The sequence below is a fragment of the Protopterus annectens genome, chromosome 12.part0 (genome assembly GCF_019279795.1).
Source record: "Protopterus annectens isolate FY-2018-M chromosome 12.part0, PAN1.0, whole genome shotgun sequence".
Lineage (NCBI taxonomy): Eukaryota > Metazoa > Chordata > Ceratodontiformes > Protopteridae > Protopterus > Protopterus annectens.
Window position 1 is genome coordinate 178,799,825 of NC_056746.1, and position 144,179 is coordinate 178,944,003.

The following is a 144,179-nucleotide window of genomic DNA, read 5'->3' on the forward strand; positions in this document are numbered from 1 at the left end:
TCTGTATAAACAAGAAAGTCATTTTCAATGAAGTGTTAGCCAATTATTTTTCTCTCCTTTCAAGTTGAAAAATTTATGAGGCGTAACAAAACGACAAAATCTGTTTGGCACTAAGTTTTAAACATTATTGTTGATTAAATTTGGAAACATGAATGTAATCAGTTTACTTCAGTCGTATTTTTAATTGTAATTAGCTTTTTAAATGTAGTCACAAGAGTCTCAAGTGAGATGAGGCCCTTAGAGCTTTCTGTAGGAAGGAGGATTTGATTGCAAGTTAATAAAATAATTTTACATCTGAGAAGAGTCTGTACTGTATTACTTATAATTGCTGTTTGGACTTTTGACAAAGTTTTGCTTTTGTTCTCTAAGAGTTCATTTTAAAACACATAAATAAATAAAACCCTTCCTCTGTTACCACTCTGAACTGGTAGTCCCAAACTTACTAACACAGCCCCAGCTGCCTGCCTCATACTGTTTTTAGGCCCTAGTAATACACAGAACCCTTCCTAATATCCAGTTCATTCCCGTGGCACTAATGGATGACACCAGTGATTACAGTTGCAGACTCCCTGCTATTTGGTAGTTCATTGAAGTACACAGAATATGTATAGCTTCTGCTATCTTGCAAAGATACCCAACACAGCAGGGAAATGGATAGTCAGAAAATGCAGCTTCCTTCTGCTGTACATCTTGGCAGATAGCGAGTGCTGTATGTTTAAGTCAAGCAGCATGGAAATTATGCCATCTCTTAAATCAAACTTAAATTACCTGCAAGTAAATTTGGTGGAGAATAAAAGAGTTGCATGAAAAATTGTTCTGCATGTTGCATTTGTACTCACAGTACTGCAAATAATGAGTGTTGCCTTTCCAGTCTTCAGTGCCATATTGGTGTATGTTTGGGGGGGGGGGGCTAGAAATGACAGAGTTTGTGAATCTGAAACTAGGGGTATCACCAGTTAGTGCCCTGGGGAACCCCTTCACCTGTACTCCACTCATGAAGCTGGACTTCAGGGTCACTGTCTAGGTAGTTATATTTGATGCTGCACTTAACCAGCTTGGCTCTGGGTTCATTCTAGATGACTGACAACTGGAGATCATGCTGTCCACAAAAGAAGAAACCTTGCACTTCTGAACCATTGAAAAGTAAAGTGCTGTGCCTTGTTTTTAATGTAGTAGGCTGGTCAATATCAACACACTGCATCTTCACAGCTAGTTTTTAGAACTGGTGTAAGGCAAAAATTTTATTAGTTTTGCATGACCATCCATAATGTGCACTGCCAGTCCTCAACCTATGCAACTCTGCAGACTGACGCTTAACTGTAAATCCAATACTGTAAATAAGTCAAGTACCATAAGAAAAATAAATACCTGCTGGTGTTATAGAGACTTAGTGTTATGCATATAGAATAAAGACTACAGATATAGTACTTCCTGGTAAATAATGAAAACTTCATGTTTCATTAAGATGTCATGATCATTTCATTGTGGTTAGGTCTTTCTGAACTATTACTTTCTATGTTCAGTATTCCAGTTTTTTTTCAGATGTACTGAAACAGTGTATTGAATAATATCAGTTACAGAAGTACATATATCTTTAAACTATGTAATCATTATGGCAACATCATATAACAACACCCTAGATTACCGAATGGATTTTGTCCTCGCTCAAATTATGATTATAATTATGAAGATAGGTGCTATCAGTTGTGTGATTAAATATAATCATTCACATGAAGATTCTTCTTTTTTTATTTTATTTTTTTGCAAGGGCTGTCAACACTACAGCAGTAACAAATCCATACAATAAAATAAGGTAATAAGGTTAGGAAAATACTATCAACAGCATAAAAATTAATAGACTTTTATAAATATGCTGCATAATCCATTACATCTCTTCAGTGAATACTGCTGCATTTGGGGTTTGTGCAAACACTTCAATATTGAAGTAGTTGAGAAGCGTTGCAAACATGAGCCACAAAGCATTATAGATTATGATAAAGTTTATAAGAAATGGGATCACCCATTACCAACAGTTCAAAAAATAGTGAGAAAACCAGATGTAGTAGTAGTCCATGAAATGAAGACAAACGTAGCATTGATCATTGAAATTGCTATACCCTGTGATTACAGTGACATGTACAGAGAGACAAAAAGTCATAAAATACAAGGATGTGCAGGAAAAAACAAGAGCAGTGTAGAAGAATACCCAGACAGTTCCTATAGTAGTAGGAGAAATGGGTCTCAAAAAAAAGTGTTTGCAGTCTTAGATGTTCTACCAGTACATGTAACTGTATGAACTACAGAAGGAGCTGATTCTGGGCACGTTACGGGTGCTGCAAAGTGCACTTTTGGCTCACACCAAAGACTTAAATAAAACTAATCTCACATATTTTAATCGTACTTTGGCTTTGGAATTGGGTTCATTCCCCTCATGGTTTAGAAACCCAAAAGACTTTGAGAAATTAAACAGAGTGAATATGGTTAATATACCAATATGGTTATAAGAAACAGTCATTAATTCTATAACAAGATGATCCAAAAGTAAGGTATGGTAAACCAAATTTGTGCACTATAAAGCAGGAAGGGGTCTATAAATGTATCTGCACAATGAAGCAAGAAGGGATCTAAGAATGAATCTGCACTATAAAGCAGGAAAAGTAAGAAGGGTTTTAGGTATGCACTTTCTTGTGATGTAGTGATTTACATCATATTTCCTCATTAATTAGGGGCTGTATTAGAAGTGGAAGACCTGGTGTTGCGGTAGCGCTGTCGCCTCACAGTACGACGCTGTCCGGTTCGACTCTCAGCTAGAGTGTCCTCTGCGTGGAGACATGCATGAATGTGCATACCTTAGTTGAAGGTTGTGCATTAGGGCTGGCAACTCAGCACGTAAAAATCAACTGCCAATCATTAGCACATAAAAATCAACTGCCAATCATTAGCAGACTGGAGTTCCGCTGTGGCGACCCCTAACCGGGAAAAGCTGAAAGACACACACACATTAGAAGTGGAAGACCTCTGACTTATGGTCTTTGCAAGTTCAAAATGAACCAAGTTAAAAATAATAAGCAAGGTTGGGAGATTTCCAGTTTGCAGTTCTAATTTTTCTAACAGTTACCAATAATGAGTATAATTTTCTAAGCTGAAATTTTAAACAGCAAATGTTGTCATACAGAATTCCCTAACCAAGTCAGAGGACAAGGCTTTTGTGTTCCGTTCCCACCTTGTAGCAAGCACATCATTAACAGCATCTCATGTGGTCTTCTCCATACAGTAGTGTAATGCCACACTGATATAGCGCAAAATTAAATTACAGCATGGGGACTGCACTAACCCAGGTTTAAAAAATGATGACAGAGTACTACTTTCACCCCCCCAGTATCTTTACTTATACAACTTTTAGTAATTACAGTTTATGCTATTCATCTGTATTTTAATATTTTCCCTAAATGCCAAGTGTACACACTGCATACCCTGTACAGTGTAAATTTGAGATCCAAAAGAAATTAGCTTGAATTTTTAAACTAGCTCTGTAGTTGCATTCACTATCAATAGTATAAGCAACGTGCCATTGTGACATATTATTGCTTCAGAAATATGTCTTCAAAAAGGAATTGCATTCTGGTAGCAAAACCTCTGGGTTTGAAACTCATCCTCTTCCTGGTCTGCTACAAGTGCTCAAGTCCTGTGCACTCAAAAAACACTATCCTGAAGCCAGGGCCTCAAGCATCTTGTAGTTGGTGTAGGCTATTCTTCACTGTCAAAATCAAACATGAGTGTGTACATGCAGCAGTGGGGAGGAGGATTTTAGGGTTATGGAGTGGGAGGGGGATTTTAAGGTTAAGGAGAAAGAGGGGTATTTTAGGATTAAGGAGTATGACGGGGATTTTAGCATTAAGTAGCAGAAGAGGAATTTTAGGGTTAAGGAGTAAGAGGGGGATTTTAGGGTTAAGCAGCAGGAGGGGGATTTTACAGTTAAGGAGCAGAAGACTGATTGTATTGTTAAGGGGCAAGAGGGGGATTTTAGGTTTAAGGGGCAAGAGGGGGATTTTAGGGTTAAGGGGCAAGAGAGGGATTTTAGGGTTAAATGGTGGGAGGAGGATTTTAGGTTTAAGCAGCAGGAGGGGGATTTTAGGGTTAAATATTGTGAGGGGGATTTTAGGTTTAAGCAGCAGGAGGGGGATTTTTGGGTTAAATAGTGGGAGGGGGATTTTAGGTTTAAGCAGCTGGAGGGGGATTTTAGGGTTAAATAGTGGGAAGGGGGTTTTAGGTTTAAGCAGCAGGAGGGGAGTTTTAGGGTTAAATAGTGGGAGGGAGATTTTAGGTTTAAGCAGCAGGAGGGGGGTGTAGGGTTAGGGAAAGGAGTTTTAGTTTTGGGAAGTGTGAAGGGAATTTACAGCAAAGGAACATGAAGGGAGTTTTAGGTTTTGGAGACAAAAGGGAAGTTTTATGATTAAGGAGAGACTGGAGAGTTTAGGCGTAGGGAAGGAGATTGGAGTTTTAGGTTTAGGGTGAGATTGAGGACTTCAGGGTTACAGCAGGGAAGTAGAGTTTTAGAGTTGGGAACTGGGTGAAAGTTTAGGGTTAGAGTTAGGGATTTGATAGAGCTATACAGCTTTATAGGTTGAGTGTTGGGAGGATACATGGAGACATGGGAGACTGGGCTACTGAGAGTTTGAATGCTTGTATTTTCAAATAGGTGTCAGTGAGAAAGTGACTTGCAAGCTACTACGCTTATGGTAGACCCACATCTACCACATGCACGCTCTTTGAACCTAAAAATGTTTGCTAGCCTCCTCATGCTGTCTTAGTGTTCCAGTTCAAAAACCCAATTACCAAAAAAAAAAAAAAAAACGTTACTGATTTCTTTATATGCCTTTACATAATCATGTAAAGCCAACATCTCAACTTAGACAGTAGCCTCAAAGGAAAAGAACCAGAATCATGATTCTTAGCCATCTTTAATAATGTGCATCATTATAAAATTAGAAATAAGCATTATTAACAAAAAACAGGAGCAACATAATAAAATATGCTAATAATAAACTTAATTGGATAGTAGACAATAATGTTAACATTTTGTTTAGCATTGTGTTTTTTAAACTAGTAAGTGCTGCTGTATAAACAGTTGTGCATGAATGCAAGAATGTTTCATCTATAACTAAGACTTTTTTTTTCTGTCAAGGCATGGCTAACTGAAATTAATGAATATGCGCAACAAAATGTGGTGATCATGCTGCTGGGAAACAAGGTTAGTGCTGGTTTATAAACATGAGATTACTTTGCAATTTAATCAAGAAAAAATGTTTTCCAACTGAGCTACTTAGAGTAAAACATAAGCCTCTTTTGTTGTACAGATACGGTGTTTATAAAACAATGTTCTGATTAATAATTTACATGTGCATACATTACTGCTTGGAATAAAACATGTACTACTTTTGAGAATACTTTCAGGCTGAAATCTGCTTGTAGTTCTAGAGCATACATTTCGAGGTAAAAGCATGCAGTCATCGTACTTACAAAACCAGGATCATTTTTTAAACAGTTTCACTGTGAAACCAAATGAGTGATGTGACTATATAGTGAAAGATACCAATGGTGCCAGAAAGTATGTCCTAAATTGTACAGGGGTCTGCACTGTACTTCTAACTGTAACTGTGATCTATGAAATTATGAGACCAGATAACTGTAGATGTATGTACAGGCTATAGGTATTACATTTGGGATTATACTACATTAGAGTGTCCCCCCTACTCTGATGCACAGTCACCTTGGACAATATATGTAGCTAGGGGAGGTGCAGTGGACAATACCCCCAGGTTGTGAGGTATAGGGATACTCAGCAAAACTGACCATCTTTTTCTCAATGAATTGTCCTGTGATTAAATGATGTACTCCAATTTTTAATAAGCAAAACCTGTCTAATAAAGTCCTTTATAAAGAGCATCTTAATAATAACCAGGTTATCTACTGAAAATGTAGAGTTACAACAGTAAATACATACCTTAATAGTCCAGGAACCTATTGGGACAATCCCTTTAACCACCAACATGTAAATGCATTAGTTTTAGCTTTTCTGGGAGTAGGACATTACTGCAGTGGTCATTTCATTGATTTACATGTATTTGTGAAAGAAGTCGCTCTTTTTTTCAAGGGATTTGTGAGGGCAAAGTCTCATGTATCTTTCATGCTTAGGGCTTTGTCCCAGGCATTCCATTTACTTATATAATCAAGTCTGAGGTGAGGGCACCTCAGCAAAAGGGTTACTTCCTTTTTATGCAACCATTGCATTTTTTTTTTACTTACTGTACATTTGCACAGGGTTGTTCACTACAAGGATGTTCCATTCCTCAGTTTTCAGATTAACCTGTTTAACTTCAAGGTTACTACTCTGCATCTCAGCTGTTTTAATAAGTCTAAGATGCTTCTTTAGTGAGAGGGTAAACATAGGCCTTTCTCAGATAGAAATGTCACATGCAGTGCCACTGTCCAGTTAGAAATGTTGCATGCAGTGCCACTGTCCAGTTAAAAATGTCACAAGCAGTACCACTGTCCAGTTAGAAATGCCACATGCAGTGCCACTGTCCAGTTAGAAATGCCACATGCAGTATCACTGTCCAGTTAGAAATGTCACATACAGTGCCACTTCACAGTTAGAAATGTCACATGCAGTACCACTGTCCAGTTAGAAATGTCACATGCAGTACCACTGTACAGTTAGAAATGCCACATGCAGTACTACTGTCCAGTTAGAAATGTCACATGCAGTGCCACTGTACAGTTAGAAATGTCACATGCAGTACCACTGTCCAGTTGGAAATGTCACATGCAGTATCACTGTCCAGTTAGAAATGTCACATCTAGTGCCACTGTCCAGTTATTAATGTCACATGCAGTGCCACTGTCCAGTTAGAAATGTTGCATGCAGTGCCACTGTCCAGTTAGAAATGTCACATGCAGTACCACTGTATAGTTAGAAATGCCACATGCAGTACCACTGTCCAGTTAGAAATGTCACATGCAGTGCCACTGTACAGTTAGAAATGTCACATGCAGTACCACTGTCCAGTTAGAAATGTCACATGCAGTGCCACTGTACAGTTAGAAATGCCACATGCAGTACTGCTGTCCAGTTAGAAATGTCACATGCTTTACCACTGTACAGTTAGAAATGTTACATGCAGTGCCACTGTCCAGTTAGAAATGTCATATGCAGTGCCACTGTCCAGTTAGAAATGTCACACGCAGTACCACTGTCCAGTTAGAAATGCCACATGCAGTACCACTCTCCAGTTAGTAATATCACATGTAGTACCATGTGTCCAGTTAGAAATGCCACATGCAGTGTCACTGTACAGTTAGAAATGTCACATGCAGTACCACTGTCCAGTTAGAATTGTCACATGTAGTGCCACTGTACAATTAGAAATGCCACATGCGGTACTACTGTCCTGTTAGAAATGTCACATACAGTGCCACTGTACAGTTAGAAATGTCACATGCAGTACCACTGTCCAGTTAGAAATGTCACATGCAGTATCACTGTCCAGTTAGAAATGTCACATCCAGTGCCACTGTCCAGTTAGAAATGTCACATGCAGTGCCACTGTCCAGTTAGAAATGTCACATGCAGTACCACTGTACAGTTAGAAATGTCACATGCAGTGACACTGTCCAGTTAGAAATGTCACATGCAGTACTACTGTCCAGTTAGAAATGTCACATGCAGTATCACTGTCTGGTTAGAAATGTCACATCCAGTGCCACTGCCCAGTTAGAAATGTCACATGCAGTGCCACTGTCCATTTAAAATGCCACATGCAGTACCACTGTCCAGTTAGAAATGTTACATGCAGTGCCACTGTACAGTTAGAAATGCCACATGCAGTACCACTGTCAAGTTAGAAATGCCACATGCAGTACCACTGTCAAGTTAGAAATGCCACATGCAGTACCACTGTAGTTAGAAATGTTACATGCAGTGCCACTGTATTTATGAAGTTATGACAGCATACTCCTCCACTCCTCCTTTTCATGAATTCTAAAGTTTTTTTTTCCAATGTGTAAGCTTGCATTCTCTTTCCTACATCATTCCCTATTACTCTATCTCCAGAAACAGCTATTCTACAATTTCTTCTAAGACCAGAGCTATTGTACTTGCAGACATGGCAGAAGCCATGCAAATTTAATGGCCTTACTATTTTCTCTGCTATGATTTTTCTCCATTTTGTAATTGTCTTTTTACCCTTGCTTCTGTGAAACATCCGACTATGCCTTTATGCTGAAATGAATGTATTTAAAAGGGGCTCAACATTAAATATTAAGCTTTTGTACTAATCACTGGTTCTTGGCTAACACAGTCTTTAGTTTATTAGGGTTTCTTATTTGGTATTCACAAATGCACCCCTAACATAACTGAACTACCATTCCTTGAAAAAGTGAGGCAAAGTCTAAGGGTGGGTTCTGGCAAGGCATAAAGTAAGGTAACAGGCAGTGACAACATATGCTTCTACACACCTGCACAAATTCCTTGTTTTAAAATTCAGGTGATTTGTTATCTCTATACCAGTAGTATTGCAAGTATGCCCTTGGAGGAAAACTTTAGAACTTACCATTAAACCACAGCTAGAGAATTTGTCTATTGGCCCAAAATACCAGAGCCCTACCATATTACTTTTGTGAATATACTCCAGTGGTATAGTTGTCTTACTGAATAAAATCTGAATTTGACCAAAATGTAGTTTTTATCTTATAAAAACAAAAAAAAAGATGGAAAATGGTATTCGGTCACAAAAGCACACAAAAATGTCTTTGTCTGAGAACAAATCCCCACATACTCACCCATGCAGTGGATTCTGTCCCCTTGCACCTCCTAATAAAATCATCTTTAATTTCACTGCAACTTAAGGAAAAAGAATAATTCCTTCCTCCTCTCAGTCACATATAAGTTTCCAGTGACATTATTAATTCAACCCTGTTCTGCCACATTATGGCTGATGAAATGGCTGAATTCAGTTCTGACAAATCTTTCTGAAACAAACCTGAAACTAAAAGAAATCCCAAGTATTCCTAGATATACAGGTAGCATTATCTGATGTTCTAATTCTTCGACAGATCCCTAAGTAGTTCTAACATCAGTGGAGAGATTAGCATTAGGCTTTGATGTCTGTTGTGCATATGGAAAAAATCCAACCTGATGTTTCAGCATCTTAGGAGGTGTGTAGCGACCTTCACATTTAACCAGCAAACCAGCAATGTTTTATCCATTAGGCTTCCTCCCAGATGCTATCTCAGCCCCTTCCATCCTATTAGTCATCATAGGATTCATGTTCTCCAAATTTTCTAGCATGTTCTGGGAGTATTTTGAGATGCAGCACAAACCAGACCACTTGTTCTACCATCCAGTGGGCAGAACAAAGAGTTTTATAAGTGCCACAGACAACATTCCTTAGTCAGTATATAGATGGAGATCATTTGAACACCACAAAGTGGTAGACAGCACTTCCTGCACCTTTGTTTTTGTGTGGCAAACATCATAAAGAGCAGGATACAAACTGTGCAGCTGTTGGTACTCTGCAGATTGGAAGCATTTGAATCAATAACCCTTAATTCCTGATGTGAATCAATACATCAATAAACAGTTTTACTTCTAGGAATCATGTCTGCCTTTTCATGCTATTTTGTTCTCTAAAACTATGAAACTTTGACTCAATGTTTGCACATGATAGTCTGCTATGTCCTATAAAGTCTTTATATATGTACATTGCTGTCTTGAAAAACAGCCCAAGCCAAGTAATATCAGCACAGTCAACAAAAGAATGACAGATTAGTTCCATGTAAGCAGGCAACAATGGCCACAGGACTGGTGGATATTGGCTTGATATTCCAAGCAATTCCCACCTAGAAGTGTGTGGGAGCAAGGACATGCCAGGGAAGGGCATAGAGCCCCCGTTGATGATATGGGTGCTAATGTCAGCCATTGGGGGCATTAGAGATATAACCACAAATTCCTGCTGGCTGCCTATATGACAGTGCCCAAAGTGGTCAGGCTGATGGTCAGCTTGCAAACAGGATGTAAAAGCAAAGCATTTTTATATATAATATGTGTGTGTATGTGTGTATATGGATTTACTTCTTAATTTTGAAATACCAAAATCCCGAGGTTCAGAATATCGAATTCAGAACCTCGAGATCTTGGAATCTCAAAATTAAGAACCCCCCCCCCAAAAAAAAGCAGTCAACACAAAAATATGTTTTTGAAGGGAGGCAATCCCCCCTGCACCCCCACGTGGGGGGCTGCACTCCCCACACCCCCCACTACTTAAATATACCAACTCCGGGATCGCACTACAGCGAGAAAAAGGAAAATCTCCCATTCTACGCTGTATGCTGATCTCCGTTCAGGATTTCAAAGTTTTAAGCTTCGAAATTCTGTAGGGGAGCCGTGTGTGTATATACATGCACACACATGCACACAGACACACACACACACACATATATATATATATATATATATATATATATATATATATATATATATATATATATATATATATATATATATATATATATATATATATATATATATATATATATATATATATATATATATATATATATATATATGTGTGTGTGTGTGTGTGTGTGTGTGTGTATATATATATATATATATATATATATATATATATATATATATATATGGTTCTACCTCACATAAACGAAACCCCAAAACACCGACAACGCAATCACCAAAACCACATAACCGACAGTACAAAAACACGAAATCCCACATGCCCGACAACGAAATAACTGACGGTACACAAACACGAAACCTCATACACTGCACACACCACAATCAACAAACAAAACACATTCCCCGTCCAAAAACCACATACACAACACAAGCACACCAAAATCCTTACAAACCCACACTAAACCTCACATACACAACTACCTACAACCCTAACCCAAACCCTAACCCTAAGGTCCGTCACTACCGCACACTTACCTGGCCCGCTCCCTAACCCTAACTCACTTATCCCGCCCCTAACCCAAACACAATCACTACAGCACACTTACCTGACCCACTCCCTAACCCTAACTCACTTATCCTGCCCCTAACCCAAACACAATCACTACGCACACTTACCTGACCCGGCTCCTAACCCTAACTCACTTATCCGCCCCTAACCCAAACACAATCACTACCGCACACTTACCTGACCTGCTCCCTAACCCTAACTCACTTAACCCACCCCTATCCCCACAGACCGTCAATATCCACACTTACCTTACTCGCACCCTAACGTCCGTCACTACCGCATACTTACACAGCCTCTTCCCATGTCGGCATCCTTGGCGTCGGTGCTTTCATCCGTCGGGTCGGTCTTCTGCGCTGTCGATCTTCTGGGTCCTGTCGCATCGGTCTTCTGAGCTGTCGATCTTCTGGGGCTCGCGATTTCCGTGTCGATGTTCCGGCGTGTCGTTTAAGTGAGGTAGAACCATATATATATATATATATATATATATATATATGTGTGTGTGTGTGTGTGTGTGTGTGTGTGTGTGTGTGACATACACACACACATGCATACAAACACACACACACACACACACACATACATTTATGCTACTTCTGCTGTCTGGTGAATAATAATTAATGATGCTCCTTTGCTGCTTTTATGTGTGAGTATTTCCTAACTAGTAACATTCTTCCACTGAGTAAAGTTTCCTTTACCGTAATTATGTTTGTACTAACATTTTTTTATTAGATTGTTGCTTTGCATGTGCTTATTCTGATTTTGTGGAACAGGAAAGGCACTATGTTGTTTGGATGGTTCAGATCCAGCTGCTGCCCTGTTTATCATTTACCCCATTTCCATTAATATTGCATGATCTGCTTTACAAGCATAGAACAAAGGGTCAGGATGTCTTGTAGTCTCCTCGTTTATATATTTTTTCAAAGTCCTTTTCAGCTGTGGTATTATGGATCTGAGTCATTTTCCACAGACCATCATCATGTGCCTTTCCCTGCCTGTAGCAAGTGATCCTAGAGCATCTCCTGTGTATTGTCTATGGACCAAGTGTCCTTGTCACAGACTCTACTAAAGATTAACTGTTCAAAGTACTTAACAAGAGCTCCCCTGTTAGAGCATGATCTCTTCTGTGTCTCTGACTCACTGAGAACCTAGGTTTGCATCCAAGCTCAGGTCTGCAATTACACCGCTGGATGTCCATCCTGTGCTTCAGCAGAACGTTTATGTTTTTACTTATTTAGAGGATATAAGCTCTTTCTTCTTTACTGAATTTGAATGTTTGTATAATTTAGCTGATGTCACAGAACATTTCACTAACAGGCTTTGAAATAATCACAGGCAGCAGATTTTGGGTGAGCTCTCCATAATCAGAAACAGAGGTAACAAAGTAAAGTTTTACATTATACTTTTGGAAAGAAATTCCTGTAAATCCAATTTGGGTATTTTTTTTCATAACAAAATCATTAAAGATTAATGTTAAAAAGTGTTAACATTGATAGTCTGATGATGAAACTATATATTTGCATCTAAACAGAAGGATTACAAAATTAAACTCTTCAGTGATCGCTAGTGATGTATGTGATTTGTGGATGGCAGACGGAACATTATTAGATAACATTTTGACTTATAGTTTAATCTCGGCCTTACAAGAGAAAAATACATGGCTTGTGAAATAAATTATTATACAGAAAGTTTGACGATTAATAGCTGAGGAAAGATATATTATGATAGCTGCCCAAAGGCAAATTGATGACGTTTCTGATATGACAGATGAGTATCTTAATACAATACAAATAACTTAAATACAAAATTTCCAAAGAGCTATTTCCTTTTTAACCATAAAGTAGAAAATAATTTCTGTAAACATAAACTAATATGAAATTTCTTAAAGCATAAATACAGCTTATTTTATATTTTCTCTTCCAGGTTGACTCAACTCAGGACAGAGTTGTCAAAAAGGAAGAAGGAGAGAGGTTAGCCAAGGTAAGTCTGGTACAGGTATCCTGTAACCACATTTCGCCAGGCACAGTTTTACAAGACGCTCTACATTTTTACCTCTGCTACTTTGATCAGGGCAGAATTTCACTTCATCAGAATTATGTATGGATGGCACAAACACCTGAAAGGGTAGAGTCTGTTTGGATGCCTGCAGTCATCTAGTCTGGGAAAAACTTAGTTGCCTTAATTTAAACAGTTGATCCTGAAAGTAAATGGCTTCATTTAGGTAGTATGTAATCTGACATTAATACCTCTGGTTTTCAAAAGGTAGATATTTGACCCACTACTGGGTAACTGCATTTACTAATAGATATTTGACCCATTACTGGGTTAACTGCATTTACTAATGAAGTTGTCACTGGTTTAGAAGTGAAAGCCTGGAATGTATTTGCATCATGACCAAAACATACTCAGAGCTGTTAAGGCAACAATAGAATTGCATGCCAACTAAATTCTATGCATCTTTATGCAGCTCTGAAATCTGCAGTACTACACTCTCATCCATGGAAGAGCTAGAAAGCACAGCATGCAGGTTCTGAGAATAGACTTTGCCATGTGATTCATTAACCTGAAAATGGACTCACTGGAGGCTCTCCTCACACTGGAAGATGCCAACATCTGTGTAGTCATGGAAACTTGGTTCAAGGCTGCAGATAGCTCCTCTGCCTTACCAGGTTATACCTCATTCCACATGTTCTGACCCCAAAATGAGGTCAAGAAGACTAAGGGTGGTGGATTCTCTATCTTCATTAAAGACAAGCACACCTCCAGACTGGTTTGCCAGTATAATGCACTAGAACTACTCCAGGTGCAACATACAGTTTTCAAGACACCCATTTAAGTTATAGTCAGCTATAGACCCCCATCCATGACTCAGAACATTCACTCCTCCTACCTGAACCTACTTGACTCCATCCAGGTACCCCCTAACACCCAGATTCTTGGTGACTTTAACTACCCTACCATAGACTGGGTGAACTATTCCTGCACTAATGCACTCACCCAATGATTCCTTGACTTCATCAATTCTAACACACTAGACCAGCTTGTCTCATCCCCCACAAGGGGAGATAAGATTCTGGACTTGGTTCTCACCAACATGGGTGACTGCTGCACCACTCCCATAGTATGTTCTTCCCTGGTGAGATCAGATCATCGGTCTGTCTCATTCAAAGTTTCTATCCCACCCAACCCCCGCTGCCATAGCCAGGCTAGAAGCTGACTACAACCTCCTAAGGGAGGGTATCAGTAGCTTCACACCCCCCCAACTATGCTGAACAGTATGCCAGTGCAATATACAAGCACTTGTACAACTGCATGGACTAAGCCATACCCAATAGAACTAAAACCTGCTCCTTAAGGAAACACAAACCTATCTGGTGGACATCCTCTATCAACAGGCTTTACAATAAAAGGAAGAAGCTGTTGTCCAAGGGTAAAAATACACAAATTCCCAGTTGGAAAAGCTCCCTCCTTAGCCTCAACAAGCAAATTTGATCACTAGTGAAAACCTCCAGAGCCAATTATGAATCAAAACTAGCCTCTGAAACAAAGGGAAACCACAAAGCCTTCTTCAGTTATGTCAGGAACCTCCACAGAAAAGCCCAGGTTTGTTCCAAATGAGTACTTAACAGTACCACTTATACTGATCCTGTTGACTTAGCCAACCTGTTAGCAGATAGGTTCAGTGCAAACTTCAGCCCCCTGCCCCCCCCCACAAGGCCCGTTTGACATCCCTGCTACTTGTCCTGCACCTCACATCTCCATAGATCAAGTGTTAAATGCCCTATCCAAGACAAAGAGCACAGCTTTCATGGGACCTGATAGTATCCCAGGCTGTATTCTGCACCATCTCCAGCAAGAACTAGCTTCACCATTAAGTACCCTATTCCATCACAGCTTAAGTACAGGCTTCATTCCAGCAGAGTGGAGAACTGCCATTGTCATCCCCTTGCACAAAGGTTGTGCCACTACTGACCCTGGAAACTATCACCCCATTAACTTGACAAGTCTGATCTGTAAAGCCATAGAGCGTATTATTATGTATCTCATAAACAAGGACATAGGCAATCTCCAAGCAATTGACCCCACCCAGTTCAGACTCATCAAGGGCAGAGCTTGCCTGTTGAACCTGGTTGACTTCTTTGAGACTGTCACCAAGGCCCTGGATGAGAGAAAGTCAGTACATACAGCTTACTCTGACTTGACCAAAGCCCTTGACACAGTCCCCCACTCGGGCATCATCAAAAAGCTAACACAGCTTGGCATAAATCCCTATCTCATCAGGTGGGTGGCCAACTGGCTCACTGATAGGACCCACAAGGTCAAAAGAGGTGCTGCCACCTCTGACAGCAGACCTGTCACTAGTGGTGTTCCCCAGTCATCTGTCCTGGAACCCCTATTGTTTGGCATCTACTTCTCAGAGGTTCATGCAAAGACAAAAGGTCTGTGGCTGACCAAGTTTGCAGACAACTGTAAGTTGGTGCTGTCATTGACTCACTAAATAATGTTAAGATACTACAAGAGGGTCTCACAGCAACAAATGACTGGTGCCAAAGTCTTGGCCTTAAGTTAAATGCAAAAAAATGTATTACCATACCATTCGGCAAAAACACGGCCCTTACTGATTTCTACATCAATGGCAACCCCATAAGCACACAACCTGTGGTGAGAGACCTGGGTACACAGGTTGACAACAGTCTCACATTTGACAATCATGTAATGGCAGAGGTCAGAAAGGCCTTTTACTTGGTTCATCTCATAAGTAAAGGGATTGCATCATAGGTTATTACCTCTCTGTACTCCTCACTCATTAAGCCAATTATTGAATACAACTCCCCATTTAGGATGTACCTCTCCAAACACCTGCACCAACTGAAAGGCCAAAGAAATACCTCACAAAGAGAATTCATGGCTTCCAGCACCTGTCCTATGCAGACACAATCAAATAACTATCACTCTACTCGGCATCGTACAGATTGCTTAGAGGTGATCTGTGTCTCACCTACAAGGCAATCTCTGACCCTGCCCTACTAGAGATGCTCCATATCCATAAGTCTAACTCCTCCCGCATTACCTGTTTGAAAGACCTAAATCTAATACACGACATTAACAAAACCTGCTGCAGAGAAAGGTTTGTCTCCCAGAGGCTGCCCTGTCTGTGGAATAGACTTCCCATACACGTCAAAAAGGATGACTCGCTGACCCTCTTCAAGCGCAACCTTGATAACTGGATGGGAAATCACAAATTTGTTCCTGGGGTTCCCCCTGTGTCCCTCATTGACAGGGGAGACAGGTGCTGACTGAGGTTTCTTTTTTTGGGGATAAACTCTTGGCTAGGCTTGTAAGGGCCCCAGGGCCATTAGCCTAGTAACCTCCTATGATCCTATGACCCTATGATGTCATCTCTGTGAGCGGTTGTTTCCTCCCTTACAGTACCTTGGTTTGACTACACTAGATGTACTTCATGATTTATGTCAATTGCTCTTTTCTAAACAGAAATTTAGAAAAATTACTCTGATACATTCCAGTAAGTACTTACTACTCTGTAATATAGTAAGTTGCCTCAATTTTTAAATTTCTTCAAAATGTCTGCTGGTGGATCATCTTTAGGTATATTGTACCAACCAAATAAATGTCAAAGTTTATTCACTCTATAATACGATGTCTTTTCCTCTCCACTCTGCAATTTCTGTTAAGGTTAATGCAGATAAGACAATCATCAATAAAGTTGAAATACTGTTTAGTTAGACTGAAAAAGATCTTGGTCTCACTTGTTGACATAAGTGCTTACCTGGAGATGAAATCTCCATGATTAACCTTGTCTTTCCTGTAAACTACCAAAAAGATATGGGCACTAACCACAAGTTCCATCTCTCTCTCTCTCTCTCTCTCTCTCTCTCTCTCTCTCTCTCTCTCTCTCTCTCTCTCTCTCTCTATCTGTCTAGCTACATGAAAATTGTAGGACATTAACACTACATGACCAGTCTCTCTGTATGTACAGGGGTGGTTTGAACGTGCCATTGCTGAATATTCTCCCTATGTGATCTGTATGTAAAACAATGTTTTGTTTTGTTTTTTTACAAATACATAGATGAAAAATTGTTCACATTTCTATAAAATTTCTAAGAGCCCATTTTCATTTTGAGAATAATTCTTCTCAGTCCTGTAAGATATCCATTTGCACAAGCATCATTATGTATGCAGTGCTAAACTTGCCCTAAGGCAGTTCCATCTAGCTGTAGGAGTGTTTTACAAACAGTATTAAAATAAGCAATCACTGTATCTAACTCTGGGTTTTTTCACTTCATCTAGACATTTGGGGTTTCTCAGTTCATTCAGAACACAGACTTGTCTTCTTAATTTCATGGCTAATGTAGTCATGCTAAAATCTTGTAAAAAATCTTTTCTAAAATGTGTGCTGAATCAGGTGGCATTTCTTTTTGAGAAGATAGTCATAAATCTCAGGTTTTACTTGAAGAGACACACAATTGTCAATACTGATTGCAAGACCAGTTTTTCAGTTTCCCAAATACTCTTTGTTAGACTATGCCATGCCTTGTTCTGTTCTTGGTAAAAATTATGATGTCATCACAATTTTTTTTGTACCTGATATAGCCAGCATCAGCTGTTGAATTGCATGCTGAAAGGTTGTTTCTGGAAAACTGACAACAAATATGCATCTTATTGTATCTTTTTTGGTCTTCCACCTTCATTTGGACAGCTGTACCAATGCCCCATATCCATCGCTGAATATACTGGCTGCTCCAATCTATCCATGGACTAACATGTTTTTCTTCTGGGACCACCATGGATCCTAAAGATGTCCCAGGAGGTTGCATTGCTATTTATCAAACCAGAGTTTTTTTTCAGTTATGCTGTACCTGAGACCCCCACTTGGTGATTATGTAGGGATCATCAGTAGGGATGATTGTGTAATGATGTACATTGAAGTGTATTGCCCCACGTCCATAGCAGCTCAGCCATATGCACCCATCCATCCACCACATTTTTGGACCATGTCTTCCTCCTACACATTCCCATTGTCCACCAGAGAAACACCCACACCACCACCCACCCTGCCAGGAGGCTAACGCCCATCCTCTCCTGCCACACCATCATTCGCCCAAGCTGCTAGTCCAACTGAGATTGCCTGAGGCTTGGTCAGGTCTTTATCCCTGTATGCCACCAGAACAGGTATATTTTCATATATTTGAAATATTGTCCTATGTAGAAGTAGTTGTAGGCCTGCTGTCTGGGTGGAACTCGAGCTGATGGCAGGCTGACTTGAACTTCAGTCTGCTGAACAGAGTTGCTTCATTCAACTTAGTGATAATGTCACTATCTACTACTGTGGCCTGCTTAGCTGCTGTCTTATTAACTTAAATATGCTCCCCTCATATGGAGTTTTGGGTTGGAGTGCTGTTACCACTGAAGAGATCCAAGATATAGGCCCTGACAAATTTTAATTGTATTATTATGTTCTTCTAAATTTTGAGCCCATCCTCTTTATTTTGACGGAGATGAACTGAAACTCTTAAATATGATTTTACAACAAGTGTGACTGAATAGTCTTCATGAAGTTTGACCTGATTTTCAACTTACCAGTGCCCTTAATCAATTCATTGTATTTATTCTACAGTTACTATAGTCCATCTCTCTCAACCTATTATTACAAGAAATCTGGACAAAGCCTAAAATCATGGGAGGACAAGGGCCCCAAAATAGTGACAGATTTTAAATATTGCTCTTATGAACTTAGAAAGTTGCTATCATGATTTGCATTAGCATGCATTTTCTGAAGCATATGAAGTCTGAAACTCAATTGTATTTCATTATTTAGTGACTTCAGTCCTCAGTGATTTGCCAGCAAACCACAAATTTTATGAGGAACAGACAAAAACTATGAGCAAAAATCTGGACATTCTGGGAAGATCCGGACAGTTGAGAGGTATGCTATGGTCTCATTTTTCCTTCACTTACACTGTCTGCATTTTGCTTTATTTGTATTAACCATGCCTTTGTTAATTAGTACCGCAGGGCAGAAGAGCTTTTCCCCCAGCAATACATAAAATAGTGTTTCAGTGAGTCAATAGTTCAGGTTCACTGTACTGTCAAAACAGCATTTCATTAGAACAGGTTCCCCTGAGTTATATGGAAATATCTTGGTTAATACTTTTCTTAACACTAGTTGTGGTTTCCTGAAAATGTCATAGTTCACAATATCCATTGCTGTGCCTTAATGTATTCCCCTTTTTGCTTTATGATTCTTTAGCATAAATGTTATATTCCGTTTACCTCCTAGATTTATTATGTTTTCACTGTACACAGCCACTTTCCTAAATCCTATCCAGTGCATCTGCTTCCCTCTCTGTGAGGTAGTTCTTTTTTGCAAATCCTTTTTTTGAAAGGAGTTTTGGTGTTTTGCTTCTTCGGTTATTTCTCTCTGTTTATTAATGTTGTACATTCTGCTTTGCACAAGCTGAACATTGTACCTTTTGCTGTGTACTGGCCTCTTCTTTTACTCCTTTTGGCTGCACCCATTAAGGGTCACCACGGTAGATCATTGGTGGCAGTAGAATTTTACAGTGTTGAGTTGCCAGCCCAGCACCCAACCTTCCACAGAAGGCACACACTAACACCTAGGGCCCAATTTAGCATGTCCAGTCCACCTGCAGCATGTCTTGGAAATGTGGAAGGAAACCCACACAAACACAGGGGTGACATGCATACTCCACACAGAAGGCACTCCAGCCAAGAAAAGAACCAGAGAACCTTTTGCTGTAAGGCAACAATGCTAACCACTGCACCACTGTGCCACCCTTGCTGTGTACTGGCTTGTACACAGATAATATTTCCACAGTGTTTGTGATCACTAGTTTCCTTGTAATCAAGGACTAGTTGAATCTGGTTCTAACTGTCCAAATACAACTGAGTGAAGTGAGTGAAGTTGCATTTTATTGTGGCACACAGGGTAATGCTTATTGTGCAAGACTGCTGTGTACTTTAATGGTGGGTTTCTTATTTCTACACTGTAGGCATGACCTTGAGTAAGAATGAGAGGTGTAGAAGTCTTGCTCTCACCAATAAAATGCTTATCATGATCTCTGTGGGTAGGTTGTCGGGGAGTATATTCACAATTAGTTGTGAACTGAGCATTTTTCTTGCAAACAATCAAAACTATTATTTGATTATTCATAGGAAGAATGGAACATTTCTTTTTTTTTTTTTTATTGCAGTATTCACTCTTTTGAAATATTTTCACTTGCCCTTTGTTTATTTCAGTTTTCCTTGCCTCTCTTAGAAATGTACAGTGATCTTACATATTATGCTATTCTCTCAAGTGTAAAGTCTGTCTGAGCTAATTATTTTCTCCAGAATTTTCCTGACAGGTCTGTATGATTTACATTTTATTCTCAGTCTCAGGGATTCAGAAATGCCACTTCAACAGCCTAGCCAACACTATTACCATTGAATGTCCAATGAGTAGTGATGCTAATTATACGTGCATCAGCCAGGCCAGTGTACAGGATGAGCATCTTCTTGTCACACCACAGCACAGCCCTGCAGTGACATCATATTACATCACCTTATGGCCAGAGGTAGTTTGAGCAGCACAGGTAAACAGTGAAGGTGCATGAACGCCTCTGATCTTTGTGTTGAGTTCACATGCACAGATTGAGAAAAGTTGATGTAATGTACACACACACACACACACATATATATATATATATATATATATATATATATATATATATATATATATACACACACACACACACACACACACACACACACACAGAAATATGCAATGAATGGGAAAATAGTACTGATGAGTGAGAGTGGATTACAGGTTATACCATAGCAAAAGAATTGGTACTTACGTATTATCCCAACCACAGTTTGTCTGCATGGACTGCATTCTCAGCAACGTTCCATTCTCAATGAAATATCGTGGTGCCGAGAATGCCATGAATGAATGCGTGGTTATAATATGGAGCAGAGCAAGTAATCAGTCACTTATAGCTTGTACAGTTTACATTTTTGTGAAATTAAAATGAAAACCTATGTATCTAAAGTTATTAATAAAGATGGATGCCTGAAAGTGCATGTGTGTGTGTGTGTGTGTGTGTGTGTGTGTGTGTGTGTGTGTGTGTGTGTGCGCATGCGGAAGTCAGAGGAGTACAACGAGAAGTCAACATTTAGAAAACATATACAGTAAAACACACTGACTAGCAACATAAAAAATAACATATATATCACAATACCTTCTCCCAATAATATATACAAATTTAATAATTAATAATAATATTACAGAAACATTTCATATTCATCAAAACACTTACTCTGCAGAGTCTTTCATGTTCAATTTCCTACATTAAACTATATGTTAAAAGGGTCATAAAAGAATAAAAACTTTTACTGTAAAATAAAAAATAAAATATATATTTTTTAGTAAAAATGAAGCAATATAGTATAGTGAAACGTACTAAAGTGTGGTTGCATAACAGCCAATCAATAAAGTGTTTGCGATATTAATTTAAAAAAAAAGCAAGTCTTCTGCTTATGCTCTTAACATGGTTATGATGATATCTTGTAAAACAAACAAACAAAAAAAAAACCCAGACTTGTTGAAAAGATAAGCAGAAAAGTTGAATAGCAGCATTTGTTTTAACGCTTGCTAGCAGGTTAATTCATTTAGATGTTGAAATCATAAGCAGCAAGTTATTTCAATTAGAATGTAACATTGCCGTGAAGAGAATGCAGTCCATACAGATAGACGGTGGTTGCGATAATACATAAGTACCAAAGAATCTACTGTGGTGGACATAAAAGATTGCAAAGGGAGTTGTGTAACAAAGCATGTCAAAAAAACAGAATGAAGAAGATGCTATGACAATATGTGAATGTGGAATAATTTGAAATCAAAACATGGCAGGTGGGATATGGTAAAGTAATATAATCTGCTAACCTGCACTAGTCTTGACAACTTCAGAGTGTGAGCAGTGGACCTGTAGTGTAATGTTACTGTCACTAGAAAAACGAATATACAATAAACCCCACCAGTTCGGCCCACCACAGTTTCCTAGCAAAGGGTGCCACTGTGGCAGTCAGAGCAAAAGTGGTCATAACACACACACACATATCAGGGAACTGTAGCACATGTGCAGAATGATGTCAAGAAAAGAAAAACAGGCCTCAAGGAGAGTACGCCAATGAATTTCCTTCTGAAATGATCCATGGCAGTACATTAGCCAGGAGAGCCATAGAAGTCAGACTAAAGCCAGCCATAAGACACAAATATGCCCATGTACAGAATGATGTAAAAACAAAACAGACCTCAAGGGAACTGAACCCATCCTTTTCACTGTGCTATTCTCCATAGCAATGTATTAGCAAGGCAAGCCACTAAAGACATTAGACTTAACATGGACATAACACACACACATCGGGGAAATGTTTCACATGTGCAGAGCTCAAACTGGATGGTGTAAAACACATACAATCTGACATAAGAACATACTAATTGCAGAACCTATTTATCACACCACATCTATGTTTGTGATCAGTGATGTTATTTCAGTTTTGACAGTAATACAATGGCTTACCTATGGATGTTCCCTGCTCTGGTGGTAGTGTTAAATAAATTTGTTAGAGTCAGACTGTAAAAATCATTGAGTTATTCAAAAACAATGTCAATCAATAACAAACAATAATGCAGGAGAACTCAAGTATCTAACGCTCTAATGTACATTAGAGGCAAAACCATACACAAACTTGTACAGAATTTTGTCTAGTTTATTCACAGAGGACACCATTTTTATACATGTCATTATCAGTTTTGCCCACCTCACTGGCGTGGTCAGTGACAGGGTCTTTACATCATGGTAACTTATGGAAAAGTGCTGAGGTTGTGTTTTTCAAAAAGTCTTTTTCCCATGAGAATGTTACAGCCTTGCAAGCACCTGGTCAGTCAATGCGATGACCTCCTGAGGATGTAGCCAATTCAAGGCTCTTAGATTAGTTCAATACAATAGATGTATGTCTTCTTTAATGCCTCTCTTTGTCTTTCTTGTTCACCAGCTGGGCACTATCTCTGATAGTGCGCAAGGCTATTCTTCTGGTGGAAGCAGGCAGAAGATACACATGCGAACAGATTTATTATTTTCTAACTTTGCAAAATAATCTTTACTTGAAAGACATGAGCCAGGCTGTGCTTGCACGCTGCCAAGGCCAAATTTCTGATTACACTGCAGCTTGTGCTTCAAGCAATAATATGCAAGTTTATTTCTACTATTATTCTAGTAAGACAGAATTAAATGCATTACATAAACTTTGTTCTCTATTATGGATTTAAGTACATTTATTCCTAACTAAAGCACACATTTCTCTATATATTTGACCACACAACTTATATGTGTTTGAATGTTTGAATACACATTTTCCCAAGCAGCATACATTGTAAACATATTTTCTAAGCAGCATACATTGTAAATATATTTTCTAAGCAGCATGTATAGATTTTTCTAACATTCTCCCTCCTGTTAATGCATTTTATTCTATTTGAAACATAAACAATATTATTTCATTCCTCAGCCTTTTCCTTTCAAGGACTTTCAGTTAAGTTAGTCATTGGTTTTATATTTCAGAAAAGCATCATTTGAAATTAATCTTTAATTTCAACACTTTGGTAAAAGTTTCAGTAGCAGATATATCAACAAATTTTTGATTAATTTTTTCATGCAGGGAATTTCACAGTAAACACATGTTCCTATTAGGAGTATACCCACACAAATAGCAATTAAATGTTTAATAGGATGGAACCCCACCCCCCCCAAACAGATTCTGGAAAAAGTTCGTCAGTGGGTTTGGGCCTGGTTTAGTCATTGCTGATACTTGCTGAATTACCTCTAGGTGGTCATTGATTTCATGTTGGTTGTCTGGAATGTACACAGCATTCTTCTTCGTGTACCACCTCTTGCCGCTAGGGTGAAGTAAAGAGCCATTCGATTTTGTAGCACAACAGTTTTTATTGCATTCAGTTCATTAGTCACCAATTCTAGGGTGGAAAAAGTTGCATTGTTCATGACTTCTTGACAGCTTCCTCAGCTCCCAGATTGATTTGACTGCTCCATAGGCTGGTGGTATTCCTGCCCTGGATATAACACTGTTGCCCAAGTTCATATGAGTCAATTTACTTTTGTCTTTCACTGAATTATGGCCTTTTCAACCAGCTTCGATTTTACCAACTGGATTCACAGGTTTTTTTTTTCACTGGACCTTCAGATTCTCGAGCTGTTTTCCTTACGTTTCAGATTTTACCCAAAGGTAATTCTGCAGTATGTCTTATTGCTAAAACCAGATAACCCAAAAACAACTGCGGACCAATTCTCAGGTAACCATTTATATGCCTTTTTCCCACAAATAAAATCATTACTTTGGTACTGATAATGTTATCCCTGCATGAAACATTTTTCTATTCTTAATAGACAATTGCTTAGTTAAGACTGGATTGTCACATACTGCATTTAATGTAGTTTTCATTGAACTTATATATGAATCATGGTTTGAATTACAAACCGTACCCCCACTTTTGACTTTTAATGTAACATTTATAAGACATTGTTATATTACCATTACTCCAGCCCACCTGGAGGGTATCACTTTGTAGAAACATACAACTCCTTTTTGTGTGACAGGTAAAAATAAAGCAATTTTGTCCTGTGATCTCACAGTTTCTGTATAAAAAATTTTCCAAAGTCTCATTTTATCCCCAGAGGGACAGAGGACGTTAAAGTCTATTATATGTTGTTGGTATAGCTGTACAAACTCAGCAATTTGAAATGTGCATAGTTTCTGTATACACTTGCTTCATGGCCAGGTACGTGTTAAAGTTTGGATGCCAGTCTATAAACAGTTCATCACGTCTTCTCACTTTCACTTGTGTGGTTGAGTGCAGGAAAAACCACAATAAGAGAAAAATTGTCACACTTATAGTTAACAAATGCACAGTTAAAATAATTATGCTATAGTTCTTGGGTTGCTCTGCTTTTTGTTTTCTTTACTCTTGGCCATTTTGCCCTTGTGTATCAGTCACAAAGTTTTTATTCAGCTGAAAGTTCTTTTGTCTGAAAAGAGTTAAACTGCAAAACAGATTTATTTATAAGCAGTTTCTTTATATAATTAGCTAGTGAACTGTCAGCCTCCAGCTCTGCAGGCATGAGAGCTTTTACTGAGGCACATAATATGCCCTTCCAAATACTACTTTAAAGGGGATCAAACCCTTTACATTTGTTACTGTTTTCATGCTCAGCAATGCTAGAGGTAAACAGCAAATCCAATTCTTTTGAGTCTCACTCATTAACTTTCTTAACTTGTTTTTTTTTAAAATCCCATTGTACCTCTCCACCAGTCCTGCTGACTGTGGGTGGTAAGCACAGTGATTCCTTAAGGAAATCCCAAAAATCTCCCAAGTTGTTGAATTGTCTGATTGACAAAATGTGTCCCATTGCCACTATAGATTCTTTCCGGTATGCCAAATCTAGGAATTATTTCCTTTACTAGGGCCTTTGCCACTGTTGCTGCATTCGATTCCTGGTTGGAAAAGCTTCTACCCATTTTGAAAACATATCTATGATCACTAAACAGTATTTCTTTCCTTCACATTTATTCAACTCTATGGAGTCCATACAAATAGTATGGAATGGATATGGTGGTGTAGGGAAACTCCCTTGCTTGTTTTTAAACGCTCCTTGTGCATGGTGCTTGTTACAAGTATGACAAGCTGCACAAAATTTTATTGTATAATTTATGTATCCATATGTTTGGAATATTTTATTTACTAACTGTACCATCCCCCCTGTTGAGACATGGCTCTGCCCATGGCTCAACAAAGCTGCATATCTAAATAAATTAGACGGTAATATTGTTTTTTTCCTTTGGAAATGTACAGTCCATTCTTAAAATTGCACCTTGTTTTACCCAGTTTTGTTTTTCTGCTGTTGTAGTAAGCATTTGCATTGTTTTTAACATGTCTAAATCTAAAATCTCAAAGGGCTGTAATTTTTCATTAAAAAAAATAAAGTTTCTGAGTCTGAGGCTGCTTGCTTTGCAGCTGCATCAGCTCGTGCATTACCTTTGAAATCTTATCCTGTTGTTTTGTATGAGCTACACATTTACAAATAGCTACTTTGGTAGGCAACTGAATAGATTCTAATAGCTCCAAAATAAATTAAGCATGATTAATAGGTTTTTCACTGGATGTAATCATCCCTCTATTTTCTTTTATTATTGTGCAAACACATGCACTGTAGAAAAGCATACTGATTATCAGTATATATGTTTACTTTTTGCCTTTACTAAAATACATGCTCCTGTCAAAATTACCAGTTCTGCTGCTTGAGCATACAAGTTGTGTGGCAAAGTTTGTGCTTCTAAATTTTTAGTGTCTGTAACTACTGCATACCCCACCAGATTTTTCCCTGTAGGACCCCTTCTGCATGAGCCATTCACGTAATATGTCACCTCAGCATTATCCAAGGGCATATCTGTAAGATCTTGTCTAGGTAAAGCTAACTGTTTATATGAGGTTGACTCAGCAGTATGGTCATACATGAAAGATGTCTAGCAGGAGAAAGGTATGCAACTTTTTCTTGTGGCAGAATTATTGCAACTGCATGAGGCATTCTCAATGTGAGAGGGTGGAATAACACCATTGAGGCTGAAGCCTGTACTGCCATTGCTGCTGCAACTACTGCTTGTACACAGTGAGGCAAAGATTGCACCACTGGGTCTAACTGTGATGAATAGTAAGCTATGGGGCATTGCTTATCCCCATGTTGTTGCTTTAATACTGATGTCATGTACCATTGCTTACAATCTATGGTCTAAAAAAAACGTTTGTGATAACTTGGAAGTCTTAAAACTAATGAAGAAGCTATTAACTGCTTCAACCTGCAGAAAACCATTTCTGCTTTTGTTTTCCATTGTAAAATAATTTGGTACCCAGTTCCAACAAAAATTAGTTGTACCTAAGAAAAGACATCATTTCTTTTTAGTTGTTGGTTTGGGTGCTTGCAAAATTGCTGTTTTTCCTTTTTTCTTTCCCTTATCTAGTATTTTATCTTTATTGAATATCACATATCCCAGGTATTTAACCTGTGTTTTTTTTCCCAAAGTTGTAACTTACTTTTGTTTACTTTGTGTCCTTGTATTAATAAAAATTTTAACAATGCTACTGTATTCACCCTGCACTGCTGCTGGGTGCTGCTAGCAAGATGTCATTTACATAAAGTAAAATTTGACTACTTTCTGGTGGGGTAGACCCTGCCAGGTTGCTAGCCATTTTTTGTGCAAATATTATTGGGCTCTCACAATATCCCTGTGGTAGTCGAGTATATGTATACCTTTTACCCTGAAATGTAAATGCAAACCAATATTGACTATTAGGATGTATAGGTATTGAAAAGAAAGCATTGCTTGTATCTACCACAGTAAAATACTTCTGTTGTGGCTTTAAATCATTTAACAAGGTATGTGGGTCTGGCACCGTGGGTGCTTTAGGTATTACTGCATTATTTACAGCTTATAAATCTTGTACCATCTGCCATTCCCCGTTTGCTTTTTAACAGGAAATAGGGTGTATCACATGGTGAATCAGGAAATCTGGACAAAGTTTAAAATCATGGGAGGACAAGGGCCCCAAAATAGTGACAGATTTTAAATATTGCTCTTATGAACTTAGAAAGTTGCTATCATGATTTGCATTAGCATGCATTTTCTGAAGCATATGAATTCTGAAACTCATATTGTATTTCATTATTTAGTGACTTCAGTCCTCAGTGATTTACCAGAAAAACACAAATTTTATGAGGAACAGGCCAAAATTATGAGCAAAAATCTGGACATTCTGGGAAGATCCAGACAGTTGAGAGGTATGCTATGGTCTCATTTTTCCTTCACTTACACTGTCTGCATTTTGCTTTATTTGTATTAACCATGCCTTTGTTAATTAGTACCGCAGGGCAGAAGAGCTTTTCCCCCAGCAATACATAAAATAGTGTTTCAGTGAGTCAATAGTTCAGGTTCACTGTACTGTCAAAACAGCATTTCATTAGAACAGGTTCCCCTGAGTTATATGGAAATATCTTGGTTAATACTTTTCTTAACACTAGTTGTGGTTTCCTGAAAATTTCATAGTTCACAATATCCATTGCTGTGCCTTAATGTATTCCCCTTTTTGCTTTCTGATTCTTTAACATAAATGTTATATTCCGTTTACCTCCTAGATTTATTATGTTTTCACTGTACACAGCCACTTTCCTAAATCCTATCCAATGCATCTGCTTCCCTCTCTGTGAGGTAGTTCTTTTTTGCAAATCCTTTTTTTGAAAGGAGTTTTGGTGTTTTGCTTCTTCGGTTATTTCTCTCTGTTTATTAATGTTGTACATTCTGCTTTGCACAAGCTGAACGTTGTACCTTTTGCTGTGTACTGGCCTCTTCTTTTACTCCTTTTGGCTGCACCCATTAAGGGTCACCACGGTAGATCATTGGTGGCAGTAGAATTTTACAGTGTTGAGTTGCCAGCCCAGCACCCAACCTTCCACAGAAGGCACACACTAACACCTAGGGCCCAATTTAGCATGTCCAGTCCACCTGCAGCATGTCTTGGAAATGTGGAAGGAAACCCACACAAACACAGGGGTGACATGCATACTCCACACAGAAGGCACTCCAGCCAAGAAAAGAACCAGAGAACCTTTTGCTGTAAGGTAACAATGCTAACCACTGCACCACTGTGCCACCCTTGCTGTGTACTGGCTTGTACACAGATAATATTTCCACAGGGTTTGTGATCACTAGTTTCCTTACTTATAATCAAGGACTAGTTGAATCTGGTTCTAACTGTACAAATACAACTGAGTGAAGTGAGTGAAGTTGCATTTTATTGTGGCACACAGGGTAATGCTTATTGTGCAAGACTGCTGTGTACTTTAATGGTGGGTTTCTTATTTCTACACTGTAGGCATGACCTTGAGTAAGAATGAGAGGTGTAGAAGTCTTGCTCTCACCAATAAAATGCTTATCATGATCTCTGCGGGTAGGTTGTCGGGGAGTATATTCACAATTAGTTGTGAACTGAGCATTTTTCTTGCAAACAATCAAAACTATTATTTGATTATTCATAGGAAGAATGGAACATTTCTTTTTTTTTTTTTTTTTTATTGCAGTATTCACTCTTTTGAAATATTTTCACTTGCCCTTTGTTTATTTCAGTTTTCCTTGCCTCTCTTAGAAATGTACAGTGATCTTACATATTATGGTATTCTCTCAAGTGTAAAGTCTGTCTGAGCTAATTATTTTCTCCAGAATTTTCCTGACAGGTCTGTATGATTTACATTTTATTCTCAGTCTCAGGGATTCAGAAATGCCACTTCAACAGCCTAGCCAACACTATTACCATTGAATGTCCAATGAGTAGTGATGCTAATTATACGTGCATCAGCCAGGCCAGTGTACAGGATGAGCATCTTCTTGTCACACCACAGCACAGCCCTGCAGTGACATCGTATTACATCACCTTATGGCCAGAGGTGGTTTGAGCAGCACAGGTAAACACTAAAGGTGCATGAACGCCTCTGATCTTTGTGTTGAGTTCACATGCACAGATTGAGAAAAGTTGATGTAATGTACACACACACACACACACACACACACACACATATATATATATATATATATATATATATATATACACACACACACACACACACACACATACACACAGAAATATGCAATGAATGGGAAAATAGTACTGATGAGTGAGAGTGGATTTGCAGGTTATACCATAGCAAAAGAATTGGTACTTAAGTATTATCGCAACCACAGTTTGCATGGACTGCATTCTCGGCAATGTTCCATTCTCAATGAAATATCGTGGTGCCGAGAATGCCATGAATTAATGCATGGTTATAATATGGAGCAGAGCAAGTAATCAGTCACTTATAACTTTTACAGTTTACTTTTTTGTGAAATTAAAATGAAAACCTATGCATCTAAAGTTATTAATAAAGATGGATGCCTGAAAGTGCATGTGTGTGAGTGTGTATGTGTGTGTGTGTGTGTGTGTGTGTGTGAGTGTGTATGCGTGTATGCGGAAGTCAGATGAGTACAACGAGAAGTCAACATGTAGAAACCATATACAGTAAAACACACTGACTAACAACAAAAAAATAACATATATTACAATATCTTCTCCCAATAATATATACAAATTTAATTATTAATAATAATATTAGAGAAACATTTCATATTCATCAAAACGCTTACTCTGCAGAGCCTTTCATGTTCAATTTCCTACATTAAACTATGTTAAAAGGATCATAAAAGAATAAATTCTTTTACTGTAAAATAAAAAAAATATATTTTTTTAGTAAAAATGAAGCAATATAGTATAGTGAAACGTACTAAAGTGTGGTTGCATAACAGCCAATCAATAAAGCGTTTGCGATATTAATTTTTAAAAAAAAGCAAGTCTTCTGCTTATGCTCTCAACATGGTTATGATGATATCTTGTAAAACAAACAAACAAAAAAAAAACCCAGACTTGTTGAAAAGATAAGCAGAAGAGTTGAATAGCAGCATTTGTTTTAACGCTTGCTAGCAGGTTAATTCATTTAGATGTTGAAATCATAAGCAGCTAGTTATTTCAATTAGAATGTAACATTGCCGTGAAGAGAATGCAGTCCATACAGATAGACGGTGGTTGCGATAATACATAAGTACCAAAGAATCTACTGTGGTGGACATAAAAGATTGCAAAGGGAGTTGTGTAACAAAGCATGTCAAAAAAACAGAATGAAGAAGATGCTATGACAATATGTGAATGTGGAATAATGTGAAATCAAAACATGGCAGGTGGGATATGGTAAAGTAATATAATCTGCTAACCTGCACTAGTCTTGACAACTTCAGAGTGTGAGCAGTGGACTTGTAGTGTAATGTTACTGTCACTAGAAAAACGAATATACAATAAACCCCACCAGTTCGGCCCACCACAGTTTCCTAGCAAAGGGTGCCACTGTGGCAGTCAGAGCAAAAGTGGTCATAACACACACACACATATCAGGGAACTGTAGCACATGTGCAGAATGATGTCAAGAAAAGAAAAACAGGCCTCAAGGAGAGTACGCCAATGAATTTCCTACTGAAATGATCCATGGCAGGAGAGCCATAGAAGTCAGACTAAAGCCAGCCATAAGACACAAATATGCCCATGTACAGAATGATGTAAAAACAAAACAGACCTCACGGGAACTGAACCCATCCTTTTCACTGTGCTATTCTCCATAGCAATGTATTAGCAAGGCAAGCCACTAAAGACATTAGACTTAACATGGACATAACACACACACATCGGGGAAATGTTTCACATGTGCAGAGCTCAAACTGGATGGTGTAAAACACATACAATCTGACATAAGAACATACTAATTGCAGAACCTATTTATCACACCACATCTATGTTTGTGATCAGTGATGTTATTTCAGTTTTGACAGTAATACAATGGCTTACCTATGGATGTTCCCTGCTCTGGTGGTAGACTAGCTTTAGTATGAGAATTTGATGCCATAGTAAGTTTTGTCACAATGTACTGAATTATGCAAGCCAGCAGTGTGCTTTTAGACTTTTCTCCCGTTTCTTTTCTGTGATGTGTCCGTGGAATTGCTCCTAGCAAAACACACACACACACACACACACACACACACATATATATATATATATATATATATATATATATATATATATAGATAGATATAGATTATATATATATATATATATATATATATATATATATATATATATATATATATATATACACACACACACATATACATACATATATTTTTTTATATTTTTCGGCTCACCAATTTGAATATTTAAGTTTCACTAAATGCTGAGATGAAAAAAAAAAAGATTGTCAACAACTTGTAGGTAAACTGAATACAAATGTACCTATACATCAGAAACATGCGGATCACACAGTAAAAATATCAAGCACAGATGACAGATAATGTGCATTGTACATTGTGACGTGCCCGGCCAACTAATAATTGTGACATCTAAGGATCTCATAGTGGTTCACTGATATTATTAGAATCACACATATACACAACCATAACAACAGAATAAATTATTTTTTGGGGGAGGGGGTTGAACCCACAGTCATCCTAACAGTCTTTGTGTACATAAACTTAACATGATGATCCATTTATAAGACTATACAGGGAGAGGCATGCAGAAGCATATTTCGGACACTGCACAGTTGTACTAATTCCAGAGAGGTGTGCCAGTACGTACAGACATGGTACTGTTGTATAAAAGTTATGCAGATTTTTTTTTTTTTTATGGCTACAACTCTAATGCAAACAAACACATCTTTCATAACAGTAGGTATACTTACAGTGGTGCTTTCGTAGATGCTCTAGTATGGTCCTAAGCATCTTCCTGTTCCTTTTAATCTCTGCAAGTACTAGACACATAAACAGATGATGCAAGAATGTCATTTGGTCTTGATAAATGTGCAAAAGCAACTTTTAAAGCAGGAAAACTGCAGCACCAGGAAAGCATCAGCCTGGGGACAGGAATGTGATATAAAAGAACTTAAGCAAGAGGGAGTGTATAAATATTTTGAAACTGATGAAGAATCAACAATAAAACATGAGCAAATGCAAATAAAACTTAGTAAAGAATACTTTAGAAGACTTAAATTATTCCTGAAAACGGTGTTGATATCTAGGAACAAAATCCAAGCTATAAACCAATTTGCTTTTCCCGTCCTAACTTATAGTTTTGGAGTGATTGATTGGCCCCAAAATGCGTTGGATAGATTAGATAGGAAAACAAGAAGGGTGCTTCATGCTCACTAAATGATTTATAAAAATCTGTGCATGCCAAGATTATATATTCCCCATTCTGAAGGAGGGATGGGCCTCCTTGAAATTGATTAAAAGTACAGATCTGAAATCATGGGACTGCACATCTATCTGCTGACCTCACAAGATCCAAATATAGTGAAAGTTTTGAAACATGAGGAGAATAAATCTAAGATGACTTCTCTGCTTAATCTAGTAGAAGCATATCAGCGTCAAGCAGGAATGGAAATCAAACCAAAAGTAGATAAAAATCAAGCAGCAACTGAATATGCCAAAAAAAAACAAAGAAAGAATATAAGGTGAATTTCCAGATAAGAAGGCAAGAAATGTGGAAAATGCATAAATATAGTTGGAAGCATAGAAAATTTCTGGAAGAACCTCATGTTGATCAGGAACAAGCACAGGAATGGTTAAAGAGAGGTGAATTCAAACCAAGAGATGAAAAGTTAATATTGGCAGCCCAAGATAGTGGGCTACATACACGCTGGTTTACAAAGTCCATTAAATGTGTGGGAGAAACAGACAAATGTAGGTTTGGTAAAACCAAATTGGAAACAGTTGCACACCTTGTTACTGGTTGTGATATACTAATGGCAGAAGGATTGTATACTGAAAGTCATGATAATGTGGCAAGACTATTGCACTGGGGATTGTGCAAACATTACAGTACTGAAGTGGCTGAAAAACACTGGAAACATGAGCTACACAGCATCATAGAAAATGATGAAGTTTACATCACATGGGATCACCCATTACCAACAATTCAAAAGATAGATGCTAGAAAACCAGGTATAGTGGTCCTTAAAAAGAAGACAAAAGTAGCGCTGATCATTGAAATTGCCACACCCATTGACTACAGTGTCTTGCGTTCAGAGAGACACAAAGTCATAAAATATCAGGATCTGCGACAAGAGCAATGTGAAAGAAGGATACCCTGATGGTCCCAATAGTAGTAGGAGCAACAGGTCTTATAAAAAAGAATCTGCAATCGTATTTAGATATGTTATCAATACATGTAACCCTGTACGAATTGCAAAAGGAGTCATTATTGGGCACATTGTGGGTTCTGCGAAGATCACTTTTGGCTAACATCAAAGATTGAAACAATACTAATTTCTTGGATTTTATTTGTACTTTGACTTAGGAATGGGGTCCATTCCCATCATGGTATTAGAAACTCAAAATATTTGGAAAAACTAAAGAAGGGCAAGCATGCAGAAGCACATTTCTGACATTGTGCTAATTCCAGTAAGGTATGCCATTACTTACAGATGTGGTACTATTGTATAAAAGTTATACAGATTTTTTTTAATGGCTACAACTATAATGCAAACAAACAGATCTTTCATGACAGTAGGTATATTTACAGTGGTGCTTTTGTAGATGGTCTAGCCTGCTACTAAGCATCTCCCTGTTCCTTTCAATCTCTGCAATAACTAAACACATAAGCAGGTCATAATGCATTATTGCATGAGGGCATAAGCATTGGCAGAGTATTTGGTTAGCTGTATACTTACAGTACTTGGTGATCATGCCCTAACTTCAGCCTCGCATCAACAAAGGAGGTCAGGATTGCATCAATTCAAGTCACTGTAGTGGTGATGTCAGTGTTCCCCTATTTGATGAATGCCAGTAGGGTGGGTGACAGTTTTAGTGAAACTATTCCAGGTGTTAACCCTTTCATGTGACCCAGTGTAGCCCCCTGCAGAAGCCTCCACATGTAATGTTTATGGAGGATGTCTGCAAAAATCTTGGACTCCTCCTCACATCACCTCTGTCCTCTAGAAGAGGTGTTAACCTCACATTCTCCAGCCATAATAGTATCACCTTCAATGATCTCAAGAAAAAATGGGATGGAATTGAAGCCAAATGACTTTTCACATACTTCTGCCTCTATGCACCAATGGACAGCTCATTTGTGCAATAGATAGCAAGATAATAAAATCTAAGCACCGCATTATTTTGCTTCCAGTGGAATGTGAAGATGTAAAACATGGCAGTCCTCCATCCCACTGTTTGCTACTGAAAATACATGCTCAGCAGTGACTCCATCTTGCAATGGTTAATTATGAGATGTCATTTCCCCCACCCCTATAAACACAGACTTCCCATGCATGCAAAGAGCTGGTCACATGAACTCCAGCATGTGCATGACATAGTATAGTAATCTCCATGATATTCATCAGGTTTGCTTGTCATGCAAATTGAGTGATTCAGAAACAATAATGAGATGAGCTCTAATTAGCATAATCATCATGTCCAGAGGAGGTAGATCCACACAATATAACCACAGCCATAATACCAAAGCTTCATTGCATTAAAAAATAAATTACTTTGAGAGGAGTTTGAATCCTGCAAGCTGAGTTTGTGAAAATTTTGTCACTGTGAGTTAGATATCTACATACACAGGGTAAATGCTACCTCCTACAGAATTAATTCATATCTACAATTTTACCTTTGACTATTTCTAGACCCTAATGGCTGTGAAGGATGTCACTTTGTCAGTACTTTGAAGATGTGTTGGGTAAGCTGTCTTAGGAGTTGCATAGCTAAGTATACTGCAGGTAACACATTCTGAGTAATGTTCACCCTAGGTGCATATGCTGAGTAATGTTCACCCTGGGTGCATATTCTGAGTAATGTTAGCCCTGGGATCATATTCTGAGTAATGGCCATCACTAATTTATTGTTACATGCCTTGCAGGTATGTAATTAGCCACAATCGTATTTAAATTTTTGTTGAAATGGTCAAGCTTGTTGTTTACTTTCATTTTTGTAATTATTTTGAGAGGAAATATGTGGTCAGTACACACACCATGCCTGTCATTTCCTTAAGGATTTTGGGGTAGACTTATGTAAGTGTAAGGCACAAACTGGGAATGGTATATGTGGCCTAATAGGATACAAGCAGTGTACAGATTTGTCAAGTCCATACAAGAGTAAGGCTATTATTTCCCATGTTTCCATGCCAAAAGAGCAAAGCCTAAAAAAGGGGACCTAAAAATGTGGGATCTGGAAGCCCATCTGCATCCACCAAGATGAAAATTACAGATGTCCAAAATTAGGTTATAGTACAGATGTTCTGTCTCTATGGCTGGCAGCTATTTATTACCCATGCTATTGACCAGCCCTAACATGACTGTGCTTAGACTGATATGGTCATCAATGTAAATCAGGTGGGTGGTCATGTCCACAGCTATCACATGGTCCATCACCTGTCGACAGCTATATGTGTTGCCATCCACTGAGCAGAGATCATAGTATGGGAATAAAGGGTAACTGGCAGTGGAACATTGACAGAGCCATTTCCTACAGAGTCAGTGGAATTCCTGACCACTCTGAAAGGTAGCATCACCTCCACATATTTCCACAGTGCAGTACTGGATGTCAGGACTGGACTGGATCAGGGAGTTTTAAGTGCAGATTCCCCAGGTATGTAGTCCTATTTCATATTGATATCTGCAAATCATCATTAACAAGTTCGTTGTATAATGCTCCTTAAATCTGTCTGACTTATGGTGTACAGGTATATTGGGTATCCAAGTTCCATGTCCATCAATATAAGGTATGGCTGTGGGTATTAATTGTTAATATAGTTTCATAATTGTTTAGCTATCAATTGCATGTGCAGTTGTGGTGCTGGGCCATATATATATATATATATAGACTGTGTATATTTTTTATCTGCTTTATTCATAGGGGTGCTGGGTCATACTTACACAGTCTAGTGGGATCATACTGCAGGGCATCATTAAATGTATCCATACAGTGACAACATGACTTCAGCAGTATAAACACATGCTCTTTAATATTTCTTGTTTGCAACAGTGTATAGTTGTAGTCCTGGTCAGTTTGATTGTGTGGATTACAGACAGGTGTCATGAACCAAGGTTCTGGAGCATATCCAGCATCACCCACAAGATGACCCTGGGAAAGTCACCCCTTGCAAATTGTTGGTAAAGTTTACAGGTGTGCTATATGTATGAGTTGTGAAAACTGCTTGGGTGTGCTATATGTATGAGTTGTGAAAACTGCTTGGGTGTCCTGTATATTTTTTATTTGGTTTATTTGCAGGTGATCCTTTATCTGGTACCAAATGTGGAAACATTCTCATCTGATTTTGGCAGATCTGTTACTTCTGATAATGATGACAGCAATTGGTTGACAGGGTTAGGGGGTGTAGAGTGTGTTAGACACAGGGCTGGTGACCCCAACATCTGCATCTCACAGTTTGGACGCAGTCTCTATCCTGCTACACAGGAAACAGAACCATCTCAAACTGGACAGGTTGATGGGGACACTCTAGGTAAAGGAAGCATGGTTGCCCCCATATCAGAGATGCCTGCTTTTGCCCCTAGCACTCATGTACAGAGTGGTCCACATAAGTGGGTATTGGTAATGGTGATAGCTGAAGATATGGTTGCTGCTATCCCACTGAGGTTGGTGTTTTAGTTGCTGCCACCAAACATATGTGCAGATCCATTGCGTAGCCAAAGGCTTGTTCCACCAGAGCGAGTGAATGATCCATATGTGTGATTCATTGAATAGACTGAATCACACATTGAACCATGCAGTGTCTTCCCTGGGTCACCTCTCCATCAACTGCCAGGTGGTCTGTAATGCACAGAGTATCATCCACACTGTGTATGCAGGACAGCCAAGCAGTTTTTACAACTCATACATATGGCACACGTAAATTTTACCAACAATTTCCAAGGGATGACTTCCATCAGGGCCATCTTCTGGGTGATGCTGGATATGCTCCAGAACCTTGGCATATGACACCCATCAGAAATCCACACAATCAAACTGACCAGGAGTACACTCATACACTATTGCAAACAAGAAATATTGTAACACATAAGTTTGTACTGCTGAAGTCATGCTTTCACTGTATGGTTACATCTAGTGATGCTCTGCAGTATGATCCCACTGCATGTGCAAAAATACCAACCATGTGCTCTAAGGTACATAATATGCTACTTAGGAAGCAGTTACACTGGGGTGGCCTCTTGCGGGAACTGCAGTTCCCAGGATGACAAGCAGCAGTTGCTGAGAGACAGAGGAGGAGTCAGAGGAGGAGTCAGCAGCAGGGGAGTGACCATGCCAGACAAGGCCTGTACCGTATGCGTGGCCGTAGCACTAGCAAAGAGACAGCACACTGCACACAGTTTTATATCATAACAATAGAAGAGTTACACAGATTCAGACAGTAAAAATGATACATACAAAACAACAGGCTGTGCGTATATAAACACAAGTTGGCCATGCAGTGCATCAGACATAAACAACACAAGTAATACTGTACAAAGGGCAGGGCACAGTCATCATCATTTGCATAAGTGGATAAGGGAGAAGAAGAGTGCATGTCTTTCACAGTGAAGTGTGGGAGTAGGAGTCTGAGGTTTAGTGAAACAAAAAGTGCTTTAATGTGTATTGCAAGAACTTCTTGGAGGAATGCTAACATGCCAAAAGGGCATGGTCAGTGGGTGTGTGTGTTGTGCTTAGGGCTCTAGTGATGCGTGTGCATGTGTGTGTGTCTGTTTTTATGCAGGGATACACCCTCAGTATGTGGGGTAGCACTACAACTTGGCTAACTGGGAAGGTCCAGGACATGCATGAAAGATGTTTCAGCTTCCTCTAAAGCACTCCCCTTCCCATAAAAGCCACCCCTGCCAACAGATGTATCGTGACTTTGGCTCAGTGTTGGTGTACTGTGTGACCTACATTGATGTCTGCTAGCAGATATGTCAGCATAACAATGACCACGACCCTTTGCAGTTCATGTAGCTCTTTCCCAGTTCACCAGGTAGGGACATTATTTATTTCAATGTGGGTACAGTCTGTGGCTTCCATAACCTTAGGGAAGTAGGCTATGTCACAGAAGTCCCACATGGTATTTGTTGTGTCATGTGGATTACATGTAAACTACATATGCTACCCTACATGGTGAAGCATAGTATTGAAGAACTGATGGAGTATTCTTGAGGCAGCTGGCTGACATACCCCCATGTGACCCCATTTGATTGTTGAAAGGTCCTCGTAGCTTATATACATAAAACCACACATAGCTTTGTATCCACTGGGATAGGTACTCCATAACTCCAACAGGACTGCAGACAAGGCCAAATGCATGTCTATGATATGCCGCATGCTGTCCTTGTCCACACAGTGCTGTTCCACTATGTTGGTGTTATGGAGTGCATGAACTGTTAAGCTCAGTCGGATGACCTATTGCCTCGTGCCTCCAGGGTGGTGACATCATACACCACTGGCTACATCATTTGCAATAAGACCCTCTTGCAGATGTCCATTTACAATAGCTGCTGTAACCCCTAATATTGCTCACTACTTTACCTTAGCCAAACGCAAGCATTTACCTGTGCATAAATGTAAAGAAGGTGTAGTGTCTCTGCATGGCATTTAAAGGTTTCTGGATTTTTCTGACATATTTTCTAGCTGAATTAGTATATGTGGCACTTTATTATACAGTCATTAGCACATAACATGGCTGGCCATGTTATTTGGGCTGTCTGCATTATGTATCTGGATATTTCTGAATCACACACACACCCTGCACATGGCCGTTCATCATACAGATTTCATTACCACAATGTCCAAAGTTTGTTGAATTCATCCCTATGTCTAAATTTTGCTTTCAGTCTAGTATAGTAACTATACGGTAACACCTGACTACCATCCACTGCATTTCTGAATTTGTATATGTAAAGCTGTGTATTTTCTTGGGTCAAAATTATTTTGTCAGGAGTTTTCAATATAACTCTCAACCTCTTAGAGCAAGAAATTTGGACAAAGCCATAAATAAAAGTGGAGCAAAGGCCCAAAAATAGGGACAATTTTTAAATATTGCTCTTACAAACTTAGAAAGTTGATAGAATAACAGGTCTTGCATTAACATGAATTCAAATGTCTGTCATTATTTTCAAACTTCAGTCTTTAATGATTTACCACTATTTTGCCAGAAAACCAAAACATTGTGAAAAATGGACCAAAAATATGAGGCCAAAAACCTGGACATTCTGTGAAATTCTGTACATTTGAGCGGTATGCTTTCCAAGATGGCTGCACAGTGACTGACAGTTTAACTTCTGCTTTTCCAGTGTGAAAAAAAGAAGCTGAAAGACAAGGGCCAGAAACTCTGTCACCTTTTAACAAATTCAGTTACTGGCTTGTAAGTACACTGCCTGGATGCCAGCAAAGAAGAAACTAAGAGAGCCTGAAATTAAATCAACTAGAAAAGGTGAAGAGAAAACATTGACTGGGAAGAATCCTGCACGTGTTCAGTAAAAAGCCGTTCAAGCTCCATCTTTGGATTAAGACATGGCTTCCAGAAATCTAAAGGAAAAAACAAGCTTTGAACAGATATTCAGATGAGCTGATAAAACTGCAAAAAGCAGTGATTGAATTGAAGAAAAGGCTGGCTGAGTGTGACACTGTTCAAGAAGAGATGTTTAAAAAAAATGTAGCATTAGGGGGACAGAGTATGCAAACATTATATGCCACTAAGTTATAATATTGGAGTAGAATTTTCATTGTTTGGTATTATAATACTTAGACTGTTTCTTTTTAGTATAAGCTTGACAACTTTAATTTTTTTTTATTATTTGTTTCATTATGTATTGTGCAGGAACTTATTTATTGGTCGCTGATTGTCATGTGATCTTTTAATACCTGTATAAGTGGCTGGTTTGTCTTCTATGACAGTTCTGATGAAGTCTGTTACACTTATTTTGATGAAAGCACTTAACTAGATCATTAAAGTCACAAGTTTTTTTTTTTAATGAAGGATTGGTTTCTTCTTATTATTGGTGGATTTTGGAGTCAGACTGGGTGGATATCTTACATTTTATTGATCATTTTGCAAGATTGCTCTCCTTTTATTTACTGTACCTCCAGAGAAACTGAAAGTAACAGACTGTACTAATTTTAAGAAAGCACAAATAAGCAACTGGACTGGTATTCTAAAGCAGGAACTGTTAATTGAAAGAGCGCACCATGTGTATGCTCCAAATCTGACCATGAGAAAGCAGCCAAGACCTGTATTAGTACAGATGCTAATGTACCAGCAGAAAGAGTTTATCATAATAAACTGTGGCAAAAGGGTAAAGTATTAAAAGTTGGAGACAGTAGAGTACTTGTGAAAAATAACTATTCACTGTACATCAGGCAGAAAAGAAACAAATGTATTCCAGCAATCGAGAATGTCAAGAGACAGCTAGGAGATTTGAGCTGCTATATGCAGCTGTCTTCAGAACAATTTTTTCCTGGAGGTTTAAAGTCATTTTGTGATGCAGAACAGGCTAAGGAGGAGACTCTGCTTTTCATTCTTCTGATAAAAAACACACAGAGATTATCATTGAAACCTTTTCCACTTTTCTGAAGGAAAATGCTTGGGAGAGACAGAGGTAAGCACAGGAATTGACTAGAAGAATAAGGATTACCTTAGAATTGAACTGGAATCTGGAGATTGAGATGCAGATGAACATGAAGAAGACCAGCAACATGGAAATTAGGGAATAAATGTGAGACTGCAAAGCATAAAACATATTTGTGGAATATGGCTGTATAAGAAAAAGTGGAAAGAGTGGACTTTTGTAGACTTTGTTAAACTTGTGGGGAACTGAAAGGCGTTTGCCTCACTTCATGTTATTAATGTTTGGAAGGACACTGAGGGGTGGGGAAGAGGAAGAAAAAATATAACTATAAGTAAAACAATTTCAGTTTGTAACAGCATTTTCTATGAAACTTTTCAAAATATAAATTGCATGTTTTATAGAAAAGCATTTTTAATTATTGTATGTGATAAAGATATTAAACAGATGCTTTTTCTCTTTTTTCTTTCTCTCTTTCTTCTTTTTTAGCATTATGAAATGTAGGCATTGCAATGCGAAAAGACAAAAAAGGCTGGACAAAAGCATGTTTAAGTTAAAAGGCTGTAATCTTATTGCTGAGGTTGGGGATGGGGACAAAAGTACATAGATGTACATACATACATACATAGATGTACATACATACATATATATATGTGGCTCACAGTTAGAACCCACAGTGTGAAAGTAGCTGACTCCAAGTCAGACTGCCAACTAGTCATGAGTTGAGTCCTAGTAGGTTTGGTCCTCTGTTTGGTATCTACTTCTCTGAAGTCCAGGCCAACACGAAGGGACTCTGGCTGATAAAGTTCACAGATGATTGAAAGTTGGGAGCTATTATTAACTCCCCAAGTGATTTTGACATCCTACAAAATGGCCTCACTGAGACCAATGACTGGTGTCAGAACCATGGCCTTAAGCTTAATGCCAAAAAAAGTGTCATCATCCCCTTTGGGAAAAACCCGGTTCACATAAATTACCACATTGATGGTAGTCCACTGAACACAGAAGGCATTATAAGAGATCTAGGAACACAGGTTGATACCAACCTCTATTTTGATCACCACATTGCCACTGTGGTCAGAAAATACTTCTATGTGGCATATCTCATTACTAAGGGTTTTGCATCCAGGAAGAAAGAGGTCATTGTCTCTACTCTTCCCTCATTAGGCCAATCATGGAGTACAATGCCCTATTTGGCATGAGCCTCACTAGACACCTGCAACAACTGGAGAGGCTGCAAAAGTACCTCACAAAGAGGATCCTAGGCCTTAAACACTTGTCCTATATGGACAGACCCAAAAACTCCAACTATTCTCTGTCTCTCTGCTTGACTTACAAAGTCATGTCTGACCTAGCTCTGTTAGAAATGCTACATCTAAAGAAATCCCAAGCCCTCCAGGCCACACACTCCAGAGAACTCAACCTCATTACCACAGTCAGCAGAATGTACTGGAGGGACAGGTTAATAACCCAGAGACTTCCCGTGCTATGGAATAGACTTCCCATACATGTCAAGCAGAGAACCTCACTGACCCTCTTCAAGAGAAATCTTGATGAGTGGATGGGAAATAGAAAATTCCCCCCCGGGGAAAACTCCAGTGGCTCTACTCGACAGAGGCACTGAGAAGTATGGTCAGGTGGCACAGTGCCAGGGTAATCCTATGGCTAGACTTGTAAAGGCATCGGGACCATCAGCCTAGTACATACCTATGAGCCTATGAACCTATAAGAGGGGAAAATATAATCATTGCAGATTTGTGACAGCAAGGGGCTACTGGAATGGGATGAGGATTATGCTGCCATGTATTTATATTCCACCTAAAGCTGCTATTATGGAAATAAAAAATGAGAAATAATCAGCTTTCAGTCGGGAATATTACTTATAGGTGGGGACTGGAATTTGATTTGCAATAATAAGGATGTGTCTGGGGGAATGAAAAATATAACAAAACAATGTAGATTTCTGAATAAATTTATGAAGATATTTAGTATAGAAGATGTGCATTCAATAGTAGGAACTTGGATAGAATTTACACATTATTCACCAAGGTACAATAACTGGGATAGAGTAGACAGGAGCCTATAACGAGCCTATAACAAGGTTCATAGGTTCATAGGTAAGTACTAGGCTATTATTGGCCCTAGGGCCTATATAAGCCTAGCCAAAAGAGGTTCCCTGGCTTTCGCCACCCAAGAAAAATATTTTCCTGTGCTCCTGTCTAGCAGAGCCACAGAAGTGATCCCCAGGATGAATTTCCTGTTTCCCATCCAATTGTCAAGATTTCTCTTAAAGAGGGCTAACGAGGAGCTTTGCTTGACATGAATGGGTAGTCTGTTCCAGAGCATGGGAAGTCTCTGGGACAGGAATCTATCCCTCCAGCATGTTCTGTTTATTGTAGTGACAAGGTTTAGGTCCCTGGAGCATGTGGCCTGGAGAGATTGGGATTTCTTTAAGTGCAGCATGTCCATCAGATCTGGGTTAGACATGGCTTTGTATGCCAGGCAGAGGAGTAGAGCTGGAGTTTTTTGAGGTCTGTGTATGGCATCTGTTTTAGGCTGGTAATCCTCTTAGTGATGTATTTCTGTGGCCTTTCTAGTTATTGTAGAGGTCTTGTGAGGTACAAGCCAAATGGGGCGCTGTACTCTATAATGGGTCTGATGAGGGATGAGTAGAGAGGAATGATGACCTCTCTTTTTCTGTAGGAGAACCCCTTTGTGATGAGGTGTGCCATGTAGAAGGATTTCCTGACTACTGTGGCAATGTGATTATCAAAGGAGAGACTACTGTCCACCTGTGTCCCAAGGTCTCTTATCACTTTTTCAGTGTTTAGTAGGCTATCGCCTATGTGGCAGTTCATGGGTACTTTGTTTTTCCCTAAAGGGGATAGCAATGCACTTCTTTGCATTGAGCTTTAGACCATGACTTTGACACCAAGCATCTCAGTGAGGCCTCTTTGTATAATGTCCACATCCTTAGGAGAATCTATTATGGCTCCTAGTTTGCAATCGTCTCCGAACTTCATTAGCCAGAGACCAGCTGTATTAGCCTGGCCTTCAGAGAAGTAGATACCGAACAGGAGAGGACCCAGGACCAAACCCTGTGGTACTTAGAACCCACACAGTGAAAGTAGCCGACTCCAAATCCGACTTCAGACCAGTGACAAGCTGTCAGTGAGTCAGTTGACCACCCATTTTGTGACATAGGGATTTAGGCCCAGTCCAGTGATTTTATCTAATACCAGAGTGGGGGATGGTGTCAAAAGCCTTGGCAAATTCAAGATAAGTTGTGTGAACCACCTTACCCTCGTCTATGGCTGTGGTAACTGCTTCAAAGAAGTCAATCAGGTTTAAGAGGCATGATCTACCTTTTGCAAACCCAAACCCAGTGGGGTCCAGAGTTTGGTGGTTACCTATGTCTTTGTTTATAAGCTCCAGGATGATGTGTTCCACGGCCTTGCAGACCAGGCTCATCAGGCTAATGGGGTGGTAGTTCCCGGGGACAGTGGTGGCACCCCCATTGTGGAGTGTAATAACCGTCGCTGTGCTCCACTCCATAGGCACAAAGCCTGAAATGAGACTATAACTGAACATGGTCAAGGGAAAATAACCTTATACCTTAAAGAGATATTGGAGATATTTCAGAAATTTTATAAAAATGTATATAAAGCAGGGAAGTGGGGAAATCAAGAAAAAAACATAAATGGAAATACTTATGGAAAAACCTAAACATGCCAAGCTTAGAGGTGGATAGGTTCAGCAATTAACAGTTAAGACAGGAGGAGATGAGAAAAAAATGGTGATGTATAACCTATCTGCAGGAAAGTGTAGATGGTATTCTGGTCAAAGTTTGGAAGCTATGAGGGAATAAAGTGATAAAGATCAGAAAGGTTCTGTTTAACAGTATTTTAAAAGGAGTGAAGCACCAACATACTGGAAGAAAGCTGTGGTAGCTTTAATACCTAAAGAGGATAAAGATCCATCAGACCCAGCTTCATATAGGCCCATTTCAAATTTAAATCATAATTATAAAGTGCTTATGACTACACTACCTAAAAGAATGGCAAATGTTTTACAAAAACTGATAGATGTGGATCAATGTTATTTTGTGGAGGAGAGGCAAATATTTGACAAAATTAACAGAACAATGATGATCCAGGGGGAAGCAGAATAGAAGAAAATACTGCTGCTGTTAGTGGGTCTTGATGCAGAGAAAGGATTTGACAGTGTACGCTGGGATTTTTATGAGTAGGGCAATAAAATAAATTTCATTTTTTGATACAATAATAAGGTTAGTTAGGAAGATATATGAAGGATCGGTGGCAAAAATCAAAGTGGGAGAGTTCCTGTCTGATAAGTTGTGTCTGAAGAGAGGAACCAGGCATGGGTATCCTCTTTCACATTTGTTATTTGCATTATATTTAGAACCATTGGCAAAGAAAATAAAGGACTAAGAAATTCAAGGATATTCAAGGATATAATTGATATGGTATTTAAGAAAAGATGGCTTTATTTGCAGATTATATGATTTTGTACTTGAGAGAACCAGAAAAGAACATCTTGGTGTTGTGGAACATTCTGAAACAGCTCTGGGCTTTTGAAAATTAATGAAGATAAAACAAAGGCAATAGCTGTAAACTAGGTACCCACACATGAATTGGTTGAGCAATTCCCATATTTATGGCACAAGATAAAATGAAGTGTTTAGGAGTATGGGTTAAATAGGATTCTGATATGGCAGGTAATGATAGGTGAGAAGAAACTAAACAAAAGATAATACAAAAACTGAGAAATTGGAAGCTCTTGCCTATGAATATGAATAGCAAGATACGATCAATAAAAATGTTTTTAGTCCCTTTAATTTTATATACAGGTCAAACATATTTTTATCGACCAGAGTAGTAGTTGTGGATAGCAATTAATAAAGAGTTGAAGGATTTTATTTGGGAGGGGAAGAAGGCAAGAGTCAAGTGGGATAATTTGATCCTCACAGTAGAACAAGGAGATTTAGGATTACCTGATTTGAAGGGATAGTTTAGAGCTGCGCAAGTTAAGGCTGTTATACATAACACAAGCAGAATGCAATTCAGAGTGGAAAGAGATGATGAAGCAGAAGGTTGATTCAAGAAACTAGGAAAGAATGGGATTTTGGATGCAGATCATTAAGGGAAATAACAACAGTCACACAGAATATTATATTCATAAAGCAGCGGTAAGTATACTAAGAACTAAGCCAACACTGGAATAAAGAAAGGAGATTCTTCTGATAGGGATGACTGCAATTAAGGGTACAGAGAATAGGCAAGAAGGGGCTGGAATTTACTAGAGAAAACTTTCAAATAAACCAAGATATTGGGAACAAATAACATGAGAGGGGAACGTAATAGAATGGAAAAGGACCATGAAGACATGTAGACTGCAGGCTAGAGACTGCCTTCCCTACCAGGGAGTGATATCAGGTAAAGAGAAAGGGATAGGGGATCCTATGTGAAAGACCTGCACTGGTAGAGTTATTAGTTGAATCTAAACAGAAACTACTGTTAAAAAGGGATAATTAATAGTGCATATAAAATATGCATGATAGTTGTAGGAATCAATCAGTGGAGTTCAGAAAAAATTGGGAAGAGATTAGATAAGCAATTCACAAAGAAACTATGGGTGGATATATGTAAGGCTCCCAAATATGCAACAGAATCTAGAAGCTTTAGGATTTCTGCCAGGAAGTGGTTGCATAGGTACTGTTATACCCCAAGCAGACTCCAAAGAATTTTTCTTCAAATAGATGACACATGTTGTAGGGGAAGTGGATAAGAAAGACGCACCTGGGAGCATATGTTCTCAGAGTGGCAGACTTTAAAAATTCCCTACAGAGTACTCTGTCAGGAACAGTGTGCGTGTGTAAATGAGTGTAATTAAGTAAATTCTTTTTTTGAGCTGGGATATAGAATCTGAGCTGCCTAGACATATAAGGTTTTGTTAAGTTTAATTCTGGTGGCTGCCAAAAAAACGATTACTAGAAAATTGTAATCAATGTCTAAACCAACCATATTTGAAGTACTGAATATTGTAATGAAAAAAAAAGAAGAGGAAGTGGGATCTTTAGAAAAAGGTAGGAGTAAATATATACAAAAAAATGGAACTTGTGGAAACAATATATGCAGAGGGTCTAGAAGGAAAAATATTACAAAAGAATGTACTGCCTCTCCTCGCTCCACTGCCACGGCCCTCTACGTCTCTCTCTCTCTCTCTGACCCCTCTCTCTCCATGTGCCCCAGCGGAGGCCAACGGGACTGAGCCCGTGACTCCTGGGAAGAGGGGGGGAGAGGCAGAGGGAGTGAGAGGAGGGGTGGCGTCCATCCCCCTTCACCTCCTGGCAGTGGGAGGGAGGGGATCCCATCCACACGGCAGGAGGCACGAGTGCTCCTCCACCACCCAGAGGGGATGGCTATTTAGGGGGTGCCTGGCCCAGCAGTGCAGTCCACTGTACACTCCAGAGATGACCAGCTTCCCATGTGAGAGAGGGAGGGAGAGGGTGCCTCCCCTCCAGCCACGCAGGGCCACTCCCAGGGGTCGCACACCGGTGTCGATGGTGGTTGCGGGTACCTGTGGTGGATGCCCCGCTGAGGTTTAAGTGAAGATAAGAGTTGAACAATTTATATAATGTTGGTTTGATTATACTCTATAGAATATTTGTGGTGTATAATGTTTGTAAACACAAACTTGTTAATATGGCTTGATTATGTTTACATAAATGGAAGTTTGCCTGTGTCACAAGTGAAAATTCAATAAAGGTTTTTTTTTTTTATATTTTGCCAGCTTCTTTTATATTGCAATGTATGTATCTGTACTATATGACATTGTATCAAATGCCATTAATAATAATAACATGTTTTCTCTTGTTTCATTTGTATTGCTTACTGCGGTCATTTAATAGGTAAAGCAAGCCAGCCAAACTCTACATATTTACATTGCCTCTATCTGTCAGTGTCAAACTCAGATATAATCTGAGTCTGAAATTATCAATAGTGATATAGTAAACCTCCAGACACTGGACCCAACCCAGTTTGGTCTCATTAAGGGCAGATCATGCCCACTCAACCTGGTGAACTTCTTTGAGAAGGTCACCAAAGCAATGAATGAGGGCAAAATTGTTCACACTGCCTACCTTGACCTGGCCAAGGCATTTGACATAATACCCCACTTGGGTATTGTGGACAAACTCAAAAGGTTAGGTACAAACTTATGTGTTACCCAGTGGATTGCCAACTGGCTCACAGACAGGACTCAGGAAGTTAGAAGTGGGGAGTCCACCTCTACAAAGAGGCTAGTCACAAGTGGAGTTCGTCAGGGATCAGTCCTTGGACTGCTCTTTTTTGACATTTACTTCTCTGAAGTCAAGACCTATGTCAGTGGTCTCTGGCTGACTAAATTTGCAGATGATTGTAAATTAGGAGCTGTCATTGAATCCCACATATACGCAGATGTTCTCCAGGAGGCAGGAGCAGCCTTAGGTCTACTGGCACCCTAGGCAAAATGGCTCCACGGCACCCCCCACCACACTACACGGTGCCCCCATCCTGGTCTACCTACACCAAATAAATACTGGAAAAGTGCCCCTGCTAGAGCGGAGCCCTAGGCAGCCACCTAGTTGGGCCAGCTTTGGGGGCTGACACAGACAAACACCTGGTGTCAGAGCCATGGACTAAAACTAAATGCTAAGAAATGCATAATAGTATTCTTCAGGAAGTCATCCACCCCTGGTAACTATCATATTGACAATACACCCCTTAGAGATGAGCCAGTAGTCAGGGACTTAGGGACACACACAGATAGTAAACTAGCCTTTGACCACCATGTGTCTACAGTAGTGAGGAAATCCTTCTGTGTTTCACAACTTATAAACAATGGTATGGCATCTAAGTCCAAGGAAGTCATTGTTCCACTGTATTCGGCATTCATCAGACCTATCATTGAGTACAATGTTCCCTTTGATATGTACCTAACCAGGCATATCCAACAATTGGAACGTCCACAGAGGTTCCTTCACTAAAAGAATGCAGGGCTTAAATAAAATATCCTATGCAGACCACCTCAAGGCTCTATCACTGTATTCTGTCTCCTACAGGCTTTTGAGGGATGATCTATGTCTGACATACAGGGCATTGTCAGACCCCACTCTGATAGACCTCCTGCATATTCGCAAAACAAACAGCACCAGAATTACCCATTCTAAAGACTTAAACTTTGCCTGTAATATAAATAGGACCTGCTGGACAGACAGGTATGTATCCCAGAGATTACCCCATCTCTGGAAGAGGCTTCCCATCCATGTGAAGAAGAGTTCCTGCCTAACCCAATTCAAGTCCAACCTGGACAGTTGGATGGGGAACAGGAAATTCATCCCTGGTTTGACACCTGTGTCTCTAATGGACATAGGCAGCCTGTACATGGTTAATCTCCCAGGCCCTAGCTTGTAAATGTTTCAGCTCCCAAGCCCCTGCTTAAACTTATCAAGGGTATCAGAACTTGTCAGATATTTGGGAACCACGACTAGGCTTAAAAAGGCGCTTGTGGTCGCTAGCCTAGTAAACACCTATGAATCTATGCAGTGCCATGCCATGTACTTCTCATTCTGGATGCTGACTTAGCCTAGTCAGGCTTCCTTATCAGCTTAAAACATTTACATCACTTGTAGGAATGTAATGTTTATTCTTTTTTTATAAGCAACAACGTTTTATTGTGTTTAACATTTCAAACATTCATATACTATGTAATCCCCATGTGGTGTGCATATCTGTGTTCTGCTGATGGTCGGTGATGTTGTCTTAATCCAATCATTATGTAAAACAAAAATCATAAATATGGGACAAAGCGAAGCAGGATAAAACGTGTATAAATTTATTCAAGGGTGTCCAGACATAAAAGTAAGCGCTTTCGCTTGATAAGCTTCATCAGACAATAATTATTGTCTGATGAAGCTTATCAAGCGAAAGCGCTTACTTTTATGTCTGGACACCCTTGAATAAATTTTATTCGACTTACACTGGAATTTTGGGATTATTTGGATCTACCTTCACTTCAATTGTGACTATACACGTTTTATCCTGCTTTGCTTTGTCCCATATTTACGATTTTTGTTTTACATACTGTTTTTCGTTGGGACAAAGCATTTACCAGATTCCTTGGCAGTCTCCTGCTTTGTTATATTAATCCAATCATTACTGATTTTTACATATCATCTCACTACCAGATCCCATGTGGAAAAATGGCAAAAAGGGGTTGTGGATGGATGGATGGATGGATGGATGGATGGATGGATGGATGGATGGATCTCAACCCAAAATCAGCAGTTACAGTGTCCTTATTTCTAAACCCCACCATTCTTCCCTCCCTTATCCCCAAATTCTTCAGGTGCATAACATCATTTATCAATGTATAAAGGAACTTGTGAATATCTTCTTCTTCTTCTTCTTTCGGCTTTTTCCTGGTTAGGGGTCGCCACAGCGGATCACTGTCCACTCATGATTGGCAGTGGAGTTTTACGGTGTCGAGTTGCCAGCCTGGCACCCAACCTTCCACAGAAGGCACACACACTCACACCTAGGGCCAATTTAGAGTGTCCAATCCACCTACACCATGTCTTTGGGATGTGGGAGGAAACCGGAGCACCCGGAGGAAACCCACACGACCACAGGGAGGACATGCAGACTCCACATAGAAGGCACCCCAGTCGAGGATCGAACCAGAGAACCTCTTGCTGTAAGGCGGCAACGCTAACCGCTGCACCACTGCGGCTGCCCAAAGGAACTTGTGAATATAATAAGCTGAAAAAAAGTAAGAAAAACTCTCTCCCCTTATCCCGTAAGCATTGGCTTTCTGTTCCCCTTTATATCACTGATCTCTATCTTTTGCCTACCCACTTTGACGAACACTTCCTCTTGTAGACTCATTTATACTTTCCCAGTTTTGTCATTTCTTTTTATACCACTTCCCTCCCTTTTCTCTGTCAGACCTTCTCTCCTCCACTGCTATTAGACTCAACATTTGCTCTACTTCTGCCCCTGGTGGAGGGGCATGCTTTTTTCATCTTTTTATTATTGCCTTCTTCTCTACAGTCATCAGTAATTCCACTACCTGTCTTCCCTGTGATCTCACTTGTATATGCCATTAATAAGAGCTTTCTTTCCAGTCCTTCCTATTTCTGGAAGACGACTTTCCATTATTCATTGTACTTACCTTATAAATTCCTCTAACTCCTTATAGATCCAAAATATGTGTGTCAATGTCCTTCTTCCCCCCCTTGCACCTTCAACACATTGGGAACATCCTAGACAGCATGGAGGCATTTCTAGGCAAATATTTTAAATTTACATGCTTTTGAGACACCCGTTGGAGTTAATATATATATAAGTATAGTATAGTATAATATATAATATAATATTATAATAATATAATATAATAATATAATAATATATATAATATATAATATATATCTAACTATAGTATCTGATGCCCAATTAATACTCAACCCAAACAAAACTAAACTACTCATCTTCCAACCTAGCAAACATACTCAAAATAACTCTCACTTTAACATCACAGCAAAAGACAACACCACTGTATACCCAACTGAACACACCAAATTACTAGGAGTGGAAATAGACAATAAACTAAAATTTGACATTCACATATCCATGACCATAAAAAAGTCCACAAAAAACTAGGAGCGTTATACAGAAATAAGCAACTTCTCACCAAAGCAGCAAAGATTTCAATAGCAAATTCCCACCTTATCTCCACCCTACTTTATGCCTGTCCAATATATACCAACCTAAGGCAATGTGATCTAAACAAGCTAGAGACCTGCTACAACAAAATCGCCAAATTCACCACAGGGGCATCCTACCGTAGTCACCACTGTCTCTCACTTGCTGAACTGGGCTGGCTTGAACTCCGTCACCTCCTTCAATGGTATCAACTCTCACTTGCCCACAAACTAGTAAACCATCCACTAAATGTCCCATCCCTCCAGAATCTACTCCAACCCTATCGCACCACCAGACCACTAAGATCCAGCAACAAAAATCACTTGCAGATCACTAAAGCCAATAACTCTGCTGGTGAAGCACTATTCTCTTGCACCAGAGCCAAATTATGGAACTCCCTCCCACCCACAATTACCTCCATACCATCATGCACCCACTTCAAAACTTTACTAAAATCGCACCTAAAAACATGCTGGCTATGCCCTTGCAACTCCCACTCTAATATCACCCACCCCAACCAACCACTACCTTTCTTTCCACTCCACTAACTACCTTGATTATAGCAAGCTCAGATGCTCATAAGCCTAATACTTATTATACAGCAGGAACCTCTTATTGTAACATTTGTTAATGTCTGTTATGTACTTCATAGATAAAGATTCTAGTTGTCTACTGATGTACTATGTTCTTCATCTGTAAATATGTTGTAAGTTATTGCTATGTTATATTGTTAATCGCTATGTAATCCAATGTAACTACTGTCTGTTTATTTTAACCGTGGAGCTTTTCTCCCCGGGCCTCCGCTGAAAATGGACCTACGTCCAGTCGGACACTCCCGGTCAACAAATATAAATAAAATAAATAAATAAATAAAATAAGTAAGGAATGTGGGGATGACATTCACCTACAAAAGCATTTTTTACTGATGTGGGGGTGAAGTCCACCTGCAAAAACATTTTTACTGTATATTTGTTATGTAGTATGTTATCTTTTTTTTTTAGTTAGTGGGGTGTGGGTGGGGTGAAGTCCCCCACATAGTTTAGGTAAATATTGTTTTCTGCAAAAAGTTATTCATTGCAGTTATAAATATCCATGTGTATGGTTTAAATGTATAAAGTATGTGGGGAGCTTCACCCCCCCCCCCCAGCTACATATACTAACTACAGGATCGCACTACAGTGGGGAAAAGGGCATATACCTTTTACTTTAATGTGTCAGTGTTATGAGTTTCAGTCAAATGAGTTTTCAGTCTTTTGAACTTTCAGTGTTTTGGTCTCAGTCAAATGAATTTCAGTCAAATGAAATTTAGGTCATATGAAGTAGACCTACATATATATATATATATATATATATATATATAAGCGATATGCTGTAGAGAGGAGAGGGATGAAGGTCAGCAGGGGTAAGACAGAATATATGTGTGTGTGAATGAGAGAGAGGACAGAGGAATGGTGAGGATGCTGGGAGATGGCAAATGTGGCTGTGTTTAAATACTAGGGATCAACAATTCAGAGTAATGGTGAGTGTGGAAGAGAGGTGAAGAAGAAATTACAGGCAGGGTGGAATGGGTGGAGAAGCATGTCAGGAGTGATTTCTGACAGATGGGTACCAGTAAGAGTGAAAGGGAAGGTGTACAAGATGGTAGTGAGACCAGCTATGTTATATGGGTTGGAGATGGTGACACTGATGAAAAAACTGGAGCCAGAGCTGGAGGTGGCAGAGTTAAAGATGGTAAGATTTGCATTGGGTGTGATGAGGATGGACAGGATTAGGAATCAGTATATTAGAGGGTCAGCTCAGTTTGGATGGTTTGGAGAAAAAGCCAGAGAGGTGAGATTGTATTGGTTTGGACATGTGCTGAGGAGGGATGCTGGGTATATTGGGAGAAGGATGCTAAGGGTGGAGCGGCCAGGTAAAAGGAAAAGAGGAAGGCCTGAGATAAGGTTTATGGATGTGGTGAGAGAGGACATGCAGGTGGTTGGTGTGACAGAGCAAGATGCAGAGAACAGGAAGAAGTGGAAACAAATGATCTCCTGTGACAACCCCTAACAGGAGCAGCTGAAAATAAGGAAGAAGATATATATAAATATATACATATATATGGATTGTAGACAAGCTATCAAATAAAAAAAAATAATTTACACTTCGTCTTTCCACACACAAGTTATCAAAATGTAGTTACTGAAAAATTATACAAATCTAACTTTTAACTATTTGTTTCAGGGAGACAAGCCCTCCTGTGCCCCCCACCTGGGAGGACCGCATCCCCCATACCCCTGCTAATTTAAACATACCAACCTCAAGATCACACAATGCTGGGGAAAAGTGAAAACACCTTCCCTGGCATGTCCAATCTCCCCACTGTCTGTACTCCACTAAGGCAATCCACTTCAGTATACATGTTATTAGATCACTTGGATTCAAATAACTGTACCTGGAGGCGTGGTTTCAGCCCAGAAATTAATAGTTTATTGGCCATTTTTGGCTAATTTCTATCTCTTTCATTTCCCTGCTATAAAACCCACATTTGCAGGTTTTTTTCACTTGTATACAGCTCAGCAAGCTCCTGCCTGGTGCCCTTCAGAGTTCTACAGCAGCAGAGAGACAAAAGAGAGACTTTGGAGTGATTAAGTATAATTTTTCTGCATTTTCTTGCTGCCTTTAGCTAATTCTGCCAAAAAATGCCGATTTTTTAGAGTTTCTGTGATTTAAAAAGCTTGTTTAAGCTACATATTGTACTTATTTTACTGCCTGCACTTTAACAAAGTCATTTTTGTGTTTAAATTACCTGTTTAATTGTTGTAGGCTACACACTCAAGTGTGATAGCCATTTCTGTGCATTTAAAGTGTTTTTTGATTGTATCTGCTTTATGTTCTGTAAAAAACAAAAAAAAAAAAAAAAAAACAAAATACTTGTTTTCCTGCCTTTCTAAGCTAGTATAGTCCAGTTTTCATGTTAGTGCTGAATTCAGGGCTCTGTTACAAGTTTCTGTGTTTGCCTATACCTTACTTCGATAGAAGGAAGTTTCTCTGTTCACCTGTGAGAGCTTTGAGCAGCCTATCTGTCCCTGGAGGAGTGGTTTCAGCCCAGAAATTAGTAGTTTATTAGCCATTTTGGGCTCATTTCTCTCTTTCATTTCTCTGCTATAAAATCTGCATTTGCGCACCGGGCAGCACCAGTTAGCTAGGGTATAAGTATTCCCGGCTCCACAAAGTGTACTCTTCAATTTTTCCCGTGGAACCAGACAAACTTTCAACTTAAGCACTCAAACCATTCACTTCTCAGCTCAGCACTTGCTCAAAACTCATAGCAAGCAGTAATAAACCTTAGCACTAGTCCCCCCTATACGACCTTACCAGCCAATCAGTAAAACAGTTCATTGTACATATTCAGGCATATCCAAAGGGCAGTTTCAGGTGTACTCTCCGGTCCAGCTGGTGAATCTGGGCATTTTGAGGCATTGTTACAACTGCCTCATGTACACTGACAACCCGCTCCTCCTACCACCAAACACTAATACATGCGAGAGATGCAATTATACAGCCAAACTGGAGGCTAAGCTCTCTCAACCCAAGACAGGACCAGACAGTCAAGAGGAGAAGGGAATTACTTGCATCACACCACCAGTCTCACATAGACATATGAAACCAGCACCGGCAAAAAACACGTATAAATACAAGAAAACATACTCGGAGGCTCTAAATAAAAATCAGCAAAAGCAACAGAGACCTCCAAAGCAGACATCCAAGCAACCTCCACCCCAACACAAACCATGAAACACATACTTCACAAAACCAATGTGCCACACAATCACATCCCTTAAAGCAAAATAACATACCCAACACACTAGTAATAGGTGACTCTATAGTCAGGCACACTGATGTCCCACTCACTAGGCTGAACAAGGAGAAGGTTACTGTTAGCTGCCTGTCAGGTACCAGGATCTGCCACATAACACAAGCACTCAGTTCACTCCAGAACAAGTACAAATATGACTCTGTCATTGTCCATGTTGGTGTGAATGACCTGAGCCGTACCTCCCTGGACTGCATGAAAAGAGACATGGAGGAGCACTCTGATCACGTAGCCCAGGCCAGTATGACCCTGACCCTGAGTAGCATCCTGCCCTCACCAAGAATTATACCATGGTATAAAGAAAAAATTATCAATTTCAACAATTGGCTAGGCTTTTGGTGTCATTCAAAGGGGATCCAGTCTTTTTTTTCAATAGACAAGCATTTTATGCACTGCATTTGTGTTGTTGTGTTTGTATTTTCTGTTTTGTCATTTTTCAGGATACAGTAGTACCAAGTACAACATATGATCTGATTAGTCTGGTATTAAGTGGAAGAATTGCTTCTATAATTGTTGATTTCATGCATTTTAGTCCCATGAAACCCACATATCCTCTCATAAATATTATCCATATGTTCACTGAATTGAAAGCTGCCATCAGTCAGTGTTCCCAGGTCTTGTCTGATTTTAAATAATCCCTGCTCAATATAGAAGTGTACAGACCATCTATGAAGTCCTAAAGTCAGTTTTGATACTTTACTTCTCATGAAAGGTTGAGTTTCCTGATATATAATGGAATTTCATCAAGTTATTGCTGCTATATTTTAATGTCCTCCTGTGTCATTGCTATGTTGTTGATTTGTGTGGTCATCAGGTTGCTATGAAAGGACCCTAACCAAAGTTTACAGGTGCTGACAATATCAGAATGCATTGGCATTTGTAGTCCCTTAAATATTGTCAGCCTATATACAATATAAATCATGTGATTCTTCTATGGATAACCACAGTGCAAAACCAAAAGTTAACTTTAAACATTTTTTGGCAGGAAAGTAAGTCCCCTGGCACACTGCACAGAACTTATATATACTAACTATAACTATCACACCAACTTAAAGGGAGAATGCTCCCAAAATAAGTAAACAGACTCACAAAAATCATACTGGCACTAATTTCCTGCAGAAAGCAGCGAGTGATGTTATGTCCTCAACATCTTTTGCTTCGGGCAGCTGATGACTGAGGAATTTAATCTCAACTGAGTGTGGTCTACTGATCTTTATTTTCATTTCCCAGTATCAGGGCATGGGCATTCTGCATGAAGAAGAACACCACTCCAAGAAAGCTTAACATCACACATGAGAAATTTACTTAGCTAAAGGGAGTCATTTAAATAACATCTCATGAACGACTGTTTTACTCATTAAATGCTCTGTGCCTTTGTAAAAAGTAAGCATGGATTTTGACAGAAGAGCTAGATCTTTTCAAGTTTAATAATTATGTACATATTCAATATCAAGTTTTTATTCCTCTCTCTCTTTCTCTTCTATTTTCCAGGAATATGGAGTACCATTTATGGAGACAAGTGCCAAATCAGGACTGAATGTAGAACTGGCATTTATGGCTATAGCAAAGTACGTGTGCCTTCTTTAATTATATAGTGGAAAGTTTTTTTTGTTTGTTTGTTTGTTTTTTGATTATATGAAACGGGTGGAAAAAGTAAGTGTTCATTGTGAGAACAGGACTAGTGGCCAACATACCACCCAAAGTTTTAGCACAAGAATTCTTCTCAAAGCCAAAAATAGTGGGAAGAGAAATGCCAGTCATCAGGAACAATGCCTCTTGACTGTTTAGATTTTTGCAGAATGTCCTGATTTTTTGCCAAACATTTTTTGGTCTGTTCTTCAAAAAAGTTGTATTTTTCTGGCAAATTGTTGCATAAATAGTTACTTAATTTGAGTTTTAGATATCATATCCTCCAGAAAATATATGCTAACACAAAACCTGTTATTCTAGCAAATTTCTAAGTTTATATGGCCAATGTTTAAAAATCTGTCCCTGATTTTGGGCCATTATCTTTCATTATTTTTGGCTTTATCCAGATTGTTTCTGCTTAGAGGTTGAGAAGTATGTCAGTTTCTGGACAGCTGAGAGGTATAGTGACCAAATCCTTGTTTGATAAAAAGTGGTTTTCAGACACTTACCAAAAGTCATCTTCAAAGGGGATTTACTATAATGGAGAATATTTATTTTTTTTTTGCTCCCACAGTGTAGTTAGCGATTATTGTATGATTGTATAAATTGTTGAGTTTCTAGGGACACAAACATCTGTATAAGAGTGTGGTATATATTCCATCCTTTTCAATCTAAAATACAGTTTATGAACTGTTAGTTACATGTCCTAAAATCTTTTTATGTACCTGCACTCCATAGGGATGACTGCAATTAGGGGTACAGAGAATAGGCAAGAGGGGCTGGAATTTACTGGAGGAAGCTGGCAAAGAAAACAGGGTATTGGGAGCAAATAATTAGAGGTAAAGGTAATGGAATGAGAAGGAGCCAAACATTAATTTGGACTGCAGGCTAGAGATTGCCTTCCCAATCAAGGATTGATATCAGAGTATAAGGCAATTGGGAAAGAAATAGGGGATCCTGAGTGAAAGACCAGCGCTAGTAGAGTTTTAAGTAGAATATAGAACAGAAGCTGCTGTTAAAAACATATTATTAGTATGACATATAAAATATTGCATTATAATTGTAGGAATCAGTCAGATGAGGTTAGAGAGGATTGGGAAGCGAGACTGGATGAGCAATTCACAAAGAAACAAGGGGAAGATATATGTATGGCTCTGAAATATGCAACAAAATCTAGAAGATTCAGGATATTTGCTTGGGAGTGTCTGCATTAGTATTTTTATACCCCAAGCAGACTAAAGAATTATTCCACAGAAAGATTGGAAGTGTTGGAGATGTGATGAGGAAGAAAGAGGTAATTGGGAACATTTTTTGGGGAGTGTAATGAGATGGCAGACTTTAAAAATTCCCTGCAGGCTACTCTGTCAGAAATACAGAGTGAGCAATTTCGTCTAACTAAGGAAATTATAACTGGAGCTGTCATAACAGAATTAGAATTGCCTAGACATACTAAGGCCTTGCTGAATTTAATACTGGTGGCTGTCAAAGGAGGAATTACTAGAAAATGAAAAGCAAAGTTTAAACCAACCATACTAGAAGTAGTGAATATATTAACAGAGATAAAAGAACATGAATTGGGATCTTTAGAACAAACTAAGAACAAATTGCATAGAAAAAATGCAGAATAATGTTTTGGAGGAGGAATGAGGTTTAAGGGAAGGCCAGAATTGAATGAGCTATATAATGTTGACTGACAATGACTGTATAGGCGATAATAAGTGATGTGTAATGTTTGCAACTGAAAATATATCATTATGGTTTGTTTTCATTTATATAATTTTATGCTTGCCTGTGTCATAAGTGATAATGCAATAGATATTTCTTATTTAAAAAAAAACATATACCTTGTACACCACAGCTCCCCGTGTGGTTCTTGGTGTTCATTTTCCAGTATCCAGTAAGCCAATGTGATCATGCATTTTCTGCATATGCTGGATTTTCTGGACCTGATATTCTAAAGTTGTTACATAAGAACATGCCCTTTACCTGCTAATTTAAATTACTTAAAGAGAAATCAGTAACAGGGATTGGAATAGTTAGATGCACTGTAGACTGACTTCATGTCAGACAGCAATCTGTTTCATGTACTGACCCATCATAGACACTATCATACATGCTTTTGGTGCCTGGTCACAGCTTAATTCACATTTTCCCATTCAATGCCCAGCTTCCATCAGTGCTCTGTTTCAGTCCAGATTCCTGGTCCCAGTTTCATCATCTTTTCTTTTTATTTTACATCCACCGATACTGTACACCAAGTATTATGGCAGCACATTCCATAATGATTTTTAGCAGCTACCAATGACCTCAAAGAAGGGACATGAATTGTCTTACTCCCAGGCTAGTAAGCTGTGCTTTCTGCCCAATGGGATAGTGAAAGGATGTGTAAGTATTTGTACTATGCCTTTGCACTACCCTTCTGCTTTCAGTCAGGATTGTGCTCCTGATTGCCAATACACTTACCTGTAATAAAATGTTTGTTCAGGATTTAACACTACCACTCTGCTGATGAGGTGTCGTCTACAGCCATGGTTATTAAATGAGTATAGATAGATCTGAAACAAATAATTGCTTTAATTATTATTGTTACAGGCACACAAAACCCTGCTAAATGTGGAACAAGAAGAGCTCTGCTAATGTGCAATGCAGAAATATTGTTCATTAAAGATGTGCTGTTTATCAGCAGTGACTAAAGATGTAAACCTTCGGTATTCACTTCAAAATACATAATTTCCTTTTCAGGCACCTGAGTGAAAACCATATAGTCATATTTCTGTTCACCAGTAATTTCTCAAGCAACATCATTGAATTAAATTGGATTAATATTAATCCATATTAAGTGCTATTCATCATCTCTTTCTGATTACTAGCTGATGCTTCGTTTTATTCTGTCGCGGCTGTAGGAGTTGTAACCTTTCCAAACTGACTGCATGACTTTCAAGGTAGTGCGGTAAATTCTCACTAGTTTAGAATTCCTTCATATAAAGGATGAAGCAAAAAAGCTATTCCAGCAAGTCTTTCTTTTGTAACAACTATATTTAGAAGACGTTTGTATTTAGCAAAACAAGATTGTCATTGTTTATATGCTGGCAAACATAGCATGTGCATACCTTTGGAGAAAGATAAATATGCACACAGTCATATGAACATAAATGTTTGTGTGTTTTTGTACACTTGCATGTGCATCTCTTTCTCCCTTTTGACTTATTTGCCATCATGCTATTTTTTTCCCATTGTATGCACTGTGGCAGTCCACAAGAAAGGCATGTGTATACCATCTGCACGCATTTCTGCATGCTTAACTCAAAGGGAAATGTCACTGTTCTATGGATGACTTTCATATGTGACACAATTTCATTTAGGGTCCACTTTTCCTGTTTGCATCCCAGAAAGCTTAGGTATTCATTACGTCAAGAGTTCAGAACTTCTCCATCATCCCTTTTCTAACACAATATATTACAGAAAGTTGTACAATTATATTCTTCTTAAACCTGTTACAACTTTATGTGCAAGCAGTAGCCACTGTTAAGCATACAGTATCAGTAATGGAGCCTTTAGATCTATGTATTGGGACACTGTCACGTACACACGAATAAGACAGTAGCATGTGCAAGTCGTAAGCTTGCCTATAAATCTGTTTGGAGCTAATCTGTGACATAAACGTGTTTCTGTAAGCTAGTATGAGGTGCCTCGGCTCATATATCAGGTTAGTCCCTCGCTGGGCTGACAGAGTGTCCTGCTGTGTCAATATATCAGTGAGAAATGTTGCAGTTTCTTCACAACAGGGAATAATCTTTCATTAGTGCATTGCCTATGTAGTGACCCTTAGTCTGAGGATGACTGTTGGGAGTCTCTGCTTCTGAAGACACTGTTTGCCTGATGAAATGTAAATTAGAAAGGGCTGCAGGAACACTTATGGCTTCATCTTTAGCTGTAACCTAAACACAGATTGACCTCCATGTGCTACACATAAGCAAGTTTTCATGCGGGTTTTGTTCAACATCTCCACATTCATATTCCTTTATTTGGAACATCAGAAAAAAATGTGAAACAAACAGCCCTCTAAGAAATCATACATGCATGTGATGCTGAATACATCAGTAAGTTTATATTTCACCAAAGCCAAAGTATGTCCTATTTCCTGCAGCATACTCCGTGTAACTGGATTTTGTAGCTTGATTTCTGGGGGAAGGTGTTATATGTACCTGTGTAATAAGCTTAAAAGACAGGAAACCATTCACAATTAGTGCAGTCTGCCAATTCACCCCGGGGATAACTCCAGTGGCTCTACTCAACAGAGGCACTGGGAACTAAGATCGGGTGACACAATGCCAGGGTAATCCTATGGCTAGGCTTGTAAAGGCTCCAGGGCCATTAGCCTAGTACACACCAATGAACCTACTGCGTCTCTCTGATATCAGCAGTAAAGTAAGTCAGGTCTATGACAGCCATACTTTTCAAGGCAAACACAGTAGTTGCACCCAGAGTTAAATACCCTGCATCAGTGTGCATTTTATTGACAAACAGCTGACATGAAGTATGCTTTATACAAGCTTTGCTGATTTTTTTGCAAATACATCTTACATCGTTGTCAGTTCTTTGTCACTGAATAAGAACTTGCTTTTGCAGTCTCTCACAACTTCAGTGTGTGAGTGCTCCACAAAATGGGAACAGTCATATCCCAAGACTTTCAAAACTACTAAAGGAACGTGTGTCAGGAATGAAATGTTGTAAAAAGCAACCTTTTCTATGTCTGGTGAATGAATTACATGTAGATCGCTACCACAATTATTAGACGTATACACTGACTTTATGGATCTTTTGAATTAATCTCATAGATATGATTATACATAGTAACCAGTAACATATTTTATTTATTTTCTAGTATTAAAATCCATCTCAACTATACTTCATTTTGAGAAGCAAACCCTTATTTTGCTTTGCAAAAATAACCTGTTGGAACTTGTCACATACTGCTTAGCCATTCCCTGAGCTTTCTAACTGAATTTGCTTACAGCTGTTCTACATTTTAATTATTGGTTTCATAATCATATTACCAACATTTTGAAAAGTGACTGTCCCTGTGGCATAAAGTTGTAAAGCTCTGACCGTGACCCAGATGACCCAAGTTTTGAAGTGGCTCAGGTACTGAAGGACGAAGGTAGATGAGGATAGGAGTAAATGGCTGATGCCTGGTCACCCATTCCCTGGGGTGGGAAGGGTTAATAGCCTGAATCTTTACTCTACACTGACCTTTCAGAGGAAAAGAAGAAAGGCATTTGCATGCAGCAATAGTCAGGATTTGTGTTTGGTCCCTGCCTTAAATGAGCATATGTAGGAACATTCATGCACTCAGAGCAAAGTATTGCATACACTCATATCTGCAAGCATGCATGTAGCTGCCAAGGAGAGAAGTTAGGGCCATATAAGACAAAATCCATCATGGCTGCCTGAATGATGATCTGCTGTGACTGGTGATCACAGCACAATCAAACGATGAGTCTGGAAGATTGTGATAGGGCTGATGGTTGGCAGGCACTGGGAGAAAAAGATTAAAAAAAAAACTGAAAATCAACCTTCCAAATCTAAGTAACAGGTTTACTAAAAAGTCAAAGGATAGGACTTATAGTTTATAAAATATTTTCTTTTACCTCCCCAATCGTCTGTGACCATCAAGCTCTTAACACCTATTTGACCCATTTCTTTGCACGTCCCAGCTCCTTTGTGGAGATTTCTTTTGCACTGACCTCTCTCTTCCCATCGCTGACCTGAAGTGTATGTCTCCTTAGCATGGTCAGCAGTGACAACTCAGTAACAAGTGCAATTACCCCGACATATGCCAAAGTCCAGCTACAGCTCTACAAGGAGACCAAGTGCCCATCTCATTCCTTGGTAATATGTGTTTACCACATGGCCTCTGCCTGCTATCACCACGGTTGTGAAGTAGGATACTTCCTACAATTACCCCAACATATGCCAAAGTCCAGCTACAGCTCTACAAGGAGACCAAGCGCCCATCTTATTCCTTGGTAATATGTGTTTACCACATGGCATCTGCCTGCTATCACCACGGTTGTGAAATAGGATACTTCCTACAATTACCCCGACATGTGCCAAAGTCCAGCTACAATTACCCCGACATATAGCAAGGTCCAGCTACAGCTCTACAAGGAGACCAAGGGCCCATCTCATTCCTTGATAATATGTGTTTACCACATGGCCTCTGCCTGCTATCACCACAGTTGTGAAGCAGGATACTTCCTACCCTTTAGGATGGTGACCTGATACTTCCTACTCACTCCTTTAGGCACCCAAGTCACCAGTCAAGCCCGAGTTATCTTGGTCATTACTAGGGCTTTGTCCTTTTAGGCCACAGAGCCTGGTACATAATTTAGAAAATCTGTCTCGAGATGCACTAAAAGACCCTGCTGTAGCCTAGATCTTACTGTATTGTGACAGTGCAAGTGTTTTATTAGAACTCACAGATGTCACAGTTATACTTCAACAAAGAATCTCAGCAGGTAAATATAAAATAATCTTTCTTAAGTGTTTACACTTATAATAGCATCTGGCTGTATAACTGTACCTTTGTCTGCTAAATTTCACCTACAGGAAACCTCAGTGGCTTAGTATCTGCAAAAGAGATATTCCTGCTTGACACAGTCATCTCATTTTTGAGTCTGTATTTCCATCTTTCAACTAAATATTATTCAAGTAATAACAGTGAAAACTGCAGACCGACATATGCCTGGCAGTATAAGCATAAACCAGACATTTCAAATGAGGCCAAGTCCTACCACCTAATCAGGATAGTCACAACTATACCCCATTAAGCTGCTCAGTGGATATCACCTTGGTGCAGATGATTTTCACTATTGCCACTTGTACAATTAAAGCTTGTCACATAATTCAAAACTTAATACTCCTGTGTTACTGATCATAGTTTTGTTCTTGAGGTATAACACACATAAATGAATGTTCTTTCATGCTTGAGTCTCAGACTGTTTTCTCAAATGAAAAAATAAACTTGCAGTAATCAGCGAGCCCAAACACAGTGCTGACTTAATGTACAGTATGCTAATTTATAGTCTTACAGTGTTAAGGGAAATTCTTTGGAACTGATTGGTCGTTCCTTGGTTAGATAACTGATGTCATCCTGGAACATATGTTGATGGGCAGTACTGAAAGAAGTTAAGTCCATGTTGCACACACATTCACATGTGCATGCAAGCACACACAAGCACACGCAAACACACAAGCACACATACAATTACACCCACACACAGCACAGCAGTACAGCTTGAACAAATACTTTTATATGACTTATCCCAGTTCTTGCTGAAAACCAATGCTAAATGGCAGCCCTTGAATACTTGGCACTTCAATTTCAATTATGTCTCAAACTAAATGAAAAACAGTGCAGTATAGCATTTGGCAGAAAGGTTGCTTCTGTCTTATGTGTTATAAATGGTATTGTTCTTTAGACAGATACAATTATAAGAGTCCTAGGCACTTATGTGGGTAACTCTCTCTCATTCGGTCATCATGTTTCCACCAGAGTCAAGAAATCCTTCTATCTGGCCCAGCTGATTTCCAAGGGAATGTCTTCAAGATCTAAAGAAGTCATCTTACCAATGTATCCCTTCCTTATCAACCCCCTCACTGAATACAACGCCCTCTTTGGCATGTACAAATCCAAACATATCATTCAGTTGAAAAGGCCACAAAAATTTCTATCCAAAAAAATTAAAGGTCTTAAATTTTTCAACTACCCCAATAGATTAGCACAGGTCTTCTTGTACCCAGTATCCTACAGGTTGCTGTCATGTGACCTATGTCTTGCTTTTTGAGTCACAAAAGACTCAGTCCTATTTTAGCCTCCTATTTTTTTTCAAAACCAACATCTCTGCAAACAACCACACTAAGGACTAAATCTACACCAACAGATAAACAAGACTTGCTGGAGAGAGAGGTTCTTAACTTATCATTTTTCTAGCTTGTGGAATAAGTCACCACTACAAGTCAAACAAAGTATTACTTTAGCTCCCTTTAAGGCTAATCAATGACTGGATGGGTAAACACATACTTACACCAGACATATTATATACAGCCCTGTTTAGTTTGAAAGGTGAGAACTATTAAGTGCCTGAAAAATGTTTTACTTAAAGGTGTATATGGCTAGGCATCTTGTGGTTCCCTTGGTTGCTTCCTAGTATGTTCCTATGCCTTTTCTGTACATGTATCAAGCAGAGTGTCTGCCCAAACATGGAAGCTTTAGATTTTAAGAATAGCTATCTTAGATGCACAAAATAATATAAAAATTATCAACCCACTCAACAAATATATTAGTACAAGTCAAGCCTGTGGAACTTTTTCTGCGAGGCTGGTAAATTATATAAACCATTTTAAGTAGCCTCCTCACCATCTCCATTTCTTTTCTGTGTAGTAAAATCATTTACACTGGTCAGTAGAGCATAGCATGCTTTTCCTGGGAGGTTCAGAGAAGGGAGTGCACGGTGCGTATAAGAAAAGACAAATACTGACCATGTCTGTTTGTTGGATGCTTTTTAAAATGGTATTGTATTCATATTATTAATAACAGAATTGGCATTGTTGAATAAAAAGATTGCACTTAATGTAGTCCTACAAAATCCCTGTAGCAGGTAGGAGGAGTCCATGCATCTTCCAAGATTTTACTTCTTTCCAGCTGATCACACAATTTGGATCTCATCCTCAAATGCTCTGTTACAAAGTTCCTACATTTTGATTCCTGAAGCATTTAAGCCTTTCATATATACATGTGATCATTAAAGATCATGAGTTAAGTCCATCACCAGCACAGCCTTTTCTGCCTGGACCCAAACAGCAACACCTATGACTGTTTCAAGTGTCAGTACATAAGCCTCATGTCTCAAAGGCAAAGGGGGATGCTAGATCTTCAGCACTGCACAGAATTAGTGGAGAGGTCTGGGTGAACAGGTGAGATGGGAGCCATCTAAAATGCCTAGTAGTAATGTGAAAGGCAGAAGGTAATGAATCCAGAGTCTAGGTTTAAGCCCAGGCCTGGGTGAACTGCAAAGACTACCATACCCATGGTGGTCTTCAATACTTTTGCCCAATGAGGCATCATTTTCTAGCAAGAAGACATACTTCCTGCTGCTCTCCAATGTATAGGTATAAGGCTAACTAGAAAGGTACTTGTGGTACCTATTTTAAGATCAAGACCCCTGGTGTGGCCATCTCCAACCTTGTTCACTGGAGTAAGTTGATGCTTGTCATCTGGATAAGGACCACACTCTTAATTTCGTGAGACAGGTTTCTGGGTCTAAATTCAATCCAGCGTGCTCCTTCCCTTTAAACCCCCTGACTGCTTGATTTGTCATATTGTAGGATCAAGACAGTCTCCATAAGACATCTCTGGGCAGGTTTTGTGCCCTCACCCTTTCCATTTGCATGCAATACTGTGAGTTTGTTCATAGCAGAAGGTGGATGTGTGAGTACAGGTGAGCATGCTTCAGCATTTTGGTGAACTGTCAGTGTTAGGCCCTGTGCTTGAGTCTGTCTCTAGCAATGTCCCTGTCACCTGGTGTGCACCTCTCTGTCACCTAACACCATGCTTTGATTTAATCATTTAATCAAATATATGACCTTTGTTGCCTCTCTGTCTCTTTAAGAGAAAGAGTGTGTTAACTGGCCCAGCTAGAGGAGGCCTTCTGAGTCCTCAACCTTAACCAAATTTGTAAAAGTAGAGGATCATGTTGTAGAGAATCACAAATCTAATCAATCTTTCTTGCCTACTAACACCATTGCAGAGGTACTGTCCCTAGAAGAGTCCATCAGGCTGATGAAATTCACTTTTATTAGCCATCTACCCTTGTCATTCTCCTCAGAAGCATCTTATTGCTTTCCTTAGGAGGAAACCCATGGTTCATGCCTCTTTTACAGTGTGTTGTTACAGATATCATTTGCTTCACAGACATACCTGGATTTAAGTTCTCCATCACCTAAAAACAAAACCTTTTATATAGCCTTCCTACCTAATAACCTTCATATTCTACTAGGCATCCCAAAACAAATTCCTATAGTATATCTTCTGGTCAGCATATGTCTGTGAAATCCTATGATTTTGCCACCTTTTTCAAAGCAGTGCATCAGAAGTATGAGTAGCTTTGTCAAAAACATTTTTTTCCACTTTGGAACTCTAGTCCTTCAATTACATTTGCTGGTGTGCCATGGATAACCTGTCCACCCATTCACAACTGAAAGGAAAGTAGGCTTTTCAGAAAACTCTTAATACTGCATCTTTCTGAGGGTGACAGATAAGGGCTAGTAATTCTGCCAGTTTTACTAAAATTCAGTTATTGGCTAGTATGTGCATTCCATGGATGCTATCAAAGAGGAAAACTAGAGAGCCTGAAAGAAAATTAACTAAAATGGTGAAAACACTGACTGGGCAGAAGCCTGCAGCTGTTCAGTAAAAAGCAGTTCAAGCTCCAGCTTTGGTACAAGAGATTGCTTCCAGTAATTTAGAGGAAAAACAAATCAGATGTGATCAGAGCTAATTAAAACAAATGAAACATTGAAAGAGTATATGGGCTCAAGTAACAAAAGGATGGAAAAATGGAAGAAGCTTTAAACAGCTATTTAACTGAACTGAAAAAACTGCAAAAATCAGAGGTCAAAATGAATAAAATGCTGGCTAAGTATGAGACTGTTTCAAAAAATGGTAGCGTCAGAGGATAGAGCATGCAGATAAAACCTGAGATTTTCTGATGAACCAGAGAACCTAGAAGTAATAGTCTGTGTTAATTTTATGAAAGTACAAATAAGCAACTAAACTGGTATTCCACAGCAGGATTTGTTAATTGAAAGAACAATTTATGCTCCAAGCCTGGCAAGGAAAAAGCACCCAAAATGTGTATTAGTAAAATGCAGTCATACAACCAGAAAGAGTTGATCCTGACAAAAGTGTGGCAGAAAGGCAAAGTATTAAAATTTGAGGACAATAGAGTGTTTGTAGAAAAATGATTATTCACTGTACCCTAGGCAAAATAGAAGCAGATTTATCCCAGCAATCAGAGAATGTCAAGAGGCTGGTGTGAGATTCAAGATGTTGTATCCAGCTGTCTTCAGAATACTTTTCCTAGAGGACCAAAATCATTTTTGATGTAGAACAGGCTAAGGAGGAAATACAGAAGTTTGTCCAACAAAAAGAAAGTCATCAAACAGAAGGAGACTCTGCTTCTCATTCTTCTGATAACAAAGCTCATAGAGAGACTTTGAAAATGCTTGAGAAACAGAAAAAGAGCACAGGAGTTGTCTAAGAAGAATTGGAAGTACCTTGGGCTTCAACCAGTGTCTTGGGTTGGGAGATGGAGATAAACAAAGAAGCTGAGTAACAACACTGAAATTAATGAATAAATGTGAGACTATAAAGCATCAGTGAAATTTGTGAAGTATAGCTTTATAAGAAAAGGTCCCTGAGAAAGATTTGACTTTTGTTAACTTTATTAAATTTGTGGGGAGACTGAAAGGCATATACTCCATTTCATGTCATTAATGTTCGGAGGGACACTAAATAATGGAAAAAAGAAAAGAAAGAGTAACTGCAAGAAAAACAAATTTTGTTCTTAACAATATTTGTATAAAACATTTCTTGATATAAATTGTATGTTAAATAGTAAATAAATAGTATAGTATTTTCAGTGATTGTTGTATGTGATAAAGAAACTAAAGTAAACAAGTTTTTTTTTCTTTTTTTAGTTTTAAGAAATGTAGGCATTACAATGTAAAAAGAGAAGGGCTGTGAAAACATGGGCTGTTGGGGCAGGGGGTGGTGTGTAAAAGTCCACCAATTATAATATATGTAAAGTTGAGATTTTTTTCTTTTCTTTCTGTAAAATAGGTGAATGTCTAGATTAATGTCCTTGGCTTAATCTAATAAGTTTTGAGTGGGTGTGCATGTGTGTGTGTGCGTTTGTGTGCGTGTGTGTGTGTGTGTGTGTGTGTGTGTGTGTGTGTGTGTGTGTGTGTGTGTGTGTGTGTGTGTGTGTGCATGTGTTCGTGGTGTGTGTGTGTGCATGTGTTCGTGGTGTGTGTGTGTGTGTGTGTGCGTGTGTGTGCGTGTGTGTGTGTGTGTGTGTGTGTGTGTGTGTGTGTGTGTGTGTGTGTGTGTGTGTGTGTGTGTGTGTGTGTAAGCATGTGGGCTTTAAAAATAAGAGCACTTTGAATGTAATGAAAAGTTTTTTTTTTAGCAAATAAATGTTCAGTGTGAGTTGAGAAGTCTGTAGCTGGGGGCAGCTGTACATTTTGTTTTTGTGTTTCCATGGAGATAAGCTGATTCAGTAAATTTCAAGAGCTATGGGCATTGATTGCTAAGGTAAATATAAAATTAAAAGGTACAAGGTCAAACAGCTTAGTAAAAAATAAAGTTTGAAAATTTTGGATATGAATAAGAGAGCAGCTTTCCTGATTACTAAATATGTCAGTGTATTTTCTAACACAGTGTATAATTTAGTTTTATTTAAAGATAACCAGTGCACTTTTTCTGAAGGTGAAAAGTTAATATTTACTGAAAGTATACAAGCCGTTTTTCATATCTGAAAGTGGAATAAAAATAAGACAAAAACAGCAATTAGTGCAAGTAGGAGCACAGGCTGCAACATGCACCTCAGCATGAATAACCTGTGTGTGCAGCTGTGGATATTTGGGATATTGGGACAATTGTTCTTAGGAGGGTTAAATTTTATTATTTTAAGATGTACATAGTTTTGTGTGTTTGTTTTAAATTAATAGGTTATGATGGTGCTCTGAGAGTAGGGTTTTTTGCAAGTTTTCAGTAAAACAAAGAGTCTTGTAAGATGTTACATAAGTTAAAATGGAGATGACAAGAAACAACTGTATAAAAGAGCCACCTGACAAACATTAGTGGGTGCATGTAACACAAAAGTTGGAAATAGACATTTAAAAAAGCTTTCCTGTATAATAGGTGGAATAAAAACATCATAATGGCTACACTAACCATATTATTTTGGAATGCAAATAGTCTCACAGGTGTAGACAAAAAGGTAAGAGTATTCAATTATATTAAGAAATGTAGCATGCAAATAGCAATGCTGCAGGAGACATATTTGGAAAGAAGTGAGCATGTGAATTTGATAAAGAAAAGATTCCAGGATGGATATTCAGTGGAATATCAGGGACAAAGGAAATTGGCAGTACTTATACTAATTGCTAAAGGAACTCCAATAGTGATAGATGGGATACAAATAATATTGGTAGATTTGTGGTAGTAAGGGGCTACTGACAAGGGAAGAGGATTATGCTGGCATGTATTTATATTCCACATAAAAGTGCTATTATGGAGCTTAAGAAACTTTTGGGAGAAATAAAAAGGCTTTCAACGGGGAATATTACTTATAGGTGGGGACTGTAACTTGATTTGCAACAGTGAGGATGTATCTGGGAAACCTAAAAGGTAAAATATAACAACAGAGGGTAGATTTCTAAAGACATTTATGAAAATATTTGGTATGGAAGATTTGAATTCAATAGTAGGAACTTGGAGCTAATTTGCATATTATTCCCACAAAATACAATAACTGGGCCACAGTAGACAGAAATTATACTGCACAGGAACATGTGCATTTGATTGAACGTTTCAGTACACATTCAATAACAATTTCAGATTAGTGTCCAATAACAACTAAGACAAAAATGCTGAGTAATTAAGTAAAAGGGAAACACAGGCAATTCACTACCTACCTGTTAAAAAATGACGAATTTAAGGAATGGGTAGTGAAAATTATTCCAGAGTTGTTAAGGAAGACAGAAATTTCTTCAAAAGTTATAGCTAGTAAGTGGGATAAAACGAAAAGTGGAGTTTAAAGCTAGGGTAGAAATAAAAGAAAAACAGATATGGTAACAGGAATTATTTTGAGGGGATGACAAATGTTAAAGTATTGCAGAATAAGATGAATCACACAGAACAAGACATGCTAAAGAGAAAATAAGAGAGTATCTGAAAAATATGCATGAGTTTAGAAATATTGCTGTTAAACAACTATTTTTGATAATAACTCCAGAACACAAAACCATTTAACCCAACGACTTAAACAATATGAAGTAGAAAGGGTTGTTGCCACACTTAGGAAGTCTATAACAAGAAAAAGAACTATATATCCTGTAGAGCTATTTGAGATATTTCAGAAATTGTATGAAAATTTGTATAAAGCAGAGAAATATGGAACTCAAGATCACAAACAGAAATATTTATAAAAGACTTAAGTATGCCAAGGTTAGAGGTAGATGAGTCTCAACAATTAACAGTTAGGATAGGAAGAGAGGAGATAAAAATGGTAATGTTTAATCAATCTGTAGGAAAGTCTCCACTTTAGAAGTTATGAGGAAGAAAGAGATAAAAATCTGGAAGGTTTTGTTTAACAGTATTATAAAAGGAGAGGAAGCACCAAAATCCTGGAAGAAAGCTTTGCTGTCTGTAACACCTAAAGATGGAAAGATCCATCAGACCCAGCTTCACATAGGCTCATTTAAATTTTAAACCATGATTATAAAGTGTTTATGTCTGCAATAGATAAAACAATGGCAAAGGTGCTGCAAGAATTCATAGGTATGGATCAGTGTGGTTTTGTGCAGCGGAAACAAACATTTGACAAGATTAATTGAACAATGAGGCTCCAGAAGGAAGCAGAATATAAGAAAATACTTCTGTTGTTGGTGGGTGTTGATGCAGAGAAAACATTTGACAGAGTAAGCTAGAATTTTATGAGTAGGGCAGCTGATGTATTTGTATTCCCTGGTACAATAATAAGGTTAATTAGGAAGATATAAGAGAAATTGGAGACAAAAATAAAAATGGGAGGTTTCCTGTCTGACAAGTTGTGTCTGAACAGATGAACCAGGCAGGGGTGTCCTCTTTCCGAACTATTTATTTATATTTAGAGCCATTGGCAAATAAAATAAGGGACTCAGAAATTCAAGGATATAACTGGTATGTAATCAAGACAAGCTGGCTTTATTTGCAGATGATATTATTTTGTACTGGATAAAACTAGGAAAGTACATTTCAATGTTGTAGAACATTTTGAGAAAATTTCAAGTCTTTTCAGTACATAAAATTAATGAGGATAAAACAAAGGCTATAGCTGTAAACTTTACACCCACACATGAATTGGTTCAGCAATACCCATATTTATGGCACACAATAAAATTAAGTATTTACAAGTAATTAAAAAGAATTCTGTTATGGCAGCTAAGGATGTTAGGGAAGAGACTAAACACAAGGTAATACAAAAACTGAGAAACTGGAAGCTGTTGCTCATGAATATGGATAGCAAGATACAAGCAGCAAAAATGTTTTTATTCCCTTTAGTTTTATATACAGGTCAGGCATATTTTTATCAAGTAGTGGAGAAGTTGTGTATAATAATTAATAAAGAGTTGAAGGAATTTATCTGGGAGTGGAAGAGGGCAATGATCAAGTGGGATACGTTGGTCCTGCCAATAGAATAAGGTGGTTTAGGATTATCTGATTTTAAGCAATATTTTAGAGCTACACAGTTAAGGATCATATAAATAACACAAGCACAAAGCTATAATTCAGAGTGGAAAAGAATGATGATAAAGCAGAGGGGAAATACAAAAAATAAGGAGAGAGAGTGGGATTTTGGATACAGATTCTTAAAGAGAATAACAGCAGTCATACAGAATATTATAATCATAAAGTTGCAGAAAGTATTCTAAGAACTAAGCCAACATGGAGAAAGGAGATTTTGCTGATAAGGATAACTGCAATTTGGGGTACAGAATAGGCAAAAGGGAGTTGGAATTTACTGGAGAAAACTGGCAAAAGAACCAAGATACTAGGAGCAAATAACTAGAGAGGGAAAGCTAATACAATGGAAAGAAGCCAAGAAGATATTTGGACTGCAGACTAGAAACTGCCTTCCCTACCAGGGACTGATATCAGAGTATAGGCAAAGAAACAGAGATAGGGGAATCCTAAGTGATATACCTGGTCTGGTAAAGTTTTTAGTTCAATCTAGAACAGAATCTGCTGTTAAAAATGGATAATTATTAGCGCATATAAAATATTGTATGATAATTAAATAAACTAATCAGAGGAGGTTAGAAAAGATTGGGAAGAAAGACTGGGAGAGCAATTCATAAGGAAACAGTGGAAGGACATACATACGGCTCCTAAATATGCATCAGAGTCTAGAAGACTTAGGATTTTTGCTTGGAAGTGTTTGTATAGGTAATTTTATAACCCAAGCAGACTCCAAAGAATTTTTCTTTGGCTAGATGTCAAATGTTGGAGATGTGATGGGAAGAAAGAGGTAAGTGGGAACATATGCTCTGGGAGTGTAATGAGTTGGCAGCCTTTAAAAATTCCCTATAGAGTAATCTGTCAGAAATACTGGGTGAGAAAATGGGTATAACTAAGGAAATTATTGTCTTGAGCTGGGATACAGGATTTGCATTCCCTAGATATAGTATGGACTTGTCTAAGTTTAGTTCTGGTGGCTGCCAAAAGCAATTACTAGAAAATGTAAGACTAAACCAATTGTATTTAAAGTATTGAATATCGTAATAGAAATAAAATAACTGGAAGCTGGATCTTTAGAAAAAGGCAGGAGCAAATTACATAGAAAAAAGAAATTGTGGCAACAATACATGCAGAATAATATGCTAGAGGAGGAGTGAAGTTTAAGGGGGTAGCAGGAATTGAGCAATTTATGTAATGCTTTATGTAATGGATTGATGAAGTTCTACAAAATAATACATAATGATGTATAACATTTGTAACTGAGAACATGCTAATATGATTTGTTTTCTTTTAATAAATCCAGGTTTGCCATTGTCTTGCATGATAACTCAATATAGGTGTTAAAAATAAATTAATATACCTCAAGACTGGTCAAACAGGATGATAAACTTGAGCTTCTCAACATTCATATCACCACAGAAAATTCTATACCACTTCCTTGTAAGCTATAAGTCCCTTCTATGACCTAGTAAGCCTATAACCCTTATTTAAGTTTACTGGAGACACTCACAGTCCAATCCAATACAATATTCATGGACAATTTTAATTACTCCATTATTAACTGGGTAATCATGTATGACCCAAACATGCAGGCATAGAGATTCCTGGCCATTGTAAACACAAACTCCCCAGACCAGACTGCCATTACACTAACATATGGTGCAAAAATACTGGATCTGGTCTTCACTAATATGAGAAAGTATTGCACACCTCCTAGGTTAATGTGTTCACTGATGAGGTAAGACCACAAAACAGTCTCCTTTGAAGTAAAACTGAAAAGGAGAACTCCAGCTAACTCTGGAATGTTCAGGAACTATTCTAAGGCTAGCTTCATATTATTAAGTGATACCCTGGCAAAATTTCAACCCCCCCCCTTAAAGCCTGAGAATCATGTTGTCTATGTTGAACTGTTCACAGAAACCCTATACAAGCATGTTAATAGCTGCATAGAGGCAACTGTACCCATCAAGAATAAGTTCAGAACTACCTCAAAAAACAAGCCACCCTGGTGGAATCACAAAATCAGTAGGCTATACAAAGAAGGAACCTTGGTAAAATCACAAAATCAGTAGGCTGTACAAAGAAGGAACTCTGGTGGAATCACAAAATCAGTAGGCTATACAAAGAAGGAACTCTGGTGGAATCACAAAATCAGTAGGCTATACAAAGAAGGAACCCTGGTGGAATCACAAAATCAGTAGGCTATAAAAAGAAGGAACCCTGGTGGAAACACAAAATCAGTAGACTATACAAAGAAGGAACCCTGGTGGAATCACAAAATCAGTAGGCTATACAAAGAAGGAACCCTGGTGGAATCACAAAATCAGTAGGCTATACAAAGAAGGAATCCCGATGGAATCACAAAATCAGTAGGCTATACAAGGAAGGAAAAAATCATGGAAAAAATTAGGAGGTGGAGCATCTAGCAGGAGAAAAGCAAACTCCTCAAAATTAGAAAACAAATCACAGGACAAATAAAGTCTACCAAAGCAAATTTTGAGGTAAATCTGGCCTCCTAAGTCAAGGATAACTACAAGGCATTCTTTAACTATGCCTACAACCTCAAAGGCAATAAACAGTTGTGTGTAGAGCTCATTCTTAATGGAGCCACCAACATTGAGCTAGAAGATATAACAAACCTACTGGCAGATAAATCCAGCTCTAACTTTACCCCCCCCACCTCCTCTCAGAAAATACCATAAAATATAAATCCACCAACTATCACTAAGGAACAGGTCCTTACTGCTCTCTCTAAGTCCCAGAGCACTGCATCAATGAGCCCTGACAATATCCCATGATGCCCTCTAAGTATCATGAAACATGACCTATAAGGCTATCTGGAGTCACTATTTAACCATAGTCTCCAAACAGCCTTTGTGGCTCATGAATGGAGAATGGCAACTGTCACCCCTCTACACAAGGACAGTCCATCTATAGACCCTGGAAACTACAGACCCATATGTCTCACTATTCTCATATGCAAAGCCATGGAAAGAATTATCATGGAATTATCGATAAAGGCATAGGAAACCTCCACACTCTAGACCCAGCCCGGTTTGGTTTTGTCAAGGGCAGGTTGTGCTTACTCAGCTTGTTGGACTTCTTTGAGAAGGTTATTAAAGCAAAATGGATGAGAACAAAATGATTTGCACTACCTAACCTGACATGGCCAAGGCATGTGACACAATACCTCAATCGGGCATTGTTGATAAACTCAAGAGGTTAGGTATTGTTAAAGTCATAAATAAATAACATTAAGAATTTACCTTATATTCCTTTAGTCAGGAACAACACCTCAGCATGTGCAAACAGAAATTTTATTCTTACAGCGCTGGGAGATGGTCTTCATAGCAGATGTCAAAATATTCTCTCTGAACAGAGACAAATCACTTTTTTTATACATTTTTCTTATCAAACTGCTCATGCAATTTCAGAACGTTATAATGACTGTGTCCTATAGAAAACTTTGCAAATGTTCTCATCCCTCCTGATTTTCGTCTTAGACTTCACGTGAACACCTTCCAATACATGTTTCACCTGCTTCCAAAGGGTCTTGTTTCTGACCTTGGATGTTTCAACCCTGCTCTAGCAACAACGCACTCTTAGCCTGGTGGAGTCAGGCTAACAAATTCCTTTTTGTATAACTACATGCCTCATTTCATGCAACACGTACTATTCTCTCTTATTACATACTAAAAGAATGCAGTAAAAAAAACAGCAATACTGTAGCTTATGAAGCTGTGTTTTTCCCAGCCCTGCATACAAATTATATTTGCTTTTTAACAATCATATTATGGCATCATTAATAAACTGAAATTAATATACATTTTAATAAGCTGGTCTTGTCCCAGAACAGTATAAACCCTTATGTCACCTGGTGGATAGGCAGCTGGCTCACAGACAGAACCCAGGAAGTTAAAACTGGGGTCTACATCTTTGCAAAGAGGTCAGTCACCAACAGAGTCCCTCAGGGATCTGTCCCAGGGCCAATCATTTTTGGCATCTACTTCTCTGTTGTCAAGCCCAACATCAAGTGCCACTGACTGACTAAATTTGGAGATTATTGAAAATTAGGAGCAGTCATAGAATTCACCACTGACGCTAATTTACTCCAGGAAGGACTGACTCAGACAAGTAAAAAGGTGTCAGAAGCACAGACTAAAGCTACGAAATACATAGCAGTATCCTTCTAGAAGTTAGTCACCCCTGGTAACTACCACATTAATACCACACAGCTAAGTGTCAACAGTAGTCAAGGGACTTGGGGACACATGTGAACAGTAATTTAGCTTTTGACCAGCATGTGTCTACTGTAGTGAGGAAATCATTCTACTTTCCGCAACTTATGAACAAAGGCATGGCATTTATGTCCAAGGATATCATTGTTCCACTATATTTGTCACTCATTAGACATATCATAGATTACACTGCCTCATATGGTATGTACCTAACCAGGCACATCCAACACTTGGAATGTTCACAGTTTCATTATTAAAACAATACAGGGTCTAAGAAACATAGGTTCATAGGTATGTAATAAGTTAATGGCTCTGGAGCCTTTACAAGCCTAACCCATAGAAGTGCCCTGGCATGATGCCGCCTGACATTAGTTCCTATGTCCTATGCAGTCCACCTTAAAGCCCTGTCCCTGTATTCTGTCTCACACAGACAGTTGTGGGAAGATCTATATCTGGCATAGAAGGCATCATCGGAACCTACTCTGATGTACCTCCTGCATATTCAAAAAAAAAGCAGCACCACAATTACCAGTTTAAAAGACTTAAACATTGCCTGTGATATAAATAGGACATGAAAAAGAGGTATATATGCCAGAGACTACCCCTTCTCTGGAACAGGCTCCCCAATAAATGTCAAGCAGAGCTCATCCCTAACCCAGTTCAAGTGTAACTTAGACAACTGGATGGGGAATCGGAAATTTACACCTGGTTTGGCACCTATGTCTCTAATGGACACTGACAGCCTGTAAATGTTTCATCTCTCAGTTTCCTGCTTGTGAATGTTTCTTCTCTCAAGCCCCCTTACACTACCAAGGCTACCAGAACTTCTTAGAGATTTGGAAAGCTAGACTTAAAAAGGCCCCATTGGTCATTAGCCTAGTATACTAATAAGTTGAGAGGGGCACCAGTTCAGAGAACTACCCAGGGTGCCAAATGACCCAGCTATGGATGCACATCAATCTTTTGAAACTGAAAGCTGTGAACTTAGCTTTGTAAGCTGCAAAAAGCACTGTGGGAGGACAACAGTTTCCCCTAAAAGATAGAGAATCAGGGCAGTGGTGGGGTACCTGAACAAGAAAAGGGTAAAATAGACTCATTCCTACCTCCTCTGCAGTAAAGTGAGGAGGGTGGTGGAGCCAACCCAGTGTCATAGGTTCATAGGATCATAGGCTAATGGCCCTGGGGCCTTTACAATATTTATGTCTTTATATTTTTAAATATGTTTTTACATAGTTATTGTGATTTACAAACAGTTGAACAAAGTATACTCTGTTTGCTGCTACTTAATTTATAAGACACGTTTTTACTAGGGCTGTTCCTATATCTAATTATTTAATTTAATTTAATTAAATGTAATTTGTTTTTAAATTGATTAATTGATCTAGTTTATATGTGTATAAAAGCTTTTGCAATGGGTGGTTAACTTTGTCTGGTGATGTCCACCAGATGAAAGCGCTTACAAGTGGTAAATAAATCTTTTTTATGGTGTTTCTTTCCTGGTTTCCAGCCTCGTGTGCTTTTTTTGTGATTTTTTGAACTGTGTTGGTACTTGGTTTTCCTAAGCCATAGGACTACCCTGGCATCTTGCCACCCGACCTTAGTTCCCAGTGCCTCTGTCGAGTAAAGCCACTGGAGTGATCCCTGAGGTGAATTTTCTATTTCCCATCCACTCATCAAGATTTCTCTTGAAGAGGGCCATTGGGGTGCTCTGCTTGACATGTATGGGAAGTCTATTCTGTAGCAAGGGCAGTCTCTGGGTTATGAACCTGTCCCTCCGGCATATTCTGTTGATTGTGGTAATGAGGTTGAGGTCTCTGGAGCATGTGGTGCAGAGGGATTGGGATTTCTTTAGATGTAGCATTTCTAACAGAGCTGGGTCAGACATGGCTTTTAAGTCAAGCAGAGATCGCCTCTAAGTAGGCGATATGAGACAGAAAATAGTTGGAGTTTTTTTTAGTCTGTCCATATAGGACAAATGTTGAAGGCATAGGATCCTCTTTGTGAGGTACTTTTGCGGCCTCTCCAGTTGTTGCAGGTGTCTAGTGAGGTACGTGCCAAATGGGGCATTGTACTCAATGATTGTTCTAATGAGGGAAGAGTAGAGGGAGACAATGACCTCTTTCTTCCTGGATGCAAAACCCTTAGTAATGAGATGTGCCACATAGAAGGACTTTTTAACCACAGTGGCAATGTGGTGGTCAAAAGAGAGGTTGCTGTCAACCTGTGTTCCCAGATCTTTTATAATGCCTTCTGTGTTCAGTGGACTACCATCGATCTGGTAATTCATAGGAACCGAGTTTTTCCCAAAGGGGATGAAGACACATTGTTTGGCATTGAGCATAGGGCCATGGTTCTGACACCGGTCGTTGGTCTTAGTGAGGCCTTTCTATAGGATGTTATCATCACTTGGGGAGTTAATAATAGCTCCCAACTTGCAATTGTCTGTGAACTTTGTCAGCCAGCGTCCCTTCATGTTGGTCTGGACTTCAGAGAAGTAGATACCAAACAGGAGAGGACCCAGGACCGAACCCTGTGCGACTCCACTTGTGACTGGTTGGCAGGCTGACTTGGAGTCAGCTACTTTTACACTGTGTGTTATACCTGTGAGACAATTTGCAACCCACCTACTGATATAGGGGTTGGCTCCTAGCTTAGTGAGTTTTTCTATGATTCCTGAGTGGGGAATGGTATCAAAGGCCTTGGCCAGATCAAGGTAGGCTATATGAACCACCTTGCCTTCATCCACAGCTGTGGTGACTGACTCAAAGAAGTTGACTAAGTTGAGCAGGCATGATCTACCCTTCACAAAACCAAACTGTGCAGGATCCAGAGTTTGGAGATTCCCTATATCCTTTTTTATTAGGTCTATGATGATGCGTTCCATAGCTTTGCATATCAGACTTGTCAGGCTAATGGGGCAATAGTTCCCAGGGTCTGTAGTCGCTCCTCCTTTGTGGAGAGAGATGACTGCAGCAGTGTGTCATTCAGTAGGGACAAAGCCTGAGGTGAGGCTGTGATTGAACAGGGCACAGAGTTGAGGTGCCAGTTCACTCTGCAGTTCATACAGAATACAGCCAGGGATATTGTCAGGTCCCATAGAAGCTGTATTCTTGGCCTTGGACAGTGCCATTTTAACCTGTGCAACAGTAATACTTGGTCCCTGGTAATCTGCTGGTATTGTGACTGGTCCCTTGAGGGGGAGAGAGGGGTAAAGTTGGCACTGAATCTGTTAGCCAGTATATTGGCAATATCTGTTGGCTCGGTATAGGAGGTACCATTGTGCAGTAGCTCAGAGCAAATCTGGGTATTGCCACGGAAATTCTTTACATAACTATAGAAGGACTTGTGATTGTCTTTACTATCTGCTGCAATTCTGTTTGTTTTCACAGCTAGCTTTAGAAGATTTGATGAGAGATCTCAACTTTTTGTTGAAGCTGATAAAGGAGTTTTTCCAGTCTTGGGACTTCACCTTATTCCGCATCAGTTTCCTCCTTCTGTTGTAGAGTTTGTTTATGGCAGGGGAGCACCAGATTGGCTTCCTTTTTTTTGGAGGAGAGTATCTTGGTTCTGTTGGGAATGGCGAGATCCATGCATTTGTGTACATGTTCATGCAGTGCATTGGTGTAACATTCAGCAATCATGCAACTGATCTCCATTTTTCATGTTTGCCGTGAAGTTAGCCACCTCTGTTTTTAGGAGCCCAAAGTTAGCTTTGGAGAAGTTTTTCATGGTGGTTAGGGTGGGTTGGGATTATGGCTTTCCAAGGTGATTAGTTTGTGGTCAGATCAGGAAACATTGGACAAGTGTATTGGTACATGAGTAGTTTTCCCAGTTAATGGAGGGGTAGTTGAAGTCGCCAAGTATGAGAGTGTTAGGTTGGATCCGAATATTCTCCAGGGTGCTTAGGAAAGTGGAGTCTGAGTCTTGGGGACCTATAGCAGGGTTCAACCAGAATCGCTGTCTTACCCAATGTTAGCTGCACCTGAAGTATCTCAAATGCATTATGTTGGGCTATTAGTCTGGAAGTGTGCGCTTCCTTTATGAATATGGTAACACCACCCCCTTTGGAGCTTCGGTCCAAGTTCAGGGGCTGAAAGATGTGGAATGAGTTATAGCCTGGTAGTGCAGGGGTGCTTTCTGCTGCCTTGAACCAGGTCTCTGTTACGGTACAAATGTCGATGTTCTCCATTTTAAGGAGTGCTTTGAGTGAGTGCATTTTGAGATTTAGACTTCTAGCATTGAGCACCATGACCCTCAGATTGCATTTGTTTGTAGCTGTTATGGTGGTAATTTGGTCATTGAGGGATAAAGCCTAAAGTATGATCCAAATGACCTGAGTTCAATTAGCATCTCTCACATCTGACAACATTGACAGGAAGGATCAATGTGCCTTTCCATACAGGATGTCACTCTACTGGAGGTCTGATGGAGGCCAGAGCTTAGAAAGTTGACAATGGGCTGGGAGGAGGACACAGCATATGTGGCTACTCTATGAGCACAGGGTTGGAACATGCATCCAGGTTACTCCTCATTGTCTGCCCGATATGATGATGTTGGTGTAAGTTTGTGTTGTGGGGCTTATAGCAAGAAAAAAAAATCATTGTGCAAGCAGCATATATGACATTGATGATATCTAATCCAGTGCACCTCCAGCTGCCACTCTCCACTTCCTCTTTCCACAATGCCGTGTGTTCCCACCCAAGGGATAGGTCCAGGACCAATGTCACTCAGCTCTACACCTTCTCCTCCTACTAGCAGCCCCAATCAGGGAGTAGTACCAGGAAAGAAGTTTGGAACAATTAAAAGGGTGTCCTGACAGCTGATGGTCAAATTGTCAGAGGATATGATCAGTAGTTACTAATGGCAGCATGAATGCAGTGCTGGCATTTATATAAATCATGCGTCATATTGTGGCTTCTTCAATCAGTGCCAATAATGCATCTGTAGAGCTGAGACTGACAATCTAATAATCTCAAAAAAAAAAAGGGATACAGGTGCATTTTCTTGGTGGTGGTCTCTAGGTTAGGAAATCTAGTGCCCCTAACTTGTGCTTCTTTTTAATCAGGACAGTTTTGTGGGAGGCTTTTACAAGCGGTTTACTCTGAGTCTTGCCAGCTAAGAGAATACATTACTATCTGTGGCCTTCTTCCTTCAGTATGACAGGACTCAGTAGTCAGTGTTCTTCTCTGCATCCCCCCCACACCAGCACCAGCACCATTCACCCCTTTGCCATCACCTCTTTGTAAAGTTCCACACACAAAGATAGTCTGTGTTTGGCTGTACCAGTCTCTTTCCAGAGATGAAAAGAAGTAAAAATAAAACATAATGGAGTTTATCACTGCCTTTTCCAAATGTATTTCCTACACTCAGATATGTTCATCCATTGTAAAGTAAATGTTTTTCCTTTCAGTTGTATAAATAAAGTTTCAGCAAACCTCTCGTTGCAAGTAAAGGCAGTTATTCTATTTTGTACAATTCAATGAACACCAATCCACCAACAATATCAAAATAACCTTCAGGTACATACTCAGACCTTAAGTTTAATAAGCACCTTCCATAGTTAATATTTCAACAGTGCATGTTTGGGCACATAGCATTTTATCTCACCTGAGTTATGACTAGCCTGCTGGACTATTCACACAGATGCATGAAATGACCCACTGTCATGGAAAAACAGAATATTTTATCAAATAGTCACTCATGATATACCTTTGTCAAAGATCTCTCTCAGATATGGTTACCAAGATGGATTGTAAATCCAGTACTTAGTAAGACTGCAAGTTGCACTGATAGAATGCTGATATGTAAAGGATTCAGAAGCAGGATACTTACACGCAGGATGAGAGCTCCATATTGTAAACAATTTATATTACAAAGTACATCTCATCTAATCAGTGATTCAATGTATGCTTCACTCGCAAAATATTTTTACAGTCAATAGTTATTTAAAGGTTGCACAGCATGTACAGGAGGTGCTGGTGGAGGGAAATCACTCAAAAAAACAGTCATAAAATCCCATTTCATTCCACGTCTTCAAAAATGTTTTCATTTTTAGGTTCTCAGTGGTGCTAGTGTATGGTATGTAGCTTTAAGGTTGATGAAATAGCTACAGTGACTTATATGATGTGGTACACAGTTCTTACAAAAAATTGAATTAGGATGCAGACCTCCAGAACATACATACGGTTTCTGTATCTAATTTATTGAGTATTCTGACATAATATGATGTCATATGTGGATACATATCTGACAGAACTGATTCTCTCTCTCTGCAGAAGTGAAAAAAAATCTATATTAATTTTCAAGCATGTATATGTTTGGCAGTCCAGAAGAAGTATAATAGTTGTAGAACATATGGATCAACTGCATGCTCTTAAAATTCTTTCACTAGATGGAAATTTGTGTGAAACTAGAAAACATTGGATCAAAATGGTTTATGTATTCCTCAGTGCAAGTAGCTTAGCTGTAAAGCCTGAAAAAGTTCAGTGCACTGTATCAATGCAAATTGCTGTTGGAAAAGCTGTAAATGCATTTTACTCTTATTTTGCTGAAATGTGGCATCACAGAGAGAGAAAAAAATAGTAACTACTGTCAAACAAAAATAATTATATATTTATTAGACATCTGTTCTTTAGAATATTATACACCCCTACAGAGACTATAGATGCCTAAGTTGAAAAGTTAAAAAACAGAGCCTCTGACATAGAGTCTGTTATTTTTTCTATTAATGTAGGTGAACTCATGTCCCAACTTAAAAAAGTGTCAGTTTAATAAAGATGATTAAAAATAGGACCAAAAATATGAATGTGGTGAGCTACAAGATTCTCTAATAACTGGCAAAATAATTTGTCAAAAAAATGATAAAAAAGGGGCAGACTATTAAGAGAAACATTCCTGACCTTAATAAAAGCTGCAGATGTGTGCAAAGTTAATAAAATTACGTTCCCAGTTAAGAGAATTAATAACTGTGTGCAAAATAATAAGCCAAAATTGAAAAAGACATGATATACTGTGAAAGTAATGGATCCGGGTAAGGATCTAAATTGCTTTATTTAAATCTTTCAAGATGTCTGGTTATGAGTATAAGACCAAAGTCTTGTCCTGCATTTAATCATTTCTGCAAAAATTGTGCCAGAAAAGGATATTTGTCTAGTATGTGTTAAAAAAACAAAACAAATGCATTTGCATACCATTGACAGAAATAGGAAAATAAGCTGTTTGTCAGTATAATGCAGTTGGAAAGACCTGAGACTATGAAGTCTGAAAATGCATGAGACACAGAGAAAAGGCACATTGTTGGAAAGAAATGCCAAGAATTAATGGCCAGAATGTGGAATTTAAAGTAGACACAAGTGTAGAGTTTAACATTTTTTTAATAAAATACTTTTGAAATACTTGAATAGCTGCAGGTATATACCTCTGGCAGTAGAGCTATGTGCCCACTGTTAACATATTCTTGCTACCAGGTGACACCATTAGGTGAAAACTTGTTCCCAGATTGAATACAGAAAATCTGAAATGCAAACACCATTTGCGTACAGAAGCACATAAAGAAATAAATTCTTCTCATCAGATTACCTGGCTTCTCCCTTTTTTAATTTCTCCTTATGTTTGGGTTTTTAATACCATGATGGGAATGGACCCCATTCCTAAGTCAGGATATTATTAAAGTTCATGAAATTAGTATCATTTCACTCTCTGGTGTCTGCCAAAAGTGCTTTTCCCATTACCTGTAATGTACCCAGAACTGCTTCCTTCTGCAGTTGATATAGGGTTACATGTATTGGTAGCATTTTTAAGAATGCTGCTCCTATTTCTATTGTAACTATCTAGACATCTTTCTTCCTGATTGTTTTCACTTCTGTTTGAAAATCCTGGTATTTCATGACTTTGTGTCTCTCCATTCATAACACACTATAATCAATGGATGTAGCAACTTCAGTGATTTCTGATAGTTTTTTTTCTTGGATTAGTATATCTGGTCTTCTTGCATTTATTTTTTTAAACTGTTGGTAATTGGTAATCCCATTGTAATTTCAAAGTCGTATCACTGTTTTATTTTTCCATTGTAACAGTCTTGCCACAGTATTTCCAAATTATTGTGCTTTTCGGAATACAGGCTGTCATTCATGAGTGAATTGCTCCCAAATCTGCAACTGTTTTCATTTCTGTTTTACAGAACCTACATTTGCCTTATTCTCCCAATTTTTCAATGGACTTTGTAAACCAACATTTTTAGGTTGCCATTATTAGCCTTTCATCTTTTTGTTTCATTTTACCTCTTCTTAACCATTTCTGCAACAAACTTTGAACAACATAAGGTTATTCCATAAGCTTTATATATTTGCCACTATATTTGTGGACTTTCTAATTTTCTTTCCTTTTCATCTAATTCTTTTTTTATATTCTTTCTTTTGTTTTTGGCACTTTCTATTGTCTAACTTTTATCTACTTCTGGTTACTGTTCCATTCTGACTTTGTTCTGAAATGCTTCTGCTAAACTAAGCAAATATGTCATCTTTGACTTCTCCTCTTCATGCTTTAGAATTTTCACTATGTTTGGATCTGATGAGGTCAGCAAATATGCATGCAGTCTTATGATTGCAGATCTAATGATGCAGGTCCATGACTTCTTTAGAATGAGGAATATACAATCTTGGTATTCACTGTTTTTTATATATCATTTGAAGCAGGAGGTATTCCTGTTTTCTTAGCCAACTGGGTCAATACTTTTTGGGGCCAGATAATCTCACCAAAGTTGTAAGTTAGGAAAGGAAGAGAAACTGATTTATAGCTTGGGCTGTGGCTTCTGAAAAGCTAACGGTTGTAAAGTAAATTTACACTGTAAAAGCAAAGGCTGCATTTTGACAGAATTAGTCATGCAACCATAGATGTCCCTTACAAACCATGCAAAGTTTAAGTACTAACCTGCATGACTATGTTGATTTATTTATGGTCTTAAAAAGGTTGCAGGGAAGATATTATATGCAAATAAACTGTAAGCTGTGCCAGTGATTCATGCACCAGAAATTTAACAATGGTTCTCAGAGTAAAGTTGAACAGGAGCTTAAGAGAATTGAGAAAGCAATTTCCATTAAAAGCAATTAGACCTAACAGAATGCATGAATTACATGGTCACATTTGTGTTGAAATGTATTTTAATTTATGTTGCAACTGTTTACATTTGAACTGATCTGTAAAATGCCAAATGCTAAGTTCTTTCAAGTACTACATGCAAACCATTTTTTTCAGATAATGATAGAGAAACAAAGCTCCAAATATTTTGGATTTAATATGCCAGTAAGAATGGGCAGATTCCTTATACTTCCATTTGGTATTTCATCATCAACAGAGGTGTTCCAGAGAATTGTTTTCCACGTAGCTGAAGGTTTGGAAGGTATTACAGACATAAATAATGATCTGTTAATCTGGGATAAGATACAAGAATAGAGTTTGATATAGTTGGAGAACAGATTAACACAGCATAACTTAAAATTTAAATAAGAGCAAGTATAAAGTAAGAGTCATAGGTCTGAAATATGTAGGTCATAGTCTAATGTTACAAGGTTTGAAACCTGCTCAAGGAAAAGTGAGGGCAACTGTCAAATTCTAAGGCAGGAAGAAAATCAGATATTACAAATATTTCTATGGGTAATACAGTAGCTTGCAAAAGTTGTACCAAATACATCTGAGGTAATGATGCCCTTAAGATATTGTTAAAGCAAGATGTACCTTAGAATGGAGATGTAAACAGGAAACATTTTGAAATGTTTAATAAGATAGCTACAGATGCTGTAGTATTAAAATATTATGATGTGAATATGCCAGTTGCATTGCAAATAGATGCCAGTCAAACCAGTACAGGAGATATGAAGTTATAAGACAATAAACCATTTGACAATTGGTCAACATCATTTATAAATATAAAGAAATTATATTATTAATCAGAAAATAAACTTCTTGCAACAGTGCATCAATGTGAAAAATTCCATGAATATGACTAGGTAAATTTCAGATGGAAATGGACCACAAGCTTTTGCAAAACATATCTAGAATGTATTTGTACAATACTTCAATTAGATAGCAAGGATACTATTTAATCAACAGATATATGCTTAAAATTAAATACAGACTAGGCAAGGAACTGCTCAGAGTGGATGTGTTAAGTACAGCATATTTACCAGAGAAGGATAAAGACCTGCTTGAATTAGAACTAGTGATTCTTTGGGTTATAGTGCAATTACCAATTAAAAAAAAGAAATAAATATTAATTTTGGTGATGTGATACTGACCAAGAAATGCATTTACTGAAAACCTTTATCAGGAAAGCCTGATTTATGTAAATAATTATAAGTAAGGAAAGAAAACTCAGTCTTATTTTTCTTTTAAGGAAGCAGTAAATTGTGTCAAATACATGATGTTCAAAGATAACAAAATAATAGTTCCCAGTGAGGTGAAAAGATAACTGTTTGGCAGGATACATTCACATCTAGAAATAGTAAAGTACAAAGAAATATCAAGAGATATTGTATAATGACCACAAATGTTAACTCAAGTAGAACAATTTTGTACAGAGTTGTATTGTCTGAGGTCCATACAAAAAAAGACAATCCAAGGGAAGAAATGGCAGTATATTCAGTACCAAGACATAATGGAGTACAGAAAAGCTAAGTTGCTATCAGTAAATCTGTACAGTAGATCCAAGTCCCTTTATAAATCTTTTCCATTGTCATTTACCACCACCCCAAACTTTGTATCCTATGCATACAGTTTAACTGTACTGACTATTCCATCTGCTGTATCAAACATATATATTATTGTACCTAGAAAAGACCAGTTAAATACCAACATGTTATCCTCACCACACTAGCTTAAACATTCTTTACTAATGCTATGAGCGTCCTGTCTGATGTCCTGCTTTCCACATCTTGTCCCTTCAGTTTCTTAGTCATACTGCCATTTAAAACAGTGCCAAAAGCCACATAGGATTCCAATTACATAACAACAGACTTGTCTTCATAATCTTCTTTTGCTGAGCAGCCAAAAAACCTCAGTAAAGTAATCAAATATGATCTACTCTTAATGAAATCAGGTGGGTGGGTTTTCATTAACAAGCTATTTAAAAGACAAAATAAGCTTTTTTGATAGCTACTCATCAACTTCCACATGTTTTCCAGCATGACAGTTAACTTCCAGTTTTTTGGACTATCCTTTTTGAAAAGCAGGGTAAGGAGAGATCTGTGCGAGACACCAGAAATAAAGCAATGATTTTCAAAGATCTGCATGTTTATTGATTATAAATCTGTTTTCTATCTGGGTTATTACTTTTTTTTTCATGAACATATACTAAATCTGATTGATAAAAGCAGTCTTAGCACCTGCCAGAATACATCTCAACCGTACAGATTTTTGCAGAATGTCCATATTTTTGCCATATATTTTTGGCCCGTTTTTCGTATAATTGTATTTTTTCTGAGAAATTAGTGGCAAATCATTAAAGATTGAAGTTAGAAAATAATGATAGACATTTCAGTTATAGACTTTATACCCTTGAAAAAATGCTAATGCAAAACATTTTATTCTATCAACTTTCTAAGTTTGGAAGAACAATATTTAAAAATGTCTCTATTTTTGGGCTTTGTCCAACTTTTATTTATGGCTTTGTCCAGATTTCTTGCTCTAAGAGGTTGAGAGTTATGTCTGCCAGGAAGAATGATAAAAGGCTTAAACACATTAGTCACTTAACAGCTAAGTGGCTTTTCCAAAAAGTCTCAGACTTATTCCCATAAGGCAGGAACATTTGAGGCCACTTAAAGACTAACTCTAACTATTGTTTCTTGTTTGAAAAAAATGGTGAACAGTGGAGAATAGGCAGCATAAGAACTGTTCAGAGAGTGCAACACTTCTTTGCTGAATTAAGTGAGCCTAAAATGATTTTTTTTTTAATTTCTTGTTGTCAGTTGCATATTTTGCTGCGTTTTAATATTTTCCACGTTACCACTTGAGCTGAGCACAAACTACCAGCATAAAGTTTCAGTGAGTCCCAGTACTGACTGGCTTATTAGCCTTTTTGTCATATAATTGTAACATTTATTGGAATTTAATAGTGCAGTCTAATCATATACACTTTAAAAAGGGAATCTTTCTACAAAACTTGTCTGTTTGTGCTTTGTAACTGTATAACTTACAGTACATATTTTCTGAATTTTTTTTTTTTTTGTAATGGCAGAATTTCTTTATAATGAGTCATGTAGGCACTACTCCAGTTAATTTTCTAAGTCCTGATTGATGGTGGCCATATTGGGCATCATAAGAACTGGTTTGTGTTCTAAGAAAACTACGTTTTGAAAAAACATTAAATATCGCTGAGAAATGCCAGTATAAACTGCAACATGAAGCAAAACGGGCAGTATGAGTTCCACATAGTGACCATACTCAGACCTAAGGTTTTGCAGATTTCACCAGCAAAAGCTCACCAATGTCATCAAAAACTCTAAGCTCTGCAAAGACAGAGCCCCCATACACATTACACACAGACCTCTTACTGATCATACTAAAATCACAATTAATTAGTTACCACAGTGTTCCACTTAGTGAGTCTTTAATAATCACAGATCTGACATTAAAACTTACTCATTCCAGCCTAGATTACCCATAAGACAGACACTATCCCTGATTTCCCCGGTTACTGGTGCCTACACTCCATGAAAAATCACATTCCTGAGAGGGCTTTGCAAAGACTTTGTGATGGTGTCATGCATACTTAGGGCCTAAATGTAAGGTCATTTCATCTAGGTTAGAAATAATTAAGGAGAGGCAAAACATGGTCATTACTCACATTAACATGAACAATCTAAGAAAGCCAACCATCATGCACCAGTATATAGTAGGGCTATCAAATTTCTTGTCAGGCACAGAATAGACTCATCTGCTTAGCAACATTTTCCCTTTACCTTATTTTACACCTACATATCAAAACAGAATTCAGAAGTACAGTCAATTGCTAATAACATTGCCACAGAGACATGGACATGGGTTTGGTTTCAGGTGTCCTGATGAGAGATATGCAACCAGGGTGCATGCCTTACACCTGAAGGTCTTCATCTCTCTCTTCAAAGAGTGCATACACTGTATTGGAAATATCCCATCCCCACAGTGTGAATTTTATACTCAACACATTTTGAACCAAAAGAACTTCACAAAGGCGCATATTAAAAAAAATCAGAGTTAAAGGTAGCTTTGCTTAATTCTAGAAGCCTTAACAATATAATGGATGATTAAGAAGTTTTTCTTAGCTTGGGGATGTTGATTTCTGTGCCATAACTGAAACTAGGTTTAAAGACACAAAGTGCGTATCGCCAATTTGGAGTATTATCACTCTATTTGAAAAGAAACTCTGAAACCCAGAAGGCAGAAAATCAGTCCAGGACTAGAACTTATACACAGAAATAATATGTATTAGTGATCATGCATATAATATTATAGAGACCTTCCTAACTCTGTTATTATCTATATCAAAACATGAGGATTGTCTAACTAAACTCCAAGACTTAAAACTAAATGAAAATGTTATCTTCATGGAGGATTTCAGTTACTCAAAACACTTATTGAGTAAACTACTCGACAACAAATACATTTATCCAAATGCTAATCAACTATGTTAATCAGAACAAAATAAATATATCCATAATTCTAATTAGCCATGTCAGACAGAATAACCCTGATGAAATAGTATAAATACAAGGAGAGACTGCAATATCTTGCCTGCTATACTGACAAACTCATGATCTTTTTTGTTCTCCACCCATACATACCCCCCTGCAGTTAATTCTGACCATGATATCATTACTTTACCTTGTGTGTAAAACTGACCATTTAAAAATACATATTCTTTCTCGGATTTTCCCAAAGTTAATTACAAAGCAATAACTTAGATACTTTCAGAAACAGTCTGGGATAATACTGTCAAGCATCCAGATAGATCTGCTGAGGATGTGGTCAAAGTTACTATGAAAATATCCATTGTTGCATTTGAGGAAAAATTAATAAAAATTCCTTGTGTGGATTCTGCTCATAAAATAAATAATACATACAACAGCAACAAAAAATAAGGGGGTGGTCTACATAGCCTTCATAATTAATCCTAACCAACAATGTTGCTAGCATTATCTCCAGCTGCAGGATATAGCAAGCATGTTTGAAGAAACATTTTTGCAACAAAAAAAGATAATATTTTGAGTGTCATAAGTATGAGAAGAGAAATCAGTCATATAATTACAGATATTATGAATATCTACCACAAGTGGAATCATAACACTATAAGTCTCCTAGTAAATAGCATTCCTAGATGTTTTTTATACAGAGATGAAGAAATCCTAGCCAAACCCTTACCAGTCTTGTTAAACAAAATGTTAAATGAACACATTCCTGTTTTCTGGTATTATTACACAAAGGGGGTTACATGAGATCCAAACAACTTTAGACCCATAAGTCTAGCCAGTGTTTTCTGTAAATTTATGGAGAAAGCCATTCTTCAAAGCAATGCAAGTGATTGGCTTCTCCTAGACATGAACAGTGTGGGTTTGTTAAGGTGAGCTATTGTGCCTGGAAGTCTTGTGGCATTCTCTGAAGAGGTATTAGCAGTACTTAATGAATGGATAACCATATGTGCACAGCTTATATTAATGAAGAAATAATTTTGATTAATGCCAGTATGTTTCTCGGCCATAAAAGTGGATAATGGGCTATGAACAACAAATTAAGCAGATAATGGCATACTGGCTAGTACAATGACTCTCATAAAAATGCAGAAGTTTTCCAGGATAGTGTACACACCCAGTACACTAGCAATAACATTGTATTCAGTATCAGCAAATATAGCATACTGAGACTTCATAAAATTAATATAAATTATGACTGCAAAATAATTGGTCATATAGAAATGACATTATTCCCATTGGGACTACAGCAGGCCACAGTTTAACTATTTAATCATTGCATGTATCAACTAAGGTTAGAAAAGCATATTCTATAGCCCATGTAATTATAAGCCATATGTCTTCTCACTCTAGAAAATCAGTGTCCCACTGTATATTGTTTTAGCCCAACATATTACTGAGTACAACACTACTTTCTGTAAGATTCAAATAAACCATATGAAACAACTAGAAAAAGTACAAATACTGTTTATTAGAAAAGTCATAGGAACTGAAAACATGACCTTTTTCAGAAAGACTACAACATCTGTCATGTCCTGTTATGTACAGATGACTTAGAAGTGATGTCTGACTGATTTACAAGGCAATATCTGAGACGCTTCTTTTTAAGAATCTGTTATTGGAATATTCCAGTGGAGAAACTAACACCAGGTCAAGGAACCTATTCTTAAAAGTAAATATTAACAACAGAATAAGCATATAGATATGTAATGTAATGTACAAAGCTATGTCAAACCCAGAGCTGTTGGACATGCTCCACTTAAAGAAATCCCAATCCCTCCGAGCTACACGCTCTAGGGACCTAAGCCTTGTCACCACAATAAACAGAACATGCTGGAGGGATAGATTCCTGTCCCAGAGACTTCCCATATTCTGGAAAAGACTACCTATCTATGTCAAACAGAGCTCCTCATTAGCACTCTTCAAGAAAAATCTGATGATTGGATGGGTAATAGGAAATTCACCCTAGGGATCACTTCTGTGGTTCTGCTTGACATGGGCACATGAAAATAATTTTCTTGGGTGGCGAAAGCCAGGGTACCTTTTTGGCTAGGCTTGTATAGGCCCTAGGGCCAATAGCCTAGTACCTCCCTATGAACCTATAATACAATGTCCAAAGTAAAGTTATGGAATATGCTTTCATTCATAGTCACTACAGACGTAGACAGACATTATTTCCTTTCAAAATTACTCCTGATGCATGCATATGAACAGAAAATATCTACAATGGATAAAAGTCACATTGCTTGATGGCTAATACCAGCTATATCTTTAAATGTCATTTAAAGATATCTCAAATAACATAGCCGAGGGATGGCAAGTTATGTTTACAACCTCCTTTCGGTTTTTTTTTTTTGGCAGTAACCTGTCAGGACTCCTTGGTTTATAGGTTGATAGGTTCAAAAATAAGTACTAGGCAATCAGTCTTACGACTATTACAAGCTTAGCCCAAAATCCCTTTTCAAAGGTTTCCTCGAGCCTCAAGGAGTTTAAGACAAGGCAGACCAGCAGAGAACTTGAGGCTGCCTATCCAGTTATCTAGGTTTACCTTGAAGGTGGCAAGGATACTACTCTGGTTGCCATATAGAATTTTGTTCCAGAGAAAAGGTATCCAGTGAGATATGAATCTATTACACCACCATATTTGTTTATGTGCCGATAAAGATTTAGTTCTTGTAACCAGGTATTTGAGGTACCATTTGTTTTGCACAAAAAGCTAGGAACGTGTCTGCATGAAAGTGTCTGTAAGAGACTGAGTACAGAGAGAGACAGATGACCATTATCCTGACAACTAAGATTTTTGAGACCACTGATCTTTTTCATTATGAATCTCTGAGGTCTCTCAAATTGAGTGATATGTTTAAACGAATAGGTGCCAAAAGGTGCATTATATTCAGTAATGGGTCTGATGAGATACAAGTAAATGGAAATTAAGACTTCTCTTGATCTAGTGGAGATACCTTTGAAATTGGATGCGCTAAACAGAAGGCTTTCCAAACTCCACAAAGGCACAATGGTCAAACAATAAGGAATTAGCAACAACAGTAATTTAAAATCTTACTTTTATCAACCACTTATTTAAAAGAACAAGACGTCACTTTCTTCCCTAGCTACCAACTTGTCCTGAATAACCAGCATTCCACCCTTCTGCTTCCTGACAGACAATGATGCAAAGTATTTAGTAAATAATTTAGACAGGTCTGTTGATTCTATTACATTAGTCCATTCAGGACTTCATGGGGCATAATGGTCTTTTGCTTCTTTTAATCCGCATTGTATATAAAAAAATCAAACCATCTTTCACCATAGTGCATCTTTGTTCCGACTACAATGCCTGGTACTTTGTTTAATTATTGTATATACTTCATAATTCTTATTAGAACTCTTTTTTGTACTTTACAATCTTATTTTCTTCATTAGTGACTCACGTTAGATTCCTGTTCATGAGTGATTTCTTTTGGTACACGGTATACTGTACCATGCCTTCCATTATTGTATCACGCATACAGGAATTTACTTTATGACAGCCATTCAAATTATCTAACTTAGGTGACATTTCAGCATTAGCACCTTTCTAATTGTAAGCATCACCATTAATTTCATGTATTATTCCAACCCATACTAACCAAGATCACCTTTTCCCAGTTAATTCCATATTTGCACATTCAGATTTATTCAGTATTTAGTTAAGACATCTACAATGTTACTGTTCCTTATGAGTTCTTTTACTTTTAAAGAAATCCTGCTTCAGAAATAGTATTGTTCTAAATCCTATTCTACTTACCTTACAGTCACAAGGTCTAATAACCTTGTGGTCTGGCTAACAAAAACTGCTAAGGTTAATATCTTTAATTCTCTCTATTGTGCCACATTAAATGCTGAACTGAGTCTACAGCACTATTAGGTGTCCCTTACATTCAATCTAATCCCCTAAACCTCTGCAGAACCGGCTGACTGCAAGTAGCTTACAACAAGTGACTCCTGGTGGATACAAAGTAAGAATTCCCTCCCTTATCATCAAAAATTGGGATAAACATGCTAAAACATAGACTGTAAGCCCTTACATAAAGTGTTTTTAACTTTAAAATGCTAATAGAGCATAGTAAGACAAAATTTTAAAGATTACGCTAAATCCCTATTCTACTTACCTTACAGACACAAGCTCTAATAACCTTGTGGTCTGGCTAATAAAAACTGCTAAGGTTAATATCTTTAATTCTCTCTATTGTGCCACATTAAATGCTGAACTGGGTCTACAGCACTACTGAGTGTCCCTTACATTCAATCTAATCCCCTAAACCTCTGCAGAATCGGCTGACTCTCAGTAGTTTACACCAAGTGACTCCTGGTGGCTAGAAAGTAAGAGTTCCCTCCCGTATTATCAAAAATTGGGGTAAACATGCTAAAACATAGACTTTACGCCCTTACAGAAAGTGTTTCTAACTCTAAAATTCTAATACCGCATAGTAAGACAAAATTTTAAAGATTACGCTAAATCCCTATTCTACTTACCTTACAGACACAAGCTCTAATAATCTTGTGGTCTGGCTAATAAAAACTTCTAAGGTTAATATCTTTAATTCTCTCTATTGTGCCACATTAAATGCTGAACTGGGTCTACAGCACTAGTGAGTGTCCCTTACATTCAATCTAATCCCCTAAACCTCTGCAGAATCGGCTAACTCCCAGTAGCTTACACCAAGTGACTCCTGGTGGCTAGAAAGTAAGCAAACTGCACTCAATATGCAGATGACTCCACTCTGATTTGCTCTGCTACCTCTCAGTCAGATCTGCAGACACTATCCCAGAATACTTTTAACACAGTTGAAAACTGACTTCCTGATCGTTGTCTGATTTTAAACCCCAATAAAACAAAGTTGCTGCTTTCTTCCCCCACTAGTCGGTCCATTGCTTTATCCTTCTCCATAACATCTAATAATGGCACCACACTCTCCCCAGACTCCAATATGAAACTCCTAGGTGTTATAGTTGACAACAACCTTAAATTTGATTTGCATGTTAATCAAACTGTTAAAACCATCAATAAAAAGCTTGGGTCACTATACACGATCAAACCTTTCCTAACCCCACCTGCTAGAACTGCCATTGCACGCTCTCATTTACTATTGACTCTTCTCTATGCCTCCCCTTTACTCACCAAAAACTGAACTTAGTAAACTATCTAGCTGCTGTAAACACATTGCCAGATTTGCCACCAGTATGCCCTACAGGACACACCGCTGTAACAACCTAAACTATCTTGGGGGTTAGAACGGCCTTGCCTAATTCAGTACAACCAGCTAATAGTGGCATATAAAGTACTTAACCAACCTGAAAATACTCCTGCACTCAAAAGTATTATTTACCCCTATAGCAACCTCAAAACACTTCGATCTTCTAACAGACTACTAGTCCAAACTGTCAAAACCAACAATTCAGCTGGTGCCTCCCTGTTTGCCAACTCTGTTGGTAAAATTTGGAACACACTGCTAACATTACTCTAGAACCCACCCTAAGTCAATTCAAGAAAAGGCTAAAACAGTATTTTGCATCACACTGGCTATGTCCTTGTTCCAAATCAGACTAGACCTCTCCAATATTACTGTATGCTAATATGTTCATTAGCTACTCAATTGAATTACAGTCTCTAGGTCTTTTCTTTATTAAATCTTAATTTATGTGAAATTGTATAAATTGCTTATCTGAAAGAGTCTATAACTGTATTTAACATGTATTACACAATGTCCTTTCTGTTTGTACCTTGGAGCTTTTCTCCCTGGGCCTCTGCTGAAAATGGACATGTACTGGACTATCCCGGTCAACAAATGTAAAATAAAATAAATAAAATAAAATAATAATCTTCCTTGTTTTGCATCTTATTCCATGACTCAAAGAAAGTAACCTCACTCTCACGGCTCCTCTATCCTTCCTGCGAACACTATAACCTGGTATTTCATATTCTGTCCTACATTTATTTGACAGTAGCTGGGATTCAGTGGGTTACCATCAGTGGTAAGCCATTACACAAGTGGCCAACCTCTGGTGGTAACCCTTTCCTATTCAGGGCAAAGACATACTGAGTACACAACCACAATTAAAATGTTCCAACTTTAATAAACGAATTAAAAACTCACTAAAACTGTCACAAGAGTTTAAAATCAGAAGAAGCATCAAATAGGTTCATAGGTTCAAAGGTAAGTACTAGGCTATCTGCCCATGGGCATTTATAAGCCTAGCCACAGAGTGATGGCTTTCACCTCCCCATTAGATTAGTAACCTGGGCCTCTGTCAACAGGGCTCCTGAAGTGATCCCAGGGTAGAACTTACGATTACCCATCCACTCATCAAGATTTCTCTTGAAGAGTGTCATAGAGGAGCTCTGTTGAATATGGATTGGGATTCTATTCCAGAGTGAGGGGAGTTGCTGGGACAGGAATCTATCCCTCCAGCATGTCCTGTTTATTGTTGTACATAGGTTCAAGTCGCTAGAACGAGTGGTTCTGAGGGATCTCATTTTTTTGAGGTGAAGCATGTCCATTAGTTCAGGGTTTGACATGGCCCTATAGGTCAGACATAGGTCACCTCTGAGCAGACGGTAAGTGACTGAGAAGAGCTGGAGCTTTTTTAGTCATGCTTCATAGGGTAATTGTTTAAGGCCCTTAATCCTCTTAGTGAGGTACTTCTGTGGTCTTTCTAGTTGTTGCAGGTGTCTAGTGAAGTACATCCCAAATGGGGCATTGTACTCTATTATGGGCCTAATGAGTGAGGAGTAAAGGGGCACAATCACCTCCTTGGATCTGGATGAGAAACCCTTTGTGATCAGGTGTGCCACATAGAAGGATTTCCTGACCATTTTGGCTATGTGGTTATCAAAGGAGAGCATGCTATCTACTTGGGTACCCAGGTCCCTAATTACTTCTTTGTACTTAGTGGATTCCCATCTATGTGGTAGTTTGTAGGAACTTTGTTTTTCCCAGTTGGGATTACTATGCATTTTTTGGCATATAGCTTGAGGCCGTGACTTTGACACCAGGTGTTTGTCTCTGTGAGACCCTTTTGCAGGATGTCTGTGTCAGCTGGAGAGTCAATTATTGCACCCTATTTACAGTCATCTGCGAACTTGGTTAGCCACAGTCCCTCTGCCATTGCCTGTACTTCGGAGAAATATATACTGAACAGGAGGGGTCCCAGGACTGAGCCCTGTGGGACTCCGCTTGTGACTGGTTTAGAGTCAGACATGGTGCCTGCCACTCTTACCATGTGGGTTCTGTCTGAGAGCCAATTGGCAGCCTATCTCATGACATGGAGGCTGATATTTAAGCTGGTGAGTTTGTCTGTGATTCCTGAGTGTGGGATGATGTTGAATGCCTTAGCAAGGTCCAGATATGCTGTGTTGACCACCTTCCCTTCATCTATGGCCTTTGTGACTGTTTCAAAGAAGTCGACCAAGTTCAGGAGGCAAGATCTGCCTTTAACAAAGCCAAACTGGGTGGGGTCCAGTGTCTGGAGGTTCCCAATGTCCCTGTTAATGAGCTCCATGATAATGCGTTCCATGGCTTTGCAGACCAAGCTAGTCAAGCTTATAGGGCGATAGTTCCCAGGGAACTGCTTTCAACTGGATTGCCTTCTTCAGATCATAACTTCCTGTGCTTCATTCCACATCCTTAAACAAAGATGCACCAATCAGGTTAACTCCTTTATTATTAGTTCTTCCTACCACAGACCGTCAATCACTTGCCTGGAGGTAGGCAAGCCTCCATTTTTAACCAATAGAAAGATGATTCTGCTTCAGAATAGGTTTCAGTGGAACCATGGCATTTAAGCCTGGGGGCGGTTGGGTCTTAAGTTGTTTATCCACCCATTTCCACGAATCTCCATGTTATTGGGAACATCCCCAGCTCTATGTCCTATTGGCACACATTCTATAGCTTTAAAGCTAAAGTAATGGGTTGGGTTTAAGTTAATGTAAGATCCCAGTGCATTTTTCATATCCTTCTGTCGAATATCTCATAAATGACGTAAAACCGTCTTTCAAGCGTTGATCAGTTTTGCCTATGTAGAAACAAGGGAAAAGGTGACAGCATGCTAGATATACAAGATGTTCACTGCTGCAAATAGCTTTGACATTAAATATATAGCTCTTGCCTGTAACTGGATGGATGAAAGTGTTACTATTATCTATGAATTGACAGGCTTTGCATCTTCTGCATTTGTGAGTACCTTGTCTCAAAATGTTGATGTTTTGCTGAGGAAAACCATCTTTATTACAAAGAAATCTTTTGAAATTTTTCATGTTTTTGAACGTAAACCTCGGTCATTCTCCTACGATGCTTTTTTTTTATCATCTTCAGTCAAGATAGGCCAGAACCTTTTGATGACATCACATACCTTTTAATGATCAGTGCTGAAGGTGAGAACTCAATTCAGATTATTTCCTTCAAAATGCCTTGTATCTTGTTGTGTATTCAATGTCACATGGTCAGAACTACACCTAGAGAAATAGGGACGTCCTTTTGTTCATCTTAAGGTTTCTGGATGGATTTTAGCTGTCAGGTCATTTTGTAGCCCCTGTTGGATAGATTTACTTCTAGTTGTCTGCATTCCTTCTGGAATGTATGATCATCCATACATAACCTTGAGATCCATATCAGCTGATTCTCATAGATGTTCCTGTGGACAAGTCCAGGATGCATACTGTTCCTATGCAAAAAACAGTTCTTCCAAGTGCTTTTCCTATGGACACTTGTACTTATTCCATTAACTTGATCTAAATGTAGACATATGTCTTGAAAGTCTATTTCATCCCTAAAGTGCTGAAATGTAAATTTCAAAAATTCTGTAGTGATTTCAAGGTACTCAGAGAAAGACTTGAGCTGAACTTCATTCCCATTCCAGAGAATAAAAATATTGTCCACAAAACGTCCATAATAAACAATATTGGTAAACCAAGGATTCTTATCACACAAAACATGCATTGATTCCCATTGTGCCAATACTATGTTTGAATAAGTATTGGCACATGGGGTGCCCATGACTACACCCCATACTTACCAATAATAAGTACTGCCATATGAGAACACATTGTTCTCCAAGATTAGTTCAAGTAAAGAGCATATCCGGTTAGGGTTCAATCCCAGTGGGGTTAAAAAAATCTCTGAGTGCTTCAATCCCATAAGAATGCAGTATGATTGTAAATTATTTATGTCCATTGCAGCTAATAGCAGGTTAGCCCCATTTTCCATGTCTTGCATTTTCCTGGAGAAATCCTCCAAGAAGCTACCTGAGTCTTTCAAAACTGTTTTTGCTTCAGGTATAAATTTTTTCAGTTCTTTCTCAACGTACGTAGACAGGGGCCCCATTACCTACCCTGTCACTGCGACAATGGGTGGTAGAGGAGGGGTGACAGAATCTTTGTGTATCTTTAGCAGGCCATGTATAGCTGGAATGGTAGGATGAGTTACCTCGAAGAAATCAAACAATTCTTTGGTGATACATCTTTCTAAAAGCAAGTCATTCATGGTATTCTGTACATTTCTGATCATCCTGTCAACTGTACTACTGTTTATAATTTTGTAGGTTCCCAAGTCATTGAGCAGATCATGCAGCTTGTTCCTATACCAGGGGGTCTCCATTACTACAATGGCTTCTTCTTTATCAGCAGGTTTGATGACCAGATCATCCCTTAATTTCAGTTCAAAGAAACCTTTTCTTTCCTCACTGGTCAAGTTATGAAAATGACCACCTTCTTTGGTGTTTCCCCTCAATTTTCCAAACTCATTTTCACACATGCGAACAAACAAATCCACAGCTGGATGGTTGACAGGTAAAAAATGTACTGGATTTTTTCAGTGTGGGTAAAAAGGACTGGACATTGTTAAAAACAGTTGTTAGAGTAACATTCCTTGCAAAATGTTTGATGTCAGTTACAAACTCATTCAAATCCGACTTTATCGAAGGAATAAACATTAGACCTTTTTCTAAAACCTAAATGGCTTGGTGACTAAGAGGTTTCCATGTTATATTAACCATTAAACTCTGTTCTAGGCCTTCTGATGGTTGAACTTTTTCCTTTTCCTGTCCTGATTTCTGATCTCACATTTTTGCTTTGGTTCTCCTTTATAAAAACTGGTAGCTGGTAAGGGAAGGAGGAAAAATTGACTCCTTCTTTAGGCTGAGTATCTGCTGATGTGCCAGGAACCAATTCTGTGTTGGTAAGGGACAGGCTATTCATGGGAACAAAAGATGCAGAGGTGCTAGGCAGTGCCTCAGCGGCTATACCTGTGGTGGAATTCATCATGTTCTTAGGCACATTCTGGTTTCCAGTACTGTGATCAGTATTTGTTCTGTTAATCCTGCTTTTAGAAAGTGATCTCCCTTGTCTTTGACTCATTCTCTCCTCCCTTGGCCATTCAAAGATATTTCCATTCCTGAAATCCTGAAAATCTCATGCTAATTTTTTAGTCTTTTGTCCTTTCAACTTACTATCATAGATACTCAGGTTATATTGTAATGACTCCAATTTCTGAATACAGTTGTCAGACAAATCCATTTTCTCTAGTTCTGTCTGTTTATTTTTAATCAACTCCGCTGTTGTTGACTCCTCCAGTTTAAAATACTCAATAAGCAGGCATAAATAACTGAAACTTGTTTCAAGATTAATTGCCTGTCATTTGGCTAGCAAATCTGGGTAATTGTTACCATAACTCGATAAGCACTTCAACCTCATCCCTCTTGTGCCACCCGATGACGGATGCATGCTTCTAGATGGAAACGCTGCCACTGTAATCTCTTCAAACGGTAGGCAGCATTTTCTACCGCTTTAAAGTCTTTGTCAAAGCTCTCAGTATTGGCAGTAAAGTCTATTGTATCAACATTCTCATTTTCCAGGTTCAGTTTAATTAATGGATTCAATTGCTCACCTAGAAACTCAGAGAAGGTTCTCATTTGTTCTTTTCCGTTTCTGTTGTTATCCATCAGCAAGTTACTTTCAGCCATGTCTAGTGAGAAAAAAACAAGTGAAAAAATGGCAAATGGCCTATTCAGAGACAGGCCCACCAAAGTGATTTTCCATGGTTGGAAGAATTACTACAGTGGGCTGTCCTGCCAGCCACACTCTGGGAGAATGAGGCATTCTGGGAAGTGTCTAATACTAATTAGATATGTTCTCTTCGTAGAAAATGCCCACAAGTGATTTATGTTATCAAGTGATACAGGAAATCTCTAAGCTTTGTAAATTAGCACAGCCAGCCTGATAATTAACACACCCAAACTACTGTGGTCCCTCATTCATATCAGTGGGAGAAACCATGTTGCTGGTAAGCCCAGAGGAGTTTGGCAGAGAGGTAATGTTGGGGGGGGGGGGGGGTGAATATATGTATGTATGTTACAGTGTGTGTGCATGTCTGCAAGGTTATGAATGAACTGGGATGACTCTGTATACATGTATGTACATCTGTCTGTGTGTCTCTGGGTGTCTCCCTGGGTGATCATAATAGGGGGAGGTAGAGGATTGAGAGAGTGTGCGTGTGTGCATGTGTGTTGTGTATAAAGTGAGCAAGTCAATGAGTCCATTCAAGTGGGGGCTGTTGTTGAGTGGGTGGTGTGTGTGTGTGTGTGTGTGTGTGTGTGTGTGTGTGTGTGTGTGTGTGTGTGTGTGTGTGTGTGTGTGTGTGTGTGTGTGTGTGTGTGTGTCCAAGAGTCCTTTAAAATGTGGGTTGTTGTTAAGTGGATGGGTGATTCAGAAATATACAAATTAGCTGATAATGAGGACATCCACATTGCAACTAAATATGCCTCTCAATCACATTTCCCACAGTTGTGTAAACTGACCTTCCTAGCCCGTGGTCATTTTTCTGAATCCTGCCTAATGTCTCTGTCTTTTCTGTTATACTGACATCACCCTCAGTAAGTAAAGTGAAATTAGTGTTATTTTTATTACCAAAATTTATTTCATTACTCACCAAACAATTCATGTTACTTCTGACTGTATGTTCCTCTTTTGCTGTTACAATCACATTCCTGTTTTGCAATGGATCCAGCATCTAAAGCTATCCAGTCAGAAGCACAATGAGCAAGTGTTTGAACATTTCAACTTGGCTGAAGCCCAGGTTCCCCAGATGATGTCACTGTGGTTGAGGTTTTCTGCTGTCCTGAGGTGCAGTAGCCAAGGAGTTGATAATGTCGAGTTCAGAGGTGCATGGAACAAAGCTTTGCTTGGGTCTATATTATATGAGTGAAAGTTCATATGAACGAATGATCTAATGAGCGAAAATGCAAGACATTGAACATTATATTGTGGGGGGCCGCTCCCCCCACACCCCCTGTAAATATATATTCCAACTCCGAGATCGCACTACAGTGAGGAAAGGGCAAATACTCCTATCTTCACTGTACTGCGACCCCAGAAAAAGCATTTCGATGCCTGGCATTTTCGCTCATTAGAGCATAAGTTCATATGAACTTTCGTTCATATAATATAGGCCCCTTTGCTTTTGGGGATGCTAGGTCTTCCCCATAGAAAAAGTTCCAATTTGAATACCATTTTGATCACCTTACATTGTATCTACAATATTTTAGCAAAATGTTTTTGAGCTTCTGCCATAAATTTCATATTTGAATAATCACTACGCTCCCAGCACATCCAAAACACATGTATGCGCACTCACAGATACATGCACACACACACACACACACACACACACACACACACACACACACACACACACACACACACACACACACACACACACACCACATGCACTCACCCTTACACAAAACACAGATATGCACATAAAACACATAACCCTTGCTGATGTGTTTTTCATTTGATTGACCTATTTTACTTCCCTCCATTTAAATTTACACACACGTCCTATTATAAAATGTACATAGTTTTTGTGTGCCTGTCCCTGTCACATTAATTTTATCTCCTTCTGTCAGATCTAGAAATTATTCGCAAACTCCTACTGCTTCTCACTAAAGCCTGTGTCATTTTTTTTAAGAAGTCGCCATTCTTCATGGTCATATATTAAAATTCTTAAATATAATACCAGGAGTGAGAAAACCATGATCAAAGAAATATAAAATTAGAAGATTCATCATGCTTTCAGCTTGATTTGCTGTTACTAATTGCAAATCTGCAGGAAGTAAGAGCAGTCAGTCTATATTACTGCTAAAAAGGCCATGAGCAACTTGAAGATTAAAGACTTCCTTAATGACGTCACTTGGATGACAGTTGGTATTTTTGGGCACTTCTATGGTCAGTGAATGTGCTTCTAGCCTGGAAAACTTTGAGACAGTGAAACTACACAACAGATGCAATGCATCAAAAAATTAAGGTGAGGAGGTATGAACAAATGCCACACATCAGACAGATCAAAGTAAGGTGGTATGAACAGATGCCACACATCAAACAGATTAAAGTGAGGAGGTATGACAGACTCTGAACTTTGGCATTTGCTGATCGGTAGGTTTCCAGACCTGCTATATCATAACACAGAATTAAAGGGGTTGTAGATGGATGGATGGATAGATGGATGGATGGATGGAATATCTAGGCTGCAGAGTGGTGATTCATATTGCTTTTGAGGGTTTATCATAAGCCTTATTGAGGTAGCACATTTTTCTTAATTTCTGGAATGGAAGGACATGGCAAAATCTGGTTCAAGTTGCCTGCACTTTTAAAAAGTCGTTTTTTGTTTAAATAATTTGTTTAATGGTTTTAGGCTACACACTAAAGTGTGATAGATAGCCTTTCCTGATTGTTTGTAGTTGTTTAAAGTGGTTTTAAGTGTATTTTTTACTGTTTTTGTCTTATCTTTAAAAAAAAAAAATCTTTGTTTCCTGCCTTTCTAAGCTAGTATAGTCCAGTTTTCAGCCTAGTGCTGAATTCAGGGTTGTGTTACAAGTTTCTGAGTTGCCCATAACTTACTTGAATAAAAGGAAGATGTTCTTCATCTCACATTGCTGCAGTCATAACCTGTGGGTAGTCCGCTGTCCTCGGTCGGCCCGAATACCAAAGTGTTAGGCTGGCGTCGGTCATGGTCGCTCAGATCTGACGTCAGTACGCCGTGGTACTAAAGCGCATGACCGACGCCATATCCTCAGTCTTTCTTGCCGCATGGTCCGAAGCAGAAGCAGCGTTTGCAAGTGCCGTTCGGCGTCCTGAAATTTTTGTATTCTGAGTTTCAGACCGAAAACCAAGTTGGGCTAAGTACCCCGTTGGGGAATATTTTTGTCTTTTCTTGCCTCAGTTAAATCCGGATGTCAGAAAAAGTGAATAATTGTATTTCTTGTGGGAAACAGATACCTCATAGGGATTACCACTCTCTCTGTATTCCTTGCTTGGGGCCTGAGCACGACGTAGTCGGGTGTCGCTTTTGTGCTAATTTTAATAAGCGCACCATTAAACGTAGGTTAGATTGTGCTAGGCTTGTCTTCAGTAAGCGGTGTAATTACAATATGCCGTCAGATCCTCCGACGCCCGCTACCACTAAGAAGCGTAAGGAAAAATCGTTAAAGTCCAAGCAGGATGAGTCGTCCATTCCGGACACCGGTTCTTTAGAAACTACGGTGGAATCTGTAGATCCAGCCGAGGTTTCAGCTGAGTCTCAGGGGGAGCCTTTAATTTTGCATGATGTGGCCTCTCAGGAGTCGGGTCAGACCGAGGGGGCCTCTCAGGTTGCTGTACTCCCTTCTTTACATAAGGTGGTTAGGCCTTCTCCCTCTGTCTCTAAGGTACCTTCCAAGGCCAGGCCTGGTTTATCTTCCTCTGGTGTCAGTCCTAGTTCTGCAGGTTCTGTACCTAAAAAACACATGCTTAAAATGGCAGAAGATTTGATTACCTTGATCAGAGGTTCTATGCCCCCTCCAGATAAGAGGACTAGGGTGAAGCCAGAGGTGGAAGGATTGGAACATTCTTCAGATTACTCAGAGTCTTCGGCTGAAGACATTCAGGATTTTCCTCCTTATTCTGATTCAGACGCAGAGGATTCTAGTCCTTCTGCTTCCCCTCCAGAGGATTTTTCTTTTTCAGAAACCCTGCATTCTATGAGGGAGCATTTTAAATGGGAAGGTCAGGATTTCTCAGATTCCTGAAAGAGGCTTAGGGAATTCTTGTTTTTACCACAACATAGGCCCTTGGCTATACCTCCTGTTTTAGATGTTGTTCAGGATGTTTTCTCTGAGGCTTCCCTTATTCCAGACTCTTTGCCTCCTGCCCCGGTTAAGCCAGACAGGTATTACAGAGTGCCAGAGGCTCATAAATATTTGTATAAGAGCCCAAGGGCTGACCCAGAAACTATTAGCCAGGGACCTAAGGGTGTCAGGGCTTCTGTTGTAAAGAATCCAGTTCCTATGGATAAAGATTCTAGAGCTTTGGATAGGTGAGGTAAAAAAGTGTATACCTCTTCCACTCTTGCAATGAGGGCTTTGAATTGCCAGTTTCATATGCTGAAGTACCAGAATTTTCTCCTTAGTCAGTTAAAATCTAAGGTAGATGCTTTGGCAGAGGGCATAGAGTGTAAGGAATTACAGGATTTGGTTCATGCCTCTGATCAGGTGGGTAAGCATTCTTTGCAGTGTGGTTTTGATGCTTTACAGGCTTCTTCCAGGGTGGCTGCCACTGGATCAGTTATTCGTAGGCACGCCTGGCTTAAGGATCAGAACTTGTCAGAGCATGTTAAAGCTCGAATTCTGGATGCTCCCCTTCAGTCTGAAGTTTTGTTTGGTTCTCCTGTGGAGTCAGTCTTGAAGAAAATGGAAGACAAAGCTAAGTCTATGCAGACTGTTAAGGATTTTTTACAGGTGCAGCCCCCTAAGTTTAGCAGAAATTGGCCTACTCTAAGGGATGGGCTTACCCTTCTTCTGATTTACAGTCTAGGGGCAGATCTAGACGTGGTAGGGGCAGAGCTCATGCACAGGGTTCTTTCAGGCCTAGGACGTGGAGTTTCCCTGCACAGTCTACAGGTGAGGGCAGGGGCCAGTCCTTTCGTAAACAGACCCAATGACCTGCATCTTCAGCTGCCCGATCCTTCCTGTCTGGCAGCTCCTCTGGGAGGAAAATTGGCACTTTTCAGGCAAAATTGGCTTTTAGTCACCCAGGACAAATGGGTGTTGGACATTATACACCGAGGCTACAAGTTTTATTTCCACACATTGCCTCCTTTCAAAGGCATGCCAGACGTTCCTCCTCAGCAAAAGGTGGAGGCTCACAAACAGATTTCTTTACTTCTACAAATGGGGGCTATCCAGCAGGTCCCTCCGTCAGAAGTGGGCCTAGTATTTTATTCTCACCTGTTTCTTGTACCAAAGAAAGGAAACACTTGGAGGCCAATTCTGGATTTGTCTATTCTCAACACATACCTGGACATTCCAAAATTCAAAATGTTGACTTTGCAACAACTTCTGCCTCTGCTAGGCAAAGATCACTGGATGGTAACTCTGGATCTCAAAGAGGCTTATCTTCATATTCCTATCAGGCCCAGCTGCAGGAGATTCCTGCGTTTTCGGGCTGGGATTTTACATTATCAGTTCTCTGTATTGCCCTTTGGCTTATCTACTGCACCCAGAGTGTTCACAAAGGTTCTGGCTCCGGTGATAGCCTTCTTAAGGTTAAGAGGAATACAAATTTATCCTTATTTGGACGATTGCCTGATTCTTGCTCAAGACAAAGACAAGCTACTTCACCATCTACAGTATGTTATGGCAGTGTTAAGGTGCCTAGGGTATTCTGTGAACGAAATAAAGTCCAGTCTAGTACCCTCTCAAGACATGTGCTTTCTGGGTGTGAGACTGAATACAGCCTCTCAGATGGCGTTTTTGACCCCGGACAAGCAAAGAAATCTTACCTGTTACTTCCAACAATTGTCTCTACGGTCCAGGCTGACTGCAAGGACAGTCCTTCAAGCCTTGGGGTTCATGGCATCTTGTATTCTGGTGCTTCCCAATGCCAAACTGCATATGAGGAAGCTACAATGGTATCTCAAAAGTGTATGGACTCAACACTGCCACGATTTGGACACTGTCATTCAGATAATACCTTGCATTCAAAAGGAATTTTTGTGGTGGGCTCAGGAATGTCACCTAAACAAGGGACTCTCTGTGACCCGACCAGAGGCGAGTCAGATCTTAACGACAGATGCCTCAGACAAGGCTTGGGGAGCACACCTCAATGGAAAATGGGTTCAAGACACGTGGCCTGCCAGACTTCAACATTTGCATATCAAGATGAAGGAGATGTTAGCAGTCCAATTTGCATTGATGGCTTTCAAGGATCTACTTCACCCAGGACAAGTGTTGATTCAAACAGACAACACAACTGTCATGTGGTACATCAACAAGCAAGGGGGAACCCATTCGTACCCTCTTTGCAGGCAAGCTATGATTTTGTGGGAGACTGCTCTCAGTTTGCACCTCACTCTTCAGGCAAGGTTTCTGCCAGGAGCACAGAACTCCTGAGCAGATGTTTTGAGCAGACAGATGGTGGATCCCCACGAGTGGAAATTGGATCCTCATGTATTTCGACAGTTGACAGTGATTTGGGGGACTCCAGACACAGATCTGTTCGCTTCTCCACTAAATTTCCAGCTGCCAAAGTTTTGCACAAAGATGTTTCATCCAAAAGCTTGGAAAGTGGATGCTCTATCATTCAGTTAGAACAATCTTCATGTCTATGCCTTTCCTCCTCTGCCTCTTCTTCCCAAGGTGCTCTTGAAGGTCAGACAGGACAAGCCCTCCATGATTCTAATAGCTCCAAATTGGCCACGTCAGCACTGGTACCCTCTGCTGAGGAGTTTAGTACGGGAGCCTCCTTGGCCTTTGCCATCAATTCCACACCTTTTGTCCCAGGCAGGCAATCATTTCCTCAATGTCAGGATACAGTCCCTGCATTTGACAGCCTGGCATATTCTGTTCTAGACCCTGGAGGGTCGCAGCTTCCTCAACAAGTTTTGAATGTCATTTTGGAGGCCAGACAGCCTAGTACAAGGAAAGTTTATGCTGATAAATGGAGGAGGTTTTTTCTTTGGAGCAAAGCAAAGAGCTTTGATGTTTCAGTGCCTAATTTGAGTGTTTCACTTCAGTATCTTACAGAATTACTAGACAAGGGTTTGTCTTTCTCCTCTGTAAAAGTTCATGCTGCAGCCATTTCTGCTCACTATGATTGTGACCCACCATTATTCTCTCATCCTTTGTTTAAGCAATTTCTTAGAGGGGCAAAGAACATAAGACCCCCACGTAGAGCTCCTACTCCTTCCTGGGATCTCAATTTTGTGTTGGAAAAACTCACTTTACCTCCTTTTGAACCTGCTGCTACAGCTGAGTTGAAGTTTTTGTCTTGGAAAACTGCTTTTTTGTTGGCCATTACGTCTGCTAGAAGGGTATCTGAATTACAGGCTCTAATGGCAGTTGAACCCTTCCTGATTTTTCATAAGGATAGGGTATCCCTGCGTACTAACCCTACTTTTATGCCTAAAGTTGTTTCCAATGTGGCCTTGAACCAATCTATTCATTTGCCTACATTTTATGCTGATCCCCAAAATAAAGGGGAGAAAATTTTGCACTCTTTGGATATTCACAGGCAGTTGCGTTATTATTTGAGCAGAACTAAAGGGTTCAGACAGTCTCAACAGTTGTTTGTTTCTTTTGCTTTGGGCTCTCAGGGGAAGCCTGTTTCTAAACAAACTATTTCTAAGTGGATTGACCATTGTATTGCTTTTTGTTATTCTCATCATGGTAAGGAGATTCCGGCTGGAATCAGACCTCATTCCACTAGGGCTACTGCCACTTCTACTGCTTTTTTAAGGGGTGTTGCTACTAAAGATATTTTGGAGGCAGCTACTTGGAGTTCAGTACACACTTTTTCTAAACATTACCATCTCCCTCTTTATTCCAAATCTAGGGCTGGGTTTGCCACTGCAGTTTTACAGGGCATGTTAGCAGCTCCCAATGCTTTATGATTTTGCCAACCTCCCTTTACCTTTGCTTTGGGATTCTACCCACAGGTTATGACTGCAGCAATGTGAGATGAAGAACATAGTACAGTTTTGTACCTACCATAAATGTAGATGTTCGAAGATCCACATTGCTGCAGTCTAATTTACCCTCCCTCCTTCCCCACTGTAGTTTGGGGTGGTTGTGTGGTTTGGGTTGTAGATATTGTTTGTACATGGGTGGTTGGATGTTTTTCTGTTTTTTGGCTATGGTCTTTCTTTTTAGGGCCTTCTGACATCTGGGGCAAGAAAGACTGAGGATATGACGTCGGTCATGCGCTTTAGTACCACGGCGTACTGACGTCAGATCTGAGCGACCATGACCGACGCCAGCCTAACACTTTGGTATTCGAGCCGACCGAGGACAGCAGACTACCCACAGGTTATGACTGCAGCAATGTGGATCTTCGAACATCTACATTTATGGTAGGTACAAAACTGTACTTTTCTCTGTTCAGCTGTGAGAGAGGGGAGCTTTGAGCAGCTTATCTGTCCCCAGAGGAGTGGTTCCAGCCCAGACGTTAGTAGTTTATTGGCCATTTTGGGCTAATTTCTATCTCTTTCATTTCCCTGCTATAAAAACCATGTTTGCATGGTTTTGTGCGCTGGGTAGTGACGGTTAGCTAGGGTTAAATTATTCCTGGCTCCACTAAGTCTCCTCTTCAGTTTTTCCCTTGAAACTAGTCTAACTCTTAACCTAAGCACTCAAAAAGCATCCTACAGCCCAGCACTTGCTCAGACCTAACAGCAAGCACTAATATACCCCGACATTTGATTGCCCAGCAGGGCAAGGCTCTTTATTCACCCCTCACCAACCAAGCAACTAAGCAGCTCACCCTACTATTCAGGCATGACCAAAGGACAATTTCAGGTATACTCTCCAGTCCATCTAGTGAATCTGGGTATCCTGAGGCAATGTTACAACTGCCTCATGTACACAGACAACCCTCTCCTCCTACCACAAAACACTAACATATGCGAAAGATGCAATTATACAGCCAAACTGGAGGCTAAGCTGTCTCCACCCAAGACTGGAACAGACAGTCAAGAGGAGAAGGTTAACACTTGCACCACACCTCCAGCCACACATAGACCTACTAAACCAGCACTGGCAAAAAATACACATAAATACACAAAATCATACTCGGAGGCTCTAAATAAAAAAACGGCAAAAGCATCAGAGACCTCCAAAGCAGACACCCAAACAACCTGCACTTCCCATCACAAACCAGACAACACATGCTGCACAATCACAGCCCTTAAGGCAAAATAACATACCTAATACACTAGTAATAGGTGACTATAGTCAGGTACACTGACATCCCACTCACTAGGCTGGACAGGCAGAAGGTTACTGTTAGCTGCCTGTCGGGAGCCAGAATCCGCCACATAACACAAGCACTCAGGTCACTCCAGAACAAGTACAAATATGACTCTGTCATTGTTCATGTTGGTGTGAATGACCTGAGACATACCTCCCTGGACTACATGAAAAGAGACATGGAAGAGCTCTCTGATCATGTAGCCCAGGCTGGTATGACCCTGACCCTGAGTAGCATCCTGCCCTCACCAAGAATGATACCTCAGTATAAAGAAAAAATTATCAATTTCAACAATTGGCTAAGCTTCTAGTGTCATTCAAAGGGGATCCAGTGTCTGTCAGCCTGGGACGGCATGCTCGACAAGCCACATTGCTTCGCAAGAGACAGCTTGCACCTGTCACCCTTAGGCTTTCGAATACTGGCCAAGGCTCTTGCTGCCCCCCATAGTGCCTTTCTTAGGCAAGGCTCAAAAGTCAAACCCACCTCCGTAAACAGCACAATTAACAAAAAACTGAGGGTTATGCTACTCAATGCCAGGAGTTTAAATCTCAAAATACATGTGCTCAAAGCATTCCTCAGTATTGGGAACATTGACATCTGTGCAGTAACTGAAACCTGGTTCAAGGCACCAGAGAGCACCCCAGCACTACTGGGCTATAACTCGTACCACATGTTTCGGCCACAGAACATGGACTGAAACACAATAGGAGGGGGTGTATCCATATTCATCAAGGATACCTACACCTCCAGGTTAGTGGCACAGCATGATACCTCTGAGATCATCCATGTGCAACTAACATTGGGTAAATCTGCACTGCAAATTGTGGCCTGCTACAGATCACCCTCCATGACCCAGGACCACCACTCCACCTTTCTGGAGACACTGGAAAACATGAAGGTCCTACCGAACACCCTAATATTGGGTGATTTCAATTACCCTACCATTAACTGGGAAAACTACTCGAGTACAAACTCCCAGGCCCAGCACTTCCTGGAATTCATCAACTCAAATGCCCTGGATCAGTTGGAAAACTCCCCTACCAGAGGTGAAAACATATTGGATCTGGTCATCACAAACATGGGCGACAGGTGTTCCACACCGGAGGTCAACCCGTCACTGGTTAGATCAGGCCATAAACTAATCACTCTGGATGGCCACACCCCACCACCACCACCCCCAACTAAGGAAACCACAGTAAAACTCTTTTCTAAAGCAAACTTCACCTTACTTAAGACAGAGGCGGTAAGTTTCACAGCCCCCACGCTAAAGGATAACACTGCCCAAGATGCAGAAACCTTTACAAATGCACTCTATGAGCACCCACAAGGATGCATGGATCATGCCATCCCTAGCAATACAAGACTCACTCCTCTAAGAGAAGGAAACCAGTCTGGTGGACCCCTGCCATAAACAGGCTATACAACAGAAAGAGGAAACTAGTTCAGAAAAAAAGCAAATCCCAAGAAGGAAAGACATTCCTGATCAGTATCAATAAGAAACTAAGGTCCCTCATAAAATCATCCAAGGCTAACTTCAAAAGAAAAATAGCCAAGGGTTCAAAAGATAACCACAAAGCCTTCTTTAGCTATGTTAAGAATCTAAGTGTCAACTCGCAGATATGCACTGAACTAGTGCAAAATAGCACAAAATATACTGAATCTACTGATATTGCCAACATCCTGGCAGATAGATTCAGTGCAAACTTCACCCCCCTCTCACCCCCAAAAGGGCCCACAACAATATGGGAAAAGTGTAGTGTCTCAAAAATCACAGATGCACAGGTGAAAATAGCCCTTTCAAAAGCCAAAAACAGAGCGTCAGTGGGGCCAGATGGTGTCCCAGGCTGCGTCTTGCACGAACTACAGAACAAACTAACCCCCCACCTAAACACAATGTTTCAACCTCAGCCTCTCCACAGGCTACATGCACATAGAATGGTGCACAGCAATGGTTATTCCACTCCACAAAGGAGGGGCCACAACTGACCCTGGTAACTATCACCCCTTAAGCCTGACTAGCCTGGTCTGCAAGGCTATGAAGTGCATCATCATGGAACTCATTAAAAAAGACATTGGGAACCTCCAAACACTTGACCCGACCAAGTTCGGCTTTGTTAAGAGCAGATAATGCCTACTAAACCTGGTTGACTTCTTCGAGACAGTCACCAAGGGCATAGACAAGGGAAAGGTTGTTCACACAGCCTACCTTGACCTCGCCATGGTTTTCAACACCATCTCCCATTCGGGTATTACAGAAAAACTCATCAGCCTGAAAATAAACCCCTATGTCATGAGATGGGTTGCTAACTGGCTTACAGACAGAACTCACACAGTAAGAATAGTGGGCTCCAGGTTCGACTCTAAACCAGTCACAAGTGGTGTCCCGCAAGGCTCGGTCCTGGGACCCCTACTGTTCAGCATATACTTCTCAGAATTACAGGCAAACACAGGAGGACTATGGCTAACCAAGTTCACTGATGACTGCAAACTGGGAGCCATAATTAACTCTCTGGCTGACACGGACATCCTCCAAAAGGGCCTTACTGAGACAGACAACCAGTGTCAAAGTCATGGCCTCAAGCTAAATGCCAAAGAATGCACAGTCATCCCATTTGGGAAAAATAAAACACCCACGAATTACCACATAGGTGGCAGCCTCCTTAATACAGAAGAGGTAATAAGAGATCTGGGGACCCAGGTAGATAGTAATCTCTCCTTTGACAATCATATTGCCAAAGTAGTTAGGAAATCCTTCTATGTGGCCCATCTAATTACTAAAGGGTTCGCATCTAGAAATAAAGAGGTTATTGTGCCCCTCTACTCGTCACTCATCAGACCCATCATAGAGTACAATGCCCCATTTGGGATGTACCTCACAAAACACTTCCAACAGCTGGAGAGCCCACAAAAGTACATCACCAAGAGGATTACTGGCCTCAAACATATGTCCTATGCAGCCCAACTGAAAAAACTCCAGCTGTACTCAGTGGCATATCGTTTACTCAGAAGTGATCTCTGCCTGACTTACAAAGCCATGTCCAACTCAGAATTGATGGACATGCTCCACCTAAAGAAATTCAAGTCACTGTGAGCCATGTGCTCTAGTGAGCTAAACCTCGCCGCAACAATAGATAGAACATGCTGGGGGGATATATTCCTGTCACAGATACTCCCCATGCTCTGGAACAAAATTCCAGACTACATTAGGCAGAGCCCCTCACTAACACTCTTCAAGAGAAACCTTGACGGTGGATGGATAACGGAAAATACACCCCTGTGATCACTTCATTGGCTCTGCTTGACAGAGGATCAGTTAATTAATCAATGGGGTGGCGAAAGCCGACACACTCTGGCTAGGCTTATAAATGCCCTCGGGCAGATAGCCTAGTACCTACCTATGAACCTATATGATATTCAGTCAAAAAAAATTCTCATACTAAAAAGTATGCACTCATATTTTCTAGGCAATCATCAAGCATATGTCATATAAGAAAAATATGCTAAGTTATGGTAGTGGCTATACCTTGCAGAATTAAAATCAAGTGTGTGTCTATCAATGTCTGCTTCTGTATGTGCTGGTGTTTATTCTAACAGTCTTCATCACCTGTTGGTACAAAGCAATCGTTTAAGTTTGTTTTGGATTATGATCCTGTTCATTTGCCAGCTGCACCATGAGCAAGAGTGAACCAGAAGTAGAAAGGGCTAAATAAATGTTAGACATTGAGTATATGTGCTCCTCAGTGATTGTGAGGCCTTTATGGCCCTTCAGTGTCTAAGCTGTGAAGATTTACAAGTGTCATATAAAGGATTATTAAAAAAGTTAGCAATCCCCCCCAAAAAAGATTGAATTCACTACATAGAGGCTTGATCTTGGATATTTTTTCTTACAGACAATAATTTATTTATATTTGTATTATTATATTCACTAAGATTGAAAATATTTTTTTTTAATTTGTCTGTTTTTTGCAGGGAACTCAAGCACAGATCAATGAGATCTCCCAGTGACCCCAAATTCAAGCTCCAGGATTATGTGAACAAGGAAGTGAAAGGCTCTGGGTGCTGCAGGTCATGATCTGGCAGCAGTACACCTGTACATCGAAGGGAAGAAAGAGAACAGTGACAAGCATGTAGATATGCCAGGATGGTTGATAACTCTCAGCCGTTGCTTCTGAAGTATTCTGTGCATGTCTTTTTTGTGTCTGTACTTCTATGATGTTCAGTTACAACCTCTGGAGTGGAATAACCACTAAAACTAATTCCATTTGTTTCACACCCCTTCAAAAATGGTTTACTGCATTTCATCATACTTGAAAGATAGTCTTCTGGCTCATTTATGTGCCATTCCTAATAAAATGTTAGTATTTTAATAAACGTTAAAATAAAGCATTGCAGAAATAATCCAGTAACAGTACTGTATTACGGAAATACCGTTACTGCAGGGTTTCAATTTATACCATTAGTGAAGAATGTGAGTCTCCAATTAGATGAAAACTTCCAAAATGAAGTGCAAGAAAATCATTCACTGGTGTTAACATATTTTAATTCTATTTAAAAATAATATCATAAAAGCCAAAATATGGCTGGGCTCTTCTACTAAGAAATGTGCTTTGCTTTATACATTTACAGTGATGCTCACAAATGTATTTATTTCTGCAGCCTGTTTTTCCCGTTTAAAGAATTAAAAGATGAAGGTTGACCTCAGAAATACTAAATAATTTCCACATTTTGACTCATGGAGGTAAATGACTTTCATTAAAACTTAACTGAGTCTTTGATATGTAGTGCAGGCTTTTAAAGCTCCATGTCTAAAACAAGTTTCTATTTGACTTCACCATCAAGTTCCAACAACCTGAAACGTGCGCCCATTTGCTGGATTCCTGCATAGCGCAATTAAACAAAATATTAATAAAATGCAAATAACAGTACCAGTAAAGTTGATGAATGTTTTACTTGTTTTGTTGGTTTTTTATAAGACATAGCACGAAAGCAACAAAAATGTCTGAGATAATGTGTGCATCCCGTTCTGTCTGTGAACATGTGAAATCTGTTTTAATCAGACATTTCAAAAATGTACAGAATTCTCTGATAATTTGTGAAAGTCATCACCACAGATATGTCATTTTACTTTCATTAATGAGCTTCTAGTGTATACTATTATTGCTTGTTTTGTATATAATGTCTAACTCAATTCAATCTGAAATTTAATTATGGAGTTACCTTAGGTAACCAAAATCAATGGAAATTGATAACTTCAGAGATCTGACACCTTCAGGAAAAAGGTAAAGGGCTTGCTTGTCTAATTTTGCTCTTCTTACTCTATGTTAAAAAAAATGAATATCCAGGGAATATGAAACTTTTGGTTGGGATCACTAGACTACCAATAAATCATTTGTCTGTAGAGTAGAAATTCACTTGGATGCATCAAAGTCAGTGAAGGAAACAGCAAGAAGATATACTGAAGTATTTACAACTAGTAAAATACATATACATCACTGTAAGTAATCACGTGTGTTAATTTACCTGTCTTTATGTAATAAGCGAGATTAATATATGGACCTAAACTATCTTTTGGGCCTTAATTTACTACTAATTTAATGACTTAAAAGCATGTTTGAAGTAACTCAGCTAACTTGTTAGGGATATTCATTAGCGTGATGTGTATTGTGAATCTGTTTAAATATTAGTTAGGCTTCAGTCATGTAATGCGTGCTTTGGTCACCCAAACTTCTCAAGAACATGGGTATATTTGTTCTCTTCAGCACTAGGATAGCCTTCAAACATGCTTAGTATATGGCAGAAGAAGAACATGGGATACAGCAGTACCCTAATGCCATGGCTGCAGTCTCAGATGAAATAGCAATGAAATGTTGAGTGAAACTACTCAGAATGCTGCAGAACCATCATCATCATTATGTGAAATATTGTTAAAGGTGGGTTATGATACTGCCTTTACCTACTCACAATAATTATTTTACAGTTTTACAGAAAGATGGTCTTCCGTACTCTTGACTCTGCTGGTCTAATTCCTAGCTCTGGCTGACTTCAGTAACCTGTATTACAGCCTGCTATAATGCTGGCTAAGGAAATTAAGTTACAGAGGTGGAACAGAACTGACAAATTAGCTCAAAGCCATTATAAGGAGATGTGCCACCACTAATAGCACATAGATAGAGACTAGGCTTGGGAGAAAAGGGTTAATGCTGGTTTGAGACTTGGTTGGCTATGTAGAAAAGGGAAGGTAGACAAATATGGATTTTAATGGGGTGGCTTGAACTGAAGTGGAATTATAAGTACTGTGGATGGCTATGATTCAGCCACAGAATTTGCTAGAGTATATAACAGGAACTTGGATGGAACCATGGCCATCCTAAATCCCATGTATGTAAACCTGCTTCTGCACAACTAATTTAAATAGAGGAGAGTTATGCTACATGATTATTTTACAGTGAGGCAAGAGTTTGAATCCAATATTTCATTGTTGTCTTTGCCAAATAACACTGTGGTGTTTTGTCTTCATGCTGCCTTTTTCTCAATCTCCCTCTCTTTCTCACTCACACTCTCTTAGTTATTACTTTTTTACATTAAGTATTCTAACAGAATACTGACTTTGTAGTTTACGTATATGTCATGCAGAAATGCCATTGTATGTTGAGTTTTTAAGACTGCTATTTTTAATTCTGAGCTTTATGTTTCTTCCTAAAAGCCCAACCTGATCATACTAAAGAGAAAATGTATGTGTTGACATGTTCTTTGTAACAGGTTAATGTGAAATCATTCTAATTATTCAAATTATAGTTTGTATGTTTAACAATGCTTTAATTTGTACCAATGCAATTTACAGTATTTGAAATAACGGGGAAATGTTGCTGCTTCTGGTATTGATATTGGTGTGTAACACTGTTTTACATTGTTATAAAGACAAATCTGAATTTTTTTGGTTTGAAATCGCATCTTGTCATGTTTTGTATTAGTGGTTTGAGTACACTTGCATTTCTTTATACTACTAGAGTGAAATATTGTCATTATTGTATAGCAGCCTTCTGTAATATTGGCTGGTAAAAGAAAGGTACAAAGCTAGAACAGAACTTAAATTACCCTGAAGCCATTATAATGAGATCTGCCACTACTAATGATGCATACACTTTTCCACCAAATGCTGGAGGCAAAGTAATTACAAAAGTCTGAAAATGGTAACTGAATATTTAATCTGCAGTGAGTTAAGGACATGCATACTCATAGCCTGAAATCTGTTTAAAGGACAGTCATGCATTAAACACACCAACATTTATCTTTGAAAAATTACTCCTACTCTGACACATGCAAATAAAGTATGACTCAGTTGTTCAGATTCCATGGTATGTCCCTTGCTTGTTCTCTATAAAATCCTATGATTCCTTCTTTTGGAATCTGTCTCTTTGGCTCCTGCAAGTTATTGCTAATTACATTTAAGATTTCAGGGTTAGAAAAAATATACAGAGAAATGCATTTTAGTCATGCTTTGTTTCCCTTCAAACTGGGGCCAAAATCAAATTATTCAATATTTCAAATGGATAATATTTGTTGGGTTACAGAGACAACCCAACAGACTTTTAAGAAACAAAAGAAACTTGGTGTTTCTGGTTGACAACTTGATTAAACAGAGTAAGAGATACTTCATCTAGATAAATTCTTACCCATTCATAAAAGTGATGTGTTCATTTTTTGCAGGAGAAACAAAAAATGACCAATTCAGATTATAATGCAAAATGTTAGACTGCGGCACTAAATGCTTATGAACTAAACTACTGGAACCTTCTTTGAAATGTTACATTTTTGTCTTCCTTTGAGGTTTCACTATGAAACATTCAGGTAGCAACAACACTGTATTCAGTTATGAAACACAATTAAAATTGCAGTTCTAGCCTCAAAGCTTCTTAGTGCAGCACATCTCTGTATTCATCCCATTGCTTTATCTGCCTGAAAGCATAACATTGAAGCCACAGCATGCTACAACTAACAATATATTTTTCTGATTAGGTATAGAGGAGTTTCACTTAAAATGTTTTGACAACTCAATAAAGAAGAATCTTAGACCATTATTTGCTTAGTATACTGAGCAGAAGTTCACCATATTACCCACAATGAAAATCGAGTATGATGCAAAATGGTAGGCTGGCAATAAAAGCACATGAGCTCAAGTCAAAGGCTCCATGTCTGTCTGCCTTTCAGAATATTACAAAATTTTCAGTTTATAACATGTCCCACCCTTTTGTGCAAAACACTTAAGTGTAAAAAAGCATATTGCCAGACTGTGACAATAAAAGCCTCTGAAATGCTGGTTTTACCAGCTGTTTTTAATAGGCCATGTTTCAGTTTCTTACAGACAATTCACAATAAAAAGCATAAACCTCTAATAAAATACTCTGGTACAAAACACACACACATTCTGTCCCAGTGAAATGTGCCCTTGCTGAGAAGTTACAGTACTTCTGAGTTTGAAGGACTCACAGAAATGTAATGGCCATATTGTTCTTTAACAGATGCTGCCCCCACAAAAAAAATCAATAGTCACTCAGCATGACCGGCCTTAGGCATAGGTGAAGTAGGCGACTGCCTAGGGTGCCGTACAGGCCAGCCTCGAAAAGGGTGCTATTTTTAAGTATTTATTTATTTTAATTAATAAATTTTTTCTCGCTCGGCTCCCTGTTCAGGAAGCCTGAACCATAGCGTGAGATGGGGTGAGCGCCCTCCCCCTTACAGCTGCAGGTTGGCCCGGAGACTAAAAAAAAATAAAAAAATTGCAGTACACGAGTCTGTTACCTTAAGGAGGAACATTAACATGCATGCGTCATGACGCCAGCGTGGATGCAAATACATTATTCAGGCCTGCGCGTAATTTAAACTAGCAGTTCTTTTAAGAAATACGCCAAGTCCGTGTGGAGCCATTTGGTTTAGAAAGAAGGAAAGTGTATGCATGTTTGTGTTTAAGTGTAATTTAAGCCGCTAACTTCTGTATGAGAGAGGAAGTGTGTGTGTATATGTATGTATGTATGTGTATGGAATTTAAATTTAGCTGTTCTGTTTGCATGAAAGATAGTGTGAGTGTGTGTTAATGTGTGAGAGTAGATGCGTGTACATGTGTGTTGCTGATATGGTGAAAGTCTGTAGCAAATAGCTCTCAGCTGGCATCCAGGGAATATTGTCTGGACCAATATAACTGGAATTTTTAAATTTGGATAGTGTAAAAAGGACTTGATCTGAAGGGATTTCAAAGGAGGAGATGGAGACTGAAGCTGCAAGTCTCAAACCCACATACCACTATTTATTACTCAGGTGCATTGCTATTATACCTTAGCTGCATAGCTTCTTCTGTTTTTCATTTTGTGAGGGATCAGTGGTACCCATTACTCATATCTGCATAACATTTATCACATATGATTGGCAAATACACTCTCTAGTTCCTTCACTCAGACAAGAGTGTGTATCTATCGGTCAGTGTTCAAACCTATTGCTATGGTCTTTGATCCCATCCTATCACATCTAGAGTATCATTTGTGTTACTAATATTCATGCTTTCATTGTGTGTAAGAATCATTTATCTCTGAATTGTGAAGACAGTGAGAAAAAAAAGGACGTGGTGGTTTTACTTTGCATTTAGATAGGGAATAATCAAATTTTGCAAATATTTGGAACAATATTTGTTTTTTACTTTAAAACATGGAAGCAGATGGCATACTGGTGCAGCACTTAGCACTGTCACCTCACAGCAAGAGGTTCCATGGTTCAATTCTCAGCTGGGGTGCCATCTGTGTGAAGTCTGCCTGCCCTTCTGTGTTTGTGTGGGTTTCCTCCCGGTGCTCCGGTTTCCTTCCATATTCGCAAGACATACTGTAGGTGTAGCAGACATTCTAAATTGGCCCTAGGTGTGCATGTGTGTGTGTGTGCGTGTGTGTGTGTGTGTGTGTGTGTGTGTGTGTGTGTGTGTGTGTGTGTGTGTGTGTGTGTGTTTAGCATACCTTTTCAAGTGTCTGGATTTAGCATTATAGTTTTTGTCTGTTTCTCATAAAGTTTGTGGTTTTCTGGCAAATCAGGGAGGACGGAAGTCACAAAATTATATGTATATGAGTTTTAAACTTTGCATCCTCCACAAAATACATGCTAATACAAATACTGTTATTCTTTTAACTTTCTAAGTTAAAAGAGCACTACTTCAAACTGTACTTCACACTGTACTTCACACTGTACTTCAAACTGTACTTCACACTGTACTTCACACTGTACTTCAAACTGTACTTCAAACTGTACTTCCGACTGTCCCTATTTTTTAGCCATTGCATCCATGTTATTTTAGGCTTTGTGCAGATTTCTTGCACTAAGAGGTTGAGAAGTATGCATTTCTTTCAGCTGTACAGATGTTTGCAGAATGTCCAAATTCTTGCCTCATATTTTTGGCGTATTCCTCATAAAATGTGTGTTTTTCTGGAAAATCCCTAAAGACTGAAATAATTAAATGTCATACATTTGAGTTTCAGTCTTCATTTCCTTTAGACAATGCCTGCTAAGATAAATGCTGTTATTCTAGCAACTTTTTACGTCTATAAGAGCAATATTTATAATCTGTCCTTTTGGAGCCTTTGCCCCCCCCCCCCCCCCAATATATTAGGCTTTGTCCAGCTCTCTTCAGCTAAGAAGTTGAGAGGCATTGTATGTAATGCCCTAGTTGCCAATTATTTGGTGCATTTTTAGGTGAGGTAGTGGTTCTGCATTCCTGAGTGTGTCTTCCTTTGCTTAAGATGCCTAGTGACTATGAACTTGTTGGTTTCTCAGTTATTCCCTATTGTAGTATTACCAGCTTATCAGTTTTTTTATGTAACATAGGCAATTAATTCTTAAAGGGCAGCAAGCACTGAATTTGTAGATGAAACACTGAAATATAAAGTTGCTTGCCAGTAACAGCCTCTTCATTAGTTACAAATCTCTTTAATGTGGAATTATTCAGATGAAATTTACTTCTGGAGAGATTGTGGTTACTGACTTATACTGATGGATTGTAATGATAGAAGTCTTGAGTGGCCCTTTATGGTTAAAATATTCTGAAATGGGCGGTTATTTCATTATTGGGAAATGCATTGTTTCATTGCTTACTGGAAAAATGTTCAAAACTACAAATTTAAAACACACACTAACAAGTGGTGCCTTATTGTACAGGGAATTTGAAAGCAGTGTTAGTACCATAATTGCCTTTGGTGCAGAAGGCTGTGGATTCTACTCCCACACCATGTAGATGGAGTGCTGATATTGCAGTGCCCATATGATTGCATTATATGGGGGGGGTAGCGGTTTTACACTCCTGAGTGTGTCTCCTTTGTATGAGATATCTGGTAACTATTAACTTGTCAGTTTTAGTCGTTTCCTATTGCAATATTACTAGTTTATCACATTTTTAATTGTAATATAGGCAATTCTTCAAGGGCAACTTACAATTAATTTGTAGATGAAGCATTGAGGTGTAAAGTTGTTTGCCAGTAGCAACCTCTTCATTAGTTGCATATTTCTTTAATGTGGAATTATTCAGATGATTTTACTTCTGCAAGATTGTGCTTGAGTGATATTGGTGGATTGTAATGACAGAAGTCTAGCCTATTATGGTTGAAATTTTCTGAAATGAATAGTGTTATTACTGATTTTATACATCGTTTCATTGTTTATTGAAAGAACGTTAAACTGCAACTTAAAACGTTTTCTAACAAGTGGCAGTGGCATTATACAAGGAATATAATTTACTATACTCGGGAAGGTGAATCAAAGAATGAATACATGCATGCATGGCCCTAAAAATGTGTACAAGGAGTCTATTTTGAAAACAGCCCAAAGATAAACTTAATGGCCAGATGCATTTTCTATGAATGTGGGTTTTCATGCCGTTTCAATGGCAGAGAGGTTTAATGCCTATGCTAAGTCTGTTTTCATTGCGAGATTGTATTGTTTAGCAAATGGCTATCTGTGTTTGTGCTATTCTAGCTTAAGCTAATGTACAGAGGGAGGAGAGAGGTTGCTATTCTACTTTCACTGAACTGTAAGACTCGCTCGCCTACCCCAAAGTAAATTAAACTGTAAGTTAAGCAACCCTTTAAAACAAGGCACATGGTCTTCTATTTTTTTGAGGACATGATTTTATAGTAAAATATGTGTGAAGGAGCAACAGATAAAGCAGGTTTATTAAAGGAAAATTCCAGCGTCCTTCACTTGCAGTTTAACTACATTATAAGGTATCTTTTTTTTCTATGCATTTAAATAATTGAAGGAAAAGACTGAAGTGGCCTTCTTGGAGAGTGGCCTAACTGTGGGTGTGGCTTAGAGAGGTGTGCATTAGTATGGTGTGGGTGGGGCTTAAGGGGCACTGGAGTACTACTTCGCCTAGGATGCCATTTCAGCTAAGGCCGGCCCTGTCACTGAGAAGTGATCCTGTAACTACCATTTGCTTTCATACATCACGTCTCCCATAAATGATACCCACCTTCTGTATATTGTTATTGACACACAGAAGAAAACATAAAACATAACAGCCACAGTACCATATTTTAACTTGCTCTTATTAGACACACACACTGACCCTGACAAACCAAATTTTTATTTGATAGTTTTCATATAATGACCATGTATTTTCACATGAAACATGCCATCTCACCCCCTTCCCCATAAAGACATCCATCTTCTATGTATACCTTTGGTGTCTAATTGTGTGGAATGCAAAAAAAAAAAAAAATAGGACCATAATTTATTTCAGCCCCTCATTTTGGAACACATATACAGTGCTCCTGGCATTGGTTGGTTGTTGTGATTTAACATAACTCCTTTGCATGTTTTGTCTTATTGACTGTCTCTCCTGTCTCTGACAGAATTCTCTCAAGTCCATTCTGAGTATTGTGAGGGGCTGCACTCCACACACCCCTAAATAATATGGCAATTCTCTGGGATCACATCATTTGAGGAGAAGGGGAGCCAAGTTAGGTGAGTCCACAGATAGACCCCCCCAACTCACTACAAGAAATCATTGTCTACACTCTATCTCCCTCAAACTCGTCATGTCAATGACTGTTTGCATAACTCATTCGATTGTCCTTTGCTTTCATGAACAGATTGCCCCTCACCATCACACACACACATATATAAATACAAACATGACCCCTTATGGCAATCACCTCTCATGGGTGATGGCCACAACTGGTGTAATACAGCTACAGTATCTATTTCACTTGCAACTTTAGGACATAAATAACAGCCACACTAATCTACTTCACTTCAACACTAGATCACATCACCCACCTCACCCTGACTTCTGTAAAAATGTATGCAAAAAATTGTATAAGTGTATGATGTTGTTTGGCAATGTGTATTGTCACCAGTGTCCACATATCTATTTGGAGATTTCTGTGCAAAAGTGAAAAAAGAATCACTATAAATGTATTTCAACTTGGAGCTTTCAGGAACTATGTTTTGTTCTTACAACCTCCAAAAAGGTTAGTCACTTTGATTTGTCCTTAATGCGCAGCTCATAAAAATAAATCAATAAATAACTACTTTAGCCATAGCAGCACAGCAACCAGGAACAAAAGCAAAAGTTAAGGAGGGGGCAAAAAGCCCATATCACTGACAAATATGAAATATTCCTCTTCTCTTATGTACATAGAAACTGGCTAGAAAAACAATGTTTTACATTACCACACATTCTTCTGAAGAGTATGAAGTCTGTAATTCAAAAGTCTGCCATTATTAGTGTCAGCAAGTTCACCAATTTACCAGAAAAGAAAGGTATGGGTTATATCCAGCCCCACACTCAATGTACCCATTTATGAAGCCTGCCTTAGCCCATCCCACATGAATGGAATAGTCCCTAGCAGATGGCAGTATGATACACTAAAACAGAAAAAAAAAAAAAAAAAAAAAATATATATATATATATATATATATATATATATATATATATATATATATATATATTTTTTTTTTTTTTGAACCTGTTTCAAGTATAGGGCATTAAGGCAATCAGCAGGACTACTGTCTTTCCTAAACTAAAGTAATTAAACTAAATCTTTTGACAAAATCTTCTTCACCCATACCTCTCAACTTCTTTTTATGAGAATTCTGCACAAGGCAAAAATAATTGGGGTAGAAAGGCCGACTCAAGGGCATTTATAAATACTACTCTAATTCACTTAAAACGTAATATAATAGGTTTTGAACTGACATGCATTTTTGAACAATAAAATTATGAAATTCTATTAACTGGCATTACTGACTGTCCATCTATAATCCTCAGAGATGTACTAGAGAATCACAAATTTTATAAGGAACAAGGCATAAATAATAAAGCATCAAACAAGCGTGTAGCCAGGAATTTGCAAATTATAGACACAGGAGTCATAGTAATATTGCACCCCTCCACACACACATAAAATGTACGGACCATGAGTTGGCACTGCAGTACATTTCTCTTTGACCATATCACATAGACTTGCTTTTCGTTACTGCACCCCCCCCCATAAAATGTACGGACCATGAGTCGGCACTGCAGTGCATTTCTCTTTGACCATATCGCATAGACTTGCTTTTTGTTACTGCACCCCCCATAAAATGTACAGACCATGAGCCAGCACTGCAGTACATTTGTCTTTGACCATATTGCATAGACTTGCTTTTCGTTACTGCACCCCCCCCCCCATAAAATGTACAGACCATGAGCCGGCACTGCAGTACATTTCTCTTTGACCATATCCCATAGACTTGCTTTTCTTTACTGCACCCCACCCCCATAAAATGTACGGACCATGAGCCGGCACTGCAGTACATTTCTCTTTGACCATATTGCATAGACTTGCTTTTCGTTACAGTGCTGCACTACAATAGGCCTGTGTAGAATCGCTAGAACACTTCACTTACAAGGCAGTACTGTGCAAAGTCTCTATGCCTTATCATGGCCCCCAGGCTCATAGATGTCCACTGACACCAGTCCTGGCATTTAACACCAAGTGTCTGTGCATCATCACAGCAGCCATTCCAAGAGTTCCAATGACATTAGGTGAGGCCACAGATAGTCCCATTGTTGTTTTATCACATACTCCCAAGTATCAAATTTGGTTCCTTAATAGAAGACCAAAGACACATTCTTACGAATGCATCTTGGTCGAACTCAAAAGCCTGAAACGGCAAAATATCGAAGCGGCTTTTAAGCAAATTCTTTCCCTGGGAAAGAATTTGCTTGGCTGCTTCATTACTTTGTCGTTTTTGGCACTGTAGTGCGGTCTTGGAGTTGGTATATTTAAGTAGGGGGGGGTGTTTAATTTTTTTTTTTTGGAACAGCGATTTTTTTTTCCCTAGGAAAAAAAATCACTGTTCTGACAGTTCAAAATTGTAAGCTTTAACTTACATAGGGTTGATTAATCACTGTTTACTTTTTTAAGCATTCGGTGATCTAATATAGACCCACAGATTTGACAGTGCCGCTGTTTAGCACCAACCCTGTGCTCTACATCAAAGTCGCTAGTCCCATAGGTCTAGTCATACAAAGAACAATATGTAGCATTAACAACCATCTGTCCCACATTGTGGAAGTTCATCTACAAAGTAACACTCATCCTCTACATTCAGGCAAACTAGGCCACCAGATAAAGTATACCCTAACATCAATGACTACAGCAGCAATATTAATGCATTTAAACCCACCATAATGGTTACCCATAAATTCATGGACTTTAAAAAGACTAAGTTATATGGTGAACTCTCAAGGTTCAAATGAAAAATTTCCAGCCCCCATTTTGACTCAGTTGTCATTCATGCCAATGAATTTTACTCCAGTTTAAGAAGCAACAAAAACCAAGCTGTCACAATCAGCCCCAAATATACTGGAGAAAATAAAAATAAACCATCTTGGAGGAAATCAACATTAATAATCTATATAATAAAATAAAAAAGCTAATTAATGTCTTTAATGAATCAAACACTACCTGCATTAAAGAGTCTGTCAAAAGTTCAGGAAAGAAACTGTAAAGTTACCATAACGAACACCATAGTGGAACATAAGTTAAAATTAGCATCTACAAGCACAAATAAGAAGAAATCCTTATTTAACTATTAAAACTGTTCAACTTAAGCAAAGCTACACGGTAAGTCCTTGACTCATTGAAAATAGCTATCATTATGGCCCTGCATAAACGGGCATATAGACTCATTAGCCTAATGAGTCCAGTTTGTAAAGCCATACAATGTATTAATTTATATCTAATTTCACAAGGTCCAATATAAAAAAAGAAGTATGGCCTAGACCCACAGTAATATGGTTTTGTCAGAAGAACATTGTGGCTATTTGATTTAGTAAACTTCTTTGAGAAACTCACTGCAGCTGTAAATAGCAGCCATGCAGTTCAGACAGTGTACCTGCATCTAGCTAAGATTGTTGACTCTACTCCCCATATGTTGCTACTCCATGTAAGCTTAAATGCCTTATTTTGTAAGACAGACAGCAAATTGGCTGATAGATAGCACTCACATAGTTGAAGTAGTAAGTGCCTCCTTAGAAAGCAAAAAGGTGGCTACAGGCATTCCTCAGGGCTAAGTACTGCAATCTCTTCTGTTCATTATCTACTTGTCACATTTCCAAACTGCTAACTGGGATATACTGCTAACTAAATATGCCACTGACTGCACAACGGTGGAGTCATTCACTCAGCAGCTGATACCAGCAAGGGCTAAGCCATACAGCTCAATAGTGTATTAGGAATCTGGCATAAGTTAAATGCAAAAGAGTGTTGCATTAACAACTTTGGTACACAAAACATGACAACTGCTTACATTATAGTCACTATTCCACTTCAGAATGATATGGTCATCAGGGAGCTTGTCATCCTTGTAGACAACTCCCTATCTTCTGTACACCATGCAGCAGCAGCAGTCAGGAAATCCTTTGGTCTAGTCCAGTTAATAAATCAAGGTTTCTCATCCAAGTCAAAACAAATTATCTTCCCTGTATACTCTTCCCTGATCAGATCAATTATGGAATATAATGCTCCTTTTCTGTATACATCTGTCCAAACACATCACTCAGCTACAAAGATCACTGAGTTTCCTAACTAAAAACATCACCAGACTAGGGACCCTCATTTACCAACACAGGCTTGAGACTCTGCCCTATATTCTATCTTGTATAAACTCCTGTGCTGCGATTTATGTCTACCATTGTGTGTTACTGATGATTCAACCCTCTTTGATCTCCTACACTCTCACTAAAATTCTTCTACAAACACTCAGACTAAAGACTTGAATCTCCACCAACAAATAAATATGATATGATGGAGGGAGAAATTTATTGCACAATGCTTCCCCATCTCTAGAATGTTACTTAAAAAACAGAGTGATACCATTGTTCGCTTTAAGGCAAATCTTGACAATTAGAAGGGGACCTATTCATCCCCATACTGACTTTTTTGTCCCTCCTGGAGAGAGGAGGTACCTTATGAGGCTATGTGTTGACACTGGCTCTGCCTTGTATATTCTATAATTCAGTGAATTTCTAAATATGTAAAGTGGCCAGCAATTTCATTTTTTCTGACCATAGTAACACAACATGGGTAACCAGCAGGTCTCATTATTATGCAGTGTAAGCTCCTGCAATTGTTTGCCCTGAATTGGCAATCTCTAGTCACATATTACTATGATAGTGACTACTGAGAACTGTGCAGTCTGAGTACCTGTAAATGGTTAACCTTAGCAACCGATCACAGTGCTTTAACGACAATCTTTAGTCTAGTAGTCGTTTGACTAGAGACTGATAGAAACTGTAGAGTTGTTTTTCAAGTACATTTTTTATTGTAACAGGAATCCAGAGAAAACTGTGGGCAGTGATAACAGTAAATACTATTCACTGCAGACTGTTCAAGCCTTTTTCTACCTTTAGTACAATAGACGTTGGGAGGGCTTCCCCTGTATACCTCTCAACATTTTCCTTGAGAATTTTGGACAGTCAGACATAATGGGAGGGACAAAATCAGGGACAATTTACAACTATTACTCTAATTCATTTTTAATGCCACGGTGGTACAGCGGTAGTGTTGCTACCTCACAGCAAGAGGTTCTCCCGTTCAATTCTCAGCTTGGCTTGGGAGTGCCTTCTGTGCGGAGTCTGTATGTCCTCCCCACGGTTGAGTAGCATTCGAAAGACATGCGTGCGTAAAAGGGCGTGCCTTCGTTGAAGGTTGGGCGTTGAGCTGGCACCTCAGCGTTTCATAAAAATCTACTGCCTATCATTAGTGGACCGGAGTTCTGCTGTGGCGACCCCTTACCGGGAAAAGACAAACAACAACAACTCTAATTCATTTTAAAAAGTTAATAGAACAGCAGGTTTTGCATCATCATGCATTTTCTGAACAATAAGAAATGTGAAACTTTAATATCTAATATTATTGATTAACCTGTAATCCTCAGTGTTTTACCAGAAAATCAGGGAAGGGAAAAAAATGTGATGGAAAAATCAGAAACATTTTGAAAAATCAGGTACAGTTGAGAGGAATATTGTTCCCTGTATACCTCTAAGCTTCTTTGTTCAAGAATTCTGGACATAGCAAAAAGCAATGAGGGGACAAATCAGGAAAATGTTTAAATATTACTATAATTCATTCAAAAAATTAATAAAACAACACGTTTTACAACAGTGTGCAGTTCCTGAAAAATAAGTATGAACAATGTTTAGCACTATGGACTTCTCTGAAATCCTCAGTGATTTACTAGAGAAATTAAACATTTAATGAGAGACGGGAGAAAATGAAAAAAAGTCAGGTACATTTTGCAATGGAAGGGATGAAAGCACATATACACTCCCTTATCCGTATTCTTGGGCTAGGGAAGTGATTTATTTATTTTTTAAAGATGTTTGAAGGAACTCCTTTTGTATTCTCTCACTATCAGCCTGTAATTGGGCAGCAAACAAGTTTACCTAAATGAGTTCAGATTACTTAGACAAACAGGCATGGTTTGATTTACAGCAAGAAATAATGGAAGACTTATCTTTTTAAAAAGTACCTCCTGCCCCAAATTGCAACACAATAAACATTTATTTTCAGTTGGTTTAGAAATAAATTAACTCTTTAATGAGGTCTGAAATTTGAAACAAACAATATTTGTTGGAACTTTTAACTATCTCCAAGGCTAAGTAATCGCATCTTGGTCTGAAACTAATTTACCTCTTTGAACCCTAAGCAACATTAATGCATTATAGTCTTTGATGCCTACAAACCTCAATGGATTATCTGCTGAATCCTGAAAGATTTCTAACAACATGTTTTTCTAAATTCTGCTCAGTAAACTGTTAATATCAGACAAATACTACATCAAAACTTGCAACAACAACATTTTTCAAATCAGAAGAAGCTTTTCTTTACAGTAACAATGGTTTCATAATTGTAAAATGTTTTCCTGATTTTATGTTTTATTTTGCATACAGAATAGTCATATTTTACTTCAGGTTTTGCATCTCAGTACCCAACAGCAAGGACTATATTGTCAGTAGCCCACATATCCATTATGCAAGTAATAGAGCTACACTTTTGTTTTGAGTATATTTTCAGCAGTATAGATATTTTGCTCATGTGTTTAATAATATTTGCAAACAATACTAAATGGCTCTGAAAATGTAGCAATGGAATGGCAAATACTATGTGGCAATTGTATCTTCCTTCTGTATCACAAATGGTGCCATACAACATGTAACATTCACCATCTTTTTTTTTTTTTTAATATTCACTCAGATTTGCAAATAATGATAATGTTTACAACTACATGATACTCTGGGGATTTTATATGCTAAGAGAAGTTGAAGAAATTTAGGGCAACTAGAGCTAAAATTATATACGGAAGTGATGCACCTACAAAGTATGTACTTACAGCATGAAAATATTATTAGACAGTGACACAGTGATCCTGAAAAGGCAGACAGTAATCCTCACTGACTTACCAGGAATGGCAGACTCAAACAGGCAAGCTGTTTAAAATTAGATTTTTTTCCTCCATTTTTTTTCTGTGAGAGCCACATAAAGAAATACAGCACTTGTACATGTTTCACTCAAAAGATCACTAAAACCTTTCATTGAACTGTATATTTGTTTCTACAAAAGCTTTACAGAACTTGTAACAGTCCTGGTTGTCTCAGGATACCTGTGCTTTGCTGACTTAGCTCACTTTAAAATACAATGACAGCAAGTTTTTTAATAAATTAAATCTTGTTTTGCACAAAGTGATATGCAACACCTGAATAACTAGTTCATAGGTGAATGCTAGACTAACTGCCTTGAAGGACCATTTTAAACAGATCAAATAACCCAAGGTCAGATTTGAACCACTGTACTTTATGTTGATAAGGTGAAGACATTAACCATTAGGCCAAACCCACACACTGCTTTTGCTATTGATTCATCTTTGAAATAAACAATGTAACTGTACTACCGGCTAAGAAGCTATCTGTCCCATTGCTGTCTATGTACCAAATTCAACTGTGATCCTAATTCAAGGTGTGGCATTGGAGTGGCCTAATAACAAGTGTGTGGCTTCACTTTTCAGTCTGACAGGAAATAATGTGCAGGGGAGTAACTCAGTGTGAAGAATGGGAGTGGCCTAATAACAAGAAGGTGGCTTCATTTTTAAGCCTGTCAAGAAATAATATGAAGGAGGGAATCAACTCAAGAAGTGATCACACTTTTGTAGCAATAATAAAAGAGTTCCTCGTGCATTTAATTTCTGCAATGCATGCATATCTAAATCAAATGTTCTGCAGCTTTAAAAGCAAGACTCTTTAAATTCAGCTTAAGAGTAACTAACAGAATCATTAAAAGGGATGTTTCTGGCAAAAGCAGCTTGTCTAAGCAGAGACTACCTTTAAGGAAGAATATTGTATTCCCTATGTCATGTGGAAACCACAGAGGGGACAGTACATACAAAGCAGTTGTACCCCCCCCCCCCATTTCAGGAAAATAATGTTTCAAAATGGTACTTAATGATTTCAACTGTTATGTTGTGCACCATATCCATTGATCCTATACACAGGCTGAACAAAGTATATAAAATTAATTTCTGTTGTGAAAGAATTGTGATCTCCCAAAGATTACCACACATCTTTTTATATAGCACAGTACTGATATGAGCAGCTGTATCCTGTAAAATGATGAGATCTGATGAAAATTGGCAAATGCCCTGATATTTTATGAGAAAAATGTTTTCTAACTTTTCTCTAAATACTGAAAAAAGTGTGTGTTATGTGAGACGTTATCATAATAGATTTTCAAGGAGAGGGTGCTGTGAGAATAACTCCATACATTTACATTTCCTTTTCTTCAGTCCATGCATTCTGGCTAGATGTTCCAAGCTGTTATCCTTCCCATGAAGAACATTACCACTGAAACAGGTGGCAGAGATTCACATGTGTTGAGAATATTTCCATGTTTTGGTTTTAAATCTTTAAACCTGAAAACTTCAGAAAGTAATAAAGTGTAAATGCAGTGGGTAAATGCCCAATACCAAGTCAAACAATAAATCAGAATAATATTTAAAATGCTAAGCCATACACTGTTATAAACATAAAACAGTAATATAGTCCTATACAGGTAATGCAGAAAAGGATGTTTACCATGACAGCAACCTCTCCTCAAAAAATCTGCTGAATGGCAAGGATCTTACACAATTAAACTATGCTCTTCAGTGAGAACCAGTGTAACAGTAAGGCATTACATTTAGGTAGAATTCTAAACATTACATGGTTACCCTGTGGGGTTAATATTTAAAAGATATCCTGCAGCACAGCTCTGCCAAAATTTCTCTGTCTCTGGACTACTCCACCAACTTGTAGTGTTGTGAAGATGTGGACATCAGTCCCTGTGGAAGCTTTATCCAAGATTCCTTACACCATCTTTCTCCTAGGCACATGGTCAAATTCACAAATCAAATAAAATCATTCCAAAACACTTGACTTGCCGGTCAGTCATGACAATTCTATAATCAAATATTTCACCCAATTTACCCATCAGAAAACCATTAAGATAGGGGTCTATATTAAAAGCCCAAAATGACAAATGCTCGAGTCTATGTACAGCGACACATAAAGGTCGATGTACATAAACAGCGAAACACAAAAAACGCAATATTTGAAATGACGAATGAGTCCCATCATTAGAACGTGCCACACAGGTAAGTAAAAAAATACACTAAATAATTGCTTTAACACCTTTTTGCAAGTGGGCAAGCCCCCTGCACCCCCCACTCCCCCCACACCCCCCTACCTTAATATACCAACTCTGAGGCTGCACTACAGTGGGAAAAAGGATATATTTCCTTATCCCCACCATTGTGCTGCTGACCAGAAAACACGTTCGATGTTTATGTGTCCATGTACATAGACTCGAGCATTTGACATTTCAGGCTTTTGATATAGATCCTTAGGACAGGCATATCTCATATACCTTTCTTCTTAATTCATGTATCCAAAAGATCATCAATATCAGAACAAACTTTAAATTGGTATTGAAACAAATTTAGCAGAATTTCCCACTGAAATTAATTGTAGAGACTTCAACCAATGGTCCAAGACTTCAAAGATTTCTTCTGTGCTCTAGGCTAAAATCTTTAGGTGAATTTGAAAACAAAGTGATTAGTATGTGCTTTTCAGAAAATTTTGAATAAAAGAGCAATTTTGCCTTTTTTCCAAATATCTAATACCATACTTCCTCAATGATGTTATACATAAATATACTGTAAGCTCACTAAGTGTATCTCCAACAGCTCTCATGCTACCCTTGATGACAATCCTTTTTTTCTTTTTGATTTAGATACACTTATTCCCCAAAATTTTGCTCACAGAAATTTGATAGTGTAGGACAATCTCATCAAATTGTTCATCTTAAAAAAACTTCCAAGTGAAGCATTCTTTGCTGGCATTAACTCATACAGTACATCAGTATAAGTATGTCGTCTCCACTGTTTTTATCCATCTCTTTCCCACCAAATGTAGCACTCAGCCTGCTTTCTTATATACTTTCATATAGCTAGTTAATGCTTGTAAGTTCCTTATTCTCCATTATTTTTTGTCAATAAAACAGACAAGTGTTCATAAGACAGGGAAAGTTTTGTTTACAGACAGAATCTCTAGCTGTTCTGTCATACAGTGGAAGAAAACACCTCTGAGAGCCCACATTTCCACACTGCTTTATTTTTGACAAAGCTACCAAACAGAGGAAGGTGACACAAACATATTTTTTATTGTAAATCAACCTTTCAAACTGTAATTAAAAGCAAAGATATCAGTTATTGGTAAATATTACCCCATCTTTTTAAATCCAAGGAATCCCACCCTATATATCAACATTCTGAACACAGGACAACTGAATAGGCATACGTTTCTATGAAGTACTGTATTCACTACAGGGTTTTTGGAGACACTGATTCATGTTGCCTCTCTGAAAACTTTACATGATGTTTTAAGCAATCACAGTTTCAAATCTGCAAAGAGAGGTAGGTATGGATTACAATCAAACTGAATACCTGCATCTTAATGCCCTACAGCAAATTATAATCAATGAAGACATGATGAAGCAGTCTCCCAAACAGGCACCAGAACACTAGATTATATGCTAGAGTGTAACATCCATATTTGTTGCTAGGAAGAGGTGACCCCCAGGCATGGAAGTCCATGAGTGCTTCCATTGTCTGTCCTTGAATGATGAATTGTGGATGGACATTTTTTTGTCCTGATGTCTTTGGTCTTTTTGAGACTGAATGAGAGTCCCAAACTTTAGTAAGTTTTTGGAATCTGCAAGAATGGTTCCATTAGCATAATACAGAAGATCACTGACAAGTGGCTACAAATATTAGGTCTTCCAGATCATATGCATATGAATGACTGAAGAGCACTCCACCAATTCTGCTTTCTTTTTCAGGGGAAAGCTCTTCCTTGGTGAATATAACTGTGATAGTGGGATGAAAGACAAGGCTGGGGAAATTCAGAAGCCTCTTGCAACATCTTAGCAAAGTATCCAAATCTTGTTAATTCAATCTACAAGGCTTTATGACTTATAGATTAAAAGGCATTCATCAGAACAATAAAAGCCACATAAAGCCCTTGATGCCACTCCTTGTACTACTGTTGGATCTGCCAAGCAATACAGACCATATCTAATGTATTAAGAGATGTTTTAAATCCACATTGGCAGGATTACTTAGCAAAGGGAAGAAAGTCTCTGAAAGGAATACAAATTAGGACTTTTCACTTCAATAATGAGTACTATGATACTAATTTCTACACGACTACCTGCTGCTCTTCATGATGATGATGATGACATTCATCATATCTTTTAGAATACTCTTAAGTTCTAAATTCTGAGAAGAAGATTGGGGGCTTTAGTACCAGCCAATTACTTATCTCTGGCATTAATGATTTAATCTAGTTTGTCATCTGATCTGTCAGCTGTGTTGTTCTTGGTTTGTCTGACAGCACATCTTTTGGTCTTCAATGTGAAGAAGGTCAGCAAAAGATTCTTAAAGGAAGATGAAGGTCAGATTTGGTAGTCACTTCATCACATATGACTCTTGCTTCACAAGAATCTCAGGGAGTTATTTTTCTCTACAATCCCTTAATATAGCCTTAAAATTTCAGATCTTCTTGAAATATGAGGGGAATTGGACCAAAAGAACTTGGTTGATTATTGATTCTTATATCCTGAAAGAAGCTCCACATGTAGTGTATGTCAATGAAGAGCTGAATCTCCTTGGTCTAGTGTTGACACCATTTCTTTGATGTTGAGCTTTTGCCATGAGATGCTTGTATCACTTTATTTTGTTGGCATAAGACATCATCTTTGTGTTTGCCATGAGAACTTCACTAGGTGAACAGGTCTTGGGTCACAGAATAATTTTCATTAAAACTAGTTATGGTGATACCAGGTGATGTAATCAATACATACATCACATACTGTATATATGGTCGTCTTGTTTTCCTTTCATTGCGTTTCAGTTCCATCATCAGCTGTGAATGATTGAATGCTTACATGGTAACATCTTGAACCAAATGATATTAACGGACATGGTGCTAAACTTCATGTGCACCATTTTGGTTGCCTTTGGTGATTCTGAGTAAACGGATATTCTTGACAGATCTCATAAGGTGTCTGTCGGTCTGCCCAGCAGTCATCAATTTCATGTATGGCCATTGTGATGTGGACACAATTTTGACTATGATGTATAACAATTACATAGTCAACAAGATGCTACTGCTTGCTATGGTGGAAGCTTTTGCTAGTTTTATACTTGTTTTAATTATGATTAGAATGTCTTTGGAGTTTATTTTTTCTTTTTCACCTTAATATTCTCAGTGGTAAAATTAAAGTGATCTGAATTATGTACAGTGCTAATAATGAAGTTTTCAAAAATAATGATCTTGGCTTCATTTGCCTTCAGTTGTGATGTTGGTCAGGATTTCATCAAGATTGTATCGGAGCTATTTCTTGGTATCCTCTTCACTGCTAAATTTTAGAGCATATGTACAAATAACAGTGACATACTGCCTCCTACAACTTCTAATCAGAGAGTCATGAGATGTCAATTGATTTACTAGCTTGGATGGCACAGTGGTTAGCATTGTTGCCTCATAGCAAGAGGTTCTCCAGTTCAATTCTTGCCTGGGGTGCCTTCTGTGCAGAGTCTGCATGTCCTTCCTGCATTCATGTGGGTTTCCTCCAGGTGCCCTGCTTTCCTTCCAGGTCACAAAAACATGTGTCTGGAGTGTTTCTCCCCAGGCCTCTGCTAAAATTTGTCTCATTCCAAGTCAGACTTTACCAGTGAACAAATGTTAAATAAAAATAAATAAATTGTTCTTGATGACAAAGTAAACATTATGGGTGTATCTGGCTTTAGCAGGGTCCTCCTTTCCAGAAGGATGTTAAATCACTCACTGATGACCACAATATCTGCAAGTTCCTTAGTGAAGATATTAGTTCTTGGTAGTGATCCATTGTAGTGGTGTGCGTAAGAATATAAACTTTCCATGTTGCAAACATCACCATTGCTTTCCTTCTTCAACTAAAGGAAGCATGGTCATGTTGAATGAAATAATACAGAAAGGAGAAAGTGAAGCAGCCTAGGCTTAGGCTTCATTTTTTGGTTCACCCTAAGGGATGCACAATGACTGCTTAGTCAGTGAAGAAACTATCTAACTGCAAGTCTGTCTCAGAGATTCATATCTAGAAAGTGTTAAATTGACCAATCTTATCTGCGCCTGTTAATTTATCACTGTAGGATATGAAGGCCTGTGGGTCTGATGTTACCCTCTAGGAAACTTGCATGTGGAATATTTTAATGTACAAGAAGCTGGTGCTCTAACAATTATCCAGACTTTACGAGTTGGATGTTAGGATCCCAGTGGCAAGCAGTATCCAAGATAACAGGGAATACCATCTTGTTCTATGCTTTATTTGCCTTCACAGCTATTGAGATTTTTTGATTTTCCTCAATTTGACACACCAGTGAAGCCTCTAGAGTTTGACCTGCTCTTAGTCTAAGACCTCACCTCAATCCTTTTTGTCTTTAGTGGCCCTTTCAGATATCTGAGGCTCTGGACTAAATTGCTCTGAGGACCATCATAGTACACAGTACTCTCCACCATGACTTATTCAGAATTCAAGGAGCATTTTGATCTTCAAAGCCATGTTGTGAGGTGACCATGGCAACCTTGGTTCTCTCAGTTCCTACACCTGTCCATCTCTCCCCCAAAATTTGCTCTTTTTTCCAGATAATTTTGCATTTAGTAGGATCTGAAAACCTTCATTTTCATGTTTATTGTCTTCATATTCATTCATAGAAATTGTACTTCCTTTAGTTGTCAGAACCTGTGGTCTCTCTAAGCAAATGTTCAAAATGTTATAGGCAACATGGAGATAATCCAATTGAAAGTCACATTCCATGTAATGGAAATTATTCTTTATATGGGGTAAACTCATATAATGTTTTCCTATTTCAGGAATAAAAAAAAATTGATATCTCAAAAAACAAGTCATTAGGGTCTGGCTTATCCAACCATCAGATTTAATTTTATACTGGTTTTTAACTTTATACTCATCTACTATGTTTTCCCCACAGATGCGAATTTTCCCACCACAGATTAATGACAACTACTGTCACCAGCTTGATAAGCCAAGACCATGTCCCCAGTTAACAGATGGAAGTTTATTGACTACAAGTCTCCACTTATATGTGGTCAAGCAGCCAACTGGGCCTCCACACCCACCCTCCACCCCATCACCCCCCAACCCTGAAGAAGTACATCAGCTCTTGCTGCACAGTCCTGTCCTCTGCCCAAGCTCTTTTAGCAGTTGTGCTGCTAGTCAGACTTGGGTCATTTGTATTATAGTCAGAGTTTTCTCCTTCCTACTCTATGTTCTTATGTTAGAAAGAAATAGCATAACAAGAATACAAAGGAAAGGTCCTTCTAAGTGAATTCAGTGTTCATAGGTCAATACTAAGCTGTTGCTCCAGAGGGCCATTAGTGGCCTAACCACAATACCCCAAAAATGTAGGTACCCCACTGACATGACTAACTTCTACCCAATCTCAACTTCTTTCAATGAGGACTTGAGGTGATTGCCCATTCCTCCATACAGATTATGCTTTAAGACAGTCAGGAAGCCACGTTGCTTTACATCTAAAAGAAGTTTATTCCATAAAAGAGGTATTCTCTGGGGGTATGTATCTCTCTCATGAGCAGGTCTTATTTATGTTGCAGTGAAAGTTAAGATCCCTTGACTGGGTGTTGAGGGAGGTATTACTTTTGTGGATGTACAGGAGGTCATATAGGACTGGATCCTACGAGGGTCTGTAAGTTAGCCAGAGGTTACCTTACAAGAATGTGTAAGAAACAGAAAACAGAGAGAGGACTTTAAGGTGATCTGGGTAGGTCAAGGAAGACATGTCTTGGATTATCTCTATGGTCTCTCAAGCAAGGTTATTTGCTTAGAAGAAATATACCAAAGGGGCCATTATATTCTATTATGGCCTTGATGAGTAAGAAGTAGAGAAGGATGATAACTTCCATAGATCTGGAAAAAATAGCCCGAATGATTAGTCTAGCGAGGTAAAAGGATTTTCTAACAGTAGCGAAAACATGATGATCAAAGAACAGTTTATTGGCTACCAAAATGCTCAGGTCCCAAACGGTGGAGTTAACTTTCAAACGGGTGTCATCTACTTAGTAGGATCATGGGTGTCCAGTTTTGCCTAAGGACACAGTACTGCATTTCTTAGTATTTAGTTTTAGCCCATGGTCCTAGCACCCTGTATCGGTGTGTGCTAGTCCCTCTCCAAAAGAATTTGGAAGTCAAATATGAGTTAATAACAACTCCAAGTTTGCAGTCTGCAAACTTAGCAAGCCATAGGCCCTTGATGTCAGCCTCAACATCAGATAAGTAAAAGCCAAACAGAAATGGTCCTAGGACAGATTCCTGGGGTACACCACTGGTAACTACTCCTTTCAACAAGAACATGCCTCCCATACTAATACATTAGGTTTTGGCAGTTAGTCAGTTAGCTATCCAGAAAGTAACACAGAGGGTTACATTCAGTTTGATTAGCTTGTCAATACCTCAATGTGTGATGGTATCCAAGGCCTTAGCCTGGTCCAGGTCCAGGTAGACAGTGTGAGCCAATTTGAACATCTCTGATGCATCAGTGATGTTCAAACAAGCCTACCAGGTTAAAGGCAGGATTTGCCTTTAACAAATTCAAACTGGCTTGGGTCTGAAGCTTGCAGCCTGCCTGTGCCCTTGTTAATACATTCCATAAGGATATGTTCCATTGCTTAACAGATGAGGTAGGTGAGGCTTATAGGTCTATAGTTTCCTGGATCAGCAGTGGATCCCCCTTGTGCAGCAGGATCACTATCACAGTTCTCCGTTCCTTTGGTACCTTACTCAGTGGAAAGGATGAGGTTGAACAGACTTAGTAGCCTGGGGCTGAGAAGAAGGCAGCCTGACACTTGTAGACAGCATTTCAGATTTTTTCTGAGATGATCAGAGGGTGTAGTATGAGTGTACTAATAAGATGGGGAAAGTTAGAGGGAGTAATGGGAGTACAGTTAGAGCTGAATATGTCTGCTAATATGCTAGCGTTGTCCTCAGGAGATGAGTAAGTGTTGTTCTGTTTAAACTCCAAGTATTACTGAGCATTACGTCTAAGGTTTCTGACATAGATGAAGAAGGCTTTGTGGTTTCCTAATTAGAAGTAGCAGTTTTCAATGGGTACCTGTCAAATCTTCGAATGCTCAAAATTTCAAACGTTACATGGTCGAGACCAAACGTTCGAAATTTTGAGTGCTCGAAGATAAACTTTCAATGGCACCATATGGTGCAGATAGGGAGATTTTCCCTTTTCTGCACTGAAGTGCGGTCTCGGAGTTGGTATATTTAAGTAGGGGGTGTGGCGGGGTGCAGGGGTGCTTTCCCCCTGCCTACACTGTTAAAGTGTTTTGTCTGTGGGTTTTTTTTTTTTTTTTTTTTTTTTATGTTCGAACATCCAAATGTCGAACATTTGGTCTTGACCATGTAATGTTCGACATATTGGATGTTCGAACATTTAACATAGACCCTTTTCAATTCATACTTAGCTTTGGAGGATATGACTTTGTTTCTGACTTCTTTGTTGATTTTTCTGATTACATCTCTAGATCTTGGGCTATTCAGTTATTAAGTTTGCTTTTATTGGCTATGAGTTTCTTCCTCTTATTGTATGTTTTTTTTTTTAAACAAAGGTTTCATCACAGCAGTTTATTCCTGAATTTGGCATTATATTTGTATCTTATGGGGATAGATGCCTCAAAGTATGCTTTTAGGGCATTGAGGTAAGGAGAACACTTAAATTTCAACAAGTGATTAGTTACCTGGATTAAGTTTACCTTCAAGTAATCTCTAAAGATAGAGATTTTTTTCTGTAAGTTAGTTTTGCCCCTCGTAGTGAGTGTTACTTAGTGGTGAGTTTTGACCGTTTATGTGCTAACAGAAGATGTTGAGCATAGCGTAGCAATATTAGTGAGAATCAGGTCCAATATTTGTGAACGTTTAATTGGGGCTTGAACCAGTTGGTCTAGGGAACAGCATTAATGAAGTCCAGGAATCTTGGTATGTATTTATTTGAGGTGGTGTGGGTTTCTCAGTTAATGGTGGTATAGTTGGATTCTCCCAAGAGAATAGTGTTTTGCTTAAAAGAGTGGGATTTGCCTTTGTGATGCAACTGCAGGAGATCCCAAGTGAATCTCAGATGTGATTACTGAACAGACAAGTTTATTTTCATTTTGTAATGAAGGAAAAAATGCAAGTATCACTTATAGAAAGCTGAGTGAAAAGAAATGAAACATCTTCACCTTATGAACTAATTTCAATGCATGAATATTTACCTACCTCACATCAAAGGATTCAAAAATCTAATTTTACACTGGAAATGTGCAGTTATATCTCTGAATCTTGAAGTGGAGAGGTAATGTGGTCTTTATTATGGCAGTAGTAAACATTAAAAAAACTTGGTCTGCAACGTTAAATGTATCTGCACATGTGCAGTGTTCAATAATAAAATTCATCTGAGGAGTATATATATATATATATATATATATATATATATATATATATATATATATATATATATATATATATACTTTCCTCATGGATTCTTTCAAAAAAAAGTACAATATGCAAACAGCAAAGTGTGGAGTCTCATTATAGGCTACCTCAAGTCTGTGTGGTTTCTCTGAGCAGATATTACAAGGGAAGCATCCAGGTACCAGGACAAGAAGAAAACTAGTTGTATCTGTTTTCATAAAGCTACTCAGAAAGGCAATGGACTTCTGTAATATGCCAAACCTCTGACTAATGTTTGTAATCACAGACTTGATATAGAAGTTAAGCTTGAGCTCCATCCTATAAGAATATTCCATGATGCTTTGTATACTTCACAACTTCAATGGCTGAGAGAGCCATGTCAAGAATAAGCATATCAGAAGCAGATGAAAAAGAGTTTGATATAATCCAATACAGCACACATTTCATTTTCACAATGTTTAGGTATTAGAAACCCAAAATGGGTAACCAGGCTTGAAAAGGTTTAAATCTGACTGTAGAAGTGACATAGTAAAGACCAAACAAAGCAATGATTAATAGGCATATAATAGGCTGTGCAGTCCAAACCAAATGTGTCTCTGTATGGCGGGAGTTTATTAGAAGGGAGTATGTTTGGAAGTTTCTAGAGGTTATGTTGTGGGTAGGTTAGTTTGGGCATTCCAAGCAACAACAAAATTCCAAGGTAACCAGGAACCAGATAGATGTAAAAGTGAAAATAGTAGTTTATTATGAACTGTAACTCAACAAAATTATAAAAATACCACAAGTCCACAATTGAAGTTAAGCACGCTTTCACCTAGTAAATTACAAGGTTTCATCAGAACAATGGACAAGTCAGTCAAACCACTTAAATACTATCCCTGTCCAATAAAATACTACAACCAATTAATTCTCAAAATGCTCAACACCTGTTCCTCAGTGATTCAAACAATGTGTGTTAAAAGTTCATAAAAAATATTTAAATAGTCATACATATGCATAACAATAAGTTATAAAAGTCAACACCCTAATACATTTTAATAAATAACACTTCTTTTTTAAAATATTAAATATTGTTAAAAATAAAAGTGAACCCAACTATTGAAGTGAAGTGAAATGAATATATCAACATTTCCCCAATGAAAATCATAACTTAGCAGATCGTAGTTTTAAAACACTATTTATACTGATGTGATCATTGAGTCCATGCGATCTACCCGCATCCGTCCTTAACTGCCAATGTAATTCCCTAAATTCTATCCTAGATTCTCAACTACCACCACGAGGATCCATAACAACCTGTTCCACTACTGAAATTTTAATTTTCATATCCTTACATGTTAAAGAGTGCCTGTAAAAGGCATTGGATTCTTTGCATTTAGTTATCTCATATAGATGTTCATAAATCCTTTTCCTTAAAGTATGTACAGTTTTATCAATTTAAAAACTGTGGCAAGTTCTGCAAATTCCTATGTAAATAACCCCTTTAGTGCCACAGTTATAGTGTTTGGAAGATGCCATCCTAAAACCCCTGGACGGGATGCAAATTTCACTCTCCTCAGAGATGTGGTCAAATTGTGGACAAGCTCCACATTTAAATGTGCCACATCTTGATCTATTAACTTTCTTTGTGCCCTCTTCCTTTTTTTCAAACATATCTTTGAGGTTCATACCCCTCCATCTAACAAAAGAAGGATATTCTGGAAGATATACCCCTGTCTCTTCGTTCAACTTTAAAATGGGCCAATATTTTTTAATAATATCTTCTACATTAGATGATGTCATAGAAAAAATATGTGAAAAGGCCACATTAAAATCTGTTTGTTCAACCCAGGGTGTCATCTCTGTCAAAACACCTAAACCCAATAAGGGAAAAAACTTATTTTCCCTGTTAACAATAACATCATTTTCTAAGGTGTCTATCATAGATTTGGGGTAACCTCTTTCTAGGAAGAGAATAGTTAAAGTTTTAACCTCATCCAAGAATTTAGAATTGACACTAGTCATCCTTGATGCCCTTATCATCTGGCCCTTCACTATCCCTTTCTTTTGGTAGTGAGGGTGTCCACTCTCAAAATGTAGGTATGCATTAG

At 38.6% G+C, this 144,179-nt stretch overlaps 1 protein-coding gene across 1 annotated transcript; it reads left to right on the forward strand.

Annotated features, from left to right (window-relative positions):
* The first annotated feature begins 5,159 nt into the window (after positions 1–5,159).
* LOC122816423 (ras-related protein Rab-26-like) lies at positions 5,160–118,390 on the forward strand. Its single transcript, XM_044089202.1, has 4 exons — positions 5,160–5,251; positions 12,963–13,019; positions 57,473–57,549; positions 115,415–118,390. The coding sequence occupies exons 1-4, from the start codon at positions 5,234–5,236 to the stop codon at positions 115,515–115,517; spliced, it is 255 nt and encodes an 84-aa protein (XP_043945137.1). The 5' UTR covers positions 5,160–5,233; the 3' UTR covers positions 115,518–118,390.
* The last annotated feature ends 25,789 nt before the right edge of the window (positions 118,391–144,179 follow it).

Coding starts and splice junctions, on each gene's coding strand:
- LOC122816423 (XM_044089202.1), top strand. Junction 13,020..57,472: donor AAGGAGAGAGGTTAGCCAAG/GTAAGTCTGGTA, acceptor TCTATTTTCCAG/GAATATGGAGTACCATTTAT. Junction 57,550..115,414: donor GCATTTATGGCTATAGCAAA/GTACGTGTGCCT, acceptor TGTTTTTTGCAG/GGAACTCAAGCACAGATCAA.